The 144179-nt window shown below is 43.5% G+C and overlaps 1 protein-coding gene across 3 annotated transcripts; it reads left to right on the top strand.

Annotated features, from left to right (window-relative positions):
• The first annotated feature begins 27751 nt into the window (after window positions 1-27751).
• On the top strand, window positions 27752-110545 carry MCHR2 (melanin concentrating hormone receptor 2). Of its 3 annotated transcripts, none has more exons than XM_073336855.2 (7): window positions 27752-27899; window positions 28117-28330; window positions 61079-61286; window positions 76433-76642; window positions 105767-105961; window positions 106978-107097; window positions 109547-110545. In XM_073336855.2, exons 3-7 carry the CDS (start codon window positions 61105-61107, stop codon window positions 109869-109871), a joined length of 1032 nt encoding a protein of 343 aa, XP_073192956.1. In that variant the 5' UTR covers window positions 27752-27899; window positions 28117-28330; window positions 61079-61104; the 3' UTR covers window positions 109872-110545. The 3 variants fall into 3 exon arrangements, with proteins under 3 accessions (XP_073192956.1, XP_073192955.1, XP_073192954.1); XM_073336854.2 differs by lacking the exon at window positions 27752-27899 and adding an exon at window positions 29921-29977 and having other exon boundaries at window positions 27919-28330; XM_073336853.2 differs by lacking the exon at window positions 27752-27899 and having other exon boundaries at window positions 27919-28330.
• The last annotated feature ends 33634 nt before the right edge of the window (window positions 110546-144179 follow it).

The following is a 144179-nucleotide window of genomic DNA, read 5'->3' as shown; positions in this document are numbered from 1 at the left end:
TCATATCTGTATGGGGCGTATACAGACCTCAACCATAGTTGTAAGGCCTTTAGGTGAAGTCTGAGAAGCAGTGTCACCTACATGCATGCCAGCATATGGCCTAATAGTCCCAGATACATAGGCACTGTCACTGTCAGTCTGACATGCAGGTTGTTTACTGCTGACTGAAGACTTCAAAAACTATCCTCTGGCAGGTTAGCTCTTCTTTATCCTGAAAGAGAGGATTTCTTGTAATTCACAGGTTGAGTCCTGGTTGACAGAACAGGGAAAGGATGAAATCTATGGCTGTCTCAGCATGCTGATGGGACCTGCCCTTGATCAGCCAGTCATCCAAGTACCGCTAGATATGTTTTCCCTGTTTGTTTCCTTAAATGCATTGCCAGGTATTTGATGAACATTCTCAGTACTATGGAGCATCCAAAGGGAAGAACCTTGCACTGATAATGGTTGAGCCTCGCTGCATAAGTTTGATACTTCTTGTGAGCTTCCACAGATAGCTATGTTGAAGTACGCATCCTGCAAGTCAAGAGCCATGAACCAATCCTGAGCTTGGAGACAAGGAATGATGGAGGCAAATATTGCCATCTTGATCCTAAGATGACATATGTATTTGTTTCAGAGTGGTAGCCGTGTTAGTCTATCAGCAAAAACAACGAGGAGTCCTTGTGGCACCTTAGAGACTAACACATTTATTTGGGCATAAGCTTTCGTGGGCTAGAATCCACTTCATCAGATGCTGTTGGGTCTCCTCAGGTCTAGGAGGAGGAAGACTTGCTTTTTGATACGGAATAAAGAAATACTGGGAGTAAAAGTTTCTTACCCTTTACTCCTGAGGAAGTTCCTCTGTGGCTTGTAGACAAAACAATGAGGCCACTTCTGATCATAATAGGCCCTTAGGGAAAGGGTCCCTGAAGAAGGACAGGGTGGAAGGTGGTGACTCTTGGTAGGCTTAACTTGTGTTTAGACCTTTTATTGTTTTCTGTCTTAAAAATAATAAATGTCTCTGCTTTGTAAAGGCTGGCTGGTCACCAGTATTCACTGCAATAGCCAGGGAGAGGAGGAGCTAGAGAGAGAGAAAGACACTGCAGGTGCCGAGCTATGGATGCACTTGCTGGGATAGAAACAGGAAATTGCAAGTGGCTGCAGCCTAAACCTGTAGTCTGGAGGGAGATGGGTCCCTACCCATAGGGAAGTGACTAGAGGCCTGAAATGTAACGGGGCATCCCTGGAGCAGACTCCAGAGGGATCACAGTACAGACTGTGACATACATTGCACACACTGCCACTACGTATGATCGTGTGAATTGCCAATAAGTGCCATAAGCAGAGAAAGTAAGTACTATAGAAAGAAAAAAATGCAGGAAAAAAGTGTCCAGTTGTCTTTTTGGGGAAAGAATTGTGGCAAGGGAAACAAGAAAATGAATTATGAACAGCTGAAGAAAAGCAGGCTGCTTGAGACGTGCAGAGAGGCTGCTCAACACTCAGGACTTGACAAAGACCCAGCTCGTTGGTCTGCTGGACTGAGGCCCAGAAAAGAAATGATGAGCAAAAGCTGCAGGGGACACCCAGATCACTGGCAGAGAGTACAAAGGGCAAGGAATAGCTTGGGGATGACTCCCCCGAGGGAAGCAGGGATGAGAACTAGAGACGCAGCAAACATACTTGAATGGAGTACTTTAGCAGCTGTTGCAGAAAAGCCTATGAGAGGTGATGGCTAGCAGCCTGAGACAATAGGGTATCCCTTGAGCAGGCCACAGAGAGGTTAGAGGTGCAGATAATCCAGACACTATATCTGTTGGTCTAGGGTGGTCAAAATGGGAGAGCTGAAGATTTTTAGAAGTTAAGCCTGAGCTAAGAACTAGCAAGTCCGACACTGGCCAGTTCGGTCTTACTGCCCTGGATGGTAAAAGGGACAGAAGGAGGGTCATGGCTACCCTGCCCTTTATGCCATATATGGGTGAATGAGGTGACACAGGACACATGCGTGGCCCCAACAGATACTGCTAGTTAAGTCTCATGCACATGAAATGCCTGCACTCCTAGAATGGGATCCACGCTGACACATACATTTGAAAAATTGTATGTAAATTTCAGGGCCACAAGAGTCCATTTAATTGTGCAAGTCTGTTAACTTTAAAGATCACAGTAATGGATACTAAAGTGATTAATACAGATACAACTGTCATTTGGTTATAATGATCAAAGGTTTGCCTACATAAAATGAGCACTGCAGGAAAAGAATTGCATTAGGCTATATGAAGAGCAATGGAATGAATGAAGTCACCTGCCAGCCTAAAAATATATCATGGATTTATCCTCTTTGGCATTCAACTGCATGGTTTCCCACACTTTCACTTAGAATGACTCTTGCTCATTTTTACAGTGCGTGCCTTCAAATCATTAGAATTGACAGACACAGATGGTTCTGCAGAAGTGTTTTGGTATACTATCTGCAAAAGCTGGTTTGGACTGGGATCAAGCTGTTTGTTACAGAGTATGGTATAACATGTTGATGGTGGTGAATCAATTAGGGTTTTTTTTTCTCCCATAGCCTGTATGGCAAAGTAACATTTACTGCCAAACAGTAAAACGACTAAGTAGAAAACCTGGAATCTATTTTTTTTTTCAGGTGACTAGAGAGCATTCCCTTTCATAAGCATCTGGAGTTCCCAGAAAGCAATCCCAAATTTATAATATCACAGGCTGAGAGGCTCATTATCTGATACAGTGTGATGAATACTTTATGTCCAAATTGTAGCTAATCTGGATAAACTGCCATATTCCGCATTTCAGTGGCCAGATTGTTAGAGTGTTCGATATCTTCTGTTACATCTACCCTCTTCCTCTATTCCTAGCATGCTTGGGCTGCCTCTGTTTTCTTTCGGGACTGATCCAAAGCCCATTGATGTTAAAGGTGGCTGGAATAGTTTCATCCATATATCAAGGGGCTTTGTAATATCATGGTTTTCTGCATGAGTCAGTGTAAGATGCAGATGTCTCTGTAACCAGTTTTTCTTCATTGAACAAATAGAAACAAGCCTTAATTAGAATCTTTCATTTCTCACTCATCTACAATTTTATCATCTTCCTCTTTTGACAAAATAGAAAATAAAAATGTCCAGTTAACAGCCAGGTCCCCATTGCATCCCATTCTACAGGAGATGGGACTGGAAAGTTACAGCCTTTTTTTCTCCTTTTTATCAATTAAATTTTTTTACTGAAATATAAATTTTGTTTGTCTATACAGCATCTTCAAGCTTGAAGCTGATTAAACCATCCAACACTAAAATCCAAGCAGCATTTCTGATACCATGTTTCAGCAGAAGCTTTTAAAGTAACAACAGAGTCAAATTACTTGTTCACTAAATTGGCATGGAAAAAACATAAGCCTCGTTATAATTATTTTGTTCTATAATAAAAGTCAGCCAAGAAGAATCAACAGTATCTACAGACATAGCGACAGTTTTTCATAAAAGATGTTCAGAGACCTAAGATGATATTATTATTTATTTATACAGCACCATAAGTGTTCATAGTTCTTGCGCCTGATCCAAAACTCACTGCAGTCAATGACAGTTTGTCCGTTTACTTGAATGGGCATTGGATCCAGCCCAGAAGGTGAAATAAGATAGATGAATGGGCATGACCTTATCTAGAACAGAAGATAAATTACATTTATGTAATGCTGTGGAAATAAAGCTCTGACTAAAGTGGCTATAATTGCTTCAAAATCCATTAGTCATAAGAATCTACAGTCAAAATGGGAGTAATATGCTCCTAAATGTTATATTGTAAGGATGGTTTGAAGGATGGTTACATTAATCTTGAATTGTTGATTTAATGTGCTATTTTTCATGGTCTAAAGATATTTGGACAAAGACATTTTTACATTCCTTATCTTATTTTAAAATTCTGTTTTCCTCTAGTGGCAAAAATCACAACTTTTGTTGTTGCTACCGGAAAAACCTTTTTTGTAGGGGAAAAAATAAGCTCTTTTAAAAGAATATAAAAAGCACAGCTCTCTACTTAGTAACTTCAGCCAACACTCTTTTTGATAAAAGCAGCAAAGAGTCCTGTGGCACCTTATAGACTAACAGACGTATTGGAGCATAAGCTTTCCTGGGTGAATGCTTTTGTAGTTGTCTCCTCCCTTGGTGTTCACACCTCAGCTGCTAGAAGAGGGCCTCATCCTCCCTGATTGAACTAACCTGGTTATTCCTAGCCTGATTCTTGCTTGCATATTTATACCTGCCTCTGGAAATTTCCATTACATGCATCTGACGAAGTGGGTATTGGAGCATAAGTGAATAGTTTCTTAGTCTATAAGGTGCCACAGGTCTCTTGGCAGCTTTTACAGATCCAGACTAATATGGCTACCCCTCTGATAGTCTTTTTGATGTTATATTGATCACCTCTCCATTTCAGGATTTAATGTATGTCTACTCTTCATGTGTGATGGGTGGTGATTAAGGAAATTCTGGACCAACTATAAACAGAGTTAAAATATGAAACAGTCAGACCTGGTCTACACTACAAAAGTTAGGCTGACATAAGCCACGTTAGGGCAATTTAATAATGTATGTGTCTACACTACCGAGTTCCTTCCACCAACCTAGAGGGCATGTAAAGTCGACTTTTGTACTTCACCTCCACAAGAACCATAGTGCTTGATTTGACATCCACAGGTCAACATGGGGATAGTGTAGACACTGCATTGTGTAATTCAAATGAATTGGCCTCCAGGAAGTACTTTCTCTGGAGAGTACTTTCATCTCCACTGCATGTCAGCCAGGTACACAGGAAATAGCTGCCCCCTTGTTAAAACTCTGGGAACTTTTGAATTTTCATTACCTGTTTGATCAGCGTGGAGAGTTTGTCAGCACAGCTGATGATGGGTGCTCAAGGCTACAAACACACTCCAGCCTGGAGCACACAGGAGGTGGTGGATCTTATTGCTGTGTGGGGAGAAGAGTCTGTGCAGGCAGAGCCCCGATCAAGCAAAAGAAATACTGACATCTATGCCAAGATTCTGCAGGGCATGTGAGAGAAGGGTTACACCAGGAACTCACAGCAGTGCCTCATGAAAATAAAGGAGCTTTGGCAAGCGTACCAGAAGACATGCTGTTTCGATGAGGAGCTGTATGCGATTCTTGGTGGCAACTCCACCACTACCCCAAAACGCTCCATGGATATCTCCCACGAGTCCCAAGTGACCTCGAGCAACAACGAGGAGGACATTGTTGACGAGGAGGAGGAAGAGAATGCAAGGCAGGGAAGCAGAGGATCCATTCTCCCCGACAGCCAAGAATGTTTCTTTAACCCTGGAACCCATCCCTCACAGAACCAATTGCTGGCGGAGCGTGATGCCAGGGAAGGCACCTCTGGTGAGTACACATTTCCAGTCAAGCTGTAGGGGTTACATGCTATTATTTTTAATGTGGAATCTGAAAAAAAAAATAGGTATAGTGGTTATCGGTGGCCACTCCAACTACACAGAGTGTTCTCTGAATCAGATTTTTTTTATGTGCACTGGAATGGCCCAGGAATCCTCCATGGAGATCTCTAGGAAGTTTTCATGGAGGTACTCTGCAATCCTTTGCAGAAGGTTTCTGGGAAGGGCTGTCTTATTTTGTCCACCATGGAAGGAGACTTTCCTGCACCATGCCAATATTAACTCTTCTGGCATCACTGCAGCACACAGCATTGAAGCATAAGGACCAGGTCTGTACCCAGACACATGTAGCATCTACTCCCTTTCTGCCTCTGTTACCCTCAGGAGAGTGATATCACATAGGGTCACCTAAGGGAAACGGGGGAAGTTTTAAATGCTAGCCCTTAAACCGCAAACAAATCAACAAGTAATCCTCCCCTGTTTGGTGAATTCTGAGTCACAGAACCATGCTTTTCCTGATTGTGGTTGGAAGGGATCACTGTGTATTGCAGCCAGCATCAAATGGCGGGGGGGGCGGGGGAGGGGGCAGTGCTTCCTGTTTGTCTCCCTTCCTTCCGCCCCCCCCAACCCGGTACTACTTTTGTAACAATCAAACTATTTGCAGGGCTTTACACTAGTGCCTGTCCTCAAGCACCATCTAGGTTGCTAGGGGAAAGGGGGCTTTTCTGAAGTTGGAACCAGTGATCCCAAGGATGTCATCACAAAAGCTGCAGCACAAGACCTCTCACCCATGCCTCATGGCCTTACTCACCATGGCTGGAGCAGCAAACCTACTCTCGCAATAGCCAGCGGTTGTGATTACATTGTGGCTCACAGTGACATGCTTTGAGGGGTGTTTCGTTTATACAAGGTTTCAGAGTGGTAGCCGTGTTAGTCTGTATCAGCAAAAACAACGAGGAGTCCTTGTGGCACCTTAGAGACTAACACATTTATGTGGGCATAAGCTTTTGTGGGCTAGAACCCACTTCATCGGACGTATGGAGTGAAAATACAGGAGCAGGTATAAATACGTGAAAGGATTGGGGGGTTGCTTTACCAAGTGTGAGGCTGGGTCATTACAAAACCTAAACTTAATTTCCCCAATACTAATTTCTCCCTACTGTTACTCACACATTCTTGTCAACTGTCTGTAATGGGCCATTCTTTTACCACTTCAGAAGTTATTTTTCCTCCCTTGGTATCCTGCTGTTAATTGATTTATCTCATTAGACTGACCTCACACTTGGTAAAGCACTCCCATCCTTTCATGTATTTATACCTGCTCCTGTATTTTCACTCCATGCATCTGATGAAGTGGGTTCTAGCCCACTAAAGCTTATGCCCAAATTTGTTAGTCTCTAAGGTGCCACAAGGACTCCTCATTGTTTCTGGTGCAAGGTTAATTTTTATAAAAGAAAAAACAATGTATGCACTGTCAATGCTACCCTTGTGCTTTGTATTCTTTGCAGCTGAAACCTTGTCCGTCAGCACATCCTTCACACCAGGACAGAGAAGACTTGGGGAAGATATGTTCAGTGAGCTAATGCATGCCTCCAAGAGCGACAAGACTGAGCTCAGCACAAGGAGGACTGCACTTTCTGACAGCCTGCGCAAGGACAGAAGAGCATGCAGGGAACATGAGCATGACACACAGGACAAGATGGTGCGGATTATGAGGGAGCAAACAGACCCATTGAGGCATCTGCTTGAGGTTCAAGAAAGGCAGCTGGATGCTAGAGTCCCTCTGCAGCTTATGCTGAACCTACTGCCAACATCACCAAGTTCCACATCCTCCTCCTCTCCCAGATGTCCTAGGATGTGGAATAGGGGAGTCCAGTATCCCTTGCACTCAACTCAACTCCAGGAGAGGGTACAAGGACCAGAAGGCACCCATTCCCACACCTTTGATTGTTTTTGTAGTGCAATTGTAAGCAAGCTGTCCTTACTTCTCCTCCACCCCACCCCCAGTGTTATAAGCCCTTTTGCCCCAGGTTATCTTTCTTCCCTTTCCTTTCTCTGTGTGTTTGTGAGCATAATAAAACTTTATTCATTCAGCACAGAGCCCCTTGATGTGCTCTTCTTATTGCCCTGGTGTCTGGTTGCTCAAAATTGGCTGCCAGGCAATCTGCCTTGACCCCCACCCCCACCCCCACCCTGCTGGAAATTTAGAATCCTAGAAGATTAGAGTTGGAAGAGACCTTAGGAGGTCACCTAGTCCAAACCTCTTCTCAAAGCAGGACCAAACCTATCTAAATCATCCCAGCCAGGGCTTTGTCAAGCCACGCCTTAAAAACCTTTAAGGATAGAGATGCCACCACCTCCTTGGGTAACCCATTCCAGTGCTTTGTTGGATCATATTAAAGAAGTTCTGTATTAAAATCACAAATGAGTTTGATTCCCCATAGTTTAAATTCCAGGGTATTACTAATTAAGGTCTCTTGGCTTTTGGTACTGGTTTCTCTCCCTCTGTGTGAAACTTGCAAACTGCTAATTGTGTTAGTACATTCTAAGACAGAGTCTGTTCTCAAAGCAATTCTTTGTAACAACAACCACTCACACAGAGACTCAAAGCAATACTCTGTAACAACAGAAACAGCACCCAGAGACTCCCCACCCTTTTGTTGTATTCATCTCGCTTTGTTAACAATTGTGATTAAAATAGAGATAGAGGATGTATGTGGATGGATGATTGGTGTGGATAATAACTGAATGATCAGGGAGGTGCCGGCCTAAGAATGCAGTGTCCATCGGCTGAAGAAGGCATCAAGTGGAAATAACCAGAGGACCCCTGGAGGGCAGACTGGAATCCACCCAGCAGCCTCAAGAATGGGAGAACCAAAGAACAAGATAACATCTGGCAGCACGGAGCCATCAGGAATGTGACATCTGCTGATTGATTCAGCAACAGCATGATGAAGCAATTCCCATAGACTGGCATAGGAAGAAATTCCTATTAAAAATTCACTCTAGAAAGTGAGACCTTTGGGGTCTGATTCTGCAAACCAACTTCCAGGAGCATCAGATGAGCATCTGACAAGGCCCTGCTCCCTCCTCATGTCCAGGCCACCTGGCCAGTGGCTTGGCATGAGCAACTCTAAGGCTGGTAACTATAACTACCTTGCAGAACCTGTGTGCGTGTGTGTGAATGAATGTATGAATAAATATGAGATTGAATGGAATGTTATAGCTATAACTAACTGCTTACTATGATTCTTTCTATATTCACAATAAATGTGGTATTTTGCCTTTTCCCCTTTAATAAGATCCTGCTGGTTTTTATTTTATTGGTATAAAAGCTTCACCGCCCTCCTAGTGAAATAGTGTTTCCTAATATCCAGCCTAGACCTCCCACATTGCAACTTAAGACCACTGTTCCTTGTTCTGTCATCTGCCACCACTGAGAGTAGCCAAGCTCCATCCTCTTTGGAACCTCCCTTCAGGTAGTTGAAGGCTGCTATCAAATCCCCCCTCACTCTTCTCTTCTGCAGACTAAATAAGCACAATTCCCTCAGCCTCTCCTCATAAGTCATGTGCCCCAGCCCCCTAATCACTTTTGTTTTCCTCTGCTGGGCTCTCTACAATTTGTCCACATCCTTTCTGTAGTGGGGGGGGGCAAAAACTGGATGTAATACTCCAGATGTGGCCTCACCGGTGCCAAATAGAGGGAAATAATCACTTCCCTCAGTCTGCTGGCAATGCTCCTACTAATGCAGCCCAATATGGTGTTAGCCTTCTTGGCAACAAGGGCACACTGTTGACTCGTATCCAGCTTCTTGTCCACTGTAATCCCTGTGTCCTTTTCTGCAGAACTGCCGCTTAGCCAGTTGGTCCCCATCTTGTAGCAGAGCATGGGATTCTTCTGTCCTACATGCAGGATTCTGCACTTGTCCTTGTCAAACCTCAATAGATTTCTTTTGGCCCAGTCCTCCAATTTGTCTAGGTCACTCTGGACCCGATCCCTACCCTCCAGCATATCTACCTCCCCCAAGTTTAGTGTAATCCATGAACTTGCTGAGGATGTAATCCATCCCATCATCCAGTTCATTAATGAAGAAGTTGAACAAAACTGGCCCCAGGACTGACCCCTGGGATGCTCGTTTGATACCAGCTGCCAACTAGACATCAAGCCATTGATCACTACCTCTTGAGTCTGATGATCTAGCCAGATTTCTATCCACTTTATAGTCCATTCATCCAATTTATACTACTTTAACTTGCTGGCAAAGATATTGTAGGAGACCATATCAAAAGCTTTGCTAAAGTCAAAGTATATCATGTCCACCACTTTCCCCATATCCACAGAGTCCCTTATCTCATCATAGAAGGCAATCAGGTTGGTCAGGCATGACTTGTCCTTGGTGAATCCATGTTGACTGTTCCTGATCACCTTCCTCTCCTCCAAGTGCTTCAAAATGGATTCCTGGGGGACCCACTGCATGATTTTTCTGGGGACTGAGGTGAGGCTGACTGGTCTGTAGTTCCCTGGATTCTCCTTCTTCCCCTTTTTTAAAGATGGGCACTATATTTGCATTTTTTCAATCGGTCGGGACCTCCCCTGATTGCCACAAGTTTTCAAAGATAATGGCCAGTTACTCTGCAATCACATCAACCAACTCCCTCAACACCTTTGGATACATTGCATCCGGCCCCACTGACTTGTGAAACTTTTCTCCCTTTGTTTCACAGATATTATGGAGCACACAGCAGGCAGTAACAACAATGGGGACACTGCTTTCGCTGAGGCCTAACCTAGTAAGCAAACAATGCCAGCGGCCTTTTAAACATCCAAAGGCACATTCCACCACCATTCTGCACTTGCTCAGCCTATGTTTGAACCAGTCCTTACTGCTGTCCAGGCTCCCTGTGTACAGCTTCATGAGCCATCGGAGCAAGGGGTAGGCTGGGTCTCCAGGGATCATGATTGGCATTTCAACATCACCAATGGTTACTTTGCAGTATGGAAACAAAGTCCCTGCTTGCAGCTTTCTGATCAGACTGGAGTTCCTAAAGATGCACGCATCATGCACCTTTCCTGACCATTCCATGTTGATGGGGAGCCACCCAAGCTAGCGAGGAGTGAAATGCAAGAGAAAGGACAGCAGCTTAGACCCAGATTCTCGTAGGATTTTAGGAACCAGATTTTATAGGTATATGGCACCTAGTGGGATTTTTTCAAAAGCTCCGTGGGCACCCTAGCCACCTGGGTGTTAAGCACTGAGCTACTTTTGAAAATCCCACTAGGTGCCTAAATACCTTTTTAAAATCTGGCCTACACATTCCTAATTTCCATTGATCTGGGCCTTGGCACTTGACTGAGCCAGAGATAGGCACCTCCCACCATCTCGACTTGAGCATCTCAGCCATGAACCCTCTCCTGGAGTTAGGCATCTAAGCCAGCCCTTTCATGTGGGGTGGAAAAAAAGAGAGAGATGTCATCACTGAATAGCCAATAGCCCAGTGGTTAGGACACTTATCTGGAATATGGGCTCAAGTCCCTGCTCCAGAGCTGGTTGCCCAGATGAGTACCTTAACCACTGAGCTATTGGCTATTCTGTGATGGCAAAGTACTCAGCTGGGAGAACAGACCTGGAGCAGATACTTGAGTCCACGTCCCAGGTAAATGCCCTACTCACTGGGCAGTTGGGTATTCTGTGATGGGTCTCTCTCAGCCTTTCCTGTTGGAGATGTTCCACTCTGTATAAATAACTAAATATTCATTGGAGTAGGATCTGCATCTGGGTATCCTAGATCCAAAGTGAGTGAACTAACCAATGGACTCTTGAGTCAATTTCTTGGTGTTACTAAATTCCAAATAATATCTGAAGAAGTTATATTTCCCTTAGTTATAGCTTCAGAAGGTGTGTATATATAAATAACACTTATCATTCCTCAATCATTCTCTCCTGTCTTGTAAACAGTTTTGTAGCTCTTCTGTGCAAATGTCAAATTTTAAGGGGTCGGTGAGGGTAGGGGAAGGTGATTCTATCCACAACTCAATCTCCTCCCACTCCTGATGTCAAAATGACAAGATACTTCCAGCCATTTGTGCAGATCTTAATATTATTAGCCTCCTTCCTCTTTCATGCATTCTTTGATCAACCCTAAAATAGTTAGCAATAATCATTGTCAGGTTCTCGTTAGGCATCAGAGTTAACACCCCACTGAGATGAAGTGGAGCACTATTCACCTCTCCTACAACTATTGTTTCAAGCTGTCTAAAGCCTCATGCAGGTACTTTGTGAGCTTACGTTTGGAATACTTTAAGGGATCTCAATATAAAAATCTGGACACTTAATTCCACGCCCTCCCCCACCCAACCTCTCCCTCTCAATCCAAATGAAAGTTTATTGTAAATTTTGGAGCATATATTGTAGTGACCAGGGAAATTAATGGCTTGCTGAGATTATATACTGTGGTTCTCTAAAAGTCTAAATGACCTCCAGTTCCTTAGCTGTTAGTACACTTCAGCTACATTGCCTTCACCTGAAATATTTGTCCTTGATTTTGATTAGTGACCATACAAGTGACCTATTATTTCTGGGATAAGAATGTCAAGCGGACAGCTGTGGCCATTGACGATTATGGAACAGCTTTTCACATATTTTACCAAGCTATAGGCCCCTGGATGAAAAAAAGAACTAGTGGTTTTTAACTTACCTTTCCATGGTCTCTCCCTTAGCTGTGCTGAGCACTTCTTGGATGGACCCAAAAACCTGGCCCAAAGTCATTTATGGTACATCTTCAAATAACAATACAGCCATTCTGAAGAAGAGTTCTGTGTAACCGTGAAAGCTTGTCTCTTTCACCAACAGAAGTTGGTCTAATAAAAGATATCACCATACCCACCCTTGTCTCTCTAATCACTTACCATATGCAGAAGTTCAAAAAGATGAATATTCATATACTTTAGAACCTTACCAGTAAATATACCAAATAGAAAACTGTTTGGTATAAGGAATGTAGGGTCACTGCATGTTCCTAGCACACTTAAAATTAGTTTCTAAGCATCTCTTTTCTGTAGTAGACCATTATTATAGTATATTAGCCTTGAAATACCATAACAGAAAGTAGGATAAGGTATAAAGTCTTCTTTCAGTGGAGATTTAAAGTTTGTGGGTTAGATTCTTAGTGTCCCTCCAAGCCATAACATTCACATGCTATTTGGTATTTGTCACACTCTTCTCAGACAACTGTTCATAATTAAGCTATGTAGTGACGATTGCTCTCTATGATTGTTCTGATTTATTCCATTCTCATACATTTGAATGCAGTTGTAACTCTAAGAGAAAAAAAAGCATTAACTGAGAAGCATAATTAAAATTAATCATTAGTAAGAGCTCAAGGTTTTACGTAATTAACCATTAAAATCTAAATGACAAGTATAATTGGAAAGATGAACTGTAAGTATCAATATTTTACTTAATTTTCTGTACAGTTTTAGGAAATATTACAGCATGAGCAAATGTAATACTGTGTTTATTATATTTTGCTAGAGATAGTGTTAGGAAACTTAGGTCCCAATTCTGTAGTTACATACATGCTTAATTTTACACACAAGTAGTATTAACCTAGTATAAAGTTATGTAGTTAATTATTTAATAAGCTTTGTTATTGTGATACTGAGCCAGAAAGGATTAAGTAACTAGCAGGCTAAATGACCCAAATTCAACCTTTAAAGACATATTAGAAAAGTATAAGGAATTACCCTAATTAGCATTTATATAAACAGCTAGCATAGCCATGTTAGATAGACTAGAGCTTTGAAAATCATATCTGTATTGTTAGAGAATTAGAGGTAAATACTAATTGTATTTATATGTGTTCATCTATATCTTGCTAGATGTTAACCATGTAACCAGATTTGCGTGTGGATTCCCTTTCATGTCCTAATTACATTATAGTATGTTTGTGGATATTCAGTTAACCTTAAGATCAAAGATGTAAGATATTGCAAGAAATAATATGACTTATGTTGTCCTCAGTTTAAATTCCAACATAATGGAATGCCTTGATAGTTTAAATGGACAATTGCCTTATGTTAATTAATAAAACTAGTTTACCTGTGTATACATAGGAAATAGAATTGACTTCAAAGCCACAAAGTACATTATCCATTCTTCATCCAGTGAATGCCTGCTCTGTTATGCTGTCAAGAGGCTATAGTAGCCTGCCAGAGATCTATGAAAGAACCCTAGCACTTGATCCTGTCATCTCAGAGCTGCTTAAGCCTGGTCAGGGGATGCTTGAGTCACAAGACTGAGGTCTCCAGCTCCAGTCTGAATTACCCTGCTAATTTTCATGGAAGAATTTGAACAAACTGTATATATGGATGGCCTATTATACTATAATTTTGAAATTGATTCCAGAAGAATTTTATAAATCAACATCTTCACCATCTATGCTATGAACCTGACCTAAGACCTTTTGTTCATATCTCTATGTATGTATCTTTTAACCAATACTCTCTCTGTTTTCTTTTTAATAAATCTTAATTTAGTTAATAAGAATTGGCTGAAAGCGCGTATTTGGGTAAGATCTGAAATATTCATTGACCTGATGGTCCATCGTGTTTTAGACTATTGCTACAAAATGAAGTAGTACTTTATTGTAAAGGCAACGTCCAAACATTGGGTGACAAAGGTAAGATAATCAAGTAGAACTGTATGCTCCACATCAGGCATTGCAGCCAAGGAGGTGGGTTCCCCTAGTCTGATTACCTCTTCCAAAAATTTCTACCAGTCAGCGTGCACCCAAATTACTGTGCAATAGCATGGAAAGGCAGTATTTACCAAGAAGTGACCAAATTATTGAAGTTTCCCTTGGATTTCTTATGATCTGAAAATTCCTCCATGCCAACCGGTTACAAGAATATCCTGATATATACATTCTGGTTCACCTAAGGATATCATGTGAGGTCTTAAATGAAAGCCATGGTCATTAATGTAGTTGTGAAATGTATGTACAAATACTATGTAAGGAGTTATGTATGTATACTTAAAAGTCTGTATCAAGCTGTTATGGATGAGGATGTAGGCAGTCTGCTCTAATACTCAGAACAGGCGTCAGGTCTAGTGGGCAGAACAGGCACCCAGCTTGGTGAATGAAGCCAAGGGTCAGCACCAAAATCAACTGTCAGTTACCAGAGCCAGGACTCAAGCCAGTGTCAGAACCAGGAATCAAAGCTGAGGTTTGGAGCTGAGGTCACCTACCAAATGCCAAGGGTCAAGCTGGAGTCAGGGTCAGAAGTCAGAGGCTGGGGTCAGAGCCAGGATTGGTAACTGATGATTGAAGATGAGGAGATGTAATGGCAGGAACTGGAGGAGAGGCAACGATCCAGCACGGAGCAGGAGCATGGTGGGAAAAGGAACACAGGCAGGAGCTAAGCAGGAATCAGAAACAGGATTGGGTGCAAGAGGCAGGCACACGAGGAAATCACCTTGTTGTTCAGACAAACTTTTTGGGCCTCCTTTTGGCTTAAATAGTATAGCTGGACCAATTAGTTCAGCCATGCAATCCTCCAATCAGGGCTCCAGCGGGTGGTACATTGGCTGAGGCTATAGTCCTACTAGTTTCTCAGCCCAGCAGGTTTCAGTAAACATTGAGTGGAGTCCAGGGTGCAGCGGCTGTCTGAGGCCCCTCCAGCCTGTGTTCAAGACCTGGGGGCATTGCACAAGGCAGAGTTGATAAACACGTTTTCTGTTAGACAAAGGACGTTTATTCACCTCTTTCCCTGTTGGCATACAAATTAAGCCAGTACAATGACTACATATGAAGTCAGCAGCGGGTATGAAATCAACAGGGCAGCAGCACACCAGAAAGTAAGCTATAGGTTATCCTGACTTGGAGTACAGACAATGAACTTTGGGGATATAAGCAGAAAGTAAAAAGACATCTCTTTATCCTGCAATTTAGGAAGTAAATGGACACCACACTTACATTCAAGAAAACGGGATCTCTGCCTGCCTTGGTGGAAGATGCTTCAAAAGATTTTGGGTGAGATAAGAAATCTTTAAACAGGAGGTTAGCCTGTTAAGTTTAGACTCTAAAAAGCATGTTACAATTTTGCTTTATATGTAACCCTTTAGTTTTTTTCCATTATCCTTACTATCTCTTGAATCTTTGTTAATAAACTTATCCTTGATTTCACTATAAATTTATCTAAGTGCTGTGATGCTACACTCATTGCTTATCCTGAGTTGAATCCTATAAACTGGTGTGTACATTGTTCTCTTGTGGACAGAAGACCTGGTATTTCTGTGAGTGTTCAGTGGATAAGAGGCAGGACACTACAGAAGAATGCTTCAAAGGGACTCATGGATTGGGCTGCATCTTTTGTTATCCTGCAAGGCAAAGTAAGGGCTGGCATAGTGCAGGGAACATAGTTTAGGTGGCTAACAGGCTGGTGGTGTCAGGCAGTTGACACCCAGTTAAAGTTTCCCTCTCACTGGAGGGAAGTGGGGAAAAACAAGATGACTCTCAGTTCTGGGGAGCCCAAGAAAGGTCATATTTCTGTGTTAGGAAATATTACACCCTGATGTAATATTCTATGATCTAATGTTGCACATCAGTAATATAGAGAGAATATAGGACTGTCTGTTTTTTATTGTGCATGTACAATGCCTTGCATAATGACAGCCTGAACGCAAACTGGGGTCTTTAGGCACTATTGCAAAACAACTTTAATCTAAGAATCCCTCATATCACTTTAGAATCCCCAGACAAAAACTATGTTAACATGGAGTGATAGTTGAACCCAGATCTCCCACATCCCAGGGGCATGCCCTAACCACGAGGCTATTGATGGTGAGAAACTCGATAGAATAACTGTGCTGTATGATCTCCAGCACCCAACCCAGTGGTGATCTTGCCCCATTTATGGGCAAAAAAGGGCAAGATGGCCCCCAAAAGTGATGGGGGCTTGATGGTCGTGACGGAGGGGACTCGCAGCTCGAGACTTGCACATCAGAATTGGATCTTGGGTGATTGACAAGGCAAAGAGTAAGAGGTGGCTGTGGCAGTGGCCAAGGCCCAGGGCTGTTAGGACTGATGCTGTGGCTGCGGGGTGTCCTAATAGTGGGGATAGGCAGTCTGGTATGGCACATAGGGCCGGGACTGGGAGGGTTGTTGTTGCTGCCTCTGCCAGGGTGTAAATGCCTAGAGACCAAAGCATCACCTTCAAGTCCTTCAGGGAGTGAAGGGACTCATCAGTGTTTGCCAAGAACAAAGGAGAGGGTCTGGATGGTGGTCTGGACCTCCCGTGGGAAGCCAGAGGACTGCAGCCGTGACTCCCTGCACATGACTATGCCAGTTGTGAAGGAGCAGACGTGTCTGTGGCATTGACTGCTGCTTGGAGGCTCACCTTGGCTGTCAGGCAACCTTCCTCCAGAAGGGCCCGGAAGCGTTACCATTTGTCTGATAATGAGTCATCCAGGAACTCTGCTAGCATGGCATAATAGTTAAAGTCACCCTTTGCTAGCAGAGCCTGGTAATTAGAGATGCAAAACTGCAACGCCATGGAAAAGTAGACCTTCCAGCCCAGAAGGTCTGGGCATTTGGCTGCCCTGTCTGGGGCAGGGGGTACAGCCATGTGTGTGATGCCTTGAGCGTTTGGTCACCACATGAACCACCAAGGAAGTGGGGGTTGGGTGGGAGAAGAGAAAATCTGCTCCCTTAGAGGGCACAAAGTCCTGGCACTCTGCCTGTTTGCGTGTGGGGGCACAGGAGCAAGGCATGTGCCAAACAGTCCATGCTGGCTGCACGATAGCATTGTTGATAGGCAGCACGACACGAGTGGCCCTCAGGACTAGAGGATATCCAGCACTGGTGGTGGTGGTCCTGGACCACCTCCAGCGGCATGCCAAAGCCACTAGCAACCCTCTGCAGCAGCTTCTGGTACTGCTTATGATCATCAGGAGGTGACAGGGTGGGGGGAATTAGAGGTGAGGAGGCAACTGTAGGGACTGGTGGAAATATCGGTACCAACTCTGGCTCCAGTGCCAAGTTGCAGCTGGATGGGACTGGTGTGGGAGCCTAAACCAAAGATCACAAGGCCTGAGAAGGCAGATAAAGCTGGTGGTAAGGGTCCCAGGATGGCCAGTGTTGCTAAGGGGTTGGGTCCTGGTGGAATGGCAGCCCCCAAAGGTAGTGCTACCAAGGCGGTGGTGGTGGGACACATCCAAACACATGCACTGGCTGTGCCTGAGAGTCTGAACTGCACCGGGACACAGGAGGGAAGGACGGATCTTCCCCCAAGAAGGCTTCTGAGTCGGAAGAGACATACAGAAGCAGGTGAGCCATCGGTATGGGAGCTTCGCAGCTGAGGTCTGGGTAAGGTCCATGCCCCAACAGGAGTGGTGCATCTGCTGAAGAGGATTTCTGGTCTCATGAGCAGTAGAGAAAATGGGTAGGGAAGATCCAAGTATGCCACCAGGAGGAGGGGTTCAGTGTGGCCAGGGAACGTCTCCAGTATTGCCAGTGGAGTGCAGTGACATCTGCGGTCCGGAGCGGAGAGATGGGTGTTGCACCAGCAGTGCGTGCACCAGACAGTGGTCCTGACTGGCAGCCGATGCGTCCAATGGTGTTCCACCATCTCCCACTTCTTTTTAAATGTTTCCCCTCAGAATAGAGAAGCTTGGATGGCAGCGTAGTAGTGTCTGCACCTGAGGTCTCACCTGACCAGGTGCGGTGCAGGGAGGGGACACTGAGCTTGGGAGCAGTCTGCAACAGGAACTTGCTGCAATGCCCATGAGAGCGTTTGCGACTCCCATGCTGGGGCTTCTTCAGTACTGGCTGCACAGCCGGATCCGAGACGTGAGAAGCGCCGCCAGATCCGACAGTCCTGTGTTGGATTGGGCGTGTGGCCGGAGAGCCTCTTCCATAAGGAACTTGAGTAAATGAGCCTCATGGGTCCACGGCGGGAAGGAGCAGCAGATTTCACTGTGGGCAACTAGTAGGGCTTCACCGAGGCAATAAAGGCAGCAGTGGTGCTTGTCGCACATGGAGAACGAGCAAGAGCACGACGCACAGTTCTCACACCCTGGAACGCAGGCCATAGTCCCCCAGAGAAGCTGGGGGAGAGCCCAGCCCCAAATGGGGCAAGGGTTGAGACTAACTATACTAACTAGCAACACTAACTATAGTCAAAGAAAAAAAGAGAAATACTAACTATGTATAATGGACAAGCATTCTTGCAGGCAAGCTATGAGTATGGAGGAACAAGGATTCCAACTCCAACCATCTGACAGTAAGAACTGAGGAGGTGTCATCCTGCACAACATCATATAACCTCACCTGCACCATGAGGCTATGTGCGGGGCATGTGCGGGCCAACAGATACTGCTACAAAAATCTTGCAGCTCCGATGCATGGCACGCATGCACACCAGCCTTTGGAATACATATAGGGATCATCATTCAAAGAACCATTAATACCAAAAAAATTGTAGCCTATGCACAAAATTTCTGTGAATATTAACTGTATGGGAAGTTTGATGAGTCTCTGCTATTCTCTTACTGAGATAACTAAAGTCTGGCACTGGTGTTTAATTTCTTAAGATGCCCATTTTGAATTTTAACTCCTATAATTAATTCTGAACAGATTTACTTGTAAATTCTTAGAAAATTCATTCTTTAGTCAAAATGCAAGTGCTGTTATTTTGAGAAGGCTATGCTGTATTTTTCATACATAACAATGAGACTGAATCTCTGCTTTAAGTGCAAAATTCAGCTCAGCCTTAACTGTGGAGCCACTACTGATGCCTCCATAAGAAATACAAGTCCTGTGTCTGCTAAACAAGTGCATGCTTTAAACTACCTAGGAGTAGTTTAAACCTGTGAACATTTCTTGTTCTGCACATTTCAATTAAAGTGTACCTTCTCAAAATGGATAGGATTTTCAAGGTGCTCTACACTGACCAGCTCTTTGCTGCTGAAATTAAATGAATTATCTTCTACTAGAAGTGATATGAATTGTCATTACCAGATTTATAGAAAATCTGTATTTCTTGTCAAGAATGTTAGTATCAGCCAGCAAAGTTAAATTACTGCATTATTAGCCAAAACATGAATAGCTTGCTTTAAAGTGTTAAATTTGTCTTAAAGACAATTCTGACCATGAACTTGAAGGAATGCACTCTACTCCAAGAACTGCATAATGGTTTCTAGTAGCCAACAACTTAAAAGCTTATCAGCTGCTGAGATTTACAGATCTCTCGTCAAAACTGAGTGTGAAATGCAGCTATCATTGCATTTCATCTTGGCAGGTAGTTTCCAACAAGTACGGAAATTTACCAATGATGAGAAAGGTTCCCTTCTGATACCAAAGTACTTCCCCATTTCTCATTATCCAGGAGAAGCATTCATAGTTTTTCTTTGGGATTGAAGCTACTATTGTGAATCTTGTTAAAAATAGCTACTGGTACCCAATACTCTGCTCTAGATTATATTTTCTCTGCGAGCTAATGAGATCAAATGAATGTTCTGGTGCCATCACCCCTTTTATACAAAGAAGATTCTTTTTCCTTAGAAACTAATTTAAATGTAAAGTAGGAGTGTTAGTATAATGCTTCAAAAATTAGAACAGGCTATGCTGACCTGACCTTATGTCCCAGGAGGCAGATGCAGGCAGTATGAGACATTACAGAAAGGATCCTAAGGGTCATCTGCCCCTGTGACCACTACCCCATGCTGCTTGTCCACATGGGCACTAATGATACTGCCAGCCGTGACAGATCAACAGTAAAAAGAAAAAGATCAACAGTAACTACAGGGGTCTGGGAGCATGGGTGAAGGAATCATGGGCACAGATGGTTCTCATCTATCCTCCCGGTTGAGGGTAAAGGCCCAGGCAGGGACATGTGCATCCTGAAGATGAATGCATGGTTGCACAGGTGGTGTCACCTGGAGGATTTTGGCTTTCTTTACCATGGGATGGTGTTCTGGGAAGAACAACTTCTGGCATCCTCCTAACCAAGAGGGGGAAGTGCATCTTCACACATACTGACTCACCAATCCAGTGAGGACAGCTTTAAACCAGATTCTAAGGGGGTAGATGAAAAAAACCCATAGATAGGTATAAAAAAAGATGACCTTAGCCGAGGGCTAAATGTTGGCGAGGGGTGGGGGGAAGTAAATGGAAATTACAACAGGGACACAGGATTTACAAGAGGGATAACGGAGAAATCAGCTCAACATCTTAGATGTCTATGCACAAAGGCAAGGAGCACGGGGAATAAATAGGAAGAACGAGAAGTACATAAGCTAAATTATGACTTAATTGGCATCACTGTAACTTGGTGGGATAAATCTCATGACTGCAATATTGGTATAGAGGGGTATAGCTTGTTCAGAAAGGACAGGTAGGGAAAAGAGGGAGGAGGTATTGCATTCTACATCAATAATATATACACTTGTCTGAGGTCCAAAAGGAGGTGAGAGCTGAATGTCTCTGGATGAAGATAAAAGGGGGGGAAATGGATACAATATTATGGTAGGGGTCTACTATACACAACAAATCAGGAGGAGGAGGTGGATGAGGCATTTCTACAACAAATAACAGAAATATCCAAAACAGAAGACCTGGTAGTAATGGGGGACTTTAATGACCCAGACATCTGTTGGAAAAGTAAAAACAGCAAAACACAAACGATCCAATAAGTTCCTGGAATGTACTGGGGACAACTTTCTGTTTTAGTAGCTGGGGGGGGACAGCCAATTTAGACTTGATTTTGACTAACAAGGAGGAATTGGTAGAGAATCTGAGGGTTGAAGGTAGTTTGGGTGAAAGTGATCATGAAATGATAGATATCATGATTCTAAGGAAAGAGGGCAGTGAGAGCAGCAGAACAGGAAAAATGGACTTCATAAAAAACAGACTAACAAACTCAGAGAACTAGTAAGTAAAGTCCCATGGGAAGAAAATCTGAGAGAAAAAGGAGCTCAGGACAGCTGGCACTTTCTCAAACAGACCATATTAAACACACAACAGCAAATAATCACAATGTGAAGGAAAAATAATAAGAATAGTAAGATGCCAAAATGGCTCCAGCAGGAGCCCTTTAATAAAGTGACAGTCGTAAAGGAATCCTATAAAAAGTAGAAACATGTGATGGGGTGAACTGGCCCTGCACTGGAGTGGAAGGGTTAAGGCAGTGCTCTTAGCAGCAGAAGCCACGCCCCCTTGACGCTGCTGAGCATGCTCGAACTGCTGCTGCAGTATAAAAGGGAGCAGCCTAGCTCACTCTGGACTGACTGCTAAGGAGGAAGGATGCACTCTGCTGACTCCAGCTGAGGAGCTCCCAGGAACCTGCCCTGAGGGAGCAGGAGATGCCAAAGCCCAGGTAAGCATTCAGATACCCTAGGGAGGTTGCAGTTGCCATCTGAGGCACCCTGAAGACACCCTGATTTCAGCTACAGGAGTCACAGTAGGAAGCAGCCCAGGAAGGGACAAGCCAGTGTCCCTGCAGCAGTAGTTGTTGTGTTGTGGGTGGATTCCCTGCTGACTTTGTGGTGAACCCCCATTGCCACTACCATGGACTGGGATCTGGTGGAGCAGGGAGGGCCTGGGACTCCTTACCCACCCACACCTCTTTAGGGGTGGCCCACCAAACTCCCCTTCTATGGATTTGGCCAGTAGGCTATGCTTCCCTGCAGCCAAGGGGAGCTCCATTGACTCTGGCCAGTAGACCATGCTTCTCTGCTGCCAAGGGGAGCTCTATTGACTCTGGCCAGTAGACCATGCTCCTCAGCTGCCCTAAGGGCACCCTGCTGACTCTGGCCATTAGGTCACCCTTTCCCACAGAAGGGGGAGCCCTAGTGGTGCTGTCCATTGGACCACACAACTCTCAGGCTAAAAGCAGCCATATTGATTTAACCATGGGGTAACCAGACCCTTGCCCCAACCCCAGGGTGACAGGGGGTACTAGCTGCACAATGCATGGTGGAGAATGTGAGCAATGGTTGGGACCTCCTACAAGGCCCCAGGCAAGGGTGGATGGCCTGAAGCAAATCCAGAGTTCCCCTCACTTGTTAACCACTGCAAAGCAAGATGGAGACTGACAATTATTGAAGTGGTTATTAGAGAACCAACAACTACAGGTGACCCAGCAGCAGCAGTGCCAAGTGCAACTGATACAGCAGATCACCACCCAGCAGCAACAGCTCATGTGTAGGCTGGCCGACCAGCACCAGACTCAGTAGGAGTGGCTGGTATAGAAAATGGCACAATTGTTGTGCCCCAGAGGGGCCCCTCTCCCTGGCCAGGCAGGACCAGACGCAAGAACACTCCCTGCTAACGTTCCAGTGCAACTCACAAACATGGGGCCCAGAAACGACCCACAGGCCTTTCTAGTGACTTGAGAGGGTAGCCATTGCTGTGCAATGGCCTCATGAACACTGGGCCATCCTGCTTGTCCCCTATCTGACGGGCCCGGCCCAGTCATCATTCCAGAATATGGACACACTGGATGCCCTCTAATGCTGGAAAGTAAAGTCTGCGATCTTAGACCAGACAGGCATCAGTCCTGAGACCTACTGCTAGCATTTCCACTGGGAATGGTACCCTGCTGGGGCAAGGCCAAGGGTGGTGGCTCAATGTCTCCAGAACTCTGCCTGGTGGTGGCTAGACTCTGAGAAACATTTGGAAACCCTGGGGGCCGAAAAAGTGATTCTCAAGCAATTCACCCAGATCCTCCCCAGCAGAGGGAAGGAGTGGGTCCAGCAGCATCAGCCAGCAGCCCTCTCTGTTGCCATTGAATTAATGGAGGGCTACCTGGTGGCAGAAACCCCAGAACCACAATACCCCAATCTAGCAACCCTGAAGGGGAAGAACGATCCAGCTGGAGGGAGCCCCTGTCACAATGAACTGGGGAGAGCATGACACCTACCCCAAACCTCTGCTACCAGCTCAGGCCCTGAAGAGAGGTGGCCAGCAGGCTGAGGACCAGCCTGGAAGGAAGGGGACCCATAGGAGAGGGTTCCCCCATTCAGGATGGGTGCACCCACTGGGGGAGGCTGGGACTGGTGCTATAAGTGCAGGCAAGAGGAACACTTTCACTGAGATTGCCCATACATGGACTGCAGTTACAGCCAAGTATGGGTGGCCAGCCCCCAGGACCAAAAGAAGGACCCAGAGAAACTCATGGGCCCCATAAGGGTAAATGGGACTCCGACACTGGCCCTGGTTGACACTGGATGCAGCCAGACTCTCATCCAAGTTGGTGTGGTACCTAACCCCAAGCCCATAGGGAAGGAGATATAGTTACAGTGCATCCACAGGGACATATGGCTCTACCCCACAGCTAGGGTTAAGCTGGAGATTACTCTGCATGACATGGTCCTCCAGATTGGGGTCACCCACAGATTAGTATATCCCATGATCCTGGGGCACAACTGGCCTTGGTTCAAGGAGCTCCTAAGTGGCTATGGGCACTGAAACCTGGGTGGAGACAAGGCAACAATCCCATGGAGAGGGCTACTCAGCAGATCCCTGTGGCCCCAGATGGACCACCACCCCAGGCAGAGACCTCCATAGAGGATGCACCAGTGGAACTAGAGACAGATGGGGACATTGTCTGGGAGCAGAGGGAGGACCTTACTCTAAACCACACCTGGGAAAAAGCAATGACCCCCAGCCCAGAGGCAGGAGATGGTACCCATCACCCACAAGAGCCCCACTTTGAGATCCGGTGGAACCACCTTTACTGGGTGGTCAAAGACCCTCAGACGCAGGAAGAACTTCAACAGCTGCTGGTTCCACAAGGCTGCAGCATGACCTCCTGCACTTGGCCCACACGGCGCTGTGGGCGGGACACCTTGGGTGAGAGAAGACCCTCCAAAGGGTGGCCTGACAGTTCTTCTGGCCAGATATCCACCAGGAGGTAAAGGATTACTGCGCCTCTTGCCTGGAGAGTCAGCGGGCTGGACCAAAGGTACCCAAAGTGCCCCTAATCCCCTTAACCATGATAGAGCTTCTCTTTAAGCATAGCAGCTTAGACCTGGTGGGGGCACTGGAAAGGAGCAGGATGGGAAACTGTTACTATCCTGGTGATAGTTGACTATGACACCCAATACCCTGAAGTCGTCCCATTATGAACAGCCACAGCACCTAAGATTGCCGCCAAGCTAGTTAAAGTCCTTGCTGGGGGGGCGGGGATACCAAAGAAATCCTGACCAGTCAAGGTACCAACATGACGTCCTGTCTGATGGCTGAACTCTACCACTTACTCAACATCCGGCCCTCGAGACACTAGTGTACCACCCTCAAATGGATGGACTGGTAGAGCATTTTAACCAGCCATTGAAAAAGATGTGTACATTTGTGGAAGATGAGCCCTGGCACTGTGACATGTTACTCCCAGCCCTGCTGCTCACCATCTGGGAGGTACCCCAGGCATCAACCGGTTTCTCCCCCTTTGAGCTCCTCTACAGGCAGCAACCCCATGGCATCCTCTACCTCATTCGAGAGAATTGAGAGGAGCAAGAGACCCAAGTCACGGGGGTGGTCTGCTACATGTTGCAACTGCTTGAGCAACTCCATACTCTGGGAACTTTTGCCCAGAGGAATCTATTACAGGCTCTACATGTACAAGAACAGAACTACAACAAGGGGGCCAGATTCCACAAGTTTGAACCAGGAGAGCAAGTTCTAGTCTTGTTACCCTCCATGGAGTCCAAACTGATCAAGTGGCAGGGACCCTATGAAGTCACCAGATTGAGACCAGTGAACAATGAGATCCACCTACCAGGGCAACGGAAAGAGACATGTTAATCTGCTGAACATGTAGAAGGCCAGGGAAGGCCTGCTCATTACCCCTTTCCCTCCGGAGCCTGAAATGGGACTGCTAGTAGCTGGACCCCTAGAGTCAGGGCCAACCATGATGGGTGCCAAGCTAAGCCCTGAGCAGCGGGTCTTGCAGGTCTCTCCAGCAGTCTTATCTGCCTGCCCTGGGTGGACAGAAGTCTCACAACACTAGATAGCAACCCTACCAGGCCAAAGGTCCATGATGCCCATTGGCCCCCTCCCGAGGAAGATGTTGGAGGCTGTCCGGAGGGAATTGCATACCATGCTGGAGTTGGGGGTAGTGGAAGAATCAAGGAGCAAATGGCATAGCCTGATTTGTCCTGGTCCCAAAGCTGGACAGGACCACCTGCTTTTGTATCCACTTTTAGAAAGTCAATGCCATCTCACGCTTTGATGCATGCCCCAGATGGAGGAACTCTTTGAGGCTAGGAGGGGCTACATTCCTGTCCGCACTTGATCTGACAAAGGGTTATTAGCAAATACCCCTTACAGCAAACTTGCGAGTGAAGGCAGTCTTCCCTATACCATTTGGCCTATTTCACTTTGTGGTGATGCCTTTCAGGCTGCTCAGAGCCGCTGCCACCTTCCAGAGGCTAATAAATTCCATCCTGCAGCCCCACGACCAGTACTCTGCAGCATGTATCTATGACCTCGTGATAGATAGCACCAGCTCGGAGGACCATCTCCAGCACATCGCCAATGTGCTAAGAGCCCTAAAAGAGGCTGGGCTCACGGCAAACCTGGCAAAATGTCATCTTTTGGTCAACAGGAGGTGACATACCTAGAGTACTCAGTGGGCAGTGGCAAGCTGAGGCCCCTAGTAGATAAGGTGCAAGCCCTAGAAGACTGGCCTGCCCCCATGACAAAGAGGCAAGTGAGGCAGTACCTAGGACTGGCAGGGTAATACTGCTGGTTCATACCTGATTTTGCAAGGCTAGCAGCCCCTCTCTCGGACCTGACCAAGAACTTGCAACCACAGAGTCCAAAAATAAGTTTTTGTTTTTGAATATCCCTTAACATAGGTAGCAGCTGTGGCCAAGAGTGCTTTTTCTCCTGTGTGCTTGCTGAGAACAATGCAACCTCTTCCTTCTGATGTGGACTATGCCACAGTTATACTTGCCTTTGTCAGTTTGAGCTTGGAATACTATAATGCACTACATGAGCCTATACTGGGAGATCATCCAAAAGCTGAAGTTGAAGAATAGTGGCTGTCCACTTAGTAAAAGGCGCTTTACACAGAGAACATTAGATTGGTGTTTGGTGGTCATTAGTGGCAACTTATTAGCTTTTGGGTGGAGTTTAAGCATTGGTTTGAGAGCTGGCTACAAGAGACCACCTTTTTCTTTGTGTGGTATTGCACAAAGATTATTATTGTTACTGTGTGTTTTCAATTGTAATTGTTCATGCATTTAAAAATGCATAGATCATTTTATATATTGAAAATAAATATTAAACTATTCCTTCTATGCCCTTCTAAAGGGAATTTAAGTGTCAATAATATAAAACTGATTTATGGCTTTTAATGGAGTGGGATGTACAAAAAATGCTCCTGTAAAGGTAATTTGAAAAAAGATGGACTAAATTGTATTCTTGACCTCAATGAGGTTACACCAGGAATAAATCTGACCCTTTAATTTTTGCCAGATATGTTAGAGGAGAAGAGAAAATAATGAGAAAAGGCATGTGTTTAAATGCTCTGGGAATTGACCTCAGGCTGGAAGGGAAGGAAGATGTAATTGTCCAGAGTGATCACTTTAAGCTATTACCAGCAGGAGAGTGGGGTGGGAGGAGAGACACTTTTGTAGTGGTAAACACCCATTTTTTTCATGGTCTGTGCATATAAAAACATCTTCTGTATTTTCCACAGTATGCATCCGATGAAGTGAGCTGTAGCTCATGAAAGCTTATGCTCAAATAAATTGGTTAGTCTCTAAGGTGCCATAAGTACTCATTTTCTTTTTGCGAATACAGACTAAAACAGCTGTTACTCTGAAACTAGTCTAGATGTTATCGTATCTAACTAGATACAACAATGACAAGGTAGGTGGGTGCCAAATACAACAGAAGGGCCTGATCTAACACACATCTATATAAATAACTTTATGTATGTCAATAATCCCATTGAGGTCAGTGGGACTCCTCACCTCTGTCTGCAGGATGAGTCCTTAAGTCAGCTTCTGTTGTGGGACTTTCACACACCACCACAATGATCAGAATGCCCCATTTGCTTTCAGCAGGCAACATTCATTCCCCCTAGCCACTTGCTTCAGTTTCCTCACAGCTGCAGCTGTATTTGTAGGCAGGGTCGGCTCTAGGTTTTTTGCCACTCCAAGAGTGCAACTGCCCAAGCCAAAAAAAAGGGTGGCTGGAATGCCACCCCTGGAATTGTGCCACCCCAAGCACATGCTTGCTTTGCTGGTGCCTAGAGCCAGTCCTGTTTGTAGGTTGGGACTGAGGTGAACTGCTTTGCCCTTATCTTTACAGGAGTTACACATTTGCACAGCATGTCGCAAAAGGGAGGCTTTCCAGATGGTTTTGTTCACTAGGTTTTGTCCCCATTTCTGAGCTGATGAAGTGAGGGACAATATGGTACAGAAGCAAGCAGCTTGATGGGGAGGAGTCAGGAAACAAGAATGAATGATCAGATGCTGCTGCTGCTACTGCATCCATAGTAAGTGTTAGCTTGCTATTCTCTGAAGCAGCACTGTAGATGCGGATCTTAGCACTCCTTATCAGTCTAAGCAGAGCTTTGCCTTCCTTTTATGTTGAGGGCATAGTCAATGACCTGGCACAAGTCAGTCAAGAAGCAGAGAGAAGCATGAAGCAAGGAAAGCACATTTCATCCAGAAAATGATCATGCTATAGGGTCTTTTACTTATTTTTTGCAGGGGATGGCAGGCAATGAAAACAAAAGAACAATCAATTGAGGTAACAAGATAATACAGAGAAGGGAAAGTTTAAATTTCTGGAGACCCCAACAGGAGATTGTTGCTTGTGTCCTTTGAACCTCTAGGATGTTTCTTCTCATTTGTTCTGATACCAGTTTGGTGACCTGCACCCTCTAAACCATGCCAATTCTCTGGAACAATTTGTCTGAATAAGGTACGTGTAACAGTGCATTTATTTTCAATTTTCTGTATCCTAATGAGGGAGTTGAATGTTTAACTTTGATCCTTTTCTTAATTAAAACTGCATTATTTGTGGATCTTAATTACTGAAAAATATTTTAACACAGGGAGCTTAAGCCTAAAGTTTGGGGGTTTTTCTTCTAAACTTTTGTCTTGCTTGGTGCACTTGTGACACCAGACTGTAATGATGTTTTAAAATTTTCTCTACCTTCTTCATTAAGAGCTGCTATTAGTAGAAAGTTACATAAACCAGCATAAGCTGAAGAAGGTTGGTTTAAAATTGGAATAGTAAGAAATTAGAATATAAGGATGTTTTAGACAAGGATGTTTTGAAGTGAATTAAGGGAAGACTTTTTAACATGTAGATCTGGTAGTGTTTTGTAAATAATAAGGAACACAGGAACTCTTTTGGACATCAGAGCTAAAAGTGTAGATCAAAAGGGCTAGATTTTTTTAAATGAGAACAAAATCATATTCTCAATTTCCTTATGAGATGAGTTAGAATGACCTTTTCTGATACAATTTTACCATGAATAATTTTATCATTTTATTAAAGAATCTATTAAATTTATTTAATTTAAATCTATTTAATTTATTAAAGCTTTGAGAATTCAGCAGGAAAATATTAAATGTATTTTTTAAAAGTTGTACTGTACAGTTAATCATTAAGAGCACATTTAATAATATAAGAGGAGGTTACCACCACATTTAAAAAACTGTCTGCTCCACGATGTGTATTCACTTATTAATTGCATCTCCATTTTGATATGAGAGTAGACCATAAAGAATATTTCCCATGTGGTCTGGCTCAGTATAATTTCACCACCACAATAGAAATAAATATCTGCTTTGTATTCTTAAAGAAAAGGCACTTGCAGATTTACTGGGACATACTATATTTAAATATGGATATTTAAGGGATACCTCCACTGGAATTTAAAAGGTACTATATAAAAGATCTCTTACAATTTAGTCATGAATCAAAGACTATCTTAGCCAGATATTAGCGCAATGTCCATTATTTTCACTTTCTGTCATTATGTATTATAAAATGAACCTATTCAAAAAGCAGTTTATATTCAACAAGCTGCCTTGCAAGCCCATAGTCCTTATTTCACAGGGGAAATCTTAGGAACAGCATAAAAGCAGCAATAGTGATTATGGAACTGAAATACTGATATTTATCTCGGCACATATTTTTCAAATTGAACACAAACAGCTGGTTACCATGAAAACATCATATTAATGCACAAGTTAAACTGTTTCAAGCAAGGACATTCCAAAGACTCCCTCAGTCTGCCATATGGTATTGCATCACTTATGGTGTGTAATGCCAGACTCCCTAGCTTTGACATAAGTTTTTTTTAAAATACACAAAGGTGGACGCTGCTAAACTCTTTAGCTGAGATTGAATTTTGGTCCTTGAGGCAAAGTAATTGGGCTCTACTGCATGGCAGGTGGGGGCCAAGATACAGGGGCAGTATATGGTGGGTGGAGCATAGGCCAAAGGAGAGGCATAGGCAGGGCCAGAAGATCTGTTAACTGGAGATTCTTCTTTCTCTAGAAGCAGCCTACCAGGCTGAAGTAGCCTCTGCAGAGCAGCTCCTGTACGGACTAAAAGGTGATTCCTTCCTCCTGCACTCTCTGCCCTGTGGCCAGTCTCTTGTTCTCCTTGTGGCCACTCAATGTCTGAGTGGTCAGAAGAGATCTCGCATCCAGCATCTTCCATTGTAAAATATTGTGCTAATACCATAAAATTTACACAGCAGCTTATACAATGTTCCCTGCCTCAATGGTCAGATATAGATAATTCTAAAGTGATGTCTACCCTGCAAAGCCAAATAATCAGTGATCTACTCACCATATTACAGCTGGTGGCAGTGGATGAAAGTGAAACCACTTGTTAGCTGTGGTTTACACAGGTCTCTGATCAATTAGCAGCTACAGCTGAGGCTTTTATTCTAGAACCCAAGTTTCCTTACTTGAGCCAAGCAAGTAGGCCTCTGCTCAACTTTTCCCTTTTTTTACCATGCATTGCCCAATTCCATTAGCAGCTCAAAAAACTCATTAATGTTCAGTCATGAAAGCACAACATGGCCTGAGTATTAATGGAAGTCACTTCTGCTGATGAGCATTCCTGTTTGCTTCCTGTGAAGAAAAGTCCTAGAAAGTATAAAACAGAATCTAGTTGTCATGAATAACATGGTACATAGGAAAACTGGCATTTCTCTTATATTTTCATCATTTGGTCTAGCCCAGCAGTTCTCAAACTGTGGTTTGGGACCCCAAAGTGGATCATTACCCAGTTTTAATGGGGGTCCCCTGGGATTGGGGCCAAAGCCCAAGCTCCACCGGCCGGGGCCAAAGCCTGAGGGCATCAGCCCTGGGTGCAGGCCCCTGGCTTTGCCTCTTCCCCCTGCCTAGGGAGGTGGGGCTGGGCAGGCTCAGGCTTCAGTCCCCCCCCCCCCCCCACCTTGGGGTCATGTAGTAGTTTTTCTTGTCAGAATGGGGATGCAGGGCAATGAAGTTTGAGAATCCCTGATTCTAGCTCAGTACCCTGCCTCTCCTAGTGGGGTGTGTGGTTTTTTGTTTTTGTTTGTTGCAGGGAGTGGACACTGCTTAAGCAGTAACTTCTTGCCTTGGAAATGCATGGAAGCTAGTCATCTTGAACAAACTAAGAAAACTCCAGAGTTTATGATAATGAAGTCTGTAATCCTACAATCTACTGGTGGCATGCTATTATTATTTGTAATGTGATTGTACATAGGAATCCTAGTCATGGACCAGGACCCTACTGTGCTAGGTGCTGTGCAAACACAGAACAAAAAGAGGGCCCTGACTCAAAACTCTCAGTCTAAGTATAAAATGAGACAAGAGTTGGATACAGACAGATGGGGGAAACAATGAGACATATGGGTCAGCATGATGGATAGTGTTTCAGCATTTCCATAGCCGTTGTCAAGCTTTTTGTAGACAAAGTTTTTTAAGAAGATTTCATATGTACCTCTTTCTAAGTGTGAGTAGCAGTATGGGGAAAAAGTATGAAGATGCTTGTTTGAAAATGTAACAAGTAAGCAATGAAGGCTGACATCATTAGCATCCTGGAGGCAGGATAGTATGTTCCAGTGGAGAAAGCACTGGACACAGGAGACATGGGCTTTTCCTTAGGTTTACCAGGGACCCATTCTGTGATCTTGAATAAGTCGTATGTTAACCTTTCTCTGCCTCTGTTTCCTCATCAATAAAATAAGGATATTTGCTAGCCCATGTAAAAGTACTTTGAGATCTCCTGCTGAATAGTGATGTATGTACTGTAGGCATTAAGTATTAATATTATTCCCATGTAGTCCTCTGGATGGGTCTCTGATTGCAGTGGATTTCTGAACTTTGCATATTTTCTATAGTGTGTTTTTTTTTTTAAATTATTACAAACCAGTAGATAGATGACCTCTACATTACAAGGACTTCAGGACAAATGTCCCAGGACAGATTGTTTTTCTTTCTCTCCCTCTACCCCATGACGTCTAAAATGGATTAAAACATGAGTGGCTTGTAGAATTCATTGTTGTATTGATTGGGCTATACAAGGTACATCAACATTAGAAAAAATAATTTTAGATGAATGGTTTCACATTTGACCAGTCTCAAAGCTTTTATGATGCTGTGACAAGTTGGTCCCCCTTTCTGGGATACCACCTGATGTACGGGGATTTCACTGAGCCTCCCCTGCTCAGTCAACCTGGGTTCCCTCTCCCTGCTTTGCTGAATTAGGCTCTCTGGCCTCTTGCAGCATGCATACACAGGTAGGGCCATACCCCACTGCAGGCACAGACTGAAGTGAGCTCTGTGTGAGAGGACCCTCCCAGCACTCACATGCACACCCCTTTTTGGGAGATAAACCCAAAATAATACTGTCTTGCACTGTATAGAAATATCTGTACAGTGCAAGCTTATAAAAATCCACCCTCTTCCTTAAAGTGAAGAGAGATGTGCACACTTCTTCCCCCCACTCCCAGTTAGAAACTGTGTAAACTGGGTTTTATTACCAACAAGAAATAAATTTAACTACTGTGACAAAGCTCTGTCCTTGCCTCCATAGGCCCCATGTTTCCTGGTAGATTTCGCTAGCCTCAAAGGCTCACTGTGACCCTCCATGTAACTCTTCTCTCTCTCTCTAGAGACAAGGGACACAGTCTACTGAGCCCTTTTCATCAAAAGCCGGTGAGAAGTTATCCTTCCTTGCACAGTCTCTGTTGTCTCCCAGTCTTAGTGATTAATCAGGAGGCAAAGGTGGAGTGGGGAGCCCAGGCCCACCCTCGACTCCGGGTTCTAGCCCAGGGACCCTAATACTATCAGCTATGGTAGCTGACCTTTTAGAAACATGACATGTACAATTCCCTGGGCTACTTCCCCTGCAGCAGCCCTCACTTCCTCAAGCTCCACTTCACCCTTACCTTAGGGCCTCCTTCCTTGTGCCTGATATTGTGTGTACTACTCAGTCTCTCCAACAGCACAACTTCCTCCCACAGCTCCTGACATGCACACCCACCTGACTAACTGGGAGGCTTTTAACTAGTTTCAGCCAGCCCCTGATTGGCTTCAGGTGTCCCACTCAACCTAGCATTCTCCCTGCCTTCTGGAAAGTTCTTAATTGGCCCCAGGTGTCTTAATTGACCTGGAGCAGCTGCCATTTCACTTATCCTGGTACCAGGGATTTGTTTAGCCTGGAGCTAATATATCTATCTCCCACTACTTTTCTATAGCCAGCTGGCCTTGCCCCGGCACGCTACCAAAGGTAGATTTTAAGTGAATATAAGAGATCGCAGACAGAACAAAGCAGATTACTAAGCAAATGAAACCAAACACGCAAAATAAGCTAGTATCCCTAAAGAAATGGGTTACAAATAATATTTCTCACTCTAGATAGTGTTGCAGGCAGATTACAGAAAGTCTTAAAAGGCAGCTGCACTGGTCTCCCTCTTGAGACCTCAGGTATTACTCTCAAGCTGGATGCCCTTCCAGCTTGGGCTCAACCCTTCTCCCTGAAACCAGTCAGCTCTGTGTTCTTGGGGAACCAGGGCACAGTATACAGCCTGTCTGACTCACGAAAGACACCTCCCACCCCAGCCTCTGCTTGAACCAAAACCAATCAGAAGAAAGATTTACAGAAAGCAATGAAAAGGCGGTGGGAGACATACCTAAACCCCCTCCTGACAAGGGTGATAAGATTAAGGCAACTCCCTTAGCCTCAAAGATGGGACAGGGAGATATCTCTTTTAGCATTTGGAATGGAGAACAGAGATTCCAAGGCAAGAACCGCACTGAACTCTGAGACCAGAAAAGCAGGGAAGCACTGCATCATGGGGGATCTCTGCTCCAGATGTTAATGAACCTACTGCTGCACACACCCAGCTCAGCAGTTATCAGACCAATTCTAGTAATGTATCCTTGATTGATATCCAAAACACTGAAGCTGACTAATTGCATTGTGAGCTCCCTTGAAGGAACACCACCCATAAACAGGAATGATCTGTTCCTATTGTCTAGCCTAAAGAAAACCCTTAAGTCATCAGTTTACGCATAAATAAATCTAGTGTTCTCCCTGGAACCATTGTTGTTTCCCTATAAAAAAGCTCTACCCACGCTCAAGTAAGTGTTCTGATGCATGGATCCAAACTCCGAATCAGTTCCACTGGGATTTCATCTTCTCCTGACTGATCGTGCTGGCGGCTCTGCCTGTCTCCCTCAGCTACCACCACCACCTAGGAACCCTGACTAGTTCAAGCTTCATGGAGTAGTGAGACCCCAGCTCTCTCTCTCTCTCTGTTTTCTTTTCTACCTCAGGTATAACTTTTTAACCCTGACTTGTTTGATCAGTTTTTGTAATCTTTAATAATGTAACTGTTATGTCTGTTTAGGCTTTCCTTGTGTAGTTCTCATTATTATTCAATAAATAACTTTCATGGTTAAGTTGATTGCTTCCTTCCCTCCCTCCGTCCGTCTCTGAACTTTACTCTTTTATGTTTCTTGCTTCCCCATTTACTCTTCAGCAACACTCCTCTTACCTAAGCTAAATATCCCTGTAGCGGCCAAAAGTACTGTGGGGTTTGCTCATCAAGTGTGTTACGACCAGAACAATTGTAACGGGAAAGTGGGGATAGGGACGTGCTGAACCTGTGACATACGAGCGTGACAGCTTGAAAGTGCTGCTTGACCCAATCCGCCGAGTTCAGGGGCATACAAGGGTGGCAGCCTGGAAGTGCTGTTCGACCCAACCTGGTCAGGCTTATTCTATTCCAGTGCAGTACCTGTGGCATATAAGGGTGGCAGCTTGGAAGTACTGCTTGACCCAGCCCACTGAGGCTAGGGACATGTAAGAGGTAAGCTTGAGAGTGCTGACTGACCCGGTCCACTCAGACTTGCTGTTTGTGTGTGTGCGCACTCTCGCGCATCTGATTCTGGGGCTGGAGGATCCCAGCCCTGGGGACCCTAGGCCCTGCAGGATAGCTCCATGGGAGGGGACTTGCAGAAGGGAGAAGTACAGCTCCATATGAAAACACAAGTAACAAAAGCAGTACATTAACAGAATTACAAAAAAAACAAACAAAAAAAACACCTCAGAAGAATAACCCGATTAAATGAGCATACTCCAAAGTAACAGCAAATCTGGTAACATCCCCCCAGTTCACTTCTTGCTTCCAAGTCTTTTTTCAGTGTCTCTTAGGAGAGGGAGGCAGAGGAGAACCATGATGATGTCACTCCCCTGCCTTATATATCTCTTGTGTAAGGCAGGAACCCTTTGTCTTCTAGAGGAAAACCACTGCCATTCCAAAAGGGAAGGAGGGGTATCTAGTCCCAGGTGACTCAGACCCATGTCTCTGTATGGCTGTAGCAGCCATTGCTCGTAGGCTGTCTCCAGCATCCACAGGAAGACTAAGCTCTTTCACAGTCCATTCTCTCTGCTAATGGCCCATTAGCCCTGTCTGGCTTTTCAATTGTTGTACCTGACACGCTAGTTGGGGGTGACACCCAAAGTAACACATTTGAAATACAGTTACATAGTTAACATTCCTAACTTCAGATACAGAAATGATACAGGCATACAAATTGGATAATCACATTCAGTAAAGCATAACCTTTCCAATAAGGAGTGCGGTGGCACCTTAAAGACGCATCTGAAGAAAGCTTATGCCCAAATAAATCTGTTAGTCTTTAAGGTGCCATCGGACTCCTTGTTGTTTTTGTGGATACAGAGTAACATGGCTACCTCCTGACACTTGAAACCTTTCCAATGATATCTCACATGAGCCATCTTGCATAAAGTATAACTCAGTTATGTCATATTCATATCATAAGAATATTTTCATAAAAATGTGGAGTGAATCATAGATGCCCTTCACAGATTAAAATTACTACATTCCAAAAACGTCACCAAAATGTGCTGAATATCCCCCTTTGCCTGATTATCAGGCATTCAGCACATTTAGGTAAAATTACTGGAATATAGGAACTTCATCTTCGCAGGCAACCTAAAGACTTGATAGTAATTCCATACTGACAAACATGAAGTGCTAAACAATGCCATCATTAAAACTGTTAAGCATGACTTCTCCTGAACTTTCAAAGTATTAGCCTTTCAAAGTCAGTCATTACAGTACAAAATAAGGCCCCAGTCCTGCACATCTGTATGCATGTGTTTTATGTTAAGCATGTGCACACATTTCCAGGACTGAGGTTTTCTCCCATCAATGCTCTGGCATCAGTATCAACTCCCACTAACAAAGAGAGACTAGACCTCACCCCCACTTCCCTGAATGTTTGTGGGGAGAGACCATGTTTAAAACAGATGTATTCATTGTCTAGCTCAGCAACATTTATCAACAGTCCACTTCTCTTTATCCCTCCATATGTCTGAATGTTTAATAAATTTATTTACAAAAGAATATATTGAATCCAGCATTTTAATAGCACACATCAAACCAAGTACAGCCAGTTAGAGAAGGATATAGACTGAGTTACCTGGAAGGGTTGTGGGAAGAGCCAGGTTATTTAATTCTCATTCTCCCTCACCAGGTGGTGAGTCAGAGGCTTTTGGAATTAAAGCTTGGTGAGAAAGGGTTTTCCTGACCTCTGAGAATTTTTGAGATTTCACATTTTTTCTTGTCCTGAATTGGGACAAAAAGGTGAAATCTCTAAACTTTTCACAAACCAAAGTCTGAAGATATTTTTAGATTGAATCAATTGAACCATTTTGGTTTGATAATTTCAAAATGTTTTATTCTGACTTTGAATTTTTTCTGTACTATTTAATTTTTTTTACTATAAATTTGCTTAAACACAGAGCTTTTACATTTTGAAAATGTCAAAACAGAATGTTCTGACCATTTGGAAACATTTTAGTCAAATGTTTTTAATTTGGGAAATTCCTGCAATGTTTCCATTTCAACAAATCATCATTTTCTGGTGAATAATTTTTTGTTGAATCATGACTACCACTAATTGAGATGCATTTTTCCCTTTTCAGAGAAAGTAGGGCACAGGTGTTTATACTCTTCCTCCTATGTGTGGTTTGGAGATGAGAGAAATCCCAGTGACTCAAAGACTGCTGAGTTGTTGGGCAGAGTATGGAACCTACTGATTAGAATGCAGAACAATACACAACCCAGCCCATTTTGCAAGTTACAACTCCCTGCATCAAGGAGGATGTATCACGTGCAAAACGTAATCTGTAAATTATAGGCCTCCAGATACTCAAACCTACATGAGCTAATTAGTTGATCAAGGCAATAAGGAATACTGATATCAATTTTATTCATTCTTTACTATTTAAAAAACAACAAATAAAGCACCTGCAGTCATCTTGCTATGGGTGAAATCCTGATACAATTGAAGTCAACATCAAAGCTCCCATTGACATCGCTAGAGACAGGATTCCATGGTGTGTCTTTATAAGCACACGTCTGTTAACTGCATTTTCCCTCTTTCCACACATTGTTTGTTACACTCATTTGGTGTGTCTTGTCTTAAATTAGACTGTAGGGTTTTTAACCTTGTATTTTGTGTGTGTAGAGTGCCCAGTACAATGGAGCCTAGATCTTAACTGAGATCTCTGAGTTCTACTGTATTACAAAGAATATTTTTCCTTTGTATATCTCAGAAGACTTTACAAAGAAACATCATTGTCCACTTTCTACAGATGTGGGACCTGAGACAGAAAGAGCATAAGAGACCTGCTCAAGTGGCTGAGAAAGGAACTGAACCCAGCTCTTTTACCACCCAGAACTGTAGCTTCATCCAATAGAACACAGGCAACAGGGTTACAGAGAAAACCAAGGATCAACAATGAGTCCAGTGGAACTCTTGCAATGGTTAAAATTAGATGAGTTTTTATTTCACAACATCCAGAATGCTTGACTAGATAAATGTTAAACAAGCTCATTCACAACAGAGCCTTGAAAAAGAAAAAGTGAGTACACCTTTCAAAATAAGAATTTGATAATGTCAAAAGCAGCAGAAAAATCAAGAATTATAACTGATATCCGACTTGGCCCATAGCAACAGATAAATGCCACAATTAACTCCTCCATGCATAAATCAGCCCATGGCAAGGTGGGGTCTAATAAGAAGGTGATATCTATTTGATTAAGTTGCCACCAACTCCTCATTCAGTTTGTATAAATTGTAGGAGAAAGCAGCTAATCTCCCTCTTTCTAGCTGTAAATGTGTGATGTGTTATTGAAAGCAAATCAGTGTTAGGCCAAACTCTCCCATATAATACTCCCTTACAGCTATGAGTAATCACTTACAATGGTAGGGAATATTTAAAAATATAACTATATCCTAGCTTTCAAATCTATGGGCTAATTAAAAGCAAGCAGGAAGACTGTTAACCAGGGGAATATTTGTATGTAAATAGTAAGAGACAAATATAAAAAAATAGACAAAAAATAAATAGATAAAAAATACACAAACTATTAGGCAGTAAGAATAAACTCTTCCCTCTAAGAAGCCTCATAAACTCTTTAAGGGTCTCCACATTTACCTTAGACAAACCACTGATGGATCATTCTTCTCTGACAGTTTGGCTTGCAGACCACAAAGAAATCCCTGGCTCTGTGGTCTAAAGAAGGATCCAGCTAGAGACTCCAGTTTCTTGCTTTTTAGGCTCTGTTTGAAGCCTAAATCACCCCACTTTGAGTCCTCTCTGAGTTGAAGCCACTATGGGTATGTCTACACTGCAATTAAAAACCTGCCACCTGAGCCCAAATGTCTGTACTGTAGCCAGAGCCCTGTGAGCTTGTCAGCTGGCACGGACCAACTTTGGGTGTCTAATTGTAGTGTGGACATAACCTGTGACATTACATGGTGCAATCCAGACCACTGATGGGCTGTGTCACTCCTGCCCTGAAAAAGTGGGTTCATCACAATTCTTTGTTGCTGTAGCTCGCACCTGGGCTGCTCACAAACGGCCTTCCAGCACACAAGTGACACCTGGCAGTCTGCCAGCCACACATCAGTCACACTCTGGCTTCCACCAGCCTTTGTTTCCACTTGCAGGGTGACCCCAACACACTCCCAGATCTGGAGTTTCCCCCAAAACATGTGTTCTGCACTGTCCATCCCTCTTTTACACAGTCCAGATATATTATGTCCATTGCCTCTCTAAGTGGATCAATACACATCCATTTGCTACCATAAATTGAGTTTCCTACACACAGTTCAGTCTAAAGACAACACTGGATTAGTTTTAATTAAAGAATAAAACAAGTTTCTTTAACTACAAGGAGATCTATTTGTACTCATGTAAAACTTACGGCATTAAAGTTGGAAATGTTTACAAGAGAAATAAGGTAAGTTTAATCACTGGGAAGCATTTTAACAAACTAGACTTGGTTCAAGATAAAATTCTTACCACATGCTCCCAGCAACAGGACAGACCAAACATCAGGTCAGGATTTCTCTGTAAGTCAAATAGTCTAGTTTCTTTTGTCTTCTTTAGGTGGAAGAGTGAGAGCTCAATAGGGAGAGATACCTTGGAATGTTTTTGCCCCCCTCTATACAGTCCAGTTGCCCTTTGAAATGTATTTTCCTAAGGGTTACCCCTAGATGAAGTTCATTCCTGCTGTGAGGATGGAGACAAGGCCTCTCTTGGTGAAGGAGGTTCCATGCTGTTGTTTGCTAAGATGTAGATTGTTTGTTCCTGTCCCCCTGTTTTGCCGAAGAATGGCCACTGAATAGGTGATGGCTCATCAATTTTGATGACACCTGGCTAAGACATCATCTTGTTCTTTTGTCTTTGAGAAACTGGTTTACCCACACTTGTCTGGTAAACAGATTTCAGACCTAATTTCAACATATGTTCATAATGTTGCCACACACATTTCATCATATTATTGACCAGAGAGTTATTCGCTTTCAAACGAAACCTCACAAGGCATATTTTGTACAAAGATTACTACAACAGTGTGTAGGATGTGAATACAGGGGTGCAACCCGTCACAGCCAAACACATTATCAATGAAGTCCACAGCCCCAACTGACTTTACCTGACACTTGCCAATGTCTTACACAGTGACTGAAATTTCATTTCTGGTTCCTAGGCAATTTCATCCCATTTTCCCCATGATTTACACAGGCATTTAAGACATATTCCACCACCTTAAATCTTTAAAAGCTTTAAATTAAAGTAGTTTCCATGGAATTACCAACCTGAAATCCCAACTGACAGGTTTCATAGTCGTCAAGGTCAGAGTCATGAAAAAAACATTGTCACTTGGCTCTAAGCCATACATTCAAATACTCAAGAAATAAATGGGAACAGAGAAATAGGCTAGAAAATGTCTAAGATCTGAGGAACCAGCACAATATGGAGGGGGAAGAGAACTACAGAAGTAACTAAAATGTGAATGGAATTTCCTTTAAATAAGTAATTTAAATAACATCAGAGGGGGAAATTCCAGTGTTCAGAAAACAGTTAGTAATATTGTAAGTGTGTTCTGCTATAAAAGGAAAGAGATTCCAGAGGACAACAAATAGTTTACTGCTTTAGTTTGCTCTATGAAGCTAATGTGAACTAATGAAATTAGCAATGAATGAAACAGAAAACAAAGAAATTGAAAGATTCTAGGGAGCCCAGCCTTGCAGCAAATTAACTCCTTGATTCTGTGTTTCAAAATAAAGTAGCAAACTCGCTAGGAAAGGGTAGGATAAAGTAACATATCCAAGAGAGCTCTGACAGCAGAAGGTTTGAGCAAAAACCAAAAACCAAAAACTGCAAGCCATGTAGGATTATGTCTGTTAGTTATATCTGTGACTTTCTCATGTGACAGTGAAAAAAGATCACAGAAAAAGATACTGAACAAGGAACTTTATTAGAATAAGTTATTATTCATAAGACTATTCCTCCTCTCTCTCTGCTTCGCTATAGAACTTCTGTCTAGAAATTTCCCCACTTCTCCTTCTTCCTCATTTCCTACAAAAGAGTATAGTATAAACAAAGAGGACACAGAGCCTTTCAAATCTCCAACCCTCCCACCTTTTTTCTTCTGTCTTTATCAAAATTAGTATTTAATAATAAATTACAGATCTTGTGAACCTCTTGTTCCCCATACATTCACCAAGTATTCTGTATTTGGGCATACTTTGTCTTGGGCATTTGAAAGCCACCTAAACCAACATACTCTGGGTTTCCAGTCATTGCTATATAATTGGAATGGGTAACTATAGCTGCTAACTTTGGCTGATGCAGCTGTAGCCTTGGAAAAATAGTAAGACATCAGCACTGGGAATTCTGTTCTAATTAGGTTCTTACACTGCACTTAACACCATGATATCTAACCTCTTCCCATAAACTAAAATGTCATCCATATAAATTTCTGCTTTTTCCAGGTTGGCAGAATCTGGCTCATTTTCCTTTGGGAGATTTCTAGGAAACTGGGATTGTAAACAGGAGGCAAGAAAAGCAATGTATTCTGAATAGCGGTATAGAAATAGACAATTTGGCACTCTGAGGGTGGAATAGAAGTTGCTAGAATCCATAAGCCAGATCTAGTCTGGGGAATGGTGTTGAACAATTAACTTGGAGGTTATATCTTCCAAGGTGGGAAAAATATATCTTTTTTCAATCAAGCTTTTTTTGGTTTATGCAGAGATGGACATGGCCATATATTTGCAGAACAGGCGCTATATGGGCATACCACTCTGTCAGCTCAGTAATGTGCTCTATCACATAACCCTTTTTCTCCTATCCATTTCCTCCCTAATTTTGGAAAGCAGTAGGAATGGCACCATGTGACCTGTGCTGAGTGCATAATGTATCTTCTTTAAATCAGGTAATTTTCTCTGACCACTGTCCCAACGTCCTCTGATGTGATGTCACAAGTAATAGATACACACATTTTGCCTTTGTACTATTACCTCATAGGAGACCCATGCACAGCTGGGTTCTGAGTCACAAACAACCATTACCTATATGAATTCCCCAAAACTGCTCCTCTACACAGTGGAAATATCTTGATTCTGTTGAAAATGGAAGCCTTCCATACCATAGACATGAGGACAAGATTTGTCATTAAGAGTAAAAATTCAGCATCCTAATATTATCTTGGATTTTTGTGCTTTTTGACTGTTGCTGTACTTGCTAAAGTTTGGTCCTTTGCTTGTGTTTGTGTGGGACTGAGAAGTATGGCAAGGACTATGCCACAACTCCAGTATCACTTGTAATAAAAAAAAAATGTTGTCCATTTTAGCAAAGCAGACATTATGCAGTTTTGTCTTTGTAGTTGAGTGCTGATTTATGTTATACGACACCAGAAATAGATTATTTGATTATGCATTAGTTTTATGACTCATCCAGCCATTTGTAAGGTAATGTGTTGTCAGACTGAGTATCCTAGATATCGAACAGAACTTTTTAGAATTTGAGGTTACAAAGAGAAGCTGGCAAACTTGAACTCTTTGAAATCAGCGCTTTTTTTTTTTTAAAGTTGACTTTCTAATACAACTCTTGGAATAGTATGTCCTGAATTTAGGGGGAAAAAACTTTTAAAAATTGAGTTTTCCTGCTTCTCTGTTAATGTTTATAAGAGTTCTAGTGCTGACAAAGGCATTTCTTTTCTGCTAACTTCTTTCAGGTACCGTAATTTTAGATGTTACATGTAACTACAGTAGATCCAAAATTTTGATACAGAAATGTGATTTTGAAGTTGACTGTGTCCCTTTAAACATTCAGAGCCCAGTCTTGCACCACACTGGCATACAGAATCCCCTCATGATGGCAGTAGACGCAACAGACACACAAAATTCCCTTTTTAGTCAAAAGGAGTTGTTTAAATTGAATGGTTATAGGACTGAGAAATGTAGTTCAAAAAAACAAACAAACAAAGCATTTTACTTTTTTACAAAATTTCCTATCAGCTGCAGTCCTCTAATATATTTAGTAGTGATGCCTCTAATGTATTTAATACACTTTTGAGTAATGTACAGTAATGAGCAAAAACCAGACATTTTGTAATAGTCAATCTTTATTTAGCTTAACAGAGGGTGAGGTTTAATGGTTAAAGCACGGGGCTGGCTATATTTTATTCACAACATGGACAAATTACTTAATCTCTTTGTCCCTCAGATCACTCATCACTTACATGTGTATAATATTTACCTATCTTCTGGGTTGTTTCCTTATGATCCCAATCTGACTGTCTGTATCTATCTGTTGTCTCCTGTTTTGTACTTAAATAGTGAGATCTTTGGGGCAGGGACTGTCTTTTTGTTCTGTGTTTGTACAGCACCCATATAGTGGGGTCCTGGTCAATGATCAAGGCTTCTAGATGCCATTGTACAAATAATAAATAATAATTAGTAATTAATGTTTGAAAAGTGCTCTGATAATTTTGAATTAAAGGCAGTATAGAGGTGTAAATAATTGTTACATTACTTGTTCACATGAATACTAGTAGTAACAAGTGTACTATTCTGGTGTATCTTATTTATATACAGCATTAATAAATAGGAAAGGAAGCTTTCTATGTGCATTAGGAATGCTGCAGAAGACTCTTGTAGCAATTTTTAGATGATGCGTTTTAGAAATCTTTTTTGCCTTTCAGTTTGATTAATTTGTTCTATTGGTGGTGTATGGCTCCTGGTTTTTGCAAGAAAATTACACCTGTGCATTTTCATTAACTAGTGCCGCTCTCACATTTCACATAAAGCTAATAGTACCCAGCTCCTGAGCTTTTGGGGACAATGAATGGCAGTGAAACTCTTCCCCTTGAAAATTGGTAACAGAGTGCTTTTAGTCTCCATAAAGGAATTTTAAAATTCCAGTCAGAAACATTTTGCCCTGTTTTAGTGAGATAACATATTTGATTATGCATGTGGTGTACACTAATGTAGTTTGGCATGAGCAATTCAAGTGTCACTGCTTTCTGCAACAATAAAGTGTCATTCTAATAATGAACCCAACTGAATATAAATTCTTCAGTGAGTGGAAACATACTGCATAGTGGAGATTTTTTGGTTGGTTGTTTATTTTATTGTAAATGTTTCTCACAATCTACAAAAAACATTGGTTTCTCATTGCAGACCTTTATTATAATTTATCCTGCGGTATCATCTAGAGGCCCTAGTCAGGACTGGGGCTCCATTGGACTAGGCACTGAACACATGTACAAGATGGCTTCTACCCCAAAGAACTTGTAATCCACATACATGATGAGAGACACTGTACATCTATTATTGTATAGTTATTATAATGCCTTTGGCCCAGATCCCCAGACATATATAGCTCTTAAATGCCATTGATTTCATTGAAAGTTAGGAACCTAAATGCCTTTGAGGATCTGGGACTTTGTTCTTATACTCTGAGGGGCAGATTCTCTGTTGGCCCTTTGCACTGCTTAGGCAGAGTAGAGGGCCTAGGTGCAGCCAGATCTGAGATCCCGCACCCCACACACCTGTGAATGAGCTCTCAGGTGGCTCTGAGCTGATGTAGCCAGCACCTGTACCTCCAGCCCATCCCTCACTCACTTCTGGCATTGGAGTTGTGTTGAGGACATGGCTGAAGCACGCTGCATTCCTGTTAAACTCAACTGGTATACAGTCCCTTATGGATTGTTAGCTGGCATAAATTAGCTCAGTGGCTCTCAACCTTTCCAAACTACAGTACCCATTTCAGGAGTCTGATTTGTCTTGCTTACTCCCAAGTTTCACCTCACTTAAAAACTACTTGCTTACAAAATCAGACATGAAAATACAAAAGTACTATTACTGAAATATTGCTTACTCTCTCATTTTTATCATATTATAAAAAAAATCAATTGGTATATAAAATATTGTACTTAAATTTCAGTGTATAAAGCAGTATCAACAAGTCATTGTATAAATTTTAGTTTGTATTGACTTCACTAGTGCTTTTTATTTGCCTAGTTTTACAACAGGCTACATATCTAGCTGTGTTGATGTACCCCCAGGAAGACCTCTGCGTACCCCCAGGGGTACACCATACCCCTGGTTGAGTATTAGATCACCCCAGGATGATCTAAGCATTTCAGGGCCCAGATTAGTGTAGAGAATCAGAGAGCCATAAGCAGCCCCATGTCAAGTTCTGCCCCCCACCCTCCTTCCAACTCAACTGCACCGAGCAAAAACCAGATAAAGCAGAGAATCTTAGCTGACTGTCCAATTGAAAATGTCCGTGATAAAGTGATAAGAGATCTAAGTGTAACTGAGTAGAGGTGATGCCAGGGACTCCTCAGTCCTGACAGATTGATGTAAATGGCATAGCACAGCCCATGTAACTGCAGAGTACTATTTTTACATATGTTGCCCCACAACTTAACAGCCCTTAAGTGCTTCCATTTGCTTCTGCCTTACCACTAAGCTATTATATTTAGAGATGGAAGGTGGGCACATAATGAATAATTGTTCCATCCTAGAAAGAGCTATGAGGCAACACAGGAGAAATCAATTAACCTCCATCAACAAAGAGGCAATGGGCAGAAAAGGCATAAGAATGTTACTGTACTAAAGTGAATTCTGGCAATACCTCTGGAACCAACTCTCTTTGTAAGCTACAGAAAAATAAATACCAAAGTCTATCCTATTAATCACAAGCAATTAGATACACCTTGCCCATTGCACTGAAATCATTAGACTTAATCTTGTCTGTCAGATTACAATAAAATGGCCTTTTCTATGGAGTTAATTCTATGCTTTTCTGTGTAGTGATATACCCCTGCTGGTACACGAGGAATCATGACTAAAATAGTACACAACAGCTCTTGAATAGCTACCTGACAACGTAAAACAAATATTTTTCTAGAAGACAAGAGGGGTGATTAATGAACCCCCTGCTCAAAGCAGGACCAATCCCCAATTTTTGCCCCAGATCCCAAAATGGCCCCCTCAAGGATTGAGTTCACAACCCTGGGTTTAGCAGGCCAATGCTCAAACCACTGAGCTATCCCTCCACCCATATGCTCTATCTAGGGATAGCTCAGTGGTTTGAGCATTGGCCTGCTAAACCCAGGGTTGTGAACTCAATCCTTGAGGGGGCCATTTTGGGATCTGGGGCAAAAATTGGGGATTGGTCCTGCTTTGAGCAGGGGGTTGGACTAGATGACCTCCTGAGGTCCCTTCCAATCCTGATATTCTATGATTAGCATCCTGTACAAAAACATCAACCTACCTGGAAATAAAGATACTAGATACTCAAAAATTACAACAATACCATCTCTTCTTATTGTGCTTTTTGAGTGATTTAGTTATATTTTGTTATGAGTCTCTATCTACTTGTGCTACTTAAAATCAAATTTCTAAGTCCTGGGTAAGGCTTTACCAACCTGTTTTCGTAAACTACAAGAATCTTAATGCATTAAATGCTTTAAGACAAGAGAAAATCCCAAATCTGTTGATGTAATTAATCATCAAGGGACCAGATTCTACCACTCTTTTTGCACACTGCCTGAAACAGATGTGTCTATAACTGTACTACTGGGAAGTACTTTTCTAAATGCCAATAAATATATACTGTTTTTCCATCTCAACATGGCTGCTAAGATCAATAACTGAAGTTGACATTCATCTGCCAAGCACCAAAGCATCCAATTTCCTTGTATGCTTCCTACTGCTACATTTAAGATAACTGAACACATGACACTGAAAGAAAGAACAAAGATGGATAACTGGTAACTTACAGAATAGGAAGCCAGAGAGAGAAATCAAATATACCAAGGTCATTGGCTTGGTGACTGCCCCATGGCCACAATTTTCAAACTGGGAACCTAAACTTAGGCTGTTAAACTTAGATTTTATGCATCTAAATATTGGTCTGAACTTTTATTTTAAGTGGGGGGGTCTGTCAGCATCTACAGATTTCAACCTGTAATAATCCCACATGAATTGTGGGTGGGTAGCTTCCCCCTAAACATTCAACAAACAGAAGGTAGATGAAAAGCAATGATTTATTATTTTTCAAAATCTCATGATTTTAAACCAATCATGTGTTGTATTAATTTAGATGGAATATATGAGCTAAAGATGTTAACATGACCCTGACTGTCCAATGTTAAACAAGGTTCGGGATTTGGTATTCAGAAACCTCAGCCTGCTTAGTCCCATGACAAACACACCATTAAAATTCCTCTTAACATTTTATTAAAGATATATAAAAAAGAAGGGAACACAGTTTAAGTAATTGAAATTTAAAATATTAAACAGGGCTTTCGTTTTAACAACATCTCTTGTTCCCTTTCTCTTTAGCTGGAGAGAGTTTTTCAAAGGAAAAAGACCCTTGTTTGACAGTCATTTAGATGGTATCAAATATGGTAATAACTGTTCTTTTGGAGGGAAAGAAGAGTTGAGATGGGCTGGAGAGGTAATTCCCGCTGCTGCTGTTAAAATTTTATCCCATTTCCTAATAAGACAAAAACACAAGAGGGAAGAGGAAAGAACTGCAATGATAGAAGATGCAGCTTCTGTGTCTGGTGGTTGACTTTTACTTGCAACCTCACTCCAAGACTTGGCAAACTTGTACCACATCGGGCTGTTTAGGGCACTGCTGTTAGATGCCTCTTCCAGTCAGACTCACAGCAAAGTTGCAAAATATGCAGTCTTGGCTGCTAAGCCAGAGTCATTTTAAACAGAGGGGGAAAGGGGGCGAGAGAGAGAAAAAGAGAGAAGAAATAATGTAGGGAAAGAAAAGGACACATGGGGGGCGGACATAGCCTCACATCCCAGCTGGTGTTTGAGATTTAGCTGAGACTGGCAGAGGTGGTGTTGTCATCTGCCTCCCTCTCTCTGGCTCGGTGTGGTCAGCACATCTTTCAAGATTAGTATCGAAGAAGGCCTGGGATCCCAGAAGATGATGGGGGTAGCAGCAATGATGGTAAAACTCGCTCCAGTAGCCTTTTTTCTCCCCAAAGTCTCTTTAAGGACCCCAAAAGGGAGTGATGAGTGGAACAGTCAATCCCCTCATTATTTTGTCCACCAATTAGGTCTAGTTTCCAACACACCAATTTGGGGTCACTGGTTTCTGGTTCCACACTTCTCTTGTTTACCAACAATGATCTTAATATAGTCCTTGAATTATATCAGTAGATCTTTTTGTTTGAATTAATTTAGTCCATCTCATTTTTTCACCTTTTCTCATTTACATTTATTATTATAGCTTATTGTGGACATCTTATGAACTTTAAGAACATAAAAATGGCCCTACTGGGTCAGACCAAAGGTCCATCTAGCCTAGTATCCTGTCTTCCAACAGTGGCCAATGCCAGGTACCCCAGAAGGAATGAACAGAACAGGTAATTATCAAGTGATCCATCCCCCGTCGCTCATTCCCAGCTTCTGGCAAACAGAGACTAGGGACACCATTCCTGCCCACCCTGGTTAATAGCCATTGATAGACCTATCCTCCATGAATTTATCTAGTTCTTTTTTGAAGCCTGTTATGGTCTTGGCCTTCACGACATCCTCTGGAAGGAGTTACACAAGTTGACTGTGCATTGTGTGAAGAAATACTTCCTTTTATTTGTTTTAAACCTGCTGCCTATTAATTTCATTTGGTGACCTCTACTTCTTGTGTTATAAGAAGGAGTAAATAACACTTCCTTGTTTACTTCGTACCCGTCATTATTTTATAGACCTCTATCATATCCCCCCTTAGCCGTCTCTTTTCCAAGCTGAGAAGTCCCAGTCTTATTAATCTCTCCTCATATGGAAGCCATTCCATGCCCCTAATAATTTTTGTTGCCCTTTTCTGAACCTTTTCCAATTCCAATGTATCTTTTTTGAGATGGGGAGACCATGTCTGCACACAGTATTCAAGATGTGGGCATACCTTGGATTTATATAGAGGCAACATGATATTTTCTGTCCTATTATCTATCCCTTTCTTAATTATTCCCATCATTCTGTTTGCTCTTTTGTCTGCTGCTGCACATTGAGTGGATGTTTTCAGAGAACTATCCACAATGAATCCAAGATCTCTTTCTTGAGTGGTAATAGCTAATTTAGATCCCATCATTTTATATATATAGTTGGGATCATGCTTTCCAATGTGCATTACTTTGCATTTATCAACATTAAATTTCATCTGCCATTTCGTTGCCCAGTCACCCAGTTTTGAGAGAGTCTTTTGTAGTTCTTCGCAGTCTGCTTGAGTCTTAACTATCTTTAGTAATTTTTTTTTCATCCACAAATTTTGCCACCTCACTGTTTATCCCTTTCTCCAGATCATTTATGAATATGTTGAATAGAACTGGTCCCAGAACAAACCCCTGAGGGACACCACTATTTAGCTCTCTCCATTCTGAAAACTGTCCATTTATACCTATCCTTTGTTTCCTATCTTTTAACCAGTTACCAATCAATGAGAGCACCTTCCCTCTTATCCTGTGGCAGCTTACTTTAGTCGGTCATTTTTTCTGCACTGGTCAGGTACAGACAGTCGAGAAGTGCATGTCCCTTCACTTCAGGGAGTGTGGGTCAGGTTTTTCCGATACCAATTCACACACCTTAGTTCTGTGCCTTCATATTTTTATTTGATCCATCAGCCAGATCAAATAAAAAATAAAACAGACCAACCAATCATGGTAGACCACATTGTTAATGTGGTTAGTATGGCTTATAATTGATGCATACTTATCTCCTTGTAGCCAATTGTCAGTTAATCATACAAGTTAGACATATTTATCTCCTGTAGACAACTGGGTCTTAAATGTGGTTAATGTGGGTTTGATAAGTAGATAGAAGTCAACACAAAGTGTTATCTGGTTGCAGCGCATCCTGACCACAAGTTACAGTTTAATTCTGCAAAGCTTGTTTTCTTGAAGCGTCTGGAAGTTTTGAGGCCTAATATTGCTAAAACCCTTGTTCATTGCTAGCTTGACAATATGTTTGTTCAAATTAATCACATGTTTCTTCAGAACTCTTGGGTGAATACCATTTGTCCTGTTGACTTATTGCTGTTTTATTTATCAATTTGTTCCAATACCTCCTCTAATTACCGTTCAGTCAGGGACAGTTCCTCAGATCTGTCACCTAAAAAGAATGGCTCAGGTTTGGGAATTTCCCTCACATCCTCGTTCATGAAGACTGATACAAAGAATTCATTTAGTTTCTCCTCAATGGCCTTATTGTCCTTGAGTGCTCCTTTAGCACCTCGATTGTCCAGTGTACCCACTGGTTGTTTAAGCATGCTTCCTGCTTCTGATGTACTTTAAAAAAAATTTTGCTATTACTTTTTGACTCTTTGGCTAACTGTTCCTCAAATTCTGTTTTGGCCTTCCTAGTTGTATTTTTACACTTCATTTCCCAGTGTTTATGCTCCTTCCATTTTTCATCACTAGGATTTAACTTCCACTTTTTAAAGAGTGCCTTTTTGCCTCTCACTGCTTTTTTTACTTTGTTGTTTAACCACGGTGGCACTTTTTGGTTCTCTTACTCTGGTTTTTAATTTGGGGTATACTTTTAAGTTGAGCCTCCATTATGGTGTCTTTAAAAAGTTTCCACACAGCTTGCAGAGATTTCACTTTTGGCACTGTACCCTTTAATTTCTGTTTAACTAACCTCCTCATTTTTGTGTAGTTCCCCTTTCTGAAATTAAACGCTACAGAGTTGGGCCACTGTGGTGTTTTTCCTGTCACAGGGATGTTAAATTTAATTATTTTATGGTCACTATTACCAAGTGGTCCAGCTATATTCACCTCTTGGACCAGATACTGTGCTCCACTTAGGACTAAATCAAGAATTGCCTCTCCTTTGGTGGTTCTAGGACTAGCTGCTCCAAGAAGCAGTCATTTAAGGTGTCAAGAAACTATCTCTGCATCCCATCCTGAGGTGACAGTCAATATGGGGATAATTGAAATCCCCCATTATTATTAATATTGAGTTTATTTTAATAGACTCTCTAATCTCCCTGACCATTTCACAGTCACTATAACCATCCTGGTCAGGTGGTTGGTAATATATCCCTACTGCTATATTCTTATTATTAGAGCATGGAATTTCTATCCATAGAGATTCTATGGTACAGTTTGATTCATTTATGATTTTTACTTCACTTGATTCTATGCTTTCTTTCACATATAATGCCACTCCACCACCAGCATGACCTGTTCTGTCCTTCCAATATATTTTGTACCCTGCTATTATTGTATCCCATTGATTATCCTCATTCCACCAAGTTTCTGTTATGCCTGTTATATCAATATCCTCATTTAATACGAGGCACTCTAATTCACCCATTTTATTATTTAGACTTCTAGTATTGGTATATAAGCACTTTAAAAACTTGTCTCCTTTTAGCTGTCTGCCATTACATGATATACTTGAATGGGACTCTTATTTGACTGGCTTCAGAGAGGTAGCCGTGTTAGTCTCTAAGGTGCCACAAGTACTCCTCGTTCTTTTTGCTGATACAGACTAACAAATGTATTTGAGCATAAGCTTTCATGGGCTAAAACCCACTTAATCGGATGCATGCAGTGGAAAATACAGTAGGAAGTATACACACACACACACACACACACACCATGAAAAAATGGGTGTTACCATACTCAATATAACGAGAGTGATCAATTAAGGTGAGCTATTATCAGCAGGAGGGAAAAAAACCTTTTGTAGTGATAATCAGGATGGCCCATTTCCAACAGTTGACAAGAAGGTGAGAGTAACAGTATGAGGGGAAACAGGCATGGGGAAATATGTTTACTTTGTGTAATGACCCATCCGCTCCCAGTCTTTATTCAAGCCTAATTTAATGGTGTCCAGTTTGCAAAAGTCACAATATTACTCGATTACAGACCTAAAAGTCACAATATTACAACAAAAAAACTTCAAAAACAGACTCCAATGAGAGACTGCTGAATTGGAATTAATTTGCAGTCTCTCATTGGAGTCTGTTTTTGAAGTTTTTTTTGTTGTAATATTGCGACTTTTAGGTCTGTAATCGAGTAATATTGTGACTTTTGCAAACTGGACACCATTAAATTAGGCTTGAATAAAGACTGGGAGCGGATGGGTCATTACACAAAGTAAACATATTTCCCCATGCCTGTTTCCCCTCATACTGTTACTCTCACCTTCTTGTCAACTGTTGGAAATGGGCCATCCTGATTATCACTACAAAAGGTTTTTTTCCCTCCTGCTGATAATAGCTCACCTTAATTGATCACTCTCGTTATATTGAGTATGGTAACACCCATTTTTTCATGTTGTGTGTGTGTGTATATATATATCTTCCTACTGTATTTTCCACTGCATGCATCCAATGAAGTGGGTTTTAGCCCACAAAAAACTTATGCTCAAATAAATTTTAGTCTCCAAGGTGCCACAAGGTGTTAGTCTCTAAGGTCCCTCCTTCTTATTTGACTGTTTCTGATCAGACTCTGCCTGTATTTTATCATTTTCCATCCTCTTGTTCTCACTGGGACATAGAGATTCTCTATCAATAGATCCTCCCCTAAGGGATGTCCAAACCATGCTCCTCCACACCTGTCGGCTTTCCCCCAGCCCTTAGTTTAAAAACTGCTCTATGACCTTTTTAATGTTAAGTGCCAGGAACCTAGTTCCATTTTGGTTTAGATGGAGCCCATCCTTCCTGTATAGGCTCTCTTTCCCAAAGGTTTCCCCAGTTCCTAATAAATCTAAACCCTTCCTCTCTACACCATCATCTCATCCATGCATTGAGACTCTGCAGTTCTGCCTGTTTATCTGGCCCTGCGTGTGGAACTGTGAGCATCTCAGAGAATGTTACCATGGAGGACCTGGACTTTAATCTCTTACCAAGCAGCCTAAATTTGGCCTCCAGGATCTCTCCTATCCTTCCATATGTCATTTGTACCTACATGTACTATGACCACTGGCTCCTCCCCAGCACTACACATAAGTCTATCTAGAGGTCTCGAGAGATCTGCAACCTTCACACCAAGCAGGCAAGTCACCATACGGTTCTCCCGGTCATGGCAAACCCAGCTATCTGTGTTTCTAATGATCAAATAGCCTATTACTAATACCTGTCTCTAATAGCTGGAATTCCCTCCCCCGGAGAGGTATCCTCAGTGCAAGAGGGTACCACATCATCATCTGGAAGGAGGGTCCCAACTATGGGATCATTTCCCTCTGCTCCAGTTAGATGCTCTCCTTCCCTGGGACTTTCATCCTCCTCAACAGCACAGAAGCTGTCAGACCAGAGCTGGGACCATTCTACTGTGTCCCAGAAAGTCTCATTATATCTCTGTCTCCCTCAGCTCTTCCAGTTCAGCCACTCTGGTGTCCAAAGCCCGTACATGGTCTCTGAGGGCCAGAAGCTCCTTGCACCAAATCCACACATCCGCCACCTGCCCATAGGGCAGGTAATTATACATGCTGCATTGGGTGCAATAAACTGGGTAGCCCCCAAGCCGTTGCTGGACCTCTGCCTGCATTCTCTTTTTACACCTGCAGCTGGTTCCTTTGTTGTTTTGTTTATACCAAGGGGATATTATTGGCTTTTAAGTTTAACAAATGTTGAGTTCTTGCCCCCCTCCCCCCACCTCCCCACACACTACCACTCTAAGATCTCTCACAAAACTCCCCGGTTAGCCATTCCTGTTTGCTAGCTCCTCTGGTTGCTTAGGAGTGGGCTTTTTAAAACCCTGGGCTCCCTAAGTAGCCCTGCCCCCTGGTTAAGCCTTTCAGCACCCATCAACCCTTAGGGATCACATACTTTCTACAGTTGATCTTACAAATAGGGTAAATTTGTAGGCCAAATTATTACCACATGGTTAGGAGTGGGCTTATTCAGGATTTTTAAATGCTTGAAGTTGGTAGTACTACATAAAAAGCATTTTATAGTGGAGGCACAAAACTAGAATTAATGCAAAGTTGAAAAAAATCAAACAATCATAAGCTAGGAATGCAGAATTAAGACTGAAAGCTCAACATTAACTGTATCCCCCTTGTTCTTCTGCCTTTCAAATAAGGTCTCTCTTTGTAGCATTCTAAAGCTTTTGTTAAATAATGTGATTTATAATTTCATACAAACCAGAATTGTTTCTAGAACATTGCACACTGTGGATTACAGTGTCGTACACATACTAAGCAATGGGATAAATCTTCATAGTCTTGAAATCTGACCTTCTGATGAACTTCTGCATTTCACACCTCGGCCTCCCCAAAAATTGGGAGTACATCAGGATGGTTTTTCAACTCAGGAGATCTATATTCCTTGCACACAGAGCTGTTGGGTAAAGGTTTCAGAGGCAGAATTGAGCCTAGAAATATTTATGACACCACACAATGGCTTCCACTTTGACAATGGTGTTTCTTTGAAGTTTCCCTGACTATCTTACCCTTCATTCCTCTTCAACTCAGTATATTAAGCTGAGGCACCCTTAGAGACAAAGAGACAACTTTTGTCCCCTTACTGTGATCGGGACATCACAGGGCTAGACAGGACTGGCCTCACTATGTGGTGAAATTAGGCGGCCGCCTCATGTGCCAGACTGGGCTGAGTGTGGGGGGTGCCACTGGGACCCAGAGTGTAGAAAATTGTGTCTGTTGCTGGTGCATATGTATTTTCTCTGCTCTAGATGCACAGAGATGGTGGAGTGCTGTGCTAGAGGAAGGAGGGCACAAAAGACAGACAAGCAGGAGAAAAGGTGAGAGGGAATAACAGAAAACAGCAGGAGCTGCAGGGACAGAGGAGGAGCCTCTTATGTACCACTCTAGCACCCCCAGGAGCCTGGACTGATTAACACCAATTTCTCAGGGAGTTTCCTGCTGCTTCCCTGAACCCACTTGAGGGGAACAGGCAGTCAACTGAAGTAGTAGGAGCCAGTTAGGCTCTTAAGATGCTGATATCTTCCCTCACTCAGGCCCTGCTACCAGCCACTATAGCTGGCACAGAACAGCAGCCATGAGTGAAAGAAGATGCTCTGGGGCAGCATTCAGAAAAAGAAAAAGCAAAGGAAGCTTTTCTATCTAAACAGGAAGGAGCTCTCCTGAAATACATAGACACAAATGTTCATGGTGAGTCTTTCGGCCCCAGTAAGGATATGAGTGGTGAGAAGATGCCTGATCTTCCAGTTAGGCAGAGTGCAGGTGACCTGGCAGCTACTGCAGCATCCGTATCTCCAGCTCAAATGGATGTAACCATGCACATTCCTGAAGAAAAGTGTAGATCAGAGAAGAGTGTGGTGGAGGCGCAAGAAACAGCTGCTGCTGAGTTTAGTTCCTTAAGTCTAGATAATCCAGGACTGTGGACCCACTTGAGCAGTAGCCTGAGGGACTTCGTTGTGCTGCATGGGCCACAGCAAGTGAAAAACTTCATGTTCCCCAAAGGCAATGAAAATAAAAGAAGTTTCCATCCAATACATTACTGGCGTGAAATCCCCAATGGTGACAAAGTGGAGAGGCCATGGTTTATGTACTCAAAACCCCCAAATGCTGCATACTGTTTTTGTTGCAAACTCTTCCAATCTAATGTTCCAGCCACATTGGGTTCTACGGGAACCAAGGACTGGGAAAATCTGGCTAGAAATCTGGCATGCCATGAGAAGGCAGCAAATCACCAGAGAGCATTCCACAGGTGGAAAGAGCTTGAGATAAGACTAAGGGTAAGTACTTTTTAAAGTACATCAGAAGCAGAAAGCCTTCTAAACAACCAGTGGAGCCCCTGGACAATCGAGATACAAAAGGAGCACTTAAAGACGATAAAGTCATCGCAGAGAAACTAAATGAATTCTTTGCTTCAGTCATCACGGCTGAGGATGTTAGGGACATTCCCAAACCTGAACTGTCTTTTGTAGGTGTCAAATCTGAGGAATTGTCACAGATTGAAGTGTCACTAGAGGAGGTTTTGGAATTAATTGAGAAACTTAACAGTAACAAGTCACTGGGACCAGATGGCATTCACACAAGAGTTCTGATAGAACTCAAATATGAAATTGCAGAACTATTAACTATGGTTTGTAACCTGTCCTTTACATCAGCTACTGTACCCAATGACTGGAAGATAGCTAATGTAACACCAATATTTAAGAAGGGCTCTAGAGGTGATCATGTCAATTACAGACCGGTAAGTCTAACGTCAGTACCGGGCAAATTAGTTGAAACAATAATAAAGAATAAAATTGTCAAATAAATAGAAGAACATAAATTGTTGCGCAAAAATCAACATGGTTTCTGTAAAGGGAGATCATGTCTTACTAATCTATTAGAGTTCTTTGAGGGGGTCAACAAACCTGTGGACAAGGTGGATCCAGTGGACATAGTGTACTTAGATTTCCAGAAAGCCTTTGACAAAGTCCCTCAAAGGCTCTTACGTAAATTAAGTTGTCATGGGATAAGAGGGAACACTCTTTCATGGATTGAGAACTGGTTAAAAGACAGGGAACAAAGGGTAGGAATAAATGGTAAATTTTCAGAATGGAGAGGGGTTACTAGTGGTGTTACCCAAGGGTCAGTCCTCGGACCAATCCTATTCAACTTATTCATAAATAATCTGGAGAAAGGGGTAAATAGTGAGGTGATAAAGTTTGCAGATGATACTAAACTGCTCAAGATAGTTAAGACCAAAGCAGTCTGTGAAGAACTTCAAAAGGGTCTCACAAAACTAAGTGATTTGGCAACAAAATGGCAAATGAAATTTAATGTGGATAAATGTAAAGTAACGGACATTGGAAAAAATAACCTCAACTATACATATAATATGATGGGGGATAATTTACAACTAATCAGGAGAACAAGATCTTGGAGTCATCGTGGATAGTTCTTTGAAGATGTCCATGCAGTGTGCAGCAGCAGTCAAAAAAGCAAACGGGATGTTAGGAATCATTAAATATCTTATTGCCCTTATATAAATCCATGATACACCCACATCTTGAATACTGCATACAGGTGTGGTCCCCTCATCTCAAAAAAGATATACTGGCATTAGAAAAGGTTCAGAAAAGGGCAACTAAAATAATTAGGGGTTTGGAACGGGTCCCATATGAGGGGAGATTAAAGAAGCTAGGACTTTTCAGCTCGGAAAAGAGGAGACTAAGGGGGGATATGATAGAGGTATGTAAAATCATGAGTGGTGTGGAGAAAGTGAATAAGGAAAAAGTTTACTTGTTCCCATAATATAAGAACTAGAGGCCACCAAATGAAATTAATGGGTAGCAGATTTAAAAGAAATAAAAGGAAGTTCTTCTTCACTCAGCACACAGTCAACCTGTGGAACTCCTTGCCTGAGAAGGTTGTGAAGGCTAGGACTATAACAGGGTTTAAAAGAGAACTGGATACATTCATGGAGGTTAAGTCCATTAATGGCTATTAGCCAGGATGGGTAAGGAAAGGTGTCCCTAGCCTCTGTTTGTCAGAGGGTGGAAATGGATGGCAGGAGAGAGATCACTTGATCATTACCTGTTAGGTTCACTCCCTCTGGGACACCTGGCATTGGCCACTGCCAGTAGACAGGATATTGGGCTGACTGGACCCTTGATCTGACCTTGTTTGGCCATTCTTATGTTTTTACGTTAAAGACCACCATAGATGATCAGCATCAAGAGAAGATTGCATCAGAGTCTCTTTACTGGGAAAACGTTCTGAAAAGACTCATTGCCATTGTGAGAATGCTTGCTACCCAAAACCTAGCACTGCATGGCACTTCAGATCAGCTGTATGTGCCAAACAACGGAAACTTCCTTAAAATTGTGGAGCTGATGGCTGAGTTTGATGCTGCATTCCAGGAGCATCTAAGAAGAGTCACCACCCAAGAAACGTACACACACCACTACCTTGGTAAAACCATTCAAAATGAGATCATACAGTTACTGGCAACAAAAGTCAAACAGAAGATTGTGGCAGATCCGAAGTCAGCAAGATATTACTCTGTTGTTCTGGACTGCACACCTGACATCTGCCATACGGAACAAATGACTTTAATGGTGTGTCTTGTAACAACAACAACAAAACCTAGTGAAAATGTCCCTGCAATGGTGACTGTCAGAGAGCATTTTCTAGAATGTATGGACATTGATGATCCTACAGGAGCTGGTATGACAATGTGCTCCTTCAAAAGCTGGAAGATATGGGAATTGGGATAGCTGACATGAGAGGTCAGGGCTACGACAATGGTGCCAACATGAGAGGAAAGAACAGAGGAGTGCAGACATGGATCCGAGAGTTAAACCCTCGCTTTTTTTGTCCAGCAGTTCTCTTTCATTGAACTTGGTGGTCTGTGATGCAGCATCAGCTTCTAGTGAGGCTGCTGAATTTTTTTAGTGTAATTCAGAGCACCTATGTATTTTTCTCTGCATCAACCCATTGAAGGCAAATTTTGAAGCAACATCTGGGAACATCCTCTCTGACCCTGAAACCACTGAGTGCCACACGACGGGAAAGTTGAGTGTAGGTGATAAAGCCTATCGAACATCAAATTGGGAAGATAGGTGATGGCATCGTTACCATTATGGAGGATAATGCTATGATAGGAACTGTTTGTGGGAGAACAGTGGCAGAGGGAAATGGAATCACCAGAAACATACATAACTTCAAATTTCTGTGTGGCTTAGTGTTGTGGCATGACATACCGTTTGAAATAAATGTTGTAAGCAAGAGACTCCAAGGTGCTGACCTTGATATATCTGGAGCAATGGAACAACTGGACAAAGCAAAGTCATACCTACAGTCTTACCGGTTAGATGAGGGATTTCAAAGTGTTCTGAAGAGTGCACAGAAGTTGGCAGAGGAACTTCACACTGAAGCTATTTTTCCCACCCATTCAAGAATCACTGAAGAAGAAGACATTTTGATTACGAGGCACGGGATAATCCCGGAAGAGACCCCAAACAACAATTCAAAGTTGAATTCTTTAACCAGGTGCTAGACTGTGCAATACAGTCAGCTGAAGAATGTTTCATGCAGCTCAAGGAACACAGCAGTATATTTGGGATGTTGTATGATATTCCAAAACTCCTCACTATACCTGAAGAAGACCTACACCAGTAATGCAGGGCTCTAGAGAGTGTTGACACATAATGATATGTACAGTATTGATGCAAATGATTTAGGTAATGAACTGAAAGCCCTTTCAAGATGCATTTCAGCAGGATCAATTCCAAAGGCTGAATAATATGTGCACAGATAAGGAATAATATGTGCACAGATAAGATGACCACCTTCTTTCCAAATGCTTTTGTTGCTCTGTGCATACTTCTAACACTTCCTGTAACAGTTGCCAGTGGAGAACGCAGCTTCTCCAAGCTGAAGTTAATAACACATCTACGTTCCACAATGACACAGGAGAGGCTGGTCGGTCTTGCAACCATCTCAATAGAGCATGAGCTGGCTCAGACTGTGGACCTTCAGCAGGTAGCAGTTCAACTCTCTGCAACCAAGAAGGCATGGAAAGCACCACTTTGATTATTCCAACAGCTAAAAATGCCAGTGTTTACTATGCAGACAAGAAAAGTTGCATTTGTTGTTCAGGCATTTGAAAGTTTAGTGTTACTTAATTTTTGGACAAGGCATTTTAAGGTGTGTGTTCCCCTTTATTGGGCTAAGTAGCAGAGCAGTACCCTGAGAGGAGTAGAACAGGAAGAAGGCAGAATTGAGACCTTTCAAAGTTTCGGCCCAAGCGAGTCGGCATGGGGGTGTCATTTGAGCTCCCTGCTTCAGGTGCCAAAATGTTGTGGGCCAGCCCTGGGGCTAGATCTTTTGTAGCTGCTCCCCAGCCACTTGCTCTGAGTGACCAGGTACTGCTGTTTATCCTCCATAAAGGGGTATGCCCTGATCCCGGTTTACAGCCTGTTGGTATAGATTGGACAGTCTTCAGCAGTGGAATCCTGCAGTCTAGTTTCAAAACAACTAGTCCTAGTTAGAGACCTGTCCTTGTACTGTACCGAATCAGAAGATTTACCCCACAGAACTCAGACTCATTATTTTTACTTGCAATTGTGTTTGTGTTAAACGTGAGAGACTATGGATTGTGAATGAATTCAATGTGGTTTATTGTTAACATTTCCAATCATAATAATTAATACCTTGTCTCCAGCAGTTCTCACTGCTGGGACTGTTTTTTTTTTTAAATGGAATTGTTCTGCTAGATTTCTCCTTTAAGCTATAACTTTCCAAGGTTCATCCCCTGTATTCCTTCAGGGTTTCTGGCTGACAGCTTTGTGAGACAGAATGTAGATCTCTTCACACTGAAGAGATTCATGTTTCAGTCTCTAAAACACCCGGAGACAAATCCGCTACACCAAACTCTGCAGAATTCGTGAATCCTCCATTCCCTCTGCACAGATCCTGCCAAATTCCCCAAGTACCTCAAAGCCACTATTCTTCTTTGAACCACATCAGACAGAACACATACGTTTCTTTATAACCCTCTTTGCATTGTTTTCATATCATTTTTGACAACCTGCTCCCTTAAGCTAGAAGGCATCCTTACAAATTAAATGCCCCTCTTCAGAAGCAAAAACCGCCAAATTGCATCATTGTTTCTTAGCCCAGGCCATAGGCAGCAATCCACTTCACTTCTAAAAATCACTTTCCTCATCTCTCAGTGAAATGAGAAATAATATCCCAGAATTTACATTCCAAGTACCAGAAAAAAAAAATCACATAATCTATGGAGAATCTGGCTGGACAAATTCTGACTGGAAATAAGCTATACACTTTTAACAGTGAAAGCAATTAACCATTGGAACAACTTACCAAACGTCTTCTAATTTTGGGAGTCTCAATTTTTGGGTACACAAGGTGAGATAATATCTCAGGATTAATTCTTGGAAGCACTAATCACCCTCATTGGCAAATGAACTCCAATTGAGAGGTGAGCAATCAGGCCTGAAAATCAGGCTCTGATTGACTCAAGTGGGGCACCTAAAATTAGAGCTCCCTTTTGAAAATTTGGGCCTACATGACTTATTCAACATTTCATAAGTCTGTGGGAGATCAAGGAATAGATGCCCATGGAATTTCCATGATCAGTATGAATGCTGTGACCTAAAATGACTCATTAAAAAAGTTCTGTATATTTTACTATAGGTACAAAACATATCCCAGATTTTTTTTTAAAGCAATACTATCTAAGTCTGTTGAGTTCATTCATGAACATAAACAACCACTTGGAAGATTGTATTTATGAAATTCAAACTGTAATTAAAAATCATGTATCCCAAGATAGTGTGCTTGACTAATGAAACATTCAAATTGTAAGAGTCTATGAATAATTTATTTTCTGTTGCTGTTACAGATTTAAGCATCTAACATCTCTGAAGAATGAATGAAATCCAGCCTTCCTGTTGGAATAGCACACCTGTCTTGTTCAACAGATCCTGGAGTGGAGGGCATTACTACCAAGTGATCAGTGCAGCAGAAACAATCATCCTTCCCTCTCTAATTGGGATTATCTGTTCAATGGGATTAGTTGGCAATATCCTCATTGTGTTCACCATAGTAAGGTATGGAATTTAGCATGTGCTGCAACTGAGACTTACTGCTGTAAACAAATCATTTGAATACCTTAAGGAATGGAATTGTCCAGCAAAGACTAGTACAATAAATAATTCATGATCTAGGTAGTCATTTTGACACACAGTTCTGTCTAACCAAATTTGGGCCACGATTCAGGAAAGCACATAAACATATGATTAGATCCCTCCCTTCACAGGGAAGCACTTAAGCACATGCTTCACTTCAAGCACATGTTTATTGAGTTCAGTGGGACTTAAGCACACATGTAAGCTTTCTTCTGCAATAGGGATGCTTTTTTGAATTGAGAGTTTAGAAACTGATCTAGCTCCCACTGAATTCAGTGGCAAAATTCCCATTAACTTGGGTAGCGTAGGGCCTTAAGTTTTATCAAAAAAAGTCATCACCTTCCGTAGTAGGGTGGTTGCCCCACTCTATGGTAAAAGGGTTTAAGAGCAGCTGAGGGAGGTTGGCGAGGTAGTTGGCCCCAGGTGTGGCTGGCTTAATCAGGCCACAGCTGGCCTAGATAAAAGAGCTGTGGGTCCAGAAGGAAGTGAGTCTCTCTCTAGCTGTGGAGAGAGAAGGACCTGGCTGCCTGGGAGCTCAGGGTACCCGAAGTAGAGTAGTAGTAGGGGAAAGGCAAGAGGCGCTCCAGCCTGGCAAACCCTGCTAAAGGCTAAAGCAGGTACTGGGGTTGCAGAAGTGTAGCTCAGGGTTAGGTGGCGGCAGCTGGTCTTACCCCCTTGCCAATGATGAGTGGCCATTATAGACTGCAGTCTGCCCCACGGAAAGAGGGCTAGATGATTACTGGCAGTAGCCACTGAGGCAAGGTGGGCTTAGAGGGTTGGGGGTTCCCCTGGGAGGGGAGACCCAGAGTGTGGGGCATTGCGGTGGGGCAGCACCCTGAGGTAAAAGGCACTGGGAGGGACATGGGGGGCATGAGGCAGGTGAGCCATCAGCCAGCAAAGGGAGCTCCAAGGCTGGAAAAGAGCTAATTCCCAGGTTGACCAGCAGGAGGCGCCACTCCAGTGAGTCTTGACTTTGTTACACTTTCCCTCTCCAAAAATGCAGTTTGATCCAGTTAGCATTTTCTCTCAGGACTCAAAATGATTAAGAGGGATAATCTGTGCAAGAGACTTGTTACTCTGTGACATTCAAACAAAAAATATAAATGCAAATATCTGACCCTTACATACAGATTGTTTTCTTGCTCAGACATCCATATGGAAGCCACACGACTTATTTTGAGACTTTGAGTTTTTGTTTTTATAGAATTACTTTAAAAATATTACTTAAACATACACTTTTCAAAACAGAATCTACCGAAGCTTATTTTTTATAGCAGACTGCTATCTACAGTCTTCTGGTTAATAATGGCCTCCCAGGATTTCATCACTTTCCCCAGCATTACCCCCTACTCCCAGTAACAAGAACTTCTCTGCCAGATGAAGATTCCTTTGTGTCAGAGAAATCCCTAGCTGTATCTTTAAGTTTGCTTTGCTGTGATCTAGCAATGTCAAGCAGACTTCTTGGACCTCAGCTTCTGGCCCAATTATGAATTATATTTTTGTGCAAGAAGAATATATCTTTAATCTCCTGATTCTATCAACACTTTTATAGTGAGACTCAACTGCATGATTTCATCACAAAATTGAAAGATGTTTCATCAGAAGCTGATTTGATCTAAGCACCCGTAATGCAAATTGTAATAAACGTGATAGACTAAGGCTAATACATGTCAGCATAATACATGTCAGCATCAGCAAGATTTAATAAATGAACTCTGTCCATAGACAGAGTGAACTTTAAGGAGGCAGATTGCCAACGACACAAAAAGGTATTAGGCACCTAATAGCCTGTTCTGCCTTTGAAAATCTCCCTCTAAAGCACTAAGGCTACATTCACAAAGGAGCTTAGGTGTGGTGACACTGACTGCATTTTATGCACCTAGAAAATCACTGGGGTTTACAAACCCTGAGTTTGGCACCTAGGCTCCCTATACAATGAATGGGAAGAGATAGGTGCCTCGGAATGAGATTCACAAAAGCCAACACACTAAGCAGGGAAACACCTAAGCTAGCCAATGGGAGATGCCAACATGAGGGGTGTGTCCTAAATCCTGCCTCTACTACCCCTCAGGGGAGTACCCTAGTCACTGGGCGATGGGATATTCTGATGTGGGACTCCCTCAGTCTCTCCTGTCAAAGCTGTTCTACTATGAATAACTAATGATAGGATCACTAGGCCAGAGAGAGAGGTGACTGTAGCCTGGTGGTTAATGCACTCACCCAGGATATGGGAGAGGCAGTCCCCCTGCTCCAATGACTTTACATTATGTAGTCACAGTGGAAGAATTTCAGCAGGAGAGATTGAGAGACACCCACATCAGAATGTCCCATAGCTCAGGGGTGGAGCACTCTTCTGAGAAATGGCAGTGCCTAGTTCAAATTCCTCCTCCCCCTCAGGAAGAGGGAGGATTTGAACCAGGGGTCTCCCATGGCCCAGGTGAGTACCTTATCATTGGGCTAAAAGTTATGAGGGAGGCCCTCCTCCCCCCACTGTTTTGTGAGTAAGTTCACCTATAGGGGCCTGTGACACGGTGCACTCACCACTGCGGTGCCTCCTGCTGGTTGTTCTGGGGATTAGCTCTGCCAACCAGTGCACCCTCTTCTGCTGATGTCTTGCTGTCATCACTTCTGCTCCAGGACCTACATCACTCCCAGGACCATGATGTCTTCCTTAGGACACATACTTCCAGCTGTGCCACACTCTGTGCTCCCCCCTTCCAGGGGAATGTCCTGCAGACTGATGGTCCAGCCACTTCCTCAGTGGTGAGAGGGGGACCCAGGCCCGTACACTACTCCAGGTCCTGACCCAAGGACCTTGTAGATGGCAGCCATGAGCTGCGTCCCCTCCAACCGCTCAGTCTACTTCCCTGGGTAGCTTCCCCACCACCCCAGCACCTTCTCCACCCTTATCTCAGGGCCTCAAAATGCCAGTTTTAGCAGTCATCCAGGAGCTTGCTCTCACTCTCCTGATCCTGCCCAGCACTGCTATGTCCAGGGTGCTAGCTTTCTTCCTTCTTTAAGGCAGCTTATCCTCCCTCCTTAAGTTCCAGGGAGCTACTTACTGCCTCTGCTCTGCCCTGCAGCTCTTCTTATATGGGCCTACCCAACCCTGATTGGCTGCTCCTCACAACCTCTCTCCTATTGGCTGCTTTCTGCGCAGTAAAGGGCTCCATTACTCCTTTACTGACCAGTGTGAGGTGGATGCCCCATCATGGAGCATGCTTACCAGATTGAGCCTGTCAGGGTTCCTTCCCCACTCTGAACTCTAGGGTACAGATGTGGGGACCTGCATGAAAGACCCCCTAAGCTTATTCTTACCAGCTTAGGTTAAAAACTTCCCCAAGGTACAAACTTTGCCTCGTCCTTGAACATTATGCTGCCACCACCAAGCGTTTTAAACAAAGAACAGGGAAAGAGACTTGGAGATGTCTTCCCCCAAAATATCCCCCCAAGCCCTACACCCCCTTTCCTGGGAAAGGCTTGATAATAATCCTCACCAATTTGTACAGGTGAACACAGACCCAAACCCTTGGATCTTAAGAACAATGAAAAATCAATCAGGTTCTTAAAAGAAGAATTTTAATTAAAGAAAAGGTAAAAGAATCACCTCTGTAAAATCAGGATGGAAAATACTTTACAGGGTATTCAGATTCAAAACACAGAGGATCCCCCTCTGGGTAAAACCTTAAAGTTACAGAAAACAGGAATAAACCTCCCTCTTAACACAGGGAAAATTCACATAAAACAAAAGATAAACTAATCCACCTTGCCTGGCTTACCTATACTGGTTGCAATATTGGAGACTTGGATTAGGATGGGTTGGAGAAGATGGATTTCTGTCTGGCCTCTCTCAGTTCCAAGAGAGAACAAGAACCTAAACAAAGAGCACAAACAAAAGGCTTCCTCCCTACCCTCCAACCAAGATTTGAAAGTATCTTGTTCCCTTATTGGTCCTTTGGGTCGGGTGCCAGCCAGGTTAGCTGAGCTTCTTAACCCTTTACAGGTAACAGGATGTTGCCTCTGGCCAGGAGGGATTTTATAGCACTGTATACAGAAAGGTGATTACCCTTCCCTTTATATTTATGACAGAGCCCTGCAGGCAAGGCAGGTGAAGAAAAGCCTGGTTAGGGGCTGCATTGCGCATGCACAGAAGCAGAGACATAGGTGTCTAGGGAACTTTGACTGCAAAAATTTAGATGCCAAGTGAGGTTAGATGCCTACAGAGTTCAGCAGCAGCAGCTTAGAAGAGGTTTTGTGAAGTCCAGTGGGGCCTGATTCTGGGACTTAGATACCTAAAATGGCAGCTAAGTGCCTAAGTCCTTTTGTGAATCTAGCCCCAAATGTCTAATGTACTGTAGAAGTTAGCACCAAAAACAGCTCCTGATCTTTGTGGAGAAGACCATGGGAGTTTGTATGGGCTGGAAGTAAGGGGGATATGTCTGTGAAAATGAATGAATGGATAGAAAGGAAGAGAATGTTCACTGAGCTTTTAAAATTCATAATATAGTCTCTGAAATGTTATAATAAAGGAAAACTAAAAAGGAACAAAGGGTTTTTTTTTTCCCTCTTGAAAGGCCTTTGTCTGGCATGAATAACAAGAGGCAGAAGAGAATAGAGACAGACACTGACTTTATAAAAATATCATTTAAACTGCATTTCCATGGGAAAATTTTATTTATTGAAATGTATGGACATGAACACTAACACAAAGGAGAAGGATCTGAAAACAGTGCAGTTAAAAACTCAATGTTGTAATTACTGACATTGACTACAGTAGATAAGCAAACAGAAGAGATTGTAGAAAAATTTTATATTTAAAGTTTGGCTCTACTCCAAAACAGGACTATATAAAATGTTCACCTTTTGCTGAAAAGATCTGCTTCCAATATGTCTCAGGTCATATCTTCTTTCTTTACTGAATACATTTTTTTACTATTTTTTTCTTCAGTTAGCATCAAAGAATCAACTGCTGAGATAGAAGCTGGATTCTGTCCCTGCTATTATGTCATCAATGAGATTATGAACCATGTTCCAGTTGCAGAATTTTTATTAATAGTGATACAAGATCCAGAAAGAATCCTGAACTTTCAGATTGCAGTTTGAGCTTGCAGGATTGGCAGTTAGAAAATAATTATTTTTACATGCAAATGGAGCTAATTTGATCTGGACCCTATGATGCAATTTTTAAAAGCTCCCCAAAAATGCACTTTGGGCAAAATTCATCCATATGCAGAAGGTCAGCACTAAAGTCCCATTAGAGCCCTACTAAATGGCTCAATGACCTTGTACTGGCCTTCTGAACATGAGTGGATTTCACCCACAGGGAAGGAAGAGTAGAGCTTCTCTATTCCCAAGTACAAAGAAGCAGTCCAGAACCTGCTAAGGAAGGTTGAGAAGGGAGGAAGGGCAAAATTATGCAAATGGCACCTTGGTTTGTGTGAAGTGTGATCCTGGACTGTTTTGCTGTATGTTCTCTGCTCAGATGGAAGAGAGATATGCACAATTCCTCTGCACCAAGAAAGAACTGGAAAGTATAGCCTGTTTTCCTTGTTTCTCCCTTAGACTGATTTCAGAAACCAAAGCAATAATAATGTTGGAGGCTTAGAATTCCTCATGCATTGCATCAATATTGGAACCATTAGGTATCTGTAAATGATGTTTTCTGGTTTGACTGAGATTCAGTTAATTTTGGTCTGTAACCAATCCCTCGAGAGACTTCCTTGTGTGTTTGTGTATGCAATGGTATAGATCGTCTGTCTGGTGTTTAAGCTGAGAGGAGCCACTGATTGGGAGCAAATCCTTTTGAGATTCAGAACATCTGCTGAGAGCTCAAGGTGCTAGTTAGTGCAGGCTCTTGGACGGGAATAGGATGAATTATGATTTGTGACAGCACACAGTGCACTTGCCAGGTCCCCCAAAGTTGTTATTGAAATGACAATTAGTGTATGAATTATTGCAATATCCGTTCAAAGTACTATTTAATACTCATTTTTGTAAGAGAATTGGGATCAGTCTTTCAAATCCTTTCCTGATTAGGTTTCAGTGATAGCCGTGTTAGTCTGTATCAGCAAAAAAAAATGAGGAGTCCTTGTGGCACCTTAGAGACTAACAAATTTATTTGGGCATAAGTTTTCATGGGCTAGAACCCACTTCATCGGATGCATAGAGTGAAAGATACAGGAGCAGGTATAAATACATGAAAGGATGGGGGTTGCTTTACCTAGCGTTACGTCAGTCTAACAAGATAAATCAATTAGCAGGATACCAAGGAAGGAGACATAACTTTTGAAGTGGTAAGAGAGTGGCCCATTACAGACAGTTGACAAGAAGGTGTGAGTAAAAGTAGGGAGAAATTAGTATTGGGGAAATTAAGTTTAGGTTTTGTAATGACCCAACCACTCCCAGTCTCTATTCAGGCCTAATCTGATGGTATCTAGTTTGCAAATTAATTCCAGTTCTGCAGCTTCACGTTGGAGTCTGTTTTTGAAGGGTTTTTTTGTTGAAGAATTGCCACTTTGAGGTCTGTTATTGAGTGACCAGAGAGATTGAAGTGTTCTCCTACTGGTTTATGAATGTAATGATTCCTGATGTGAGATTTGTGTCCATTTATTCTTTTATGTAGAGACTGTCCGATTTGGCCAATGTACATGGCAGAGGGGCATTGCTGGCACGTGATGACATATATCACATTGGTTGATGTGCAGGTGAACAAGCCCTGGATAGTGTGGCTGATGTGGTTAGGTCCTATGATGGTGTCCCCTGAATAGATATGTGGCCAGAGTTGGCACCGGGGTTTGTAGCAGGTTTTGGTCCCTGGGTTGGTGTTTTTGTTGTGTGGTGTGTAGTTGCTGGTAAGTATTTGCTTCAGGTTGGGGGGCTGTCTGTAAGCGAGGATTGGCCCGTCTCCCAAGGTCTGTGAGAGTCAGAGGTCGTCCTTCAGGATAGGTTGTAGATCTTTGATGATGCGCTGGAGAGGTTTTAGTTGGGGGCTGTAGGTGATGACTAGTGGCGTTCTGTTACTTTCTTTGTTGGGCCTGTCTTGTAGTAGGTGACTTCTGGGTACCCTTCTGGCTCTGTAAATCTGTTTCGTCACTTCACCAGGTGGGTATTGCAGTTTTAAGAACACTTGATAGAGATTCTGTAGGTGTTTTTCTCTGTCTGAGGGATCGGAGCAAATGCAGTTGTATCTTAGAGCTTGGCTGTAGACAATAGATCGTGTGATATGGTCTGGATGAAAGCAGGAGCCATGTAGGTAAGTATAGCGGTCAGTATGTTTCCGGTATAGGGTAGTGTTTACGTGACCATCGCTTATTAGCACTGTAGTCTCTAGGAGTGGACCTCTTGTGTGGACTGGTCCAGGCTGAAGTTGATGGTAGGGTGGAAATCATTGAAATCTTGGTGGAATTCCTCAAGGGCCTCCTTTTCATGGGTCCAAATGATGAAGATGTCATCAATGTAGCGCAAGTAGAGTAGGGGCATAAGGGGACGAGAGCTGAGGAAGCGTTCTAAGTCAGACATAAAAATTGAGGGGCCATGCAGGTACCCACAGCAGTCCCACTGACTTGAAGGTATAAATTGTCCACAAATCCGAAATAGTTGTGGGTGAGGACAAGGTCACAAAGTTCAGCCACCAGGTTTGCCATGATGGTATCGGCGATGATATTCCTGATGGCTTGTAGTTCATCTTTGTGTGGAATATTGGTGTAAAGGGCTTCTACATCCATAGTGGCTAGGATGGTGTTTTCTGGAAGATCATCAAAGGATTGTAGTTTCCTCAGGAAGTCAGTGGTGTCTCAAAGATAGCTGGGAGTGCTGGTAGCGTAGGGCCTGAGGAGAGAGTCTACATAGCCAGATAATCCTGCTGTCAGGGTGCCAATGCCTGAGATAATGGGGCATCCAGGATTCCTAGGTTTATGGATTTTGGGTAGCAGGTAGAATACCCCTGGTTGGGGCTTTATGGGTGTGTCAGTGTAGATTTGTTCCTGAGCTTCTTTAGGGAGTTTCTTGAGCAGATGGTGTAGTTTCTTTTGGTAATCCTCAGTGGGATCAGAGGATAATGGCCTGTAGACTGCGGTGTCAGAGAGTTGTCTAGCAGCCTCTTGTTCATATTCTGACCTATTCATGATGATGACAGCATCTCCTTTGTCAGCCTTCTTTATTATGATGTCAGAGTTGTTTCTAAGGTTGTGGATGACGTTGTGTTCTGCACAGCTGAGGTTATGAGGCTAGTGATGCTGCTTTTCCACAATTTCAGCTCGTGCATGTTGATGGAAGCACTCTATGTAGAAGTCCAGTCTGTTGTTTCAACCTCGAGAAGGAGTCCACGCAGAATCCTTCTTTTTGTAGTGTTGGTAGGAAGCTTTCTGTGTGTTAGTGTGCTGTTCAGTGGTGTGTTGGAAATATTCCTTGTTTCGGAGATGTCAAAAGTAGAATTCTAGGTCACCACAGAACTGTATCATGTTTGTGTGAGTGGTGGGGCAGAAGGAGAGACCCCAAGATAGGACATACTCTTCTGTCGGGCAAAGAGTATAGCTGGATAGATTAACAATATTGTTAGGTGAGTTAAGGGAAGCACTATTGTGGCCCCTTGAGGCATATAGGAGTTTAGATAGTTTAGTGTCCATTTTCCTCTGTAGAGATGCAAAGTGTGTGTTGTATATAACTTGTCTAGTTTTTGTAGAGTCCAGCCACGAGGGAGTTTGTGTGGAAGCTTGTTTTTTTAAGAGAGTTTCTAGTTTTGAGAGTTCATTCTTGATCTTCTCTTGTTTGCTGTATAGGATGTTGATCAGGTGGTTCTGCGGTTTCTTTGAGAGTGTGTGGCATAATCTCTCACTATAATCTGTGTGGTATGTTGATTGTAATGGATTTTTTACTTTCAGTCCTTTTGGTATTATGTCCATTTGTTTGCATTTGGAAAGGAAGATTATGTCTTTCTGTATCTGCACGAGTTTTTTCATGAAGTTGATGGATTTCCACTTCATATGGCTAAATTTAGTGCCTTGCATGGTGACAGGTTTCAGTGATTTCCTGATTAGTGTGACTGGGAGGAAGAGTGTTAGCTATAAGACTGAACTAGCTAGAGAAATGACACATTTACAGAATCTGTAGAACTGAAATCTTGATTATTTAAGTTATCTCTCATGTGGCTATACGGATGTGTCAATTATTGAACAGCAAATTGCCCACATGGCTTATCATGGCTTGGGCAGAAAGCTGATTGCCCATGTAATTTCTGTGCAATTGCTGAAAGAGTTTTAAACTCAATAAAGGAAAAGGAAACATAACTGAAAAGAGAGAAAGAGGGTTTGCAATCAAGTCTTTAGGCTGCATTTTTGGTGGTGTTTCATTGATATCATAATGCCACTATATAAATCCATGGTACCCACGCGTCTTGAATACTACATGCAGTTCTGGTCACCCCATGTCAAAAATGATATATTAGAATTGGAAAAGGTTCAGATAAAAGCAACAAAAATTATTAGGGGTATAGAACAGCTTCTGTATGTGGAGAGATTAAGAAGATTGGAACTGTACAGCTTAGAGAAGAGATGACTAACGGAGGACATAATAGAGGCTGATATAATCATGAATAATAAGGAAAAAAATTAATAGGAAAGTGTTATTTAGCACTTCACATAACACAAGAATTAGGGATCAACCAATGAAATTAATAAGCGGTAGGTTTTAAACAAACAAAAGGAAACACTTCTTCACACAACGCCCAGTCAATCTGTGGAACTTATTGCCATGAGATGTTATGAAGGCCAAAAGTATAACTGGGTTCAAAAAAGAATTAGATAGAATCATAGAATGATAGGGTTAGTATGGACTGCAAGAGTCATCTAATCTAACCATCTGCCAAAATGCAGGATTTGTTCCTAGAGGATAGGTCCATCAATGGCTATTAACTAACATGGTCAGGGACACAGTTCCATGCTGCAGGTGTCCCTAAACCTCCAACTGCCAGAAGCTGGGACTGGATGACAGGGGATGGATCATTCGAAATTGCCCTGTTCTGTTCATTCCCTCTGAAGCATCTGGCATTGGGAACTATCAGAAGACAGGATCCTGGGCTAGATGGACCACTGATCTGACCCAGTATGGCCGTTCTTATGTTCTTATGATAGGGGTAGAAATGGTGGTGTTGACAGATTATAGACAACAATTCTTAAATAAAATATAGGTAAACTGTAACCAATACATTGGTATTAAAATGATGTTGGCAATAACGTGTTTCAAATGGGTCTATACTTCAGTACTGTGGTAGCTCTGACAAACTACAGGAATTTTCAGTATCCAGAAGAGAGCTGTGCAAAATTCAGCATGCAAATAAGTTCACTCCCCAATCCTTTGTACCATCCTATCCCCTGGTCTCTAATTAAATATCCATAGATCCTTGTACCTTGACATACACCATGGAAAAAAGCATGTCATCTCTCCCACAACAATTACTGTGTTCTCAGTATGGGGGGTGTTCTTTGTCTTACAGTCGGTCCCAGGCTTCAACCTTCTCTGACAATTCCATGTTGGAGCTATTAGCGGGGGGAGCCAAATAGAAACAGAGACCTGTGTTTTCAAAACATCCAGAGAAAAATATTTGCACTTGAAAGGTTCACATCTTTTATTTTCATGTATTCAAGAACTTGTCTCATGCTCTTCAGTTGCACTGCCTTTAATAGTGCTTCAGTTGCCTTGGGATGATCGTAACATAACATTTGACAGAGTAGAGAATCTGAGCTTCCAAGTGTAAGTTCAGAAATGCTTGGCAGGATCTCTCCTATTATTATGTATGAAGTGGTGCTCAAAAGCCCTACAACAAGGAAAACGTGAATTTTAACTTTCTGGTAAACATGTTTACATGGAGCACACAAAAGCTTTCTCTGGAAAGTCTGAGTGTTTAAACATAATAGAACCACTAGATGCCTGAAGAGCAACCACGGGTTTTCTGGAGATCTTCTAGGCTCTTTCAGCATCGACAAGGTTATAGACTGTTTGTCTGTAAACACGGGAGGAAAGAACAAACAAACACAAACAAGCATCTCCACATGCTCCATCATCAGTTCCAGCAAACAAACATTATAGCTTTGTACCTCTGTTTTTTCAACATCATAGCCAGATGAGGTAGGAGCATATTTCATTACTTATTAGAGATGTGTGAAACAACCATTTATGTCTAGCTGGTTCCATTGAGCTATAATTTGTGTCTTTTGAAATATTCTTATTTCATACATTCTAGGACGTGGTGGCTGCAGTACAAATAATAAGAAACTTGGGACACTGTTTGTGTGGTGTTATTAATATTATTCGTGAAGTGCCAATAGTGTGATCAGTGTGCTGAATGCAGTATGCACAAGTGGGAATCAGAGTAACAGCCGTGTTAGTCTGTATTCGCAAAAAGAAAAGGAGGACTTGTGGCACCTTAGAGACTAACCAGTTTATTTGAGCATAAGCTTTCGTGAGCTACTGCTCACTTCATCAGATGAATTTTCTTGCCTGCAGATCTGCCTTCGTACCTTTTGTGTTTTGCAGTGAGATTGACAAATAAGCCTCTACCCTCTACTGGAAAGTAGACTGAAAAGGAATACTATGGGCACCCATTGCTTTCAGAAAACCTTTTGAGCCTGTATTGGGTTGTCTGCTCTTTGTTGGGGAAAAGATAAATACTCAGAATATACCCGTGATGCTACAAAGCACTTTAACACATGCTTAACTTTAAGCATGCAAGTAACCTAGTGGGACTGTTCTCACCAGCTGTGGTCAGTGGATCTGTTATTCACATGCTTAAAGTTGAACATGTACTTCAGGGCTTTGGTGGACTGGGGCCTAAGTGCCCAGATTAACTAGCTAATGCTCTGTAATAACCCCCCATGAGGTTTTTAATTAAAATATATCTCTTACATGTGTTTTGAAAAGGTACTTTTCTGTCTCTGTGCTTCTTGGTTTGTTTATGTAACAATATGGCCATCTAAAGTCAGAGAGCCTGTTAGTTACACAGGTGACATGCTGAAGCACAGCCCATCTACAAACACCACTCCTGCACACCCCTCTCTCTCTCTCTCTCTCACACACACACACACACACACACACACACTCACTCACTCTCTCTCTCCTCCCCACACACAACTGAGGCCTGTGCTGAGCTAGGAACTTATTTTTTGTAAAGGACCGGATCCTCATCCTCCATTGAGGAGTTCTCTAATTTACACTACCTGAGGCTCTCACCCACTGTCTGCAGATATCATTGAACACACAAAAGCTGTGCTATAGGAACCTAACTATGTTTGCAAAGTCAAACACTTCCAAGTTAAAAAATGCCGAATTAAGGCTGCCTGTGCAACCTTAATTCAGCCCCTTTATGCAAATGAATTATGATAAATCTTTAATTATATGATCACACACTATTTTTTCCCTACACAACCCCTGCCTCCTTCCATGAATAGGATGGACAGTGCTCACTGAATGAGCAGCTCTTCAATATTTTGTTTTCTCTGGATTGTTCAGTGCATGGCCCCAGGGCTTTTTTTACTGCACACTATTCAAACCCTGATCCAAAGACAGAATTATTAATTTCCTCATGGGCTTTTATTATTAGTTATTTGTATTATCATAGCACATAGAGCCCCACTCATGAACTGGGACTCCATTGTGCTAGGTACTGTACTAGTCACTATAACAACTGACAGGTTTCAGAGTAGCAGCCGTGTTAGTCTGTATTCGCGAAAAGAAAAGGAGTACTAGTGGCACCTTAGAGACTAACAAATTTATTTGAGCATAAGCTTTTGTAAGCTACAGCTCACTTCATTGGATGCTGTAGCTCATGAAAGCTTATGCTCAAATAAATTTGTTAGTCTCTAAGGTGCCACAAGTCCTCCTTTTCTCATAACATCTTAGTGCCTCACAAACAATTTTTTTTTCACAACAACCCTGTGAGATGAGGGGTGGTATTATCCCCATTTTACAGACAGGGAACTAAGGCACAGAGATTAAGGACAACTGGATGCCCAATTTGAGACACCTGATTTTCCAACTTCTCATTGCACTATCTAGCACTTTATATATTCAAGAACAGCTCCCATTGATTTCACTTGCAGCTGAGAGCGTTTAGCCCTTCTGCAAATCAGACCCCAGGCTATCGACTTGGGCATCCAGAAAAGAGGAACACACAACTAGTAACCACCTGTGAAGAGTTTGGTTTAAGTAACTTGCCCAACATCACACAAGAACTCTGTCACAGAGACTGGAATAGAATCCAGTTCTCCAGGGTTGTATTCAGCTGCTTTAACCAGGAGACAATCTTTGATCTCCTCCAATCCCTTTCCTGCCGCTTTCACTACACAGCTTCTGTAATAAATGAGGCAGAGGACCTAGAGACAACACCCTCCTTCAGTACACGACCCTGATTCACTCCTCAAAGCAGCAGTACTGTGGAAAAATAATATGTGATCATGTAATTATAGACTGTATCATAATGCATTTGCATGGGGGGGGAGCAAATTAAGTTTATATAGGTAACCTTGATTCTGGTATTTTGCAACTTTTGAGTGTTTGACTTTGCAAACTTAATAATGCTTTTAACATAGTTTAACATGTGTGTAATATATTTTAAAAATGTGAATATACATCACCAGCCAGAGAATAAAAAAGCTACAATTTAAGATGAAGAAATTATATGATAATCCCTCTGAGAATGAGCAGGGTCATCTTTGCTAGTTGAGCCAGAAGAAGATAAGACACAGGAAAGAGCAACAAAAATTATTAGGGGTATGGAACAGTTTCCTTATGAGGAGAGATTAATAAGACTGGGACTTTTCAGCTTGGAAAAGAGGCAACTAAGGGGCGATATGATAGAGGTCTATAAAATCATGAATGATGTGGAGAAAGTAAATGAGGAAGTGTTATTTACTCCTTATAACACAGGAACTATGGGTCACCAAATGAAATTAATAGGCAGAAGGTTTAAAAACAAACTAAAGGGAGTATTTCTTCACACAACACACAGTCAACCTGTGGCACCCTTTGTCAGAGGATGTTATGAAGGCCAAGACTATACCAGGGTTCAAAAAAGAACTAGATAAGTTCATGGAGGTACAGGTCCAGCACTGGCTATTAGCCAGAATGGGCAGGGAAGCAAAACCATGTTCTGAAGTGTCCCTAGCCTGCGTTTGCCAGAAGCTGAGAATGGGTGACAGTGGATGGATCACTTGATGATTACCTGTTCTGCTCATTCCCTCTGAAGCACCTGGCATTGGCCAATGTTGGAAGACAGGATACTGGGCTGGATGGACCAGTGATCTGACACAGTATGGCCATTCTTATGTTCTTATATAATGGGACATGGAAGGATGTATTTATGATAACTGACCAGTTGAGGCATTATGATGGCATATGGCCAAAATAACAATAGAAGTGTTTTAATTCAAAGTACCAAAATTCACTGTCCTCTCTCATTCCTCTCCTCCCTATTATTTCTATTCTCTCTTTTACATAAGCAAACAAACAAATCTTGCCATGTCTCGCATCCCCTTGCAGCCCTGTTAGCAAAGGAGATTCCTCTCATTCCCAGATATATAATTATACATTTTCTTCATCTGAGGAGATATGTTCAGCATTTGTAAGTCTGCTTACTTGCTTCAAGTGTGGTGACTTGCATGGAAAATGTTTTGTGGGAGCTACTGAAAATCATTTTCACTTGTGACCTAAACTGCAACTAGAATCCAGACAATCGGAGGTGGCCAATTAGTGCTTTTGGGCCAGATTTATAAAGGTGCTGAAAGGGGCCCAGTGGGATTTTCGAAATTGTCCCTTTAAAAATTTAGCCCTTGGTTCACTGCATAATCTAGTACCCAGGTCAGAGTGCCTGAGTCTCGTCTCTTACAGTAGCTTTACCTCATGGAGCTCCATCAACTACAGTGGAAGTATTGAGAATGGAGAATCAGGCCCAGAGACTTTTTAACTTTTATTCAGTTTTTCAAAGAGAAGTTTGGGTTGGCATTAAAAACTAAACAACATTAGCTCAGCAACATTACTATTGACTTTGTCAAGTAATCTGTTTTCCCCATTTATTTCAGGTCTAGGAAAAAAACCATTCCAGATATCTATATCGGCAATCTGGCTGTAGCAGATTTGGTTCATATCATTGGCATGCCCTTTCTCATTCATCAGTGGGCCCGTGGAGGAGAGTGGGTGTTTGGCAGCCCTCTATGTACCATCATTACATCCTTAGACACATGCAACCAGTTTGCATGCAGCGCTATTATGACGGTCATGAGTTTGGACAGGTACGTGGTTTAATCTGAATATATCCTAATTCTGTATAACAAATGCAACACTATTTTAATTTCACATTTAAAAAGTGCTTTCCACAAATTCATCTTTATTAATTCAAGAATAAGAAATGTTCTCTTTCCTGAAGGTGTTAGTTTACAAACAATATGAATACCCTTTTCTTGCTATTTTAGGCCCCGGGTTAAGACGGTACTTGAACACATGCCTAACTTTAAGCATGGAAGCAATCCCATTGACTTCAGTGGAACTAGCTTGGGTTTAAAGTTAAGTACATGCTTATGCAGGTTGCTTCATTGTGGGTGCAGATTACATTAATAGTCAATTTCCCAAAGAAACTATATATATTTTAATGATTATAGTGTAATGATCATTAAAATGGCTTCAAGGTGAACTACAGAAACCTTGATTTTTAATAAAGAGGTGAGAAATAGTATATCTGTTTACATTAATTCTGAAAACTATTTTTCTTATTGGAAATCAGTGACAGTATTGACTGTACAACAGGAATCTCAATTTTAATCATGTCAACAAGGTCCAAAAGCAGTTTTTGTGTAGTTGTGATCTTAAAGAGAGATATGACCATGGACAGGAAGGGTAAGTAATATGTTGAACCCAGGATGCTTTCACAAGTATAGTGGAAAGTGTGAACAAAAAAAAACCCAATGATTCAGGAATAGAAGGAAAGCATTAAGGAAATGTAAAAGAGATGTGAGTTAGGATTAAGAGGTGAGGGGTAGAAAGATTGATTTGCAAGCTGTTGCTGTGATAGGTGTTGACTAAAACCACGGACATGGATCATATCATCAGAGGAGAAAAAAAGAGAGGACTAAAGGATAGAAACTTGAAGGCATATCAATGGAGAATAAAACAGAAAAATAAAATCTAGAAACAGCTTTAAAAGTAGGTAACTACAGCCAGTTTTTATGGGATAGATAAATGTAGTAACATTAGACATAACAATTGAGTGACAAGAAATTGAATAAAAAAAATGAGAAAATGATAATTGTCACTCAAATCCAATTTTTAAGGCTCTGTTCATGAATTTGCTCATCGTTTGTGAGGAAAACCGTGCTTCAATTTTATTCCTCAAAGATTTCTGCACAACATTATTCACCATCTTATTGTTTGGTGCAAAGGGGAGGTAAGGTAAGTTCTGGGACATGCACAAACCTGAAGTAGAGAAGAACATGGCAGAAACAAGCCAAGTCATTTGAAAATGAACCAAAATATAAAAATAGGGTGTACAACTAAACTAGTTCCCAGGCAGGACTTGTAGAGCCAGCACTTCAACCAGACAGCCTCACTTGTTTCTAAATGTAACATTTATGGTGTGGGAGCCCCATTCCTGCATTTCTAAGTTCTTTTGAACCAAGTTTAGCTAGTTCAAATGTAGTTATCTGAGGGAAGGTTTTCAAAGTGCCTAACTCCCATTTATTTTCTCTCCCTAATCCCAATCATGGCAGTATGGTTTGGGAGACAGTGTCCCTCAGGTAACTGGCTTCCAAACTATTCAAGGTTTGATAGGTTAAGACCAGCAGCTTCAAATCCACCCAGAAATGTTTATTAAGTGAAAATTTAAAAATAGGTATATTTTCAAGAACTTAGCTCATTTTAACAATTGATTATCCCAAATTCTTGATAAAAAGCAAAAATCTAAAGGTCAGATCCTTAGGAGGAGGCAGGGAGCTGCTCCAGGTGTGGGGATGAATAACCCACCCAGGAAATGAACTAAAACATCAGAGGAACTTAGATGACTGTTTCCCCTACTAGCCCCACCTATGTTTTCTTTGTAACTTTTGTGGCAAATGTTTTACATAACTCTAGTAGTTTCATATTCTCTTTTAGATTTCCAAAAATAAAAACTTCTTCAAAGAAGTGTGGAATCAATTCAGAACTGTGTGGCCACTTCCAAACAAAGATAGGTTGAGCATGTTGGCTACCAGATCCTCATTAGTGTCTGTCACCTTGCTGGATAATATTATTTTTCCCAGAAAAACTTCCCCAGAAGTGGTCCTTCATGACCTACATTAGAGAGCTATCCAGTCGTGATATTGATATCATAGCCTTTTCTCCCTAAAAAACAACTTTATAGATGAGTGCTTCAAGAAGTGACAAACAGCTGCCTCTCAATGTTAGTTGGAAATTGTACAGACAGCCTAGCAGGGTTTGCCTTTCACTTACTTGATTTAATATTTAATAAATCATTTAAGCAAAACTGTAAAAACTACTTGGGTTGCTAATGCATATTGTCATTTACAACAAGGTTTCCCACAGTGTCACTGAGACATTTGCACTGCTTAATATAGATTAATGTTAATGTCACCAGCAAACATTAAGTACATAACACAAAGCTGAAGCCGTGGCAGAAGAACTTCAGTCTGTTGCTAAAGGGACACATCCTCAGGAACAACTCACAGCTCCTGTCCTTTTAGTGGAGGTGGAGACACACATCAGAGCTTATTCTGATGTCCTTTAAATCAAGAGTAAATCCACTGAAGTCAGTGGAGTTACATCAGTGTAAAACTGGCTTAGGGGACACCAGAACAATCTACAGAGAAGCAGATTTTTTCCCCAAAGAATTATTAATAGTGCTTGTGACTGTACCAAATTCAGCTCTTCCTCTCACCTTCTTTGACCACCACTTTTACAGCTCCATCTAAAGGGCAAGTTAACTTATCCACTTCACAAGTGCTGCTGTATGAATCTGCAAGCAAGGGTTCATATACAAACATTATTAAGTCAACTGAGTAGCTTCCTTTCTATGACTATTTAGTCCATCAACAAACGATCCCAGCCTCTACCAGCATGATCTAGAAGGACTATTATGTCCTTCTGGGGAATGTTCTAGGCGAGGACGTTTAGTGGAAAGATTACCTGTACACTAGTATAGAGAGGGCCAGAACCTTTCAGGAGTTGAGGGGTTGGAGGAGGTCACTGTGTGGCTTTCTGCTTCTCAGGACATTAGACCTCACTCCAGTCTTGTGGAGTGTTTATAACAGCCTCAAAACTGTTCTAAATTGTTCTGGCAGCTGGGGTTTGCTGGAGAGGGAGGGAACTCTGGTCACCCATTTTCTTTAGTCAGACCCCCAAAACCGAGGGGAATTTTTTTATATCAATGGAGCACATGAGACAGATTTGACAGGCCTGTGGATCTGCTCCTGGGTGTTAGACCTCCTCAAGAAGGGCATGCACCTTGGACAGGAACAGGAGGTGCAATAATGGAAAGACAAAGATAAGTAGAGATGTGTGTTTTTTTTTTATTCACGGGGCTGTTTCATTAGCAACAAGGGTTACTGCAGGTGAGTGGTTGGAAAAGAACTGTATTAAACGAACTGAAAGTCCAGTATTATACACTGAGGCTCTGCTGTTTGAGTGTCAGCAACCTTGGTTTGCATTCCTCAGCTCCTGGTGCACACAAAATTAAGTCCCTCTGCAACCTTACTTTCTCCACTTCCACTCATCACAGTACATGGACTTGGTTTATATTATATATTAAAGCTTCTGTTGGTGTTTCCTGTTACAATCCTATTCTTCTATCCTCTTGGCGTGTAAATTGAATTCACATCAATTTAGAAGTCAAACTTACATTTGTCCATGGAGCCTCAGGTCAAGCCTACTCTAACAAGTTAGGTTGACCCAGTTGCATCACTGAAAGATGTGAACAATCCACACCCCTGTGTGACACAGTTAAGATGACCCAACCCCTAGTGTAGATAACACTATGTCGATGGAAGCAGCTGCTCTAGCAGTTTAATTGAAGACAGTCTTACTCTGCTCCTAGTGAAGGAAAGGTCAGATCTCCAGTTCACTTAAATATGAGCAGGATCCAACCCATGTTATCTAAATCCATCAAGAAGTAAATCAGGAATTTGGGACACTAAATTAGAATGGCAGACTCAATGACATTTGAGTCATGTTTACAGAAAAGTATCCTGAAACTTCAAATCACAGTTATGCCTGGTTAATTTTATCTTTCAGATAACCAAGGATTAGTGGCATAATGAGTTCTTTCAGATACATTCTTATCTCAATGGATTTCCTTTCAGATAAAATTCATTTCATTAACATGTTTTCTTTTGCAAAAAAAGTCTGATTTGAAAATGTTTTAACACACCAGAGCATGACAGACAATATAAATCCCAGAGGTTAAATTCAGATATGAAAACCTCATATAATCACTCATTTTTTTTCTGTTTCTATCTGCCAGACAGAAATGTGCAGATAATCCAAAAATTAACACCTGCCTCTCCCTATGGGGAAAAAAGCCTCCTTGCTTTATGTTATTAGTATTCAAAAAATGTATTTTAGTAAATTAAATGTGGTCATAAAACTAAAATATCTTAGTCAAGATGTGAGCAAAACCAATCACTGTAAGCCTGACTCACTCTTACATCAGTTTACACTGGTTTCACTCTACTGTCTTCAGAAGATTTATTCCTGATTTACACTGGAATGTGTGAGACTGGAACAGTTATAAAACTGTTAGAGATAGATCTGGGCTCCGTGGATGAGTCCTATGTGTCTGTGGTCTTGCAAAAGTCAACAGCAAAGCTCCTATTGATTTCAGTGGGGGCAGCAGGATAAGACACTTTAGATTCAGATCTAAATATGAGCTTCCCTAAAGTTTGGTGTTGCCGTTAAGACCCATAATAGAAAGAGTCCTGAGCCATGAAGCTGAGTTTGTGATGTAAATTCATATCCAAACATACCTAAAGTCAGTGGAACAAAAATTGGTCCAGTATTCCTGTTCAGGCAGATCAGGGCCAGCCCACAACATTTTGGCACCTAAGGCAGGGAGCTCAAAAGATGCCCCCATGCCCCCTCGCTTGGGCCAAAACTTTGAAAGGTCTCAATTCTGCCTTCTTCCTGTTCTACTCCTCTCAGGGTACTGCTCTGCTACCTAGCCCAATAAAAGGGAAAACACACCTTAAAATGCCTTGTTCAAAAATTAAGTAACACTAAACTTTCAAACGCCTGAACAACAAATGTAACTTTTCTTGTCTGCATAGTAAACACTGGCATTTTTAGCTGTTGGAATAATCAAAGTGGTGCTTTCCATGCCTTCTTGGTTGCAGAGAGTTGAACTTGCTACCTGCTGAAGGTCCACAGTCTGAGCCAGCTCGTGCTCTATTGAGATGGTTGCAAGACCGACCAGCCTCTCCTGTGTCATTGTGGAGCGTAGATGTGTTATTAACTTCAGCTTGGAGAAGCTGCGTTCTCCACTGGCAACTGTTACAGGAAGTGTTAGAAGTATGCACAGAGCAACAAAAGCATTTGGACAGAAGGTGGTCGTCTTATCTGTGCACAGATATTATTCCAGAACAGCCTTTGGAGTTGATCCTGCTGAAATGTATCTTGAAAGGGCTTTCAGTTCATTACCTAAATCATTTGCATCAATATTGCACATATCATTATGTGTCAACACTCTCTGTAAAGCCCTGCATTACTGGTGTAGGTCTTCTTCAGGTATAGTGAGGAGTTTTGGAATATCATACAACATCCCAAATATACTGCTGTGTTCTTTGAGCTGCATGAAACATTCTTCAGCTGACTGTATTGCACAGTCTAGCACCTGGTTAAAGAATGCAACTTTGAATTGTTGTTTGGGGTCTCTTCCGGGATTATCCCGTGCCTCGTAATCAAAATGTCTTCTTCTTCAGTGATTCTTGTATTCTTGAATGGGTGGGAAAAATAGCTTGAGTGTGAAGTTCCTCTGCCAACTTCTGTGCACTCTTCAGAATATTTTGAAATCCCTCATCTAACCGGTAAGACTGTAGGTATGACTTTGCTTTGTCCAGTTGTTCCATTGCTCCAGATATATCAAGGTCAGCACCTTGGAGTCTCTTGCTTACAACATTTATTTCAAACGGTATGTCATGCCACAACACTAAGCCACACAGAAATTTGAAGTTATGTATGTTTCTGGTGATTCCATTTCCCTCTGCCACTGTTCTCCCACAAACAGTTCCTATCATAGCATTATCCTCCATAATGGTAACGATGCCATCATCTGTCTTCTCAATTTGGTGTTCAATAGGCTTTATCGCCTACACTCGACTTTCCCGTCGTGTGGCACTCAGTGGTTTCAGGGTCAGAGAGGATGTTCCCAGATGTTGCTTCAAAATTTGCCTTCAATGGGTTGATGCAGAAAAAAATACATAGGTGCTCTGAATTACACTAAAAAAATTCAGCAGCCTCACTAGAAGCTGATGCTGCATCACAGACCACCAAGCTCAATGAAAGAACTGCTGGGACAAAAAAAGCGAGGGTTTAACTCTCGGATCCATGTCTGCACTCCTCTGTTCTTTCCTCTCATGTTGGCACCATTATCGTAGCCCTGACCTCTCATGTCAGCTATCCCAATTCCCATATCTTCCAGCTTTTGAAGGAGCACATTTGTCATACCAGCTCCTGGTATGGATCATCAATGTCCATACATTCTAGAAAATGCTCTCTGACAGTCACCATTGCAGGGACATTTTCACTAGGTTCTGTTGTTGTTGTTACAAGACACACCATTAAAGTAATTTGTTCCGTATGGCAGATGTCAGGTGTGCAGTCCAGAACAACAGAGTAATATCTTGCTGACTTCAGATCTGCCACAATCTTCTGTTTGACTTTTGTTGCCAGTAACTGTATGATCTCATTTTGAATGGTTTTTCCAAGGTAGTGGTGTGTGTATATTTCTTGGGCGGTGACTCTTCTTAGATGCTCCTGGAGCACAGCATCAAACTCAGCCATCAGCTCCACAATTTTAAGGAAGTTTCCGTTGTTTGGCACATACAGCTGATCTGAAGTGCCATGCAGTGCTAGGTTTTGGGTAGCAAGCATTCTCACAATGGCAATGAGTCTTTTCAGAACGTTTTCCCAGTAAAGAGACTCTGATGCAATCTTCTCTTGATGCTGATCATCTATGGTGGCCTTTACCCTTAGTCTCATCTCAAGCTCTTTCCACCTATGGAATGCTCTCTGATGATTTCATAGTATCATAGAATATCAGGGTTGGAAGGGACCTCAGGAGGTCATCTAGTCCAACCTCCTGCTCAAAGCAGGACCAATCCCCAATTAAATCATCCCAGCCAGGGCTTTGTCAAGCCTGACCTTAAAATCTTCTAAGGAAGGAGATTCTACCACCTCCCTAGGTAATGCATTCCAGTTTTTCACCACCCTCCTAGTGAAGAAGTTTTTCCTAATATCCAACCTAAACCTCCCCCACTGCCACTTGAGACCATTACTCCTTGTCCTGTCCTCTTCTACCACTGAGAATAGTCTAGAACCATCCTCTCTGGAACCACCTCTCAGTTAGTTGAAAGCAGCTATCAAATCCCCTCTCATTCTTCTCTTCTGCAGACTAAACAATCCCAGTTCCCTCAGCCTCTCCTCATAAGTCATGTGTTCCAGACCCCTAATCATTTTTGTTGCCCTTCGCTGGACTCTTTCCAATTTATCCACATCCTTCTTGTAGTGTGGGGCCCAAAACTGGACACAGTACTCCAGATGAGGCCTCACCAATGTTGAATAGAGGGGAACGATCACGTCCCTTGATCTGCTCGCTGTGCCCCTACTTATACATCCCAAAATACCATTGGCCTTCTTGGCAACAAGGGCACACTGCTGACTCATATCCAGCTTCTCGTCCACTGTCACCCCTAGGTCCTTTTCCGCAGAACTGCTGCCTAGCCATTCGGTCCCTAGTCTGTAGCTGTGCATTGGGTTCTTCCGTCCTAAGTGCAGGACCCTGCACTTATCCTTATTGAACCTCATCAGATTTCTTTTGGCCCAATCCTCCAATTTGTCTAGGTCCCTCTGTAGCCTATCCCTGCCCTCCAGCGTATCAACCACTCCTCCCAGTTTAGTATCATCCGCAAATTTGCTGAGAGTGCAATCCACACCATCCTCCAGATCATTTATGAAGATATTGAACAAAACCGGCCCCAGAACCGACCCCTGGGGCACTCCACTTGACACCGGCTGCCAACTAGACATGGAGCCATTGATCACTACCCGTTGAGCCCGACAATCTAGCCAACTTTCCACCCACCTTATAGTGCATTCATCCAGCCCGTACTTCTTTAACTTGCTGACAAGAATACTGTGGGAGACAGTGTCAAAAGCTTTGCTAAAGTCAAGAAACAATACATCCACTGCTTTCCCTTCATCCACAGAACCAGTAATCTCATCCTAGAAGGCAATTAGATTAGTCAGGCATGATCTTCCCTTGGTGAATCCATGCTGACTGTTCTTGATCACTTTCCTCTCATGTAAGTGCTTCAGGATTGATTCCTTGAGGACCTGCTCCATGATTTTTCCAGGGACTGAGGTGAGGCTGACTGGCCTGTAGTTCCCAGGATCCTCCTTCTTCCCTTTTTTAAAGATTGGCACTACATTAGCCTTTTTCCAGTCATCTGGGACTTCCCCCGTTCGCCACGAGGGGAAGTCCCAGATTGTTGCCTTCTCATGGCATGCCAGATTTCTAGCCAGATTTTTCCAGTCCTTGGTTCCCCTAGAACCCAATGTGGCTGGAACATTAGATTGGAAGAGTTTGCAACAAAAACAGTATGCAGTATTTGAGGGTTGGAGTACATAAGCCATGGCCTCTCCCCTTTGTCACCATTGGGGATTTCACGCCAGTAATGTGTTGGATGGAAACTTCTTCTATTTTCATTGTCTTTGGGGAACATGAAGTTTTCACTTGCTGTGGCCCATGCAGTACAAGGAAGTCCCTCAGGCTACTGCTCAAGTGGCTCCACAGTCCTGGATCATCTAGACTAAAGGAACTAAACTCAGCAGCAGCTGTTTCTTGTGCCTCCACCACACTCTTCTCTGATCTACACTTTTCTTCAGGAATGTGCGTGGTTACATCCATTTGAGCTGGAGATACGGATGCTGCAGTAGCTGCCAGGTCACCTGCACTCTTACTAACTGGAAGATCAGACATCTCCTCACCACTCACATCCTCACTGAGGCCGGAAGGCTCACCATGAACATTTGTGTCTATGTATTTCAGGAGAGCTCCTTTCTGTTTAGATAGAAAAGCTTCCTTTGCTTTCTTTTTCTTTTTCTGAATGCTGCCCCAGAGGGGTGTTTTCTTCTTTCACTCATGGCTGCTGTTCTGTGCCAGCTATAGTGGCTCTCAACACTCAATTCAAGGGGACCAATAAGCAGACTGGTAGCAGGGCCTGAGTGAGGGAAGATATCAGCGTCTTAAAGGCCTAACTGGCTTCTACTATTTCAGTTGACTGCCTGTTCTCCTCAAGTGGGTTCAGGGAAGCAGCAGGAAACAGGAAGCTCCCTGAGAAGCTGGTGTTAATCAGTCCAGGCTCCTGGGGGTGCTAGAGTGGTACATAAGAGGCTCCTCCTCCTCTCTGTCCCTGCAGCTCCTGCTGCTTTCTGTTATTCCCTCTCACCTTTTCTCCTGCCTGCCTGTTATGTCTCTTGTGCCCTCCTTCCTCTAGCACGGCACTCCACCATCTGTGTGCATCTAGAGAGAATACATATGCACCAGCAGCAGACAATTTTCTACACTCTGGGTCCTAGTGGCCCCACCCTCCGACACACAGTCTGGCACCTGAGGCAGTTGCCTCAGTTCACCAAATGGTAAGGCCAGCACTGAGGCAGATCCCTAATCTCTACATAAGAATGGCCATACTGGGTCAGACCAAAGGTCCATCTAGCCCAGTATCCTGTCTTCCGATCGGGGCCAGTGCCAGATGTTTCAGAGGGAATGAGTGGAACAGGCAACCATCAAGTGTTCCATCCCCTGTTGCTACACCAGTATTCCTGATTAAATTCTCCATTATACTCAGTTAGTTCACAGTTTGAGAGAATGCAAGTTCAGCATCTTAAAATTATCTATTGTATAATACATATTAATCATTAAACACATCTAGGATTTAAAGTGTTATAGTATAGGGGAAGCCAGATACTCCCCTCTACAGAATGGCAAGGACAGAAGTAAACATGGAGAAAAAAAGACAAAGGGGCTGTAAGCTATGAGGCATATCTCCCCTACCCAGGGCCGGCTCTACAATTTTTGCCTCCCCAAGCAGTGAAAAAAAACTGCCGCCATGGATGGCAAAAGGAAGAAGCTGCCATCGATTTGCCACCGCAGCCAACAAAGGGGAGAAGCTGCCACCAAATTGCCACCATGGCCAGAGGAACTGCCGCCCCTTGCTAACTGCCGCCCCAAGTGCCTGCTTGGAACGCTGGTGCCCCAGAATCAAACACACACACATTAACCCAATCCTCTCAGATGCGCTCTGTTAATCAGCACTCCCAAACTGACCCCTTATATGTCCTGGACTCAGCAGGCTGGGTTGAACAGTACTTCCAAGCTGCCACCCGCATATACCCCAAGTTCAGCATGACCCTATGCCTACTTTCATGTTACCATTGTTTTGGTAGTAATCCAATTGATAAGCAAACCCCACAGGATTTTGGGGCACTGCAGGGACCTTTAACTTAGGTATGAGGAGTGTTGCTGCAGACACACGCAGAGAGACACACAGACAGAGAGAGGGACACAAACAACCAGCTTAACCATGAAAGCTATTTATTGGCAGTTAATAACCATACAAGGGGAGCCAAATAAACCCATTATAATATTAAATCTAACTTAAATTTGATCACATAAGTCAGGTTTAGAAAACTATAACTGATCACACAAGTCAGGGTCAGAAGGCTATACCGAGAGAAAGAGACTGAGACCGAGTTAGGTTTTCACCACACGGTGAAGCTTGAATCGATCATGGTACCCAGGTGGTGGTGGCAACTGAGGGTCTGGAGTGCTGGAGACAGGCAGAGCTCCCAGCATGATCAGTCAGGAGAAGATGAAGTCCCAGTGGAACTGATACAGATTTTAGATCCAGGCATCAGAGCACTTACTTGAGCATGGGTTTTGTAGGGAAAGAACAATGGTTCAAGGGAGAACACTAGATTTGTTTATGGGTAAAGTGATGGCTCAAGGGAGTATACCAAAGTTGTTTTGTTCAGGCTAGACAACAGGAACTGATCATTCCTGACTATGGGTGGTGTTCCTTCCAGGGAGCTCACAATGCAATTAGGCAGCTTCTGTATTTTGAATACCAATAAAGGATTCATTACTAGAATTGGTCTGATAACTACTGAGCTGGGTATGCGCAGGCATGGATTCATTAACATCTGGAGCAGCAATTCTCCATCATGCAGTGCTTCCCTGATTTTCTGGTCCCAGAGTTCAGTGTGGTTCTTCCTTGGAATCTCTGTACTCCATTCTGTATGCTAATGGAGATGCTTCCCTGTCCCATCTTTGATGCAAATGAGGCTAGGGGAGTTTCCTTAATCCTGTCACCCTTGTCCGGAGAGGTTTAGGTGTGTCTTCCACTGCCTTTTTATTGCTTTTTGTAAGCGTCATGGCTGATTCCCCACTCTGGCACTTCAAGTGTAGAAGGTGGGGGCCCATAAGGATTATGGAATTAAACTCCCAAGGTTACAGCTTTTCTCTGACCTTGGATGGGTAGATGCTGCCACCATCCAAGTGCAGAAAACCCCTTTTGACCCAGGAAGGCGCACCCTCAAGCCCTTTCAGCTCCCTCACCCCAGGGAAGAGCTGAGAAAGAACACAAAGGAAATCAGCTGTTGCCACCAGTTAATTAAACATATGCACAAACCTCTTGGGACACAAAATCCCAAACCTGTACTTAAAAACAAAAAGAAAGGAAACGCATCTGGAACTTAGGCTATTGCTAGATTTAAAAAGAATCTTTTTCTTGAAGTCCAGCTTAATGGTTACAAGCAAAACAAAAGCATTTGGGGGTTAGCACAGAGGAGTCCACAAGCCTTACAGAAATAAGAGATAAACCTAATTGCATCTTTCTAGACATTTCCTGATCTACTTACATATCTGGGGTTTCAAACTGAGTAGTTTTTAGGTATCATCTGGTGATTTTCATACCTGGTTCACAGCTTTTTACAGCATAGCTTCAGCCCTGTTTTTGCTCTGTCTCCTCTCTCTGGATGCTTGGACAGAATGGAGGCGAGCTGGTCCTTGGAGCATCTCTCCATCATTTATGCAGATGTCTCTATACCTTTTTCGGGGATGATCCATAAGGTAGAAAAATGAGCCATCTGCAAACCACTTCTGTTTAGCATCTGCAAGCCTCAGGCCTCCCTTGACTGGACATTCAAGGTGTTTTACAAGAGGGAGGAGGCAGGTATGCTCCTCTCCTTCTATAATTAGCCCAAAACGGGGCTGATGAAATGACTTGCTCTTTTTTAAACTTGATTCCTCGGTTTACTAGGGTGAGAGTCTCTTGAGCAATGCTGGGGTTAGAGATCTGGCCATCCTGTATTTTCCCCAATATGATGTATCTGCTTTGACCCTCCAATAATAAATTCCCAATGAGTGAGGCTCCAGACTGACACAAGACACTCTTTTTCACAGTGGGTAAAGCCTTGCTCTGTTTGATCCAGGAGCCTGGAGGCATATGCCATGACTCTGAGCTTGTCGCATTGCCTCTGGTTAACAGTAGCTCAGATGCTTGTTTCTGAGGAGGCCAATTGAATTACAAAGAGCAGGGCAGAATCAAGATAAGCCAGGGCAGGAGCCTTAGCCAAATCTTGTTTCAATGTGGCCAGGGCAGTCTGTTGGTGTGCTCCCCATTCCCAAAAAATCCTAAAAATCCTGGGTTTTTTTAGTAATGAATACAGAGGCTTGGCTTTGTCAGAGAACATTTCAGTGAACTCCCTGGAGAAATTAAAAGTTCCCAAGAGAGCTCGTGGGGAGTGCATATTAGTAGGAGCAGGTAGCTTTCCTATCATTTCTACCCTTTGTTGATTGGGAGTCCGGCCATTGTCCCCAAGACACACACCCAGGTATTTCACTTGTTGCTGTACTAACTGAGCCTTTTCTCTATTTACCTTAAATCCGGTTTCCTACACTATAGTCAATACCTCCCTGGTGATTTCCCTATTTCCAAAGTGAGGGTATGTATTAGGATGTCATCCATATCTGAAATTACGTGTGAGTGGTGGTCAGGGCGCAAATGGTTCCACATTTCAGAGACGTGGGCATGACAAATACTAGAGGAAGAATGGAAACCTTGGGGAGTCCAGCTGAAGGCATATTGTTGTCCCCTATAGGTAAAAGCAAACTTATACCAACATGAAGGATGGAGGGGTATAGCCATGAAAGCATTAGCCAAATCGATCACACAGAACCATTTTGAGCTACCACTGCTATGATTTCATTGTATTCAGCTACTACAGGGGCTGCTTCAGGGGTAGCTGCATCTAATGTATGCAAGTCTATTGTCATTCTGTAAGTGACACCATCCACCTTAAGGACTGGCCATACTGGTGAACTGCAGATACTTTGCATAGGCACGAGCACCCCTTGTTCCAAAAGACAGTCTATAGTATTTTTAATGCTTTCCTCTGCTGCAGCTGAGAATTTATATTGCCTTTGAACGGGGGATCTTTTCGCTCAATCAAAATATCAGCGTCTATTTTTCCACACTCAACTTTATTTTTAGTCCATCCCCTGTGAAATTCTTTTACCCATGCATCATTAATGGAGGTTAGGGTTGCTGTGGGTGCCTTTTTAGCAGCACAACAATGCACAGCAGAGATTTCTGCACCACCACCCCGCCCTTCTAACCTCCATAACTCACCATTAGCTAGATCCACAGTTAGCTGAAATGTTCAGAGGAAAGGAACACCTAGGATTCCCTTCTCATTTCCCTCATGAGCACAGCATTCTACTTTCCCCTGTAGTCTGTCAATTTGCAAGGGAACATCCTGCCAGATCAAAGCTTCTTGGATTTCTCCCCCATACCTCCTGAGCTGAACCTGTTTAGTGGTGGGTCTCCCTCCGGAGATCCACCGGGGACTTAGAATGTTTACTGGTGCTCCAGTGTCCACTAGCAAATAGGCTAATATCCCTGGGTTCCCCACTGTAGCCCTCACAGTAGGTGTCCCCAATATGTTGCACTGAAGTCTTGCAATCAGCTGGGGAGGCCCACTATCGATCGGCCAACTCCCTCGGGAGCCTCCATTCAAAAGAGGGAGCAGGGATCTGGTTTTGACAGGTAGTGGGCATGGGGGACACAGTCCGTACCAGGGCAGTGGACTGAGGGGGGGGGCTCCCTGCATTAACTCTGTTCTCCTCATGTCCCAAGACAAAGCATTAATCAGGATGCTGAGGTGCTGATGATCATATATTCCCATATCCTCCCCCAAGTTCACCAGCTCCTTCCAAATCACGTTCCTAAGGGTCTCCTTGGGTCAGCACTGCCCAGGGTTGTGGGAGGTAGGGGATTATAATTGGGAGGGCGACTGGCAGAGTGAGGACCATTATTCGCAAATGCGATAGCCTGTATGGACTCTGAGGTAGTCTTTTTGCTGATTTGTCTCTCTCCTCTTGCAAATTTCTAAGTAGGGTCACCATTTTCAGCTTTTCTGCTATAAATTCACACCCGGCTGTCTCTCAGTTCAAATGCTCTTGTAACTGCTTTTTCTCCATCTCCAGTTCCTGCCTTCCCTTTACTATTTCAGCCATGTCCAGATGTACATAAAATAATGCTCATGCAGCAGCCGCATCCTTTGCGCTACCCCATGGCATAATGGTTGTGCAATATTATTCAGACTCACTTCAACCAGGGGATTCTCACCCTTAAAGCACCCCCTTTCTCAGGGGTGTTTCCCCTTCTTCATTACCCATCTCTCTAACCTATTGCTTTTCTCCTGTCTCAAGAGAACAGCCAAGGGGTTTTTTTCAGCCATCTCTATTTCCCTTATCTCACTCTTGGTCTCTACCAAAAGCCCTTTCACACAGTCACAGTATTGTTATACAATCTTTACTTTTAAAGTAAAAGTAACTCTTAACTCCTTATTGCACAGTCCCACAGTTATTCTAAGCACAGAATAAGTTTATTCTTAACTTAAACATTACAGGTCATTACCAAATATTCTATGAGAGAGGGACCTCGCTAAAGAAGCTTAGTCTGAAAAAGAAAGAGAGAGTTTGCTCAGGTCTGTGCCTCAGTTTTCCCACTCCGGAGCAACTACTTAACAAGTACCACATGTTTAGGGTCACATGCTGCCCGTGTTCCTCCAGCAATTTGTTACCAAATTTGCCCATTTCTTTGGGGTATGCTCATTTATTAGGAAAAAGAATGAGGAGTCCTTGTGGCACCTTAGAGACTAACACATTTATTTGAGCATAAGCTTTCGTGGGCTAAAACCCACTTCATCGGATGCATGCAGTGGAAAATACAGTAGGAAGATATAGATATACATACACACACACACACACACAGGGAACATGAAAAAATGGGTGTTGCCATACCAGCTATAGTGAAAGTAATCAGTTAAGATGAGCTATTATCAGCAGGAGAAAAAAAAACTTTTGTAGTGATAATCAGGATGGCCCATTTCCAACAGTTGACAAGATGTGAGTAACAGTAGGGGGGAAAATAAGCATGGGGAAATACCTTTACTTTGTGTAATGACCCATCCACTCCCAGTCTTTATTCAAGCTTAATTTAATGGTGTCCAGTTTGCAGATTAATTCCAATTCAGCAGTTTCTTGTTGGAGTCTGTTTTTGAAGATTTTGGTGTAGAATTGTGACTTTTAGGTCTGTAATCAAGTGACCAGGGAGATTGAAGTGTTCTCCGACTGGTTTTTGAATGTTATAATTCTTGACATCTGATTTGTGTCCATTTATTCTTTTATGTAGAGACTGTCCAGTTTGACCAATGTACATGGCAGAGGGGCATTGCTGGCACATGATGGCATATATCACATTGGTAGATGTGCAGGTGAACAAGCCTCTGATAGTGTGGCTGATGTAATTAGGCCCTGTGATGGTCTCCCCGAATAGATATGTGGCCAGAGTTGGCAATGGGCTTTCCTGCAAGGATAGGTTCCTGGGTTAGTGTTTTTGTTGTGTGGTGTGTGGTTGCTGGTGAGTATTTGAGTGTGAGTATTTGCTGGTGAGTATTCAGGTTGGGGAGCTGTCTGTAAGCAAGGACTGGCCTGTCAAAAGGTTTTTTTTCTCCTGCTGATAATAGCTCACCTTAACTGATTACTATGATTATAGCTGGTATGGCAACACCCATTTTTTCATGTTCTCTGTGTGTATATATATCTTCCGACTGTATTTTCCACTGCATGCATCCGATGAAGTGGGTTTTAGCCCACGAAAGCTTATGCTCCAATAAATGTGTTAGTCTTTAAGGTGCCACAAGTCCTCCTCGTTCATTTGCTGATACAGACTAACACGGCTGCCACTCTGAAACCTGTCATTTATTAGGGTTACTCTTCTGGGGTTGTGGGGGGATGGAGTTCTGTAATTCTATCAATGTACGGCTTGTGTCACTTGTGTTCTCATATGGAGCTCTACTTCTCCCTTCTGCAAGTTCCCTCCCAATGGAGCTATCCTGCAGGGCCTAGGTTCCCCAGGGCTGGGTTCTTCCAGCCCCAGAATCAGATGAACACACACACACACACACATTAACAGAGTGCGTCTGAGCGGACCAGGTTAATCAGCACTCCCAAGCTGACCCCTTGTATGTCCTGGACTTAGCAGGCTGGGTCAAACAGCACTTCCAAGCTGTCACCCTCATATGCTGTGGGCACTGCACTGGAATAGAGTACGCCTGAGCAGGCTGGGTCGAGCAACACTTTCAATCTGCCACCCTCATATGCCCCAGGTTCATCACATCCCTATTCCCACTTTCCCGTTACAATTGTTCTGGTCGTAACCCACTTGATGAGCAAATCCCACAGGATTTTTGGGCGCTGCAGGGATCTTTAGCTTAGGTACAAGGAGTATTGCTAGAGAGAGACTGAGAGAGCTGGGTTCTCACCACTCCGTAAAGCTTGAATTGATCGGGGTTCTGAGGTGGTGGTGGTGGTAGCTGAGGGTCCGGAGTGCTGGAGACAGGCAGAGCCCCCAGCACAATCAATCAGGAGAAGATGAAGTCCCAGTGGAACTGATGCAGATTTTAGATCCAGGCATCAGAGCACTTACTTGAGCATGGGTTTTGTAGGGAAAGAACAATGGTTCAAGGGGGAACACTAGATTTGTTTATGGGTAAACTGATCATAGAATCATAGAATATCAGGGTTGGAAGGGAACCCAGAAGGTCATCTAGTCCAACCCCCTGCTCGAAGCAGGACCAATTCCCAGTTAAATCATCATGATGGCTCAAGGGAGTATACCAAAGTTGTTTTGTTCAGGCTAGACAACAGGAACTGATCATACCTGGATATGGGCAGCGTTCCTTCCAGGGAGCTCACAATGCAATTAGGCAGCTTCAATATTTTGGATAGCAATAAATAATTATTAGAATTGGTCTGATAACTACTGAGCTAGGTGTGTGCAGGCGTAGGTTCATTAACATCTGAAGCAGAGATTCCACATCATGCAGTGCTTCCCTGCGTTTCTGGTCCCAGAGTTCTTTGCCGTTCTTGCCTTGGAATCTCTGTTCTCCCTTCTGTATGCTCATAGAGATGCCTCCCTGTCCCATCTTTGATGCAAATGAGGCGAAGGGAGTTTCCTTAATCCTGTCACCTTTGTCCAGAGGCGTTTAGGTGTGTCTTTTCATTGCTTTTTGTAAGTCTTTCTTCTGACCCTCTTTGGTTCAAGCAGAAGCTGTGGCGGGGTGGGGGGAGGTCTTTCATGTGTCAGACAGGCTGGGTACTGAGCTCTGGTTCCCCAAGAACACAGAGAGCTGACAGGTAACATGACCCAAAGAGTTAAAAAGCTAAAGACTATCATTGACAGAGTACAAGAAAATATGAAGAAAATAGAATGAAGCATGTGCTGTATATCTTGAGTGTTTTGAAGGACAGGTGGAGGGTGATATCTTAGTAATATTAAAATATATGAACTTGGGTTGTTTTACAGTAGTTTGTTGAAAGAGGAGAGTATGAATGCTGGTGAACATTCAATGGTGGTCTGCACTAAGCATGCCAGTAAATGGTGCTTGGGAGAAAAGGTCCCAAGAAAACACTAAATTGCTCCTCTCTTCAACAAAGCCCACAACATAAAACAAATCTGGAGTTTCTTGGCCAAACCATTTTGCAGCTATGATGGGCCCCGAAAAGTTACACAATTTTGATACACTTTATAGTACAGATACATTTCAGGGTAGATGCATTTTGAATACACTGTCATTAAAGTACAGAAACATTTTCCAAAAAAGGAAATGGGCACTTTTTGAAATTCCTATATCTTTACAACTCCTTACCTGTTTTTTTACAAACGTCCCAGAAAAATTCTACCCAGGGTTTAGAGGCAGCATGTAAAATTTCAAGGGGGTCTGGCTTCTCTGGGGAAAATTTGAGCAATGCAGAAGTCAGAAAACCAGGCATAACAGAAAGTTATTTCCAACCTTGGCTATGAAGTGGGAAGCACCGCTCCATTATATGACAGGCCTTGCCTTGTTTCAGCCCTGTTAATGACTCTCAGGCACCTAACAAACTTAAGAAATATATGATCACAAATACAAATAAATGCAAGTACTGACTACTTGATAGCTTTGATCTAGACAACACTTTGATCCGATGACTGATGGCAACTGTGGTATATTATACTATACAGTTCTATGTGAAATACAGTACTGTGAAGAGAAGAGAATATTACTGGTCTTTTTGTAGTCATATAGAACATAAGAACATAAGAATGGCCATACTGGGTCAGACCAAAGGTCCATCCAGCCCAGTATCCTGTGTACCGACAGTAGCCAATGCCAGGTGCCCCAGAGGGAGTGAACCTAACAGGTAATGATCAAGTGATCTCTCTCCTGCCATCCATCTCCACCCTCTGACAAACAGAGGCTAGGGACCTTACCCATCCTGGCTAATAGCCATTAATGGACTCCATGAATGTATCCAGTTCTCTTTTAAACCATGTTATAGATCTAGCCTTCACAACCTTCTCAGTCAAGGAGTTCCACAGGTTGACTGTGCGCTGTGTGAAGAACTTCCTTTTATTTGTTTTAAACCTGCTGCCCAACAATTTCATATATTCAGTGCTTATAGTAGATTCAAACAGTGAGGGGAAATTCTTACCACTCCAGCCAACAAGAAGCAGGAGGTGAGGGGAAGCACTGAGATCTACTAATGAAAAGCTCTATATAATGTGATAGACCCAGGCCAGTTGGGTACAATAGAGTAGCCTTGTTGGGATCCACTGCTAATGATCCTCTCCCAGCCTAAGAGGGGGGTCCACAGGACCTGGAAAAGCCCATCCACTGCTAAAGATCCTCCCCCAGCGTAAGGGGGGGGGGTCCACAGGACCTGGAAAACCAAGTAATTACGGGGGACAACTAATGAACAACAGGACAGGAGTGCGGTCAAAGGGTCAAACGAAGGCAACTGGATGGAGACACCAAGCAGAGGACCCTGGACAGCTCCCACTGCTCCTCAAAGGCGTCAAGGGAGTCAGTGGATACACAAGAGTAGCCTTATTGGGATCCAGGAAGCGGGCGGGCGAAGCTCGCCCACTTCTAAAGGATCCCCCCTCAGCCTAAGGGGGGGATCCACAGGACCTGGGAAACCAAATAATTATGGGGGACAACTAATGAAGAACAGGGACGGGAGTGCGGTCAAAGGGTCAAACGAAGGGAACCGGACGGGGACACCGAGCAGAGAACCCCGGACAGCGCCCACCGCTCCTCGAAGGCGTCAAGGGAGTCGGTGGATACAGCAGAGTAGCAGAAGGCAGATATACTGGCCACTGGATGAACAGTTTTCTGGGGTTTTTTTGTTTTTTTTTTAAACAGAAAAGAAGTTTATTGGTAACACTTACAAGAATTACCAAAGGAAACAAAACTACTATGCAACAAAACAACGCAAACAGAAGGTATAACACAGCAGCTTTCAGGAGGGAGAAGTGTTCAGGCTAGCCTGGGCCCAGAGCGGGGTGGCTTCCTCGACACTCGTGGTCTTCCACCCTCCTGAGTTACCTGGTGGCCTAGAGCGGGGGGGTTTCCTCGACACTCGTGGTCTTCCACCCCCTCGAGTTACCTAGTGCTGCGCCCAGTGTCACCGATCCTCCCTCTCCTGAGAGTGCCCAGCAAGATGGGCACGGCTGCGGGGTGGGCGGTTTAGGGGTGGGGGATAGACACCCATGTATTATAGGACCCCTCCTAGATGACAGTAATGATGGTATCCACAGCGGCAACGGCTGGGGCTGGCGTCTCTCGCTCTTCCCCTCAATCAAAGGGTCAGACGGAGGGAACCGGACGGGGTCACCAAGCAGAGAACCCCGGACAGCGCCCACCGCTCCTCGAAGGCGTCAAGGGAGTCGGTGGATACAGCAGAGTAGCCCTATTGGGATCCAGGAAGTGGGCGGGCAGAGCTCTTCCACTACGAAAGGATCCCCCCCAGCCTAAGGGGGAGATCCACAGGGCCTGGAGAGCCAAATGATTATGGGGGACAACTCATGAAAAACAGGGACGGGAGTGCGGTCAAAGGGTCAAACGAAGGGAACCGGATGGGGACACCAAGTAGAGAACCCCAGACAGCGCCCACCGCTCCTCGAAGGCGTCAAGGGAGTCGGTGAATACAGCAGAGTAGCAGAAGGCAGATATACTGGCCACTGGATGAACAGTTTTCTGTTCCCTGACTGACCAGAGCAGGGGCTGCTCCAGGCTAATGAGAACACCTGACTCCAATTAACCTGCAAAGAGTCAGGTGAGGCCATTAAGCTAATGTGACCACCTGACTCTAATTAAGGCCCCTCTGATAATATAAAAGGGCTCACTCCAGTCAGGCAGAGAGGAGCCAGAGGAAAGGAAGTGTGGCTGAAAGGGCTGGTTAATGAAGACACCCTCAAGGGACCTACACTGTTTTGGCATGAGGCTGTAGGAGCAACAGAGACTGTGGGAACTCACTCACCAACCTCCATTGTTGGCTTATGATGAAAAGGGCTCAGTAGACTGTATCCCTGGCCCTAGAGAGGGAAGGGTTACGTGGAGGGTTGCAGCGAGCCTCTGAAGCTAGCATAAACCGCCTGGAAGTGCGGGACCCACGGTGGGGACAAGGTTGGAGCTCTACCATAATAAGTATTAGTATTAGTACTGTTATTATGCAAGTCAGCAGAAGAGGGAAAGCAGCACTTTGCTCTGCTCCCCCATACTTTAAATGCCTCAATATATTTACATTCTACACTGACTTGCTCTGATTTGCAACTATTCTAAGATTTTTCATACTGTCAATCATCCCTTTTTTATGTCAGATTCTAGAAATGCCTTTGCAGCTTCTAGTGAAAAAGACTGTTATTTTGACCATATTTTTTTGTGAACCAGCTTAGTTGTTTTACAACATAGAATAATGAAAGCAAATTTAAATAAAAATGAGTAACTAGGACACTGTATTTGTGTACGGAGAATGGGCCAAATTCCAATCTCAATTACATGGTCTAAATCCAGAGTAATTCCAAAGTTATAAGCATCTTATCAAGAGGTAAGATAGAATGAGTCCCAATTTGCACTAATGTAACTGATACCAGTGATATCAGGATCTGATTCTGTGACCCAAAAAATTAGATTAGTACACCCAGATCTACCCAAATTAGGGCAAATCAATGCCAGCTGCATTATAAATGTGGAGCATTTCAAACAACCCTTGGCATATAACCCATATCGTCTCATATCCAGATCACTCAAACAGTCTGTTATTTCTGTCTCCAGCATTGTGATTGTGAGACCACAATTAATAGTAATCATGGGGAAAACAACTGCCATAATTTTTTGTTACATGTCATATTCTGTCAGATTCCAGTGAAAAAGAGCTCGGTTCATTACACAACTTGAAAAATGAAAGAATGGGTTTTATAGCCATAGGCATGACTGAAAAGGGTTGCAGTCAGCTGAAACATGAATCTTCATTGCTCTGAAGTAAAATAAACAATATACTGTTTATGGGATGGATCAGTGTTCTGAGGAGGTACAAAGAAGCCACTTTCTAGATGGCTGGCTTGGGTGTTCAGCTCAAATGCTCAGGGTCAAACTGATTGCCAGTTTTTCCCCAACGTCTGAGTGGGGTGGATCTTGAGAAATTTTCTCCTTCCTCTGCAGCATGGGACTGGTTTGCCTGCTAGGATCATCTCACCAACCAATTCCCTGCCATTGCAGGGGCCTCTAACATTGGTGGCACCTCAGTCTCTTCTCTCCCAGTGGCACACAACAGATTAGATTCCTGAGGATTTGAAATGCTGACGTCACTGGGCTCAATATAAGGGTATCTGGATGAAATTTAACAGTATCTGATATGCAGGTGATCAAGCTACATGATCTCGTGGTACTTTGTGGCCTTAAACTCTACGAAACTATGACTCTATGAAGGCTTAAGATACTTTTATATCTAATTCACATAAAATGTAAAGATGATTTATCTCTCTGTATACTTTCCTGGACCTATCACTATAGTGTATGAGTGTCTAGTATAGGAAAGTTGTTACTACATGGTTAACCACAGTTTCAATTATTTATCGTTAAGTTTGGACAGGAGCATTTCAGCTCATTTAGTCCATCCACCTGTATTATTGGGTGATAGTGGGAGACAGTGTTAGTAATCTTAGGTTTTTATAGCATCTACACTATTACATTCCATGAACTCACATATCAGGTTATTCCATTGTCTACTTAACCTCAAGGTTTCAATATGATCGATACTTCATCTGGTAGTTGTTTAACTCAGCCTGTGAAGATCCATAGTAACTCACTTGTCTTTAGTAGAATTACTTTAGATTTGCCCCAGTGCAACTGAAAGCAGAATTTTGTGCTCAGTTTGCAGAGACTACTGTTAAAATCATACATATATGTGGCTTTATATATTTGTTTACTGGCAAAATTCTGCTGTTATATGTAGTCATGTAAATCAGGAATAACTCCATTGAGAGGATAATCAGGTCCTTTATTTGTAATAATTGTAGTTTACTGAATATACAATATCTACATGACATTTTCCTTGTGAAATGGCATGTCAGAGATACTAGTTTTCTGATAAAGAACGTTTATTGCATAAAGTAGTTGTGTTTCCTCTGCAGTTTTCCAGTTTGAAATTACAACAGTAGTTGTAAGTAGTGGTCACCAACTGATAGATCGCGATCAACTGGTCAATCGCGGAGCCTCTGCCAGTCGATTGCAATCTCCAGCCACTAAAACTCCTGCAGCACAGTGAGGCTAGGGCACACTCCTGCCTGCCCTGTCCCCATGCCGCTCCAGGAAGCAGCCAGCATGTCCCTGAGTCGGGGGTGAGGCAGGGGGTCTCCATGCACTGCTTCTGCCTGCAAGCACCGCCCCACAGCTCCCATTGGCCAGGAATGCGGAACTGCAGCCAATGGGATCTGTGGGGTTGGTGCCTGCAGGGATGAGCAGCACACAGAGCCATGTGCCTCCCCACACCTGAGCTGCAATGAAGGAACATGCCAACAGCGCAGGGAGTGGCACGGGGCCAGGGCAAGCAGGGAGCCTGCCTTAGCCCCGCTGCACCACCGCCTGAGGTAAGCGCCGCCCGGCGGGAGCCCGCTCCCCTCCGCTCCCACACTCCAACCCCCAGTCCTGAGTCCCCTCCTGGAGACAGCACCCTGTACTGCCTCCCAGAGACAGCACCCTGTACCTCCACCCGCACCCCAACCTTCTGCCCTGGGCCCCTCCTGGAGCCAGCATCCCGTACCCCTTCCTGCACCCTGCCCTAGCCCTGAGCCCCAGCACCCCATACCCTCTCCTGCACCCTGAATCCCATCCTGCACCCCAACCCTAAGACCCCTCTCAGAGGCCACAGCCCAAACCTCTTCCCACACCCCAACCCTCTGCCCCAGCCTGGAGCCCCCTCCTGCATCCAAATTCCCTCCCAGAGCTCACACCCCTCACCGCCTCCTGCACCACAATCCCCTATCCCAAGCTTAGCCTGGAGCCTCCTCCCACGCTCCAAACCTCTTGGCCCCAGCCCAGAGCCCACACCCCCTCCCACATCCCAAGCCCCTGCCCCAGCCCAGTGAAAGTGAGTGAGGATGGGGGAGAGCGAGCAACAGAGGGAGGTGGAGATGGAGGGAGGGGTGGGGCCTCAGGGAAGGGGCGGGATAGATCCTGGGTTGCACTTAAATTCAAAAATTGATCTTGTGCTTAAAGAGATTGGAGACCACTGCCTTAGAAAAAGGGTGAGGCATACTTGTTCGGCAGTATGTGAAAGCTTTCAGCCTTATCGCTGATATTGTAGTTGCCTAGTGTACCTCAGTCTGAAGGACTGTCAATCCTGTCCATTCCAGGAGCACTAAAACTCAGTTAATAGTAATAAAAATTCTATCAGCCTTTCACCAATTGGCCCTTTTATTTTTTCTCTTTTTAAGTGTCTTACACTAGTAGGAGTCTTAAATAATTTGACTTCAAAACATTAAGGTGGAATTTTCCAGCGTGGGAGGGCGGGGAGTGATTTACTAATAACTTAGAAAATGATTTCTATGAATTGTTTTGCTTCTTGATACAGACGTTTTTGTAGCAGTTAGCAAATACTGAATTCCCAATTTTCAAAAGGCTGCTATGATTATGAATCCACTATTTCAGTCTTCTTAAAGGATTAGGGGCCAACCCAACTCCCATATAAGTCAATATGAATTGAATCAGGCACACGGTTCACTGGGTCTATCTAAAAATTCTTTCCAGTTCAGAATCCATTCAAGTAGAAAATGGGCATGGGGTATCTGGACAAGGAAGAGTAATATTGTTGAACCGTTTGGTAGAGCTGGGCTGGTTTGAAAAAATAGAAATCTTTTTCACAATTAAGTGCCTGGTTTTTTTTCTTTTGGTAAACTTTAAAATTCAATACTTTTCAACTAGCTCTGCTGTTTGGTATTGGTTTAAGAAATAGGACCCGATTTTCTTTCTGGGTTATAGCCCCCGTGCACCACTTCAGGGGCAAAACTGCCATAATACCCAACAGAGCATTCCCCTGGTAAAGAGAACTCTGCTGGCACATCTGCACTGCCTCCCCTATTCCTGGCATAGAGGGTGTGTTGTGGGGGAGGAAGTGGTGGAGCTCTGCCACAACCATTCTCCGCTGGCAGAAGTTTCATTACAGGACCTTAAACTAGTGATGGATCTTAGAGCAGGCTGGCTGCTGCTCTAAGTCTCATCAGGGCTGGGACTGGACTCAGGATCAGGGAGCTCCCTGATGCCCTCCTCCTCCCTCAGAGGAGTGCTCCAGTGCAGGCGAGAATCTACCCTTGCATGTTAAATGCAGAGCTATGGTACTGTTTGGGAGCACTGTCCAGCACATTTCCTAGGTTTGGAAATCAAATATTTTAATTACTTGCTGTTTTTGCAAGGCATGCAGAGAGCTCTGAGACTGCCCCATTGCCTTCATCACCTTCCCATTCTAGCCAGTTGCCCTAAAGCACTACTCTACAGCCACTAGTGGGAAATACAGCCTCCTTCGATGCCATCATTAGTCCCCCTTGATAAGTCAGTTGGTAAAGGGTAAGGAAACCAGAGGTTCCCTTTTCCTGACTTAGAGCAAAGATATCACCTCTGTAACACACCTGAACCCAACTAGAAATGGGAACTCTAAGGAATTATACCAAACCCAGCTTTTTTAATTGACAAAACAATGGGCTGTTTCCTCAGATGCAGTGTGGCTGCTTTGCACTGCACTACCTGCATTTTGTGAATGCACACACTTTTTGACCAGCACAGTGAGAATCATGTCAGTGCAAGGGTGATTCTGTTGTGTGATTCTAATGACAGAGCCACCATAGAGGTTTGTACACCATACACTCTCCCTGCAACATACACAACAGGGAACGGAGGGTAGATTGGTTGGGATGTAATTGTGCCAAACTGACCCTTAGCTATGTTTACATCCCCTTGTGACTGTGACAAGCTAGTATATATTATAGTAATTCTCATGCTTCTCTAATGAAGCACATAGAATCACGATTCTATGATTCTAATGAGGAAGACATACAAAACACGGCAGCAGATTCCAGGGCAGTGCGTGTGGAAGCTTTACACCATCTCTGGAGACCATACGCTGATTTGTACTCTGTGCATTTTGGCCCTATTCATGGTCTGCCCCACATTTCTCGGACTCTGCCACTGCAGTGTGGAAAGATGCAGACAGAAAAGTAGAACTTAATCTTAATTGTTTTCACCGAGAAAATGGAATTTCCCTGCATAGATTCCAAAATACCTGGCACCATTCTCCCCTACGAAATTATTTACAGGTTAACCCAGCTGCGATGTTAGTAATAGCATTATCACCCTCAAGATCTGACCTTAACTGGAATGAAAAAGGATGTCAAATGCAATGTACTTAAGTGTCTATCTTATACATTCCTGAGTAAACATTTAAATGTTACATCTCTGCCATATAAATTGTTTCATTTAATCTTCTGGATTTTAGCTCAAGAAGAGACAACTTTAATCCACTTTGAGCTTTACAAAATATGTAGGTCATGAAATTTCAATTGAATTTATATTGTAGCATTTGTAAACTGTGGACAGCTGTAGGTTTACTTGTGAGTTAGTGAACTCTCTGAACTGTTCAGAATCTATTTCATTGGCAGTAGTGATAGTAAATCTTTTAAATTCTACAGACACAACTACAGCAGATTTGAGGGATCCTATTACTCAAATATGTCAGATTGGCCTTTAATTATGTTGAAAAAAAAGTCTTAGGTACACTGTTATATCCCCATCCCCTTCCAGGAAATAATTCAGTCTAAAGTCTTCTTTTTGTGTATTCCTTTTAGGGATGAGTCCTGAAACTGACTTCTTCCAGTACCATCATTTATTAAAAGCCCCCATCACAAGCAGTTAAAGGATGTGGTTGTAACCGTGCCTTTGTGGGTCACAACTGAGCATACCAAGTTCAGGATAAACTGCTGAGAAATAGGGCAGACTCACCCCAAAACTGGTGGTTATTCTCTCATAAGATATACCAAACCAGCAACAAAAGTAAACATCTGTTTCACCACAGTGGCTAAAAAGAAGTCAGAAAAGCTGTCTCCTTCGGCATTCCAGTCCTTATATCACCACAAAAAACACTAGACTTACTGATGAGTGGTTATTTAAAAACAATTTCATCAAACAAAAGAGTTCTTCTGATCCCAAAGGACAAACCCCATACCCAGGGAAATATATAACTTAGATCTTACCCAATCACACTGTTGCCAGTCCTTTAGTATCTAAAATCTAAAGGTTTATTTATAAAAAGAAAGAAAGGTGAGAGTTAAAATTCGTTAAAGGAATCAAATACGTGTAATAATTGCAAAGTTCTTGGATCAGGGTTGTAGCAGTAATGGAATAAACTGCTGGCTTGTTAAGTCTCTAGTTGTTTCCAAATACTTGGAAGGTCCTCAGTCCCTTGGTTAGAATGCTCCCATTTTTAGTAGAAGTTCATGGTCCAGAGGTTTGAGCAGGAAAGAGGCCAAATGGAGCCTTTTGTATAGTTTCTGCCATGTGGAGGGAATCCCATTGTTCTCACTGTGGAAAATTGCAGGTAACAAGATGGTGTTTGGAGTCACATGGGAAAGTCACATGTCCATGCTTGATATGGTTTAGTCAAAGCAGAAACCATTACTCATACTCCAGCTACAAAGTTCACAGGAAAGTCCATTAAGTGTAGATAGGCGTCTTCCATTGTGAGTTAAGTGTTCTTTGATGGGCCATTTTATTGAATAGTCCCTTCAAGATTGTTAGGGGGCTTATTCCTTCACCCACTTACTTCCCTGGTCCTTCTCGCACGAACAGAGAGCAACAATACCCGAAGTCCAAAGCTGCAAACAATTTGATGATTATTGGGGTGAACTTCCAGCAAACAATAATTCCAATTTCCTTCCTTAGTGTCCCCCATCCCAGCTCTGACACCACAGAACCTTACCTGTGTCCCTGTTCCCATTCCCTGTTCCCATTCCCCCCCCACTTAGCAAAACATGATTCCAATTCACCCACCCCAATTCCCTGTTCCCATTCCCCCCTTACTTCCTGATTGACTGCAGACTATATAGTAAAACTTGAGTTCTGCTTAGCTATACCTTAACCAATCATTTTACTGAAATTTAACTAACCAAGCCTAACCTAATGTAACACGATTATTTAACCAATTATATCCAACCACCTTAATTAGTTTACACCCAGCAAAATTAATTATACAGCAGACAGAAACAGTCACAGAACCAGACAGAGATTATATAGACAAACAATAGGGAAATGGGGACTACAGTGGTAGAACAACAAAGAAATGAGGATTTCACATCCCAGCTATTGATAAGTGAGTTCTTGCCAGACAGGATGCTATCAAAGTAAGTTTACTTTTACATCTTCTAGGCACTTCCCTTTCTCTGAAGGTGATCGGCATTATCAGGACAGGATTGTATTCCTAATAGCCCAATAGCACCATATTTCAATGTGACTAGTTTGGAATGTAAGGATGTGACCATTCGCTTCCCAGCTTATGGCTGCCTCTGCTGCTTAGCTGGAGGCCTTAGCCTAAGAACAGGGCCTCAGATTGTCACAGTGAGAAAAGGCCTTATACAGTCAGACAGTGATTTTGATTCTTTCTTTCATACCTCTATAGCTAAGTGATAAACATATACCTAAATTCTTAAAGTATAGACCTTTGCAGACAGGCCTGAATATCTATATCCTAACAAAGATGTGCAGGCTAAATACTTTGTGGATGTTACCACAGGAGCAAACATTTGAAATCCAGGTATAAAGTCAATACTCAGAACTTCAAATACCAAAATGATACATGAATGCAGATAGCATAATCATAGTCAGCAAATCATAACTTTTCTAATGACACCTTACTTGACACACTTTGTGTAAGATTTGTTGCAATTATATAACAGTGGTGGCAACAAAGATCTACTTGGTCATATTTTAATAGTGGTAACCAAAGCGTAATGACTCATAACTGCAGTTGTGGACTGTTCAGAGAACTGCTTGAATAAACTGCAGATTCAAAGTGCTTTTTCCTCCTGTTTGTAGCATTATATGACTTTTAAAAAGCAGCTTTCACTTTTGGCAATGGATATTTTATTTATTACTTTAGGGACAACTATATAAACTTCCTAATTCATTTTATATTTTCCATTATATTGTTCTGTTACCTGTTTTTGCAGGTACTTGGCTCTTGTACAACCATTTCGCCTCACTAGCCTGAGAACAAGATCCAAGGCTATTCGAGTTAATATATGCCTGTGGGCAGCTTCACTGATCCTGGTGTTTCCTGTGTGGGTCTACTCAAAAGTAATCAAATTCAAAGATGGCTTGGAGAGTTGTGCTTTCGATCTAACATCACCTGACGATGTACTTTGGTAAGGTTCTAAAACTACAAGTGCCAGGCCCTCAGTTGGTGAAAGAGTCGTTCCACTGACTTCAGTTCTGATTCACAGCAGCTGAGGTCCAAGCCCATTTTGTCTGCAGCATTCCTTTCAGTGACATGAGGGAACAGAAGAATGAGCCAAACTTTGGTGTCCTGCTTGGCAGTTCAGAGTGCTATCTCCACTAAAGTAGTCCTAGATATTATTACGAATATTGATGGCCTCAGCACAACTGAATGCAATGGAGCTACACTGATGTGCAGCAGCTGAGGATATGGCCTGGAGTGCTGAGTCTCTGGCTGGAATTAGGTACCTTCTCTTCCATATAGAGATCTCTCAGTGCACTGTCTGTCCAGGCAGGCTATGCTTGTTTGAGGCTATGGCCCATGAAAAAATTAACCTACATTCTCCAAAACACACACATGGCCCTCCAGCATCAGGCCCTGCCCAGATTTCTGCCTTATTTATAGAATTGTCATTTGGGAAGAAAAATAAATGAAGGTTGGGATTTTCAGATGTGCTTGGCATTCATAATAATGCTAGGAACTAATGATACAAGAAATCAATAGAAATTTTACCATTGACTTCAATGACAGCCGAGTTAGGTCAACCCTGAGCACTTTCGAAAATGTTGATACTCTACTGAGTTCATATTTGTATGTTTCATGTTCTTTCAGAATGATACCCAGAGTACATGAGCCACTAACTGTACACTACATATCTTGTCCTATAATTAAATCACAGCCAAAATGTTCAAAAGAGGCCTCTGATTTTGTGTGCCTCAATTTTTGAGGGCCTAGCTTGAGTGTTTTGGGAGTTTATTCTCAGAAGTGCTGAACACTCACAGCTCCTCTTGACTTCAGTTGAGGTTCCAAAAGTGAGGTCCTAGGACACCCAAAATCAGAGGCCACTTTCTGAAAAATGTTGTATATATTTTTTGTCCATTTCTGAGGTTATTTATATGCATTATGTAAACACGTTGTCTGTTCTCTCTGCATTTTGTTTTCCAGGTACACGCTTTATCTGACTATAACAACTTTCTTTTTTCCATTACCACTGATATTCATTTGCTATATATTGATTTTATGTTACACATGGGAGATGTATCAGCAAAACAAGAAAGCAGGATGGTAAAGTATTTTATATTTCAGATATGCTACTAGGGGTGGGAAGAATTTGTTCGCAGGGGGCCAAGTCCTGAAAGGCGCTGTATACCCTTCACTCCCATGATGTCAGTAGGAGCTGAGGGTATTCAGCACCTCAGACCAGACACACAGCACCTTGTAGTCTCAGGCCCATAATTAGGTTTGGTTTGGTGGGCAAAAACCTTCTCAGATACGAATGCTGTCTCATGAAGCTATGTGACAGAATTATTAATAGAAACTCTTTTAAAACATAATGAATTAAGGCTTATACATGTACATTGAGTTTAAACCCCTAAAGGCATGAGATCATTTTGTCTAACCTCCTTTATAACACAGGCCATTATATTTCACCCAGTTATATCTGTACTGAGCTTTGTCCCCTGCTATTCCAGCACTGAGCTGTGTCAGTATTTCCATTGGCTTATAACATTATAACAATATTTCCAGTATTGGCTTATAACATAATCCAAAAGAAATAGGTTCCTGGCTGCAATTGTGCATACAGTTTTTTATCTCAAAAAAGAATTATTTCTCCAAAATGTGATGGGAAATTGGTGTGGTTTTGTCTTTTGGTTGAAGCAGTTTTTTTTTAAAAGAAATGATTTCAGGTGCTGACTGAGTTAGAACTCCTGATAGCGAGGACCAAATTCTTGATTAGAGTTAGTTGAAAATTGGGGTGGAGGTGGGGGTGGAGAAATAGGAAGTTCAGAAATGAAAATTAAAAACTAAAATTTTCCATTGAAAATTTCAATTTTTGGCAGAAATTCAAATATTAAAAAAAATGTTGGTCAAAACCTGAAATATTTTGGCCAAAACATTTCCATTTGGAAATGCTGTGGGTGCCTTATGGGAGTAGTAGCTCAGGTTTCTCAAGCTACCATTCTCCTTTATGGGCCAGGCAACCTGGTCAAACTACATCTCCCAAAATGCACCATGATCTTCTCTCTTAGAGAGAAGAGGTGGTGTATCATGAAAATCCTTGTTCATGATTGTGAGGGAAAAATAACAGGACATAAACTCAGGTCAAGGCCCTGACTTTGGTCAAGCTTGCCTGCAGGCCGTAAACTGATATCCTGCTTGCTTATGTGTATCAAGGGGTAGGAGAAGTCACAGTGGAAAGTTCCCAAAAGGAACAATGGTTTTCTGTGCATAAGAGGCATGAAGGGGCAGGATGGAAAAGTCCCCAGGCAGAACAAATTTGTAATAGTCACGCTTATGAAATATATAACCATAACAGTTGTGTTAGAAAGGTCACTGACTGCAAAAGAACAGACAGTGACTAACAGGAGGGGCCTAGTTGGGGAGACACTTGTTTTTGCTTTTGACAAATGTTAATTTTGCAATGTATTCCAAATAAGGTAATTAATACGGAAGTATATGTAATTTGTCTGTGGTTTTAAGCTTTAAAAAGCTGTGTGTGCTTTGCATCAGAGGGTAGCTACTGAGAGTCGTTACCACCCCTCCACCCCCCGCGTTTGTAATCAATAAAGGAGCCTCAGGCTTGTTCTGATCCAAACACAACGAGTGGTTAATTTTTCCACGACATGATGAAGGATGGAAGATGTAGTCTGGCCAAGGAGCCAACCCATAGAAGAGAAGGGGGACAGGAGACCACCAAACTACAATATTCATGAGGCTTTGCAGCAGCATTGCCATCAAAATATTTTGGTTTTCGGACAAAATATTACAGTTTGGGGGCATTCCATTTTTCAAATTTTCCACAGAAAGCAGATGCTTTTAATGAAAAATTTGTTTAGTCAAAAACGCAATTGTACATTTAAAAAGAACAATTTCAATAGAAAATCTTCAACCAGCCCTAGTCATATCTCTCCTCAAGATCCCTTGTATACATGGCATACATGGCAGGCACCACCACCTATTGCAGAGGATTCTTCTTCCGTATTCTTCTCCACTCCATTTGTGGTGTCTTGCATTCCAGCGACTGCAGAGAGGGAATAGTGTGCATAGGTTCTTCAAAAATAGCCAACCCTTGCATAGTAGAGAGAAGTTTCCTTGCATCATTCCTATCAACCTCTTTAGGACCACATAAGGGCCAGCCATGATCTTGTGCCCTGTATTTGTGCCCCAGTTCAAACAATACAGTCAGAAGTAATTGTGGGCCCCAAATCTGCACAGTTCCAATGCTGAAGGGGCAGATATTTGTTCACAATATTCAGAATGATAGCAAATTGCCATCAATCAGGCCTATTAAAAAAAATCTTTTCAGTGCCACCTATACTAATGAACCCATAAGACCATATTGAGCCCTGACTGAAGCAGACACAATTCCCAGGAACTTCATTTTTATTTCAGTTGTGTTGTGTCTGCTTCTGTCAGGACTAAATTTTGCCCAAAATACACTGTCTTACTGATCTGTGCTTTCCTTTATATTATCTTCATTTAACAGTTACCAATCTTCACATTTGTGTTGCAGTTACAATACCAGTATCCCAAGACGAAGGGTCATGAGACTGACCAAGATGGTGCTGGTGCTGGTCGGTGTATTTGTTGTAAGTGCTGCCCCATACCATGTGATACAGCTCGTGAATCTTCAGGTTTCTCAGCCATCACTGGCATTCTATGTGAGCTATTACGTCTCCATCTGCCTCAGCTACGCCAGCAGCGGCATTAACCCTTTCCTTTACATACTACTTAGCGGGAACTTTCGGAAGCGTCTGCCTCGGTGCACCAATGTCAAGCTCAAGATGACAGAACGTGAAGTTAACAATATTGAAAACACACTGAGGTCAAGCTTTTAAAAGGAGGGGCTATTCAATGAGAGAGATGTATTACATACAGGTCTATTTTTATGGTTAAACTGACTTGGCCTCATTCCCTTCTCACTTATACTACTGTAACTCAGGAGTGACTTCATCATCGTCAATGGACTTACAACAGTGTAAAGCTAGGGGGAGAGAAGAATCAGGCCCACTATTTGGAAATTAGGGTACGTGGTGGAAGGAAGCTGTTCAAAAGTATTCTTTGTTATTGTCCAGTTGTCTCCTTAATGGTGAATACTACAAGCATAAAGACCAAAGTGAGCTTCTAAAAATGTGCAGTTCACTGGCAGTTACATGATAAAAGGACTGTCTGTGGCTGGTATGTTCAGACAAGTATTCAAGAACTGACATTGCTATTAGCGACTAACCCATCGTGTCCATGACATTGTGTGCGATGTCATGCACATGATGGGTTAGTTACTTATAACAAGCCAAAAAGTACTAACTTGCAACCGGTCTGAAAGCAGCACTAGCAGCTATTGATTTTCGACAATCATCTCCCCTTGGGTGCCCACTCCTGCAGCTATTAAGAGACAGGGGAGAGACAAAGCAGAAGGAACTTGGAGAGGAAGGAGGGTAATGCTTTCAAATTCAGCTTTGTACATGTGCTTACAAACGATGAAATAAGTGCACTAATATTTATATTAAATGTACATCTGAAAATAATAAACATATGTTTTGACAAAGAGCTGTGTGTTTCTGGGATCATTGTTTCTTGTTTTCAAAACCACCACTTCCAAGGCGGCCTTAAGAAGAGTACTCACTCCCTAAAGAGCTAAAATCTGCTCCTGCTAGAGTCAATGACAAAAAATCCATTCACTTCAATAGGGGAAGAACTGGGCCTGACATTGCCAAATGTTGCCAGCATCTTAGCTGTTTGATTTCCTTAAGATCACCATAATATAGTAAAACAATACTGTGGGGCCTGATCAAATTAGCAAAACATCCACTGAAGTATTGAAATCAATGAGAGTTTTGTCTGAATAAGCAGTGCATTGGGACCATGTTTACACAACTTGGCTAAAAGAAAAATATTTAATTTTTACTTTGGTAATACTGAAAACAAAGCTATGCTTGATCAATAGAACATTGCTCTAGGACATCGGTTCTCAAACTTTTGGTCAGGATCCAAAAGTGAGTCGCAACCCCCTTTTAATGTGGTCTCCAGGACTGGCTTAGACTTGCTGGAGCCTGCGACCAAAGCCCAAGGTCTTCAGCCCTGGGTGCCAGGGCTCACATTACTTTAAATAGTTTACAACTCATCATTTTTCCTACCTTTTTTCCAGGCCCCATTGTTCTAATTTCAGTAGCTCAAAAGTCAAATTGATATATATAAAGTACATTTATGCAGAGTAAATGTTTATTCCTTTATTTAGTGGAAAATTCTACATTAATAAAAATTAATAAAGGAATATAAACAATTTTTAAATTTGTATTTCTTTGTTAACCACCCAGAGCTTCTGGATTTATCTAAAGTATTCCATTTTACTGAAATAAGCATTGAAACTAGCCTAATTATGGGGGGGGGGGGGGTTTACAAGCCTATTTACTTTTAAATTACTCTGAAGGTCCAGTAGGAAATTTTGTATTACTTCCAGCTGAAGTAACTTTGAAGAGGGAATATATGGATCTGAAGGAAGAATCTGTCCATGTCTACAGGGGTAAAGTGTAACAGGCAATGTAATTACTTTTGTTACTGTAGTCAAACTGAAACTGTGTGCGTGTGTACGTCTACGTGTGCATGCAGGGGTGTGGAGGGTGTACGTGAGACAGCCACCTTCTTGGCCAACACACTGGGAATTGAATCAGACACCTCCAGAGTTAAAAATCATGAGCTGTTAGAGCTTGAGCTAAAGAGGCAAACCCCCTTAGCTGGGGGCTGTAACAGCTCATATCCTCTGGGAACTGGCACAGAGTGGGGCCTGTAAAACGCACCCACCAATGTGTTATATGGGTATTTCCCACCAGTGATAAATAATTTTGATGTAATTTTTCCAAGGAGATTATAATTTCATAATACTTCCTTGAAGAAGACATTTATTTAAAATTTCGTTAGCACTGCAGGTATTGACTATAGCTCTGGCTTCAAATAATTTGCTTTCTAAATGTGTACAAAACACTGTAATTAAAACACAGCTCCTTCTGTTAGGATCTATTAACACTATACTGCAGCTCCTTAGAGCTCTGCACTGCAACTACTTTGTTTTATTCAAAGTTATGGTAATAGGTTTAGAGAGAAACTTTGATGGTTAAATTAGAATGTTCCGCCTGAAAGTTTCCAAGATGCTCAACTGGCAAAAATAAAATCAAGCTCTTGTTAGACTTGTTGTGCAGTATGCACTCAGAGGCATTAAGGACCTGATCCTATTCCCATTGAAGTAAATAGCAACACTCTAGATCTTCATAGCACATGACGTCTATAAAGTTATATTCATTATGATGCCAACAGTGATGTCACTGCCCAGACTAAGTTATTGCCAGGCAGTAGGTGACAGGTTATTGGGTGCTTTTAAGCGGGAAATTGGAGAGCTCAGGAGCTGGTAATGGGAGGAGATGTGGAGCAGTTCCCCGCTATAGCCCCCATTCAGCAAAAGCACTTAAGTACACACTGAATTGTAAGTATGCAGGGACGGCATGTGAGAATGTGGTCAAGGGCTTTGCTGCATCAGGGCCTCAAGCCATCCATCCAAATTCAGCCCAGCTCAATGGAGTCTGAAAGTCACCATCATCTTACAGGTGTTGGGGGGATGGGAAGGTGTCTGTGTGAAATGGCTTGGTGGCCTCTGTCCAGTTCCCTGGGGACAAGTATTCACAAAACAATCATAAATGTAACTGACATCCTTGGTGGTGATCTCAGCAGAAAGTGCAAGGATGAACGATTACAGAGAATGAAATGTTCTCACCATTAGAAGTAGTTCCCTTCAGCACTGGGTTGTCACCCTGATGAACTAATAAAGTAAGTGTGCACTGCAACTGCCTATGCTGTACTGGGCCAGGCTGTGCAGAGCAGTAGTGTCTTTGTTTTCCTGCGCCGATGATCAGCATCTATCAGAATCACTAAAAGAAAGACCACAGGCTCAGGAGGATTTTCAGAGCAAAACAATGCAGTCAACACCAACAGCCGTCTAACCAGCACACTCCCAATGATTTCCCATCGGTGAAGTTTCATGAAAAGGCATACAAAGTAGCAAATGTAAATCTTTCTAGAGGAGTCCTGCACAATCAGAATCTGTAGGATGTACAGCTGAAATAGTTTGTTCCGAATATTCAAAATTTAATCAAACTACATGTGGTGTAGCGGCACGCAGACTATATATTTTAGTTTTAATCGTACTAATATTGGACATATGTACACTAGCTGAGGAAATATACATTATTATTAAGATTTAAGTGACATTTTTTTGTATTCACGTGGGGGCCATGGAACATGACACAGTGAGCTCCCAACTTCTCTGGGAAATCCACCATCCTCCTCCTGCATCCACCACTGCGTGACTACCCTTTCCCCTCCCTAAGTCAAAATCACATACAGACTACAGTGACCAGCTGAGAGTCAGAGCCAACTGCATATTGTTGGGAACCCTGAGAACAGAAGAAGATCCCGTCTGACTTAGACTGTGCCATTCCATCATTTGTGGATATCTGCAGCATGGACCTAGAGACAGCAATAAGGGTAGCTACCCACAATTGTTCTTCCTTACCTACTTATCTTGCTGCAAGGTCACACATAATGCAACCTTCAGATATGTTCAGGATGCAAACTATGCATCTGGGGATGTTGCTTTACCTGGATGCATTTAAGATTAGGGTCATAGTTTTTGGATGCATTATTTGAAAATGGTTTGAAATAGCGGGAAAGGAAACTCCAGCAGAAAATTCCCCCTGTGTAGGAACTCTGACATTACAAGACATACCTGTAATCATAAGACAAAGAAGATCCCTGATCCAGAAGCCTGCTGAGACCATGCATCCTACACAATCTCAGAGACTCTCAGAACTACCCGAAGGATGCATGCTACGTCATGGAATATAAACTGCAAATATTCTATGCCCAATTTGTTGGGGATGTTTCCCATGTGGGGTTGCCATTTATAATATTTTTTGTACCCATTTAAGAATTTGGAAAGTACCTGGGAGATCAATGACATGCTGCCTATCCCACACTATCCCCCCCAAAATAATTATTACATACACACACACACACACACACACATTTAGTTAGTGTTTCATTCGGTGCCTAGTAATGGATGGCACTGGTTCAAGCACATAAATTTTTACTTCATAGTTATAATTTAGGTTGTTCTTTTCTTTCTGATATGTTCTATCTGGTTCCCTTTTGTGTCTGTTCACCATTGTCTCCCCAAACCTCCTTGTCTCCCCTTCTTTCCTCCTGACCTTCATAATCCAACAAGTGTGTGGGTCCTACTGGTACCGTGTGGTCCCAGCAGATGGGGAGGAGAACATCCCCAGCAGTGCCTCATCTCACACTTTCCACCACTTCCCAGCTCCTTGGAGGTCTGGCTGTAGTTGTGCTCTCTGCTAGGTTATTAGACCAACTATGTTAAGTGTCTGGGACCCTCTGACCCTACACATGGGGTTCTATGTAAGAAAGTTTAAGCCTGGCTGAAAAAGGCCATTGTTACCATAGCATTTATATGTCACCATAGCATTTATATAGTAAACTCATTTAACTGTAGAAGAGTCTCACAAGTTGGAACAGGACTGGGTTGGTAGAGCTCTGTCTGCTGTCACACCTCAAAATCTAGAGGAGGCTCTGTGCTGTTCCGCAGAAAACTCACAGTAAATATTATTGCTGTTATCTTTGATACTTAGGGTAGATTTCTCATACTCAGAACCACTGTAAATCAGTCTGAAATGATCCTGGCTACCATATATAGATTCAATATGGATAAGACAGACTTATTATATATTCTTTGCTGAGCTTCATAGAGATACATATGTCCCCATCATAACTACAGATGACTTTAATGAGGCTCTTCAGCCAATAAGAGAGCCTCCCCTACTAACTTAGGCTTGATCTACACTCCAGAGTTAGGTTGACGTAAGGCAGCTTATATCTACCTATGTCAGTGTACACACTACAGCATTGCTCCCGCAGATACAAGTGCCCTACTACACAGTCATAATAACTCCATCTCCACGAGAGGCATAGGGCTTAGGTTGGTGTAGGTAGGGTGACGCAGTGTCTGTGTGTAGACATTGCGTTACTTACATCAGCTGTTGGCTAAAATTCTTGTCAATTTTACAGTTCCACAAACTCCAGAGACTCATGTCACCCATGTCTGCCTTTCTGATGAGAAAGGACTCTGAGTCTTGAAGATACAGTATTATTAAATCCTGAGATTAAGAGCTGCAGCATTCCTTAAAGACTCCACAGTGATGAATTATATTATGTAATGCAAAACATACTTCTATAAATTTAGGTGTAACAACAAAAATGTATTAAGACTGTACTGGACACACCACTGACTGCTTACAATTAAAGCTGTTCCTTCAGATACATGCTAGCGCTGTCTTAAAAATAAGGGCAAACTTCCACTCGAATTGTGAGTATATACTATAGTTAAACATGTGGAAAGAAGTTGACACAGGAATTAAAATGATTCGGGGCTTAGACAGTCAAACATTGGTCGAGAACTGCAAATTAGGATATTTACTCATGAATTTGGGCCTCTCATCAACACAGCGTTCAGGGTTTCTGAGAGCAGCCATGGTCACGAAGCAAATGATTTTATCATGGTGGAAAAGTAAACCAATGCACAGAATAGAATGATGGTACCCTGAACCTTCTGACCTTTTGACAAAAGAAAGGGTCACTTTCAACCACAGGGATCAACTGTACAAGTCTGAAGAAATCTGAGGCTCCATTTTTAGAAACATTTAACTAAGGAATCCCAAGGGCCCAGTGGCTGGTCTAGACTTCCTTCCACTTCCTCTTCCTCCCATCTCTTGACTCCACCCCACCCCGCTGCTTCTTCTCCCTGCTTCACACTACCCTTCCCTGCCTTGTCTACATTGTTGCCCAGTTAGTTGCCAAGTATCAAGTTATCTGAAGTTATGGTTTAATATTAAAATTGTTACAATATGCAAAAATGTTTTTAACAGTCAGGGTCCAGACATTCCAAGGGAAGAACAGAGGGTCTGAACCCCAAAGAATAAGCAATTGATCAACTGCTTGTCTGTGTGTATATATATATAGGATTATAAATGTCAGGTAAGGTCTTTTATGAAAGCTTGTAAAGTTCTGAACTTGATGATGTGACAAGGTTGGGCCAGATGGCTATAGGAGAGTAATTTTTTTTTTTAGGAGAGTAATTTTTTTATTTGCATAACACACTTACAAAACAAAACAACAGCATATGCAATGTGTAACACAGCAACTAATCACAATTGTTTTCTCATTAGCTTCAGGGGAGGGAAGTGTTCAAGCTTGCCTGGGCCCAGAGCGGGGGGGCTTCCTCGATTCTCATGGTCTTCCACCCTTCCGAGTTACCTGGTGGTCCAGAGCGAGGGGGCTTCATCAACTCTCAAGGTCTGCCACCCCCTCGAGTTACCTGGAGCCATGCCCGAGTGTCACCAACAATTCCCTCCTCTGAAAATACCCAACAAAAGGGGCAGGCTGTGGGGTGGACAACCCGGGGAGGGGGCACATGCACCCACGTGTGAAAGGACCCCTCTGAGATGGTGGTGTCCACAGCAGCAATGGCTGGGGCTGGGGTCCCTTACTCTCTCCCCCAATCAAAGGGTCAAAACAAAGGGAGCCAGACGGAGACACTGAGCAGAGAGCCTTGGACAGTGCCCACCGCTCCCCAAAAGCATCAAGGGAGTTGGTGGATGCCACCCAGAGGAACTCCGCCTGGATACATGAATGGACCGAGGATCGGAAAATGGCCCCACAGTCACAGGAAACTCCATCGGCCAACCTCCTCTCTCTGGTTTTATAGATGGCCATTTTAGCCAGGGCCAGGAGGAGGTTAACTAGGATATCCCGTGACTTTGTGAGGCCACGGATGGGGAGTGCATAAATAAAAAGGTGAGAGGAAAAATGCAACCAAAAATGTAATAAAAGATTTGTGAGGAGCCAGAACAGGGGCTTCAGCCTGGCACACTCCAAATATGCGTATGCCAGGGTTTCCCTCACACCGCAAAAGAGACAAGTATCTGGGATGGGGTTGAACCGCGCCAAGTACGTGCCCGTGATCACAGCTCCGTGAAGGAGCCGCCATCTGAGGTCCCTGATGGGCCTCGGAACCAAGGTGGAATATAGGCTGGCCCACTGGGGCTGCTCACCCTCCAAAGGTGGCAGAAGGTCTCGCCACTTTGTGTTGAGGGCATGAAGGGTGTGGAGCACGAGCGTGTATAGATGTTTCCTTGGCGCGGTTTGGAAGCTTACGGGCTGCAGTTCATGCAGCCGGCTCGCCGTAAAGGGGTGAGGGGGTCGATTGGGTCTACGGGGCAGGGGTCCAGTTAAAAGGTCTGGAGGGCCTGGGGTAGAGGGTGGGCTGGACATGCCCTCAAGCAGGACCCGATCGAGGGAAGCTCTAGCAGCGGGCGGCAAAGCGGCCTTCACCTCCTGAAGTACACGCCGGGGGGTACAAGGTCTGGAGAGCCCCATGCGCCGAGCGAGCATCAGGGGATCTAGCCAGTCTCCCCAGTCGTAGTCGAGGAGGTCTCTGACTCTCGTGACTTCTGCCAGGATCAAGCTCTGGTGCACCAAGCGGGACTCCGCCACCTGCACATGGAGCTGGGGGTTGTGTAGCAGGGGCTCCCCTCGGTGGCCGCCATGGACCTGGTCATTAAAAACCATTTCCAAGTCTGGAGGAGGTCCTGGTAGAAGACCGGCAGCCCGGAGAGGTCTCGCAGAAGACCTCCCAGACAGAGATAAAAGAGCTGCCAGTCATATCGGAGCCCTCGGATGCGGCGCAGAATGGTGTGCACCAGTATGCTCCACGCCGAACTGCCTGCACTATAAAGGAGCCTCTGTAGGGCCTGGAGGTGGAAGACGCAGACCTGAGTGTACAGACACTTCAGGCCCTGTCCTCCTTCCTTCAGGGGTAGGTGAAGAACCCCTACAGGGGCCCAGTGCATTCCTGACCAAAAGAACCCCAGAATCAATGTCCGGAGGTTGGTCAGGAAACCCGGGGCCGAGACCAGGGTGTTGAGCCAGTACCAGAGCTTGGACGGACTAGTTGATTAAGCACCAGTGCTCTCCCACGAAGAGAGAGACATCAGAGTAATCCCGACCATTTCTGGAGCCACTCTATCATCCCGCCCTCTAAAGTTTCCCAGTTCTCTGGCGGAGAGGGATGTGTGGCAGAAAGGTAAACGCCAAGGTAGAGCAGCGGACCCGCGCTCCACCGGATGGTCTGAAGCGCAGGTGGGAGAGAGCTCACCTACCACCAGTCTCCTACCACCAAGCCAGAGCTCTTGACCCAGTTGACCCGGGCAGAGGAGGCTGCCGAATAGATGGCCTGGCAAGCCTTCACCCGCGCCAAGTCGCCCAAGTCCTGGACTACGAGGAGCATGTCATCAGCGTACGCCGACAGGACCAGCCGCAGCTCCGGCTCCCACAGCACCAACCCTGTCAACCTCCTGCAGAGGAGGCAGATCGCCAGAGCATTCAACTGGCCCAAGAGGGGGCACTCCTGCCGTACTCATTGCCTGAAGCTGACCGGTTTGGTCAGGGTCCAGTTGAGCTTAACCAGACACTCTGTGGAGGTGTACAGCACCTGGAGAAAACCCATAAACTGGGTTCCGAAGCCAAACGCTCACAGAGTGTTCAGGAGGTACCCATGGTCCACCCTATCAAATGCCTTCTCCTGATCTAGGGACAGGAGGGCGAAACACAGACCGTCTCTATGCCCGAGTTCCAAAAGGTCCCGAACCAGAAACAGGTTATCAAAGATACTGAGGTCCGGGACGGTGTAGGTCTGGTCTGGGTGGATCATGTCCGCCAGCACGGACCCTAGCCGCAGCGAGATCGCTTTCGCTACGATTTTGTAGTCCGTGCTGAGGAGCGAGACGGGACGCCAATTTTGTAAATCGCAGAGGTCCCCCTTCTTCGGCAGTAAGGCGAGCACAGCTCGCCTGCACGAAAGAGGGAGGACCCTGCTCTGCAGAGACTCGGCCCAGATGGTGACTAGGTCTCGGCCGAGGACATCCCAAAACACGCGGTAGAACTCCATGGTCAGCCAGTCCGTGCCTGGAGACTTATTAGTGGGCATACGACGGAGGGCTTCTGAGAACTCGGCCACAGAGAGAGGCAACTCTAGCTGGTCTCGGTCACTCACGCTGACTGTAGGGAGCTCCTTCCAGAGCACTCTGAAAGCACCAGGGTCGGTCGGATCCGGGGAGAAAAGACTTGCGTAGAAGGCTCTGGCCCTCCCACACATCTCCACCGGTTCCGTGAGGGGGGTGCCATCTTCTGCCAGGAGGCAGGTGACGTGTTTCTTGGCCCCCCTCATTTTCTCCAGGGCATAGAAGAAACGGGAGCCGCGATCCATCTCCCGAAGGAGGCGGATGCAGGATCGAACAAAAGGCGCCCCGGGCCCAATGGTCCTCGAGGGCCCGGAGTTCCTCCCGCTTCTCCCGGCACGCTCTGCAGAGGAGCGGGTCCTCAGGCCTGGCGGCCAGACGCCTCTCCAGCTCTAAGACCTCCTGTTCCAACTGCTCTATCGCCGCATTTCTCCGTCGACTGGTGCTCCGGGTGTAGTTGCGGCAGAAAAGCCTGGCGCGCACCTTCCCCAGGTCCCACCATCGCCGCGCCGAGGGAAAGGCATGCCGCTGCCCTCGCCAGGCCAGCCAGAATTCCCGGAAGGACGTCACGAAGCCCTCATCCTCCAACAGGCTGTTATTAAAATGCCAGTAGGCCAGCTCCGGCCTCTCCGCACAGAGGGAGGCTGTCACGGTGGCTAGATGATGGTCAGAAAATGGGGCCAGCCAAATGCTGGAGGAGTGGGCTCGTAAGAGATGGAAGCGTGATAAATAAATGCGGTCCAACCGGGAGTGGCTCGACCGATGGGCTTCCACCCGGTCAAAGGTGAACGTGGAAGTGTCATCCGGGTGGTGGTCGCGCCAGATGTCCACTGTTCGACTATCTCCCGGAGGGTGTCTGCGGTGGCCAGGCTCTGCTCGGTCCCCGAGCGGTCCTGTTCCTCAAGGGTGGTATTAAAATCCCCTCCCAGGACTAGGCACTCGTGAGAATCTAAGGTGCCGAGGAAGGCGGACACCCGCTGGTAGAATTGCAGCTGCTCCTGGCCTGATGTCAGGGCATAGACGTTAACGAGGTTAACCACGAGCTCCTCCATACGGACCCAGAGATGTAGCAGGCGACCCGGCACAGCCTCGGCAACCCTTAGCACCTCAGGCCGTAGGTCGGGGGAGAACAGGGTCGCCACTCCAGCCTGTCGAACCGTGGCATGGCTAAAGTAGACCCTGTCCCCCCACTCCAGCCATCAACTGTCTTCGGCAGTCGGGTCCGTATGTGTCTCCTGCAGGAAAACCACATTGTACCCTCCCTCCTGAAGGAAGGAGAGCACCTGGGACCTGCGGAGAGCCATCCTACAACCCCGGGTGTTCAATGTGGTGATGGTGAGAGGTGTCATGGGGAGGGTCGGGGGCGTCCTCACTGGCAGGGATGCTCGCATCTCCCAGCGGGCCACGCAGCAGTCCGTGACCCATCCCGTAGGTGAGTAATTGTTCACGGAAGACGCGGACCTGCCAGTAGGCCGCAGCATCCTGCTTCCCCGTCCCTTTACCTTTCCCCATGAGGGCCCTTGTGGCCCAGAGGATTTGAGAAAAGTCCCCCCATCGCTGGAGAGCAAGTTGTACCTTGTTGCGGGAGCCACGGACATCCTCTAAAAACTTCCGCAGCTCTCCTTGCAGCTCACGGGGGGGTGGGGTTACGGTTTCCCGGTTATTCCCCGGTGGGGCCATTGGTGCAGCCCTGTGGTCCACTAAAACAGACAAGCAGGGTGCGGACCCCCGACAGGGTGTCTGATGGGCTGGAGCTTCTAGGCCCACCTCAAGCTCTGGGGCGAATAGGGGGCGGTGGAGGGAAAACAGCAGCTCCTAGTGGGTCGGGGCAGGAGAACACAAAGGCCGCTCCCTGGGGGTCATCAGTTGGGAAAGGGAAGGAGACAGCCCCGAGGGTGACAATAACATTGCAGAAGGTAAATTGGATAGGGGTAGGGGAAGGGGTAGGGGCAGAGGTGAGGTTCTGGGTTTCAGGAGGCAAGCAGCTGGATGGTGGCGCCTCTGATCAGGCTCAAGGGTTAAGGGGGTGGGGAGGGAGCTCTCAGTGACACTGGGTGCACGCTCTGTGGTGGATTTAGTGGCCACAGCATCAGGAGGTGGATTATCTTCTGTAAGGCCTCCGCCCGGGAAGGAACTCGATTGCTCCGCACCAACGGGGGGTGTCCCTGGTGACTCATGCCCCGGCCGCGTGGCGCCGACTGTCACCTGAGCAGGCTCAGTGGTCGTCAGCGGGGTGCCATCAGCGGCTGGGTTGGTGGAGGAGTCCAGGGGCTCCTCGGAAGTGGGAGCGGAAGCAGCAGTTAAGGGGAGGGAGCATGGGGAAAAGAGGGGTGGAGTGAGGTTGCCCAGATTGAGATTTTCTGGCAAAAGGTTGTCCTCCCTCTGGGCGACCGGGGTCAGATCTAAGGCCTCGATCGCCTCGAACATGGAGGAGAGGACACTTTCCGCCGCCTCGGGGTTCTCCCCGCCGGCACCCGCCACGATGGTTGCCTTGGGGTTCACGGGATCTTCGGGTAGTGTCAGGACAGAAGGGGCTTCCTCAAGGGTCTCAGAGGGGAGGGTCTCCCGTGGAGGGGAGACTCTACCCTCCGGTGCTGCCATGTCTTTCCCAGCTGACACTGGTGGATGGGACGCACTCGTGGGCAAAGCGGAAGGTTCGGCATCAATGCCCCCTTTCCTGATCTTCCCGGGGGCCTCTGCCTAGGGTAGATGAGGCGGAGCTCGAGCCTTCCGCTTGCCTCACTTCCCCTGGACTAGGGCCCAGCCCTCCATGGCATCATCTGGGGGCTGGTTAGCAGGGGTCATTTCAGGGGGTAAAGGCAATGGCTCAGGGACTTAGGGGGGGAACAGTGGGGCAGCATAAGGGAGGGAGGATTCTCCCTGGGGCAGGCTCTCTCCCATGCCTGGTGGTATCTCTGCCAGACCCTCTTCCATAGGCCCCGCTAGATTGTCAGCAGCGAGGGCAGGGCCCTCCCGCTCCTCTGGGCATTGTAGGGGAGGTGCCCCTTGGGCCTGAGTGGGAGTAGCGGTGGTCTGAAGAGGAGGGGGGGCGAGTTCAGGTAGCGGGTAGCCAGGGGCGTCAGCAATGACAGGGCCGATGTCCTGCCGGGTCTCGTGGATCCTGGGTGCCTCTCCTTGCCAGGCTAAGGGGCAGTCCCTCCAGACATGCCCTGACGCCCGGCAGAGGTAGCACTGGGCTTCCCCGGGTAACGGGTCCCCTGGTGGGGGACTAGGAAGGACCCTTCGAATGCCACTCCATCACGCGCCACCGATGGCAGTAAAAGTTGCACTTGCCGGCGGAAGGAAAAAATGTGACAGAGGGTGGGGTCCTTGCAGCCCAACGGGAGAGGGCTGATAACAGAAACAGGTTTCCCCAGGGTGGAAAGAGTGGGTAGCAGGGCAGCATTGGGGAGAAAAGGAGGGACAGAGGTCAGGACCAAGCGGACGCCCAGGTCCTCTAGCGGCTCTAGGGGGACAAACATCCCCCCTCACCCCCAGGCCCCTCTCCACCAATTCCTGGGCAGCAGCCTCCAATGCTAAGAAGAAAATGACCTTCCCGTACATTTTGGAGTATGCCACAATGGCCGAGGGCCCCACACCCTCACCAACACCCGCATGTAGGTCTCCACGTGGGGCGAGGCGGGCACCAGGAGGCATCGGACACCGTGCTTCCTTGTCATGGTGGGAAAGGGGCCCCGGCCGCTATTGATGGTGGTGGAGGTGGTGGGTGGGAGAGATGATGAGGTGGGTGGCAGCCCCCCTGCCTGCTGAGGGAGGGACATCTGCAGAGCTGGTTGAGGGGGCAGCAGGGGAGGACGCCGTGGTCGGTGGCGGGGCTGCAGCAGTGGGGGTGGCCCCTGCCATGGAGGGCCCAGTGGTTTTAGCGGGGCCCTTCCCCTTCTTCTTGCCCTGGCCTTTCCCGCCGGCTGGGGGGGGCTTCCCTAGAGTCTGGGGAGGCGATGGGTATGGCAGTGGTGGAGGTCACCCCGGTGCTCTCCATTGCCAGTGCCCCAGCGGGGGCGGTGGCAGGTGATTAACAGGAGTTGGGATCAGGTAGAAAGGGACAAGCTGTAGGGTGGACAATTCGGGGTGGGGGGGGCACATGAACCACCATACGCTTGTCCAGAGAGTCCTGTTTGGTTGGCTAGTGCTTCTGGCCCACGCGGTGGAATCAGGGCGAGCAGCTGAGTCGAGAGGCAGATGTTAGACAGCCAGCAAAGACGGTGGAGTGCGGGGGTGAAGATCGTAGTGTGGGGGTTGGGAGGACACAGATGGATCAAGGGGGCAGCTCCGTGCCACATCCCCTGTGTCCCTACAAACAAAGTTAAGACACAGTCAAGGCCTCCCTCCACACAAGAACACAGTTCAAAAGTTACTCAGTCTTAGGACCCCTCCACAGCAATTTGTAGATTCCCCGGGCGGTGTTCCTCCGGCAGACGGCTTTTTCTCTGTCTGTTCCGGGCTTTCTTTTTTGCATTCCAGAAATGCCGGAGCAAGTGATAAAAGTCCTCTCGACTGGAGACGGGTCCACAGACAAACAGCAAGCGGCTGGGTCTGGGTCCTTCCACACCCCTCCTCCGGGGAAGCGGGCCAGCAGGCTCCCCCTCTCTCGGGCGGGGGGGGGAGGGTTTCAACTGGAGTGGCAGCAGCGTCCGAGGGCAGGCAGGGGAGGCTAACAGCCAGCCGGCAGCCAGCCAGCACTCTAGCAACAGCAGAGAAAGAAACAAAAACAACAAAAAGAAAAGAAAGCGGGGAGAGCATCTGGCCCAGTCGGGGGGGAAAGCCGAAAGCAGGGGCAAAAAGCAAGGAAAGCCCAGGCCAGAGGGCAGCAGCAGGAGAGCAGGCTAAGTAGGTCCCTTTTCCCTCGGTAAGGTAACAGGGAAGGTTTTTTTTTTGTTTGTTTTTTTTTATTGAAACAGAAAGGAAATTTATTTGTAACAATTACAGAGAATACAAAAGGATAAAGAAAAACTTAGCAACAAAACAACGCAATCAGAAGGTATGCAACAGCTTTCAGGAGGGAGAGGTGTTCAGGTTAGCCCAGGCCCAGAGCGGGGGGGCTTCCTCGACACTCGTGGTCTTCCACCCTCCTGAGTTACCTGGTGGCCTAGAGCGGGGGGGCTTCCTCGGTAACAGGGAAGGTTTTTTTTTTTTTTTTTTTTTTTTTTATTGAAACAGAAAGAAAATTTATTTGTAACAATTACAGAGAATACAAAAGGATAAAGAAAAACTTAGCAACAAAACAACGCAATCAGAAGGTATACAACAGCTTTCAGGAGGGAGAGGTGTTCAGGTTAGCCCAGGCCCAGAGCGGGGGGGCTTCCTCGACACTCGTGGTCTTCCACCCTCCTGAGTTACCTGGTGGCCTAGAGCGGGGGGGCTTCCTCGGTAACAGGGAAGGTTTTTTTTTTTTTTTTTTTTTTTTTCTTTTTTTTGAAACAGAAAGGAAATTTATTTGTAACAATTACAAAGAATACAAAAGGATAAAGAAAAACTTAGCAACAAAACAACGCAATCAGAAGGTATACAACAGCTTTCAGGAGGGAGAGGTGTTCAGGTTAGCCCAGGCCCAGAGCGGGGGGGCTTCCTCGACACTCGTGGTCTTCCACCCTCCTGAGTTACCTGGTGGCCTAGAGCGGGGGGGCTTCCTCGGTAACAGGGAAGGTTCCAGGACAATCAGAAACCATCTGGAAACAATTAGGACAGACAGGCTGATTAGAACACCTGCTGCCAATCAAGAAACTGCTAGAATCAATTAAGGCAGGCTAATCAGGGCTTTAAAAAGGGTTTAAAAAGGAGCTCACTTCAGTTTGTGGTGTGTGTGTGTGAGGCGCTAGGAGCTGAGAGTGAGAATGTGTACTGTTGGGGGACTGAGGAGTAGAAGCATTATCAGACACCAGGAGGAAGGTCCTGTGGTGAGGATAAAGAAGGTGTTGGGAGGAGGCCATGGGGAAGCAGCCCAGGGAGTTGTAGCTGTCACACAGCTGTTCCAGGAGGCATTCTAGACAGCTGCATTCCACAGAGCCCTGGGCTGGAACCCGGAGTAGATGGCAGGCCCGGGTTCCCCCCGAATCCTCCCAACTCCTGGTCAGACACAGGAGGAGCTGACCTGGACTTTGGGTTCAGAAAAGCGGCCAAGCTGAGAGCTGCCGTGAAGCTCCAAGGCGAGCAAATCTGCCAATAAGCACGAGACCCACCAAGGTAGAGCAGGAACTTTGTCACAATGGACATTAGGAGATATATACACAGGTTATGGTTATGAATGTATGCATGTACATGTGTATAGAAAATTCTAATTGTAACTGTGGTGCAACTCCAGCATCACATTGCAGCAGGGGGTCAAGTTATCAGATGGGGGGGCACCTCCCAGGCTAGTAGTTTAAATACAACCAACTTCAAATACCCATCCACTCTCAGCCAGGAAGACCCAATCATGGGCCATTAAAGTTAATGCAAAGACAGTGAAAAGAAAACCCCCAGTGTTGGAAAAGTGAGAAAGGAGTGAGTTTTCCCCACTCTAAATAACCATGAGTCATCATGCCAGAGGGAGAGAGAGAGAGAAACAGGTGAGTAGTGTCCTTGAAACACAGGATCCCCTCTAGGACAGAGGGCATGCTCGGAAACAGTTCAGAGGCAATAGTAACTTGTATTAGAGAAGGGAAAATAGCTAATATAGAAGTGTAAAGCCTGAATCACATCTTGTTTGCTTTCTACGTAACTTGTATACATTTGCTTTCCCTCACTATTTCATCTTTGAAATTATGATTTTTCTATTAAAGTTTTTTTTTTCATCCAAGCAGATCTTTGATGTGCAATTTGTGTGGAGGATGTGTGCTAAAGTGAACAGATACTTGGGGCAGGTTTCATGCCTTAGTGGGTGATTAACCATAGGGGGAAAGTCTGCATGTCTGGTAGTTAAGAACTGGGGGATGGATTAGGGGAAACTCTGGATGAGAGGTGCTATTGAGTCACCAGGCAGGTGAAAGCCTGGGTGAAACATGATGCTAGTAAGCTGGCTACTGGTGTCAGAGTTCTGAACCATAGCAGCACAGCATGAAGGTACCCAAAGATACATGGCTGGTGATGATAAAGCCCCTTATGGATATGGGTGAGCCCCATAATGTCAAACATATGTATGTTAATGTTATGCTGCATGCCACAGATGGTCATTTTAAATTTATAATTTTCATTTTGCATTGTGATGTTTATATGGAAATTTCAACTTAATAAAATATTAAGGTTTAAGAGGCAATAAATATTCATGGTAGGTGAGGTAATATATTTTATTGGACCACTTCTGTTGGTGGAAGGGACAAGCTGTTAAGCTACAGGGAGCTCTTTGTCAGGTCAGGAGAAGGTAACTAGAGTGTCTAAGTGAAATACAAGGTGGGACAGATGTTAAGCATAAGGAGTTCACACATGCCATAAGAGACCTCTTAATGTCATGGGCAATAAAGGATTAGCAGGCAGTAGGGTGTGTTACAAATTGTTGTAATGAGCCATAAAACCAGTCTAAGTCAAGTCAATGTTTTTTAGTGTGCAGCAAAGTTATGAATTTAGGGCCAGGCTCACCTTTTGTAGATTCTAAAGCCAGAAGGGACCATTATACAGGTTTCCTTTGGAGGATAAAGACTGAGAGGTCAGATATGGAGGGAAAGTATATGTAAAAAGTATTCACCCTTATGTGATAGGGTATTTTTGTCCATAGTTTTATCCATCTGTTAATCTACACCACAGCTCTTTCTAAGAGAGCACCTTCATTCTTAAGGTAAAAGCATTACAGACAAAACAATAAAATAATAAAAATGTACATACATTTTAATAAGCTTACTAGAGATCATCCCTACTCCAGTTTGGTGATTTGTCCTTCAAAACCCTCATATGGGTTTTTCCTGTGGTTGCAAGATCATCATAGCTTCAGTTCAGAACAAGCACATGGTAGGCCAAGTCCTTCCAACCTTTCCCAGGAAGGATTGGGGCTCCCTCCTGGACACAAGGTCCTGTCCTTTTGTTGTATTGGAAAGAAGGTCCTGAGTCAGCTTAACTTGTGCTATTTATCTGAAAATCCTCTCTTTGCCTTGGTCTCTGGAGAATCCAATCTGAACTAATATATGCAAGCCTCTCCAGTTGGTGATGCTTTTATGGAGGTGTTACAACAGAGAAGAGCAACAAAAATGATTAAGGATATGGAACAGCTTCCATACAAGAAGACCCAAAAAAACAAAGAGGACTGGGAAGCTTGGAAAAGGGATAGCACAGTTTTATTTAATAGAGGTCTATAAAATCATGACTGCTGTGGAGAAAGTGAATTGGGAAGATAACACAAGAACTAAATTAATGAAAACAAACAAAAAGGAAGTACTTCTTCACACAATGCACAGTCAACCTGTGGAACTCATTGCTGTGCAGGCCAAAAGTATAACTAGGTTAAAAAAAAAGAACTGGCTGAGTTCATGGAGGATAAGTTCATCAATGGAAATTAGCCAAGTAGGTCAGAGATGCAAAGCCATGTTCCAGGTGTCCCTAAACCTCCAGAAGCTGGGACTGGATGAATGGAGAAGATATTCAAAATTGCCCTGTTCTGTTCATTCCCTCTGAAGCATCTTGCATCAACTCCATCAGAAGACAGGACACTGGGTGAGATGGACCATTGGTCTGGCCATTCTTATGAGTGAAGTTACCTGAACAACCCCCATTGGTCTCAATTCCTGGAGGAACTCTAGCTACACTTCATGGAAATACATAAATCCCTGACCCACACAGATGCATAAATCATTTGTTTAATACAACAGACTCCAAAGACATTAAACTCAATTCAAACAGATTTGACTTAATTCAATAAGGTTTGTCTAGAACAGGGCAGGAAATTGCCATACCTGTCACACTATTCAATTTCAGTAAGACTGGAGACACAAGTTCTCAGTGTTTCCCACTATGTATTGTGTCAGAATGCACAGTAGCATGTATTTTGAATCAAACTACTTTTAGTTTTCATACTTCTCCAGCATACAATTTAATGCATTATAATGAAAGACCACAGCTAAAACAGGCAGGCAGGCAAGTTGTAATCAAATATCTATTACCAATCAAGAAAAAGGGTGTCTTTCTGGGGAAAGGATGAGACAAAGAACAAATCATGTGACAGATGTTAGTTATGTGGCTTACAGCACTGTTGAAAGTCACTCAGATACTACTATGCTAATGGTGGTATAAGAACCTGAATAGAATAGAAACTAGAAGAAGAAAATCACTGAGCTGTTTTGAAATTTGGATTGAGTCTTGAAGACTGTAGAAAAGTAAAGTTTTTGGTTAAGCTTTTAATATAGTAGATCAACTTACAATATTCTTTCCAACACACAGACAGGTCCAGCCAACAGCTTTGAAGAACTTCCCCAGTAAAAGCAGATTCAAATGTACCTTGGTGCTGTCAAATCTGTAAGACATGGCCAACTGAGAAAATGGATTTGAAATGTCATGGCAGCAAAGCTAGTGAATAAAAAAAGTTTCTTCTGAATATGACTGCTGCTGGAACCATTTAAGGACAAGGTTCAAGTTGGAGCAGTAGGGCCAAATGACAATAGTTCCAACCTGAATTCCTAGAATTAGGCACCTAAATCTGTAATTTAGTACTTAAATAAAAGCAGCCTGATTTTTAAGAGTTGATTACTTTGTGAGTCCTCACCACCTTGGAAAGTCAGGCCACTTTTATTTAGATGACTAAATATAGATTTAGGTGTCAAACTTTAGACAAACGGACTTGAAAATTCTGGCCCATATCCCTTGTTACCTCTTGGTTCAAGTGAACCTAATAAGTTGTATTTCCCCTTCTTTCCCCCTACACCTGCCACTAATGTGTTTCCATTCAATGAACTAATATAGCCTGATACTATTACACATGTATACCCACTATGCTTGATGCAAAAACTTGTGAAGGCAGTTGGCGAAAGTCTGCCCCTGTCTTTAATCAGATTGAGGATCTAGCATTTCACTTTAGATCTTCAATGGATGGACAAAGGGCAGCATGCAAATAAATGCATGTTGGACTTGATCTTGCAAGGTGCTAAGCACTCTGGTCCCCATCTAAAAGGTGGAGCATGTTGCTTAACTTTATGTATCTGATTTTAGTGGGGCTACTCAATGCACTTCAGAGTGCTCAGGACTTTGCAGGGTAAAGCCCTTTGTCATTTGATATTGATCAAGCACAGTGTCTAGTTTTCTGTTAAGGAAGTTAAGTTATTTAATCTAATTACACCTAATTTTGTCTACCATATAAAGTGAAGTACCTGAGGAAAGAGGCTTTAAAAATGGTAACTGAAACAAGAGCTGATATGTGATACCAACTCAAAAGTATCTGGGAGGAAGCACAGGCAGGAATGTCTGTGAGGGGAGGGCTCCTGCCTCATACTGGGAATGAGGGGCGATCAACAGGTTATCTCAAGTGCTTATATACAAATGCACAAAGCCTTGGAAACAAGCAGGGAGAACTGGAGGTCCTGGTGATGTCAAGGAACTATGACGTGATTGGAATAACAGAGACTTGGTGGGATAACTCACACGACTGGAGTACTGTCATGGATGGTTATAAACTGTTCAGGAAGGACAGGCAGGGCAGAAAAGGTGGGGGAGTAGCACTGTATGTAAGGAGCAGTATGACTGCTCAGAGCTCTGGTATGAAACTGCAGAAAAACCTGAGTGTCTCTGGATTAAGTTTAGAAGTGTGTGCAACAAGAGTGATGTAGTGGTGGGAGTCTGCTATAGACCACTGGACCAGGGGGATGAGGCTTTCTTCTGGCAGCTCACAGAAGCTACTAGATCGCATGCCCCGATTCTCATGGGTGACTTTAATTTTCCTGATATCTGCTGGGAGAGCAATACAGCGGTGCATAGACAATCCAGGAAGTTTTTGGAAAGCGTAGGGGACAATTTCCTGGCGCAAGTGCTAGAGGAGCCAACTAGGGGGGGCGCTTTTCTTGACCTGCTGCTCACAAACCAGGTAGAATTAGTGGGAGAAGCAAAAGTGGATGGGAATCTGGGAGGCAGTGACCATGAGTTGGTTGAGTTCAGGATCCTGACACAGGGAAGAAAGGTAAGCAGCAGGATACGGACCCTGGACTTCAGGAAAGCAGACTTCGACTCCCTCAGGGAACAGATGGCCAGGATCCCCTGGGGGACTAACTTGAAGGGGAAAGGAGTCCAGGAGAGCTGGCTGTATTTCAAGGAATCCCTGTTGAGGTTACAGGGACAAACCATCCCGATGAGTCGAAAGAATAGTAAATATGGCAGGCGACCAGCTTGGCTTAATGGTGAAATCCTAGCGGATCTTAAACATAAAAAAGAAGCTTACAAGAAGTGGAAGGTTGGACATATGACCAGGGAAGAGTATAAAAATATTGCTCGGGCATGTAGGAATGATATCAGGAGGGCCAAATCGCACCTGGAGCTGCAGCTAGCCAGAGATGTCAAGAGTAACAAGAAGGGTTTCTTCAGGTATGTTGGCAACAAGAAGAAAGCCAAGGAATGTGTGGGCCCCTTACTGAATGAGGGAGGCAACCTAGTGACAGAGGATGTGGAAAAAGCTAATGTACTCAATGCTTTTTTTGCCTCTGTCTTCACGAACAAGGTCAGCTCCCAGACTGCTGCGCTGGGCATCACAAAATGGGGAAGAGATGGCCAGCCCTCTGTGGAGATAGAGGTGGTTAGGGACTATTTAGAAAAGCTGGACGTGCACAAGTCCATGGGGCCGGACGAGTTGCATCCGAGAGTGCTGAAGGAATTGGCGGCTGTGATTGCAGAGCCATTGGCCATTATCTTTGAAAACTCGTGGCGAACCGGGGAAGTCCTGGATGACTGGAAAAAGGCTAATGTAGTGCCAATCTTTAAAAAAGGGAAGAAGGAGGATCCTGGGAACTACAGGCCAGTCAGCCTCACCTCAGTCCCTGGAAAAATCATGGAGCAGGTCCTCAAAGAATCAATCCTGAAGCACTTGCATGAGAGGAAAGTGATCAGGAACAGCCAGCATGGATTCACCAAGGGAAGGTCATGCCTGACTAATCTAATTGCCTTTTATGATGAGATTACTGGTTCTGTGGATGAAGGGAAAGCAGTGGATGTACTGTTTCTTGACTTTAGCAAAGCTTTTGACACGGTCTCCCACAGTATTCTTGTCAGCAAGTTAAGGAAGTATGGGCTGGATGAATGCACTAGAAGGTGGGTAGAAAGCTGGCTAGATTGTCAGGCTCAACGGGTAGTGATCAATGGCTCCATGTCTAGTTGGCAGCCAGTATCAAGTGGAGTGCCCCAAGGGTCGGTTTTGTTCAATATCTTCATAGATGATCTGGAGGATGGTGAGGATTGCACTCTCAGCAAATTGCGGATGATACTAAACTGGGAGGAGTGGTAGATACGCTGGAGGGGAGGGATAGGATACAGAAGGACATAGATAAATTGGAGGATTGGGCCAAAAGAAATCTGATGAGGTTCAATAAGGATAAGTGCAGGGTCCTGCACTTAGGACAGAAGAACCCAATGCACAGCTACAGACTAGGGACTGAATGGCTAGGCAGCAGTTCTGCGGAAAAGGACCTAGGGGTGACAGTGGACGAGAAGCTGCATATGAGTCAGCAGTGTGCCCTTGTTGCCAAGAAGGCCAATGGCATTTTGGGATGTATAAGTAGGGGCATAGCGAGCAGATCGAGGCATGTGATCGTTCCCCTCTATTCGACATTGGTGAGGCCTCATCTGGAGTACTGTGTCCAGTTTTGGGCCCCACACTTTAAGAAGGATGTGGATAAATTGGAGAGAGTCCAGCGAAGGGCAACAAAAATGATTCGGGGACTGGAACACATGAGTTATGAGGAGAGGCTGAGGGAGCTGGGATTGTTTAGCCTGCAGAAGAGAAGAATGGGGGGGGATTTGATAGCTGCTTTCAACTACCTGAAAGGGGGTTCCAAAGAGGATGGCTCTAGACTGTTCTCAATAGTAGCAGATGACAGAATGAGGAGTAATGGTTTCAAGTTGCAGTGGGGGAGGTTTAGATTGGATATTAGGAAAAACTCTCACTAAGAGGGTGGTGAAACACTGGAATGCGTTACCTAGGGAGGTGGTAGAATCTCCTTCCTTAGAGGTTTTTAAGGTCAGGCTTGACAAAGCCCTGGCTGGGATGATTTAACTGGGAATTGGTCCTGCTTCGAGCAGGGGGTTGGACTAGATGACCTTCTGGGGTCCCTTCCAACCCTGATATTCTATGATTCTAAGTGCAAGATGCTGAAGTGCCAAGAAATCCTAATACCAATTCAGACCACAGGCAACCCACATAGCTTATAGTGGCAGATATGACAAATGTTTTCAGAGCATGGTTAGCCAAGAGCTACTCTATATAGCACTGAACCAAAGTCAAAACCCAGTGTGCTACAATACAGGGCGGAAAGAAAACATTGGTGAAGAGTTCATTAGCTATTTAAAACTGGAATTCAGATTTGAGCAAATTGCTATACTAAAATGCATCTAATTTTTAAAGAAAAGTGTATATTTCCAGTGGTATGTACAGCAAATGATGATCAATCTGAATTCCCGTGGACACCTTTGGGAATACAAGGAATGTGGGATTGTACCCTAAGTAATTTAAAAAAAATTACTGATGTATTTCCTAAAGGCTTTGGATCAGGTCTTGGGGCTAGTGTAGATGCCATAGCTCCATGCTGACATACAGCAGCTGAGGATCTGTGCCATTATTTGCTCATGTTTGGTGAGAAACTTTTGAGCCACACAGAGCTCTTCCTCAAAAAAGAAACTTTCATAAAAACATATCTTCCAGATCTCTTCAGGTTCAACAGTCATTTATAATTTACTTTTTATATTATGTCAATTCATTATAACATTAATTGGTGGTATGATTATTATGGCAATCGGTAGCCAAACCTGTAGTATGGAGCTACAGATCAGTCAGGCCCTAATTCAACAAGGTACTTAAGCATGTGCCTCATTTTGAGCGTAAGAGTAGGCCTAATGACTTAAATGGACATTAATCTGACTTGTGATTCCATTTTATTACAGGGTAAGAATTATAAGTGTATACCTTCAAAAGCAGACCTACCTTGTCAGGGTGTTACGCTGGTCTAGACAATTAACATGCCACATCATGGTCATCGAGGCTGGCAACAAAAGGGGTCAGATAATCACCTGGGAAGTAAATAGGGAGCCGCAAATGTGGACTGGAAGTCATTCGGTACACTCACATGAGTAGCAGGATTAGATCATGAAACCTAAATATAGCTAATAATTAACTTAACCCCTATATGTATAAATTAATTTTGTCCTCAGTTTCCTGATGCAGCTCCCATTGACTTAAATAGGGTTGAACGGCTACAGCTGAAAACAGAATTTGGTCCTTGATATCTAGAGCTCATGTTCTCAGTTCTATGATGCATTCTAGAAACTCAGTTTAAGCTTAAAGAAAAGGAGTACTTGTGGCACCTTAGAGACTAACAAATTTATTTGAGCATAAGTTTTCGTGAGCTACAGCTCACTTCATCGGATATCAGTATGGAACACTGGAAATCCAAATTGGAGGAGGACTGTAGTTCACTGTCATTTCCCTGATTGAAACCATACAAATAGTGTGCAGAGTAGCAGCTGTGTTAGTCTGTATTCTCAAAAAGAAAAGGAGTACTTGTGGCACTTTAGTCTAAGGTGCCACAAGTACTCCTTTACTATTTGTATGGTTACCCTTGCAGAATTCTAATCAAGATTAAATGCCTATCATAATTAGAACTTTATTGGATCCTGCTAAGAATAGTAGTCTCAATTTTGTGTAAATCTTTCATTTTTTACCTTCAAATGCCTCAATTTGTGTTTGTGGCTGGAATTATTCATCTTAATTTTCCACCACCAGAGTCACTCTCAGGCTTCTGCAAAGGGGGAACATCTTCAACATAATATCAAAAGTAGCAATGAAGGGATAGAGATAGCCTCCTAACAGAGCAGGTTAGTGAGTGCAATCCCTAGTACCCATGTGTTTCTCCAATGAAGTTTTGCTACTAGGGACACCTCTGTCTGGTGCTGCCCTGGAGCAGCCCTTCAAGGGTGATTTCACTGTACAGAATGTTCTTTAAACTGTTCTTGCCCTATTTTGGCTTCCATTCCCTCCACCTTGTTAACACTAAATGTGTGAAGTATCTAGTCACCATTAACCTTTTAGTGAAGACTGAAGTGAAATAGGTATTTAACACCTCAGCCCTTTTGTGGTTATGAGTTATTAGCTCTCCTTCCCCCCTAAATAGAAGACCAACACTTTCATTTGTCTTTCTCTTGCTTAAAATGCAAGAAGAGGTTCTTTAAATACATTAGATGTCCCTTGCTAGGCATTCTTCATTTTGTGCCTTTATCAATACTGCCTATATTAACCTACATGTGAATTCTTTGCTGGGTTGGTATGGGTAGGGAGAGGAATGATACTATGGAGGTGTGCAAGCTCCCTCATTTTGAGTGTCCTCCAGTTGGAGAGCCCCAGGGCAGGAGCCCCTTAATCCTCATAGTAGTAGTGTTTAAAAATAAGGTTGTGTTTTCAGGCTATGTTGGTGATTAAATATTGGCTAATTTGGCCTTAACTTTATGCTGACTTTTCCAGAACTATTGAAGAAACTGAGTTTGGTGTATAGAAGAACCTGGCACCATATTCCCTGGTCCATTCCTGTAGTTAACCAAGAGTATAGGCATCATACTCTTTGTTAACCAACACTGCATCTTGGATGCCCTCAAGTGTTATTGTATATCTGAAGAAATAGATCTGAACATTTCCTAATCACAATTAACTGTAATTAGCTTGAAAAGGGGAGACAGGGCTTTTTTTAAAAAAACTCTGAAGAACGAACAAGTATTTCAGAGGCTTGACAAAAAAGAATTAACTGTTGTGAGGAGTTCAAAGTGGATTCAGAGAGACTTCAAGTTAGGTCCTCATATGGTATAAGCTCTGCCTTGTACAGCTCATTGAAAAAAGCTTTTGTCAAAGTTTTTCCAATAAAAAATGGTGTTTTTTTAAGAACATTTTCAAATGAAAACAAAAAAATGGGACAAATCACCTGATTAGGGTTAGGCACAACTTGCTGGCTATTAGCCCTGTAGAAGCTACTCCACTGACTAGTGGCCCCAAAGCCATTTCACTGCCTGTGGGAGAGGATTCAGATCAGCACCTGGTCTTACTATTTGGGCTGGGCGTTGTTATGAGTAATCCACCCAAAATGGATGTACTAAACACCATCAGCAGCAAAATAAAATATTGACTCCATAACTCCATTCCCAGTGCCAAAGGTTTTAACATTAACAAAATATACTCTCTCAGATATGGAAATGGAGATTTCTAATAAATAAAAGAACCATTTTTCCTTCGTGACAGATTCAGTTATATGCTTTCATAAGTCACTATAAAAGCAGAAGAGGAGAAAAAACTCAGAAGGAAGAAGAACAGAAATGTACAAGAAAGGAAATAGGGGTCAAATGCTACAGGAATTTCAACAGCCAAAGTACAGACCTACTGACCACTTTGGCTAAAATCTACTTTTGCTGTGAGGTAGTACTAAACTGCATAACCATTAGGACTGCCATTACAGGGAGAAACTACACTGGCCTAGTGAGTGTTATCTACATAACTAGAAACTATGGGAAACATTGCCTACCCAGACACAGGTTATGGTAATTGGCAATCAGAAAATATTTTTTCCTATAAGCACAGGTTAGTTACCAGCATTAACTGGTATTTTCTCACATTATACCCTAAAGAGTTATAAAACGTGACATTTTATAGGTGTTATTTACAGTTGTGATTGTCAAAGGAGCCTAAAGTAGTTAGACACCCAAATCCATTCAATTTTAATGGGATTTGGGTATTCAGCTCCCTTGGAAACCCATTCTATAGATATTTAGATAATATCTAGGGTAAAATTCTCTGCTGGTATAAACTGGCACAGCTCCACTGGCTTCCATTTATATCAGAGAATTTTTGCCCTAGTGTTTTACCAGTCTTAAAAAAATTACTTCTAACTGATTTCAAATAATTGAACTGAATAAAAGGTCCAAAGGCATAGAAAGAAAAGATCAGAGATAGACCCACATTAAAAAGAAGCCACTCAAAAAAAAAAAAAAAAGGAGAGAGTTGCAGCAGTTCTATCTTAAGAAACTAATGACGTGTTCTACATCTACCAACAGATAAGTCACTAGTCAACGTAGTTTGAGACACCTTCTACTAGCTGATTTGACTTCAATTTTCAGAAACCCCAGGAGGATAATCAAAGACGACAAAGGAACCACAGACAAAATGATTAAAATCAAACAGCATATGAACAGAAAAGTAATTGGTAGAAAGAGCTATTGTATGAGCAAAAAAGACTATTTGTGGGCTAGGGAATAAATTAAAATAGGTTGATGAGGTAAGTAACCACATTTAAATGATAATCAGGAGGGAAATTACTACTGAGTCAGGACCACAGAAAGGGTGTACAATCATGGACATCATTCACTAATATGAAAAAAATATATATATTCTAGTCAGCTTGACTTAGAATTTTAATTTATTATCCTGCACTTGGTCTGCTAATATTTTAAAAGTACAGATAACTACACTAACATGTCACTTAAAGAACAATGACCTCATTTTTAGAAGAAAATGAAAAGTTTTAATCCATAAGTAAACGGTGATTGAGTACAGTACTTGTGTTCCAAAATGATATTGTTAGAACAGGCTGGATGATAATGCTGTTTTGTGGCAATTTTGGAGGCTTTGAAATTCATTTTTGTTCCGCACTGGAATGGAAACAAGACCTTTCAAACATATGTCAAAAGGAATGTGTCAAAACATCCACCTCCATTTCTTTGCTTATTCTTAATTCTTTCCAGAGAAGGAGAATGAAAAAAGATTTCATGTGGTTTTTACTTCTGCTTTACCTATCTTTAATTAAAACATTATAGCACAAGAGTGGACAACTAATGCAATGATAGTAGCATAACAAGGGTATAATTATAGAGGGCCAAACTGCTGCTAGTTTTTGCATGTGGTGCACTGGGCAGGAGGACACTAGCTTTCCCTTGTTACACCAGGAAGAGTTTGCTCTCCAGAATACTGTCTCCAGAGTCCAGAATGAGGAGAGAGCCTAGTACATAGAGAAGTGTCCAACCAAGGAAGAAATTTGGTTCCTCCCAGCTGTGTTATCTTTTTGCTCTCTCCTCTCCTGAAGAGACCATCAAACTTACCCTTATGGGTCAAAAAAACATCTGAAAGTAACAAGAGGTGAAAAGATGGGGAATTAGCTCAAACAGTAGTGTACTCGCTTAGCATGTGAGAGGTAGCAGGATTGATGCCCGCATTCTCCAACAGCATTCATATTTTAGGGGGAGGAATAGCTCAGTGGTTTGAGCATTGGCCTGCTAAACCCAGGGTTGGGAGTTCAATCCTTGAGGGGGCCAATTAGGGATCTGGGGCAAAAATTGGGGATTGATCCTGCTTTGAGCAGGGGGTTGGACTAGATGACCTCCTGAGGTCCCTTCCAACCCTGATATTCTATGAACAAACTGAGTGTCTGCTCATAGTTTTGAAGCTTAGCATCATGCTACAGAGTACACAAAGTATTGAGGGTGTTCTAACAAATTGGGGGAAATGTTTATGACCCTGTTTCCCTGTTCAATTCAGTATATTCAGCTAAAGGAGGCTTTAAAAAGGGGGTTATTAAGGAACCTAGGGAGGGTAAGACAATGGCACAGATAAGACAGCCTCTCAGATACCCAGTTCAAAGGAATGAAGACAATGTTTGAGACATCAAATGGGGGAAGAAACTACTGTGCTGGCACCATCCATATTAAGATGTTTTTCCTCTTCAGTGGGCTAGGCCTGAGATTACAGGACTCTGAAGGGTTAAAAAAGGCCCTCTGGCAGAAAGGGAGGGGGTGTGCTCAGGCCTGCTGGAAGTTGACAGAGACAGTCAGCATGCAGTAAGGCCGACACACACAGACTGACTAACATTCAGGGTCTGCAGCAAATGCGCTGTAACTCAATGCCTAAAGGGAAGAGGGGACATCAAGCATGAGTCATGTCTATATAGGGGGCTTGAGGGGAATGCCAAACAGACACCTACATGCATGTTGTCTTGTTATTTTTAAAGGTTCTTCTCTAAGCACTGCATATTGTTTGGGCAAAATAAATCATAATTTGTTTTGGAGAAACTGCTTCTGTGTCACAGGCTCTTGAAGGAGAGTTCTGGCAGGGTCCAAGTCCAGCTGGACCTGTAAGTAACATGGTTGGACACAAGGGAAGTAACCTGGAGACTCAGAGAGTGGTTGGATTGTGGGATTTGACCCCAAACAGAAGAGGAGGCAAAAACCTGCCACATGGAGGACTGGGAAAGGATCTCAGAAGAGGCAGCCTACCCTGAGACCATGACCAGTATAAGAACCAGTATTTTCACTCAGAAAAATTCTTTAATGTTTCATGATATTGTCATCCCTTATTGACCCAAGTGGTTAGCCACTAATCAGAGTCTTGAGGTTGTTCCCATTAGGAGGAGAAATTGATGATATAGTAAGCTATTTTTGACATGAGCCTGTTCATTTACTTAGAATGTAGTCACATTTCTCTGACCACAGTAGGCATCAAACAGGAGGCTACTTCGTTTGCTCATGGTTCCAAGCTTCTTTCCATCCAGCACTCAGACCAAAACGCTCTGTCTACGCTTTCTCTAAGGACCACTTTCCAGAGGTTCTCTTGTCTGCTCGGTTTGGGGGTTGTGTTTGTTTTTTGGCTGCTTCTCTCTGCGTGCTTCTGCTCACAGACACAGACATCCACCAAACAATAGCCAGTGAAAATCCTCTGCCCATATAGCTCAGTTTCTAACTGGCCTTGAATGTGGCCTTTGTTTTGGGTAGCAGCTTCTATTATTTCAGCTATCTTACTCCAAAAAGGAGCATAACTGCTTCTTACTTTTATCCTGAACAACCAGCAGCTATCATGCCCACCAACTTCAATGAGGTTTTACCCAGCCTCCATCATAATATCAATCTGCTCAGTACTGATCACATGGTTAAGGCAGTGAGCTAGCTTTCAGAAGAGCTAAGATTGTTGGGAGTTTGAGCCATTTTGTTTTTGTCATGGTCTTTTACCCTCCATTTTAGTGCACTGTCTTCATGCTTGGCGCGGTGCCTTTTTGGTGGTGTCCAATTTTTGATTGGTTACTGTTTATGACAGGTTTCAGAGTAACAGCCGTGTTAGTCTGTATTTGCAAAATTAAAAGGAGTACTTGTGGCACCTTAGAGACTAACCAATTTGAGCATAAGCTTGTGTGAGCTATGCATCCGAAGTGAGCTGTAGCTCACGAAAGCTTATGCTCAAATAAATTGGTTAGTCTCTAAGGTGCCACAAGTACTCTTTTTGTTACTGTTTATGTAATCCTGCCCAGCAACTGAACAAAGGCAGGAAACTCAGACAAAAGAGCGGGAAAGGGTCACAGGATCCTGAGTAATCTGCCTGGTAACAGGATGTCACCATGCCTCATAGGTGCTGACTCTGTGGGTGCTCTGGGCTGGAGCACCCACAGGGGAAAATTGGTGGGTGCTCGGCACCCACCAGCAGCCAAGCTTCCTGCCCCCCGCCAGCTTGCCTATGCCTCCTCCCCAAAGCATGCCACATGCTTTTCTCCCAGTGCTTGCTGCTGCAAAACAGCTGTTTCATGGCATAAAAGCTGTGGAGGGGTGAGGACTGGGAATGTGGTGTGCTCAGGGGAGGAGGCAGGGCTGGGGATTTTGGGGAAGGAATCCAAAAGGGGCAGGGAGGGGATGGTGTTGGAATGGGGGCAGGGCAGGGGCGGAGTCAGGGTGGGGCCGGGGAGGGTTGAGTACACACTGGTGCCAGGAGAAGTTGGCGCCTATGCTGTGTCTTTGTGGGTCATAACCGAGAATACCAAACTCAGGACAAACTGCTGAGAAATAGGGCAGACACACCCCAAAAAACTGGTGGTTATTCTCCCTTTAACATATACCAACCAACCATCAACAAAAGTAAACTTCTGTTTCACCACACCAGTTAACAAGAAGTCAGAAAAGCAGTTTCCTTAGGCATTCCAGTCTTAGATTCAACACCCTGACCTATATTTAAAAAGGAGTGGTTATTAAAACCAATTTCATCAAATAAAAAGTTCTGATCCTAAAGGACCAGCCACACCTCCAGGTCAATATACAACTCAGATCTTACCCAATAATCACACTGTTGCCAATCCTTTAGTATCTACAAATCTAAAGGTTTATTTATAAAAAGGTGAGAGTTAAATTTGGTTAAAAGGAATCAAATACATACAATAAATGCAAAGTTCTTGGTTCAAAGTGTTTGTAGCAGTAATGGAATAAACTGCTGGCTTAAGTCAAGTCTCTGGTTGCTTCCAAATCATTGGAAGGTCCTCAGTCCTTTGACTAGAATGCTCCCATTAGTATTAGTCCAGAGGTTTGAGCAGGAAAGAGGCTGGAGCTGGAAAGAGGCAAAATAGAAAGGTTTCCAGCACCTTTTATAGTTTCTGCCATGTGGAGGGAAGCCCATTGTTTCAAACAAAGCCCTCAGTATAGCTAAGGCAAAATTACAGATAGCAAGATGGTATTTGGAGTCACATGGGCAGGTCACATGTCCATGCATGATTTTGCTTAGTCATAGCAGGAAAGCCCTTTAAGTGTAGATAGGCATGGTCCATTGTGAGTTAAGTGTTCCTTGATGAGTGCAGGCTAAATACCTTGTGGGCAGTACCCCAGGAGCAAATATATTTGAAATCCAGGTATAGAGCCAATACTCATAACTTCAAATACAAAAATGATACATGCATACTAATAGTATAATCATTCAGCAAACCATAACCTTTCCATAGACATCTTACATGACACATTTTGTACCAGATTTGTTGCAATTATATAACAGTGGTAGCAACAATGATTTACATGGTAGTATTTTATCCAGATAACGTCACACAGGACATGATATAAGGGACTGACATAATGTGACAGATTGCCGTCCTTTCAAGAGGCACCCCTGTTCCTGTGTTCGGGTCATGCAGTTCTTTGAGAGAACACCAACCACCTACCTGCGATCCATCCAGTGATCCTTACCTCTGCCAGACATCTGCGATTTCTGATCCCTGGTGGCATGGTCCTCCAAGTTCCCTGGTCCTGGTTCCCTTTACCTGTGAGAGACAAAGAAGTGAGCTGAGTCCATCCAGACTGTAGCGAGAGGGCTTGTCTACACTACCGCACAGGGTCAATCTAAGATACACAACTTCAGCTATGTGAATAGCATAGCTGAAGTCAACGTACTTAGATCTACTTACTGTGGTGTCTTCACTGCAGTAAGTCAACAGCTGATGCTCTCCCGTCAACTCCGCTTGCACTTCTCGTTCTGGAGGAGTACCGAGTAGACAGGAGAGTGTTCAGCAGTCAATTTTTTGTGTCTACACTGTATGCAATAATCAACCCCCACTGGATCGATCGCTGCCTGCCAATCTGGCAGTTAGTGTAGACAAGCCCTAACTGTAACATTAAAGCTATTTGTTAGCCCATTTATCCTAGTTGGGTCTGGACTTCATGCCCCATTGTGTTTGGTAAAACCATCAAGCTATTTTACCTGTTTCATGTCTGTTTTAGATCTGTTCCATACCTGCCTTATATCTGTTTTACCTTCCCTGTTAATAAACTGTTTTAGTTTATCCTTTAAAGGTGCTTAAGTTTTCTTTTACTGTGGCTACAGTGATTGACCCTAATTTGATGGGTGGGAGGAGGGAGAAATTAAGCTTGATTTTGAAAGCAGGGGTCCTTAAAACATCTCTTTAGTTTTCTTCTGGCAAGAAGTTCAACACCCATTGTCATGATGCCTGCTGGAGTGACTCACAGCAGAGAATGCCGAACTCAAGACAGACCGTCAGAAAATAAGGCAGATATCCCAAGCATTAGAATTCACCAAATCAGAAATAAAAATGTACTCCTAGACCAGTATACTAGTTTTACCCTGGAATAAAGACAAGTCCCCTTAGCATTCCAGCCCCTTACCACCACCCAGACAAACAAGACTTTACGATAAAAGGTTATCAAAACAAAAAATTCACTACACATTAGGTTCTTCTATTCCCAAAGGACTAGTCACTTACCCCAGGTCAAAATATACTCCAGATCTTCCTAAAGACAACACTGGTAGGCAGTAGCCAATTTTTTTAGTAGCTAAAACTAAAGTTTTAGCTAAGAGAAGAAATGAGTTACTAAAAGGTCAAAGCAAGTTGAATCACAATATACAAGTCCAGTTGTTAGAGATATAAGGTCTGCTAATTCTCCCAGGAGTCCTTCCATGAATCTTTCAGGGGACCCCAAAATTTTTGGGGGAGTGGGGAGAGGGGAATCTCAGTCCAATGGCTTAAACTGCCCCTGTTTAGAGTTCAGTAGATCAGAGATGTTGAATCATTCCCATGAATTGTATTTGTAGCTCTCCTGCACAGAAAGCAAGCTGACAGGTGTCTTCACAGAAAACCCATCACAGTATGTGCTTTCCTCAGACAAAGAATAGATACTGGAGTCTGTGAAAAAGTCCCAGTGGCACTTGTTTTGAAGATTCAATAATTCAGCCCTAAGGCTTCGGTCTTGTAAATGCAATGTGAAAGCCAAACAATACTCCATTAAGTAAATTCTTTGGATATAATGACAATTGAGTATAGTTGCGTACATAAGGTAGAGGTATTACAGAGTTATAAGACATGAAAAGGATTTAGCAACTACAGGTTAATTTGGTTACACTGTTAGATATCTAACAGGATGTAGGTAAATACAGTTAACGTCTATTCCTGATCTTTATTAACACAAGTGAATGGCCTTGTGTCTGCTAACCTATTTACATTCCTTTGTACCCCCTGTAAAAAAAAAAAAACACAAACACCACAAACCACACAAGGAGTCCTTGTGGTAGTTGTCCTAAGCTAGCTAGCTGCGAGTGTCACACCCAGCATGGTCACAGACTTCCTGTTTGACCTTAGGAAGTAGCTTAATCTTTGTCCCTCAGTTTCCCATTTGTAAAATGGGAATACTATTTGTCTTGTTCATGTAGATTATAAACACTTGGGACTGTGTAATTATATACACACACACAGAGTCCCAAGCACAATGGGGCCCTGAGGTAGGTTGGGGACTCTGTGCTACTGTAATATAATCAATAAATAATTTCATTTAAGAATAAAGGATGAAGAATTCAATGAAGCCCTGTTATTAGCTTGTCTGGCAAGAGCTGTTGCCTACCTTTGACCAATTATGTAGAATTTAGTTCTAAATCTCTAAGAGGTATTCCCAGAATCGTCTTTAAATAGAATCTCCCCCTGCCCCCCAAAAAAGGACATTAAAATTCAGAGTCCCTAATAGTTTATAGGCCCCTCGTGCCTCATTTGAGCTGTGAGGTTTGTTGGGATTTTACTTTTAAAATCCATGTCCCCTTTTATTGTAATGCCACTCCTGCAACAGATCAATGGAACCTCAGCACCAGGGCACTGAATGGGGTTGCCAGGAGCCAGAGGTGGTGTGGGTTTTTTAGAGTGCTCTGGAAAAAAAAAAAAACAGACTTGTGTGATGGATCTGAAAAGCAGTGGACTACAATCCCCATCAGTCCCCTCCTCACTTCACATCCGTTCACCTGGCTGAATAAGGGGAAAGGTCCTGAACCTAGCAGTGGCTGGGCTCGGTTTGGCAATGGGAGTCACATGGCATCAGGGTGCTGGAGAGAAGCCCAAGGAATTGTGGACAAAGTTGTATGTTTCAACAGGCTGTGACTGCTGAATGATACAGCTGTGTGCAGGTCTGTTTGGGATGGTCACAAATCTGTCCATGGTAGAGCACAACCCCTAGCTACATGGGAAGTGCATACATGCAAGTCCAATTATCCCCCACTCTAGCAGGTGTTACAGGGCATCTTTCTAGCAGGTTGGCGCTCAACTCTCCAACTGAGGCCTCTGGAGTCTAATCCCCTCTCAG

This window comes from Lepidochelys kempii, chromosome 3 (genome assembly GCF_965140285.1).
Source record: "Lepidochelys kempii isolate rLepKem1 chromosome 3, rLepKem1.hap1, whole genome shotgun sequence".
Lineage (NCBI taxonomy): Eukaryota > Metazoa > Chordata > Testudines > Cheloniidae > Lepidochelys > Lepidochelys kempii.
The sequence above is the reverse complement of the archived record's forward strand: the minus strand, read 5'-3'. Positions and strand labels throughout refer to the sequence as shown.

What these genes read in the sequence shown, in the direction of transcription:
- MCHR2 (XM_073336855.2), top strand. Translation starts at nt 61,105, where the DNA reads ATGAATGAAATCCAGCCTTCCTGTTGGAATAGCACACCTGTCTTGTTC. An exon ending in ATTGTGTTCACCATAGTAAG is followed by an intron (nt 61,287 to 76,432) that starts GTATGGAATTTA and finishes CATTTATTTCAG; the next exon opens with GTCTAGGAAAAAAACCATTC. An exon ending in CAAAACAAGAAAGCAGGATG is followed by an intron (nt 107,098 to 109,546) that starts GTAAAGTATTTT and finishes TTTGTGTTGCAG; the next exon opens with TTACAATACCAGTATCCCAA.